Source organism: Scyliorhinus torazame, chromosome 8 (genome assembly GCF_047496885.1).
Source record: "Scyliorhinus torazame isolate Kashiwa2021f chromosome 8, sScyTor2.1, whole genome shotgun sequence".
Taxonomy (NCBI): Eukaryota; Metazoa; Chordata; class Chondrichthyes; order Carcharhiniformes; family Scyliorhinidae; genus Scyliorhinus; species Scyliorhinus torazame.
Window position 1 is genome coordinate 169682502 of NC_092714.1, and position 144179 is coordinate 169826680.

At 49.0% G+C, this 144179-nt stretch overlaps 1 protein-coding gene across 4 annotated transcripts; it reads left to right on the plus strand.

Moving 5' to 3' along the window:
- Nucleotides 1-28197: 28197 nt before the first annotated feature.
- Nucleotides 28198-105092, plus strand: tpx2 (TPX2 microtubule nucleation factor). 4 transcript variants are annotated; one of them, XM_072514505.1, is made up of 16 exons: nucleotides 28198-28692; nucleotides 32700-32840; nucleotides 62150-62243; nucleotides 63048-63161; nucleotides 64770-64853; nucleotides 68921-69057; nucleotides 72051-72208; nucleotides 73930-74089; nucleotides 83349-83484; nucleotides 84503-84722; nucleotides 85070-85174; nucleotides 92377-92553; nucleotides 92997-93143; nucleotides 93466-93577; nucleotides 94853-95031; nucleotides 104811-105092. In XM_072514505.1, the coding sequence occupies exons 1-16, from the start codon at nucleotides 28593-28595 to the stop codon at nucleotides 104919-104921; spliced, it is 2175 nt and encodes a 724-aa protein (XP_072370606.1). In that variant the 5' UTR covers nucleotides 28198-28592; the 3' UTR covers nucleotides 104922-105092. The 4 variants fall into 4 exon arrangements, with proteins under 4 accessions (XP_072370606.1, XP_072370607.1, XP_072370608.1 ...); XM_072514504.1 differs by having other exon boundaries at nucleotides 28201-28692; nucleotides 62147-62243; XM_072514506.1 differs by lacking the exon at nucleotides 32700-32840 and having other exon boundaries at nucleotides 28199-28692; nucleotides 62147-62243.
- Nucleotides 105093-144179: the final 39087 nt, after the last annotated feature.

The window sequence follows — 144179 nt, forward strand, 5'->3', positions numbered from 1 at the left end:
CAATACTATTTATTTACACACACAGTAAGATCTACACATGCACAAAGTACTACAAACTAAACTATCTCTAACGCTAACGCCTATACTTAGCTTCGGGTGCTCACTCAGTCAGAGGAACAATGGCCGTTGTTCGGATCTGAGGCTGTTGGGTTTGAAGGTATACAGGAGAACAGCTAAGGTCGTCCGTCTGGTAGCGAGCGTTGACCTTGGACTTACTTGCTTCTGGTGCAGCTGGTGGACGGGTCTCTCCGCTTTGAGAGCCAAGTCCAAGAGAGCGATTCTCTCGTGGGGGTTCCTTCTTCTACCCAGAGGGGCTTCGAGCGTTTTTGGGCAGGCCTTAAACTTGGCCCCAATTAATTGGGCCGCATCTTGATCACTGGTATTGATCTTGACCAATAAAGGGGTGGGTGCCCTGGCTGGGCGTGTCCTAGGTGGCCGTTGGCCTGGCTTTGTTTGCGCTTTCGGTTTGGGGAACTGGTGCCGGGATGTCTGGAGCAGTATCGGTTGCTTGAGTGACTTTCCTTTGTTCCCGGAGATGGGCTATCAATATGTTAATTGACCTACAGTTTCAGTCTCGTCTGGGAGCTGCCGTCCCAATATGCATACAGGCTCTGTGCCTGCTTGCTTTCCTAACATTGTCCATAGGTCCCCACATTCTTTGCGAGCCTCCATTTTGTATTCTGGAAGTGGCCATCCCAGATGGCTACACCGTCCACCACTTAAACATTCACACCCTCTACCGACACACAATAGTAGCTGTGTGCACGATCTACAAGATGCTTTGCAGCAATTTACCAAGTCTCCTTCGTCAGCACCTTCCAAATTCACAACACTACCATCTAGAAGGACAAAGGCAGAAGATACATGGGAACCTCCTCACTCACCATGTTGACTTGGGAATCTGCGTTCCTTAGCTGTCGCTGGGTCAAAATCCTGGAACTCCTTCCATAACAACACTGTGGGTCTACTTGAGCCTGATGAACTGTGGCAGTTCGGGAAGATAGATCACCACCACTTTTTCAAGGACATTTAGGAATGGTAAGTGAATGCTATCCATCCCAAGAATGCATTAAGTACCCTTAAGTGTGGTCAAATTGAGATTCAATGAGGAGGTTTAGCAGAACTTCCTTCTTTCCAATGATATTCTTCTGGAAATAAAGCCTAGTATTTGGTTTGCTTTCTGATGATCTTGCTACCCTGGAGCACAAGTTTTAGTGATTGACATATTTGTAGTCAGAGATTCTTTTGTTCCTCTCCTCACCTAAGTTTGCACCTTCAAAGTAATAAACAATCGCCCCATTCATCCCACTAATGTTTATTATCTAATAATTATTTGTGTTGAAATTGTTAATTGTCAATTAACAATACAGTTCCTCCTGTAATTTGTGGCTGTCCTTCTCAGAATTGACTACCACCCCCAATCTGGTGTCATCTAGTCATTCTATTTATTTGTCAGCAAATATTTCCAGTTTATTCTCTCTCGTTCCATTCTCATCCCCTTAAAATTAGCAATTTTAATGATTAGCAATGAGTACATGTATGAATATTTTATTGTCCTTCTCAATCATAACCCTATTTATTCTGTTGTGACGTCTATTGCCTATATGTTCCCTTACAAGTCTTTTATCGATTCCAGCACCATTCCCATATCTAGATCCAGCAACAATTCCTTTCTTGTTAGGTTTTTTACATATTGGATTTTTTTTTAAACTCCATTTCGTACTGTAGTACCCTCAATAACGACACGAGAGTTGGAATGGTAAATGAAGGCAGAGAGAAATAAGCTGAGAACTAGCCAGTTACCGAGACGTGTGCTTACTGAGTGCCACCTACAGGGCGCCACCTTATATACTGCTCCCTGGTGGGCGGAGCCGGAGTCCCCCATGGTTCCAAACCCGGTCTTAAAGGGGCATCACCTACATGGTGTTTTTAAAAAAATATATTTTATTGAAATTTTTTTCCCTGAGCAACATTTTTCCCACTTACAAAACAAACGAAACGATAACAATAACAAAACAGAAATTTTTTAACTTTTTAACAATAATAATAATAATATACAAGTAACAAAACCTCGTACTCTATTGACCTATACTCAACTAAGCCTCCTCCCCCCTCCCCCCCTTCCCCCCCTCCCCCCTGGGCTGCTGCTGCTGGTCATCTGTCTTCCCTCTAACGTTCCCCTAGGTAGTCGAGAAATGGCTGCCACCGCCTGGTGAACCCTTGAGCCGATCCTCTCAGGGCAAACTTTATCTGCTCCAGTTTAATAAACCCCGCCATATCGTTTACCCAGGCCTCCAGTCCGGGGGGTTTCGCCTCCTTCCACATGAGTAGGATCCTGCGCCGGGCTACGAGGGACGCAAAGGCCACGACATCGGCCTCTTTCGCCTCCTGCACTCCCGGCTCTTCCGCAACTCCAAATAGAGCTAACCCCCAGCCTGGTTTGACCCGGGCCTTCACCACCTGCGAAATCACTCCCGTCACTCCCTTCCAACACCCTTCCAGTGCCGGGCACGCCCAAAACATATGTGCGTGGTTTGCCGGGCTCCCGCCACACCTCCCACATTTGTCCTCCACTCCAAAGAACCTGCTCAATCTTGCCCCCGTTATGTGTGCTCTATGTAGCACCTTAAATTGAATCAGGCTAAGCCTGGCGCATGAGGAAGAGGAATTTACCCTGCTTAGGGCATCAGCCCACATACCCTCCTCTATCTCCTCCCCGAATTCTTCTTCCCACTTTCTTTTTAGTTCGCCCACCGACTCCTCCCCCTCTTCCCTCATCTCTCTATAAATCTCTGACACATTGCCCTCTCCGACCCACAACCCTGAAAGCACCCTGTCCTGTATCCCCTGTGTCGGGAGCCGCGGAAATTCCCTCACCTGTTGTCTAGTAAACGCCCTCACCTGCATATATCTCAAGAAATTCCCCCGGGGTAACTTATACTTTTCCTCCAGTGCTCCCAAGCTCGCAAAAGTCCCATCTATGAATAAATCTCCCACCTTCCTAATTCCCAACTGGTACCAGCTCTGAAATCCTCCATCCATTCTTCCTGGGGCGAACCTATGGTTGTTCCTGATAGGGGACCCCACCAGGGCTCCCCGCACCCCTCTCTGTCGCCTCCACTGTCCCCAAATGGTCAGTGTTGCCGCCACCACCGGGTTCGTGGTGTACTTTTTTGGTGAGAACGGTAGCGGCGCCGTCACCAGCGCCTCTAGACACGTCCCTTTACAGGACCTTCTCTCCAGCCTTTTCCACGCCGCTCCCTCACCCTCCATCATCCATCTACGTATCATTGCCACATTGGCGGCCCAATAATAATCTCCCAAGTTCGGTAGTGCCAGTCCTCCTCTGTCCCTACTGCGCTGAAGGAACCCCCTCCTTACTCTCGGAACTTTCCCTGCCCACACAAAGCTCGTAATGCTCCTATCTATTTTATTAAAAAAGATCCTGGTGATTAAAATAGGGAGACATTGAAATACAAATAAGAACCTCGGGAGGACCATCATCTTAATTGCTTGCACCCTGCCCGCCAGCGATAAAGGCTGCATGTCCCACCTCTTAAAGTCCTCCTCCATTTGCTCTACCAGCCGTGTCAGATTAAGTCTGTGCAAGGTTCCCCAGCTCCTAGCGATCTGAATCCCCAAGTATCGGAAGTTTCTTTCCACTTTCCTTAGCGGTAAGCCTTCTATCTCTCTACTCTGGTCCCCTGGATGTATCACATATAATTCACTCTTCCCCATGTTTAACCTATACCCCGAAAATTCCCCGAACCTCCTCAAGATTCGCATAACCTCTATCATCCCCCCCGCTGGGTCCGACACGTATAGCAATAGGTCATCCGCGTATAACGAGACTCGGTGTTCTTCTCCCCCTCTAGTCACCCCTCTCCATTTCCTGGAGTCTCTCAACGCCATGGCCAGAGGTTCAATTGCCAACGCAAACAACAATGGAGACAGCGGGCATCCCTGTCTTGTTCCCCTATATAATTGGAAATACTCCGATCTATGTCGACCTGTAACTACGCTTGCCGTTGGTGCCCCATAAAGTAGTCTAACCCAGCGAATAAACCCGTTCCCAAACCCAAACCTCCTTAACACTTCCCATAAAACTCCACCCTATCAAATGCCTTCTCTGCGTCCATTGCCGTCACTATCTCTGCCTCCCCCTCCACTGAGGGCATCATTATCACCCCTAATAGCCGTCGCACGTTAACATTCAATTGTCTCCCTTTTACGAACCCTGTCTGGTCTTCGTGCACCACCCCTGGGACACAGTCCTCTATCCTCGATGCCAGCACCTTTGCTAGCAGTTTGCCGTCTACGTTCAATAGTGAAATAGGTCTATATGACCCACACTGCATCGGATCTTTGTCCCTCTTCAAAATTAGCGATATCGTCGCCTCCAACATTGTTGGAGGTAGTGTCCCCCCTTCCCTGGCCTCATTGAACGTCCTCGCCAACAATGGGGCCAACAAGTCCACATATTTTCTGTAGAACTCCACCGGGAACCCGTCCGGCCCCGGGGCCTTCCCTGCTTGCATGCTTCCCAGTCCCTTAATAACCTCGTCCACCTCAATCGGCGCCCCCAGGCCTGCCACCGCCTGCTCCTCCACTTTCGGGAACCTCAATTGGTCCAGGAACTGCCGCATCCCCTCCTCTCCCTCTGGGGGCTGAGACCTATACAGTTCTTCATAAAAGGTCTTAAACACCTCATTTATCTTTCCTGCCCTTCGCACAGTGTCTCCCCTTTCATCCCTAATTCCTCCTATCTCCCTCGCTGCTGCCCTCTTTCGCAGTTGGTGCGCCAACAGGCGACTAGCCTTTTCCCCATATTCATACCTCCTCCCCTGTGCCTTCCTCCACAGTACCTCCGCCTTTCTGGTGGTCAGAAGGTCAAACTCGGTCTGGAGTCGTCTCCTCTCCCTGTACAGCTCCTCCTCCGGGGTCTCTGCAAATTCCCTGTCCACCCTTAAAATCTCCCCCAGTAATCTATCCCTTTCCTTGGCCTCTGTTTTCCTTTTGTGGGCCCCAATAGAAATCAGCTCTCCTCTGACCACCGCTTTTAGTGCTTCCCAGACCACTCCCACAGGGACCTCGCCGTCGTCATTGACCTCCAGGTATCTCTCGATACACCCCCTCACTCTTGCACACACTCCCTCATCCGCCATCAGTCCCACATCTAATCGCCAGAGTGTTCTCTGCTCCCTGTCCTCTCCTACTTCCAGGTCCACCCAATGTGGGGCATGATCCGAAACCGCTATGGCTGAATATTCAGCTTCTTCCACCCTAGAGATCAACGACCTTCCTAAAACAAAAAAATCTATCCGGGAGTACACTTTATGGACGTGGGAGAAGAAGGAATACTCCCTAGCCCTGGGTCTAAGAAATCGCCATGGATCCACTCCCCCCATTTGGTCCATAAACCCCTTAAGTACCTTGGCTGCTGCCGGCCTTCTTCCAGTCCTTGAGCTGGATCTATCTAGCCCCGGGTCCAGCACCGTATTGAAGTCCCCTCCAAAAATCAAATTTCCTGTCTCCCGGTCCGGAATACGCCCCAGCATCCATCTCATGAACCCCGCATCGTCCCAATTTGGGGCATACACATTAGCCAACACGACCTCCATTCCCTCCAGCCTACCACTCACCATTACGTATCTACCTCCACTATCTGCTACGATGGTCTTTGCTTCAAATGCTACCTGTTTCCCCACCAAAATGGCCACCCCTCTGTTCTTTGGGTCCAGTCCTGAGTGGAACACCTGTCCCACCCATCCTTTCCTTAGCCTAACTTGGTCCGCCTCTTGGAGCAAAACCACGTCTGCCCTTAGTCCTTTCAAATGCGCGAGCGCTCGGGCCCTTTTTAATTGGTCCATTCAGGCCTCTCACGTTCCACGTGATCAGCCTCACTGGGGGACTACCTGCCCCCCTCCCGTGTCGACTAGCCATTACCTTCTCTAGGCCAGTCCCATATCCCGCCTCCGCGCTCCCGCTCGCTCCCCCAGCGTCGCATTCCGCCCCCGACCACCCTCTCTTTAGCCATTTCCTTTTGGATTTCCGCAGCAGCAACCCAGTTGTCCTCTTCCCCCCCCCCCCCCCCCCCCCGCTAGATCCCTATCTAGCTTGATTGCTCCCCCCATATCACTTCCGTAAGTCAGCTGACTTCAACTGACCCCGGCTACTCCTGCTCGCTCCTCGACCCCCCCGGTGTGAGGGAACTCCCATCCGCCTTGCGCCTGTTTTCCCGCCTTATTCTTTCTGGCGCGGGAACATCCCTTTACCTGACCCGCCTCTTATGGCGCAGCTCCCTTTCCCCTCTCCTTCCCCATTCTCCGACTATGTCCCGCCTCTCCCCCCTCATCGGCGCCCACATTTCCCCAGTGTCCCCCCCCCTTCCCTGTTTACTTCTCGATTAACTTTCACCAACCCATTAACAAAAACAATAATAACAACAATAACAGTTCCCTGCAGCATCAGTCCCTCAGTTCCGGTCCAGTTTCTCTTCATTGATGAAGGACCATGCTTCCTCCGCCGTCTCGAAATAATAGTGTCTCTCCTGATGCGTGACCCATAGTCTTGCCGGCTGCAGCATCCCAAACTTCACCTTCCTTTTGTGCAAAACCTCTTTGGCTCGGTTGAAGCTCGCCCTCCTTCTCGCCACCTCCGCACTCCAATCCTGGTAGATCCTTACCACAGCATTCTCCCATCTGCTACTCCGCTCCTTTTTAGCCCATCTCAGGACCTCTTCTCTGTCCTTAAGGCGGTAGAATCGCACGATTATCGCCCTCGGTGGTTCTCCCGCTTTTGGTCTTCTCGCCGGGATCCGATTTGCCCACTCCACCTCCATGGGGCCCGCAGGGGCCTCAGCACCCATCAGTGAGCTCAGCATCTTACTTGCGTACGCTCCACAGTCCACTCCTTCCACACCCTCCGGGAGACCTAGTATCCTAAGGTTCTTCCTTCGCGCTCCATTTTCAAGAGCCTCAATCCTGTCAGCACACTTTTTATGAAGTGCCTCGTGCGTCTGAGTCTTGACTGCCAGGCCCAGGACCTCGTCCTCAATACCTGACACCTTCTGCTCCACCACGCGAAGTTCAGTCTCCTGGGTCCTTAAAGTCTCCTTAAGCCCCTCAATTGCCTGTAACAACGGGGTCATTACCTCCTTCTTCAGCAGGTCCACGCACCGTCTCACAACCTCGTCCTGCTCAGGCCCCCATGTCACCTGAGATCCCTCCGCCGCCATTTTGTTCCACTCCCTCTGACCTTCTGCTTGCAGATTCTTCGGGCTGCAGCCGCCGCCGCCAGTTTTTCCCTCCGTCGTTCGGGGGGGACTCCCTTCCCTCGCGCCTCGCACCGGGTTTTTCGGCTCTTAAAAGAGCCCGAAGTTCCGTCGGAGCTGGAGCCGCCGAAACGTGCGGCTAGCTCATCCCTGCCGCAACCGGAAGTCCACCTACATGGTGTTGACGGTACAGTAACCATTCATCACATTCACCCAGTTTAAAAAGACCCAAAGTCCGTCGGGGGTGAAGTGGAATCACATGTGTATTCTTTTGGCGGCCTGATTGTCCTCGTCGACCTTGTCAGCTCGGACGGTGATGCGGCGGACACGGACGTCTTTGATGAGGGTACATCCGGGAGCACGGTGGTTGGAGCTTTCGTCCGGGTCGGGGGGCAGGGGGAATAGCTGGGGGAATAGCTGGGGCTGGGGGTAGCGGTGTCGGCACCGGCGGGGAATGTGGGGGGGGGGGGGCGCGGTCGGTGTCTACCGACGGAGTGGGGGTCCGGGGGTGGGGGGGGGGCATCAGTGGGGGAACCAGTGGGTGCCAGGTCCCGGAGGGCAACCGTGTCTTGCCTGCCGTTGGGGTGCTCGACGTAGGCGTATCGGGGGTTGGCATGTAGCAGTCGGACCCTCTCGACCAGGGTGTCCGTTTTATGGCTCCTTGCGTACCTCTGGAGAAGAACAGGTTCCGGAGTCGTCAGCCAAGGTGGAAGCGAGACCCCAGAGGTGGACTTCCTGGGGAAGACAAACAAGCGGTTGTGAGGGGTCTCATTCATGGCCGTGGAGAGGAGCGACCTAATGGATTGGAGGGCATCGGGTAGGACCTCCTGCCAGCGGGTGGTTGGGAGACTTCTCGACCGTAGAGCCAGAAGGACAGCCTTCCAAACTGTCGCGTGCTCCCTCTCCACCTGCCCGTTTCCCCGTGGGTTATAACTGATCGTTCTGCTCGAGGCAATGCCCTTGCTGAGCCGATACTGACGCAGCTCATCGCTCATGAACGATGTACCCCGGTCGCTGGGGATATAAGCGGGGAAACCAAACAGGGTGAAGATGCTGTACAGTGCCTTTATCACGGTGGCCGAGGTCATGTCAGGACAGGGAACGGCGAATGGGAAGCGGGAGAACTCGTCGATGACGGTTAGGAAGTAGGTATTGCGGTTGATAGACGGGAGGGGCCCTTTGAAATCCACGCTTAGTCGCTCAAAGGGCCCCGAGGCCTTTACCAGACGAGCCTTGTCTGGCTGGTAGAAGTGCAGTTTGCACTCCGCACAGATCTGGCAAGCCCTGGTCATGGCCTTGACCACCTTGGTGGAGTAAGGTGGGTTGCGGGACTTGATAAAGTGGGCGAGTTGGGTAACCCAACGACAGAGGTCGTTGTGGATAGCCCGCAGGCGATCCTCCTGTGCGTTGGCGCACGTGCCGCGGGACAGGGCATCTGGGGGCTCGTTGAGCTCCCCAGGACAATACTTAATATTGTACGTGTAGGTGGAGAGTTCAATCCTCCACCTCAAGATTTTATCATTTTTAATTTTGCCCCGTTGTGCGTTATCAAACATGAAGGCTACCTACCGTTGGTCGGTAACGAGGGTGAACCTCCTACCGGCTAGGTAGTGCCTCCAGTGTCGCACAGCCTCCACAATGCTTGTGCCTCCTTTTCGACTGCGGAGTGCCGAATCTCGGAGGCGGTGAGGGTCCGGGAGAATGCTACTGGCCTGCCTGCCTGCTTGAGGGTAGCAGCCAGGGTGATGTCTGACGCATAGCTCTCTACCTGGAAAGGGATGGTTTTGTCCACCACGTGCATAGTTACCGAGACGTGTGCTTACTGAGTGCCGCCGAAAGGGCGCCACCTTATATACGACTCCTTTGTGGGCGGAGCCGGAGGTGGAGTCCCCCAGGGTTCCAAACCCGGTCTTAAAGGGGCATCACCTACATGGTGTTAAGGGTACAGTAACCATTCATCACACCTACACACTTGTGTTGCAACTTCTTGATACTTTATTGTGGGATCTCCCATTATTATTCCACATCTTTTATTCACTTCACATATTGCTTACATATTTTTCCTCCACCTCCTTTCCACCATTATGTGGTTTGTAGTAGGCCACCATTACCATGATCGATTCCATTTTTTAAATTTTATTCTATGAGGATTTTGTTTCTAACCTCCTGTCCCTTTTTTCTACTGCCATTAAGTTACTGCTGGAGATATCCACCCTCCTCTTCTTTCACTGTTCTTTCTGATTATAAGCTGGAATATTTAGTTGCCAGTTCTGTCTTTTATGTTGCCTTGTTTGGTATTCCTACTTTGTACACACAGTCCTACCACAAGGTCAGTTGAGGGCAGGAAGAGGGAGTGGGAGGAGGGGGTGAGCATTGAGGGAAGGATTGGCCAGCAAAACCTAAGGAAAATAAATAATGTCTGTGGGCAATTTAGGCAACTTCCATGGATGGTGAAGTTGGGGTTCTGTTGCGTGAGGTGAGTTGGGAGGGTTGGCCTGTTTTGCAGTTTAGTGAACCCTTCCTAGGAAATAACAGTGCCAGACAGGACATGATGCTCAAGTTCAACCTGCAGAACCTGGCAGCAAATGAGGCAGAAGATGGCATAATTTAAGGAAGCTGTCAAAGTAAAACTATCCAAGAGACCATTCAATGACAGCTATCTCAAATATGCATACCACAAATTGCTTTTGATCAATCTGTTGCATAATTGCTAATAGTCCATCCATAACCGTTCAGCTCTTTTGTTGTTTACCATGTGTTTTCACTTTCCAAATTCACTCTGCAACTTACAATTGAAATCCTTGCCACACTCGCATCATCAAATAACTTCTGTGGACGGGAAAGAGACTCCAGGATGGCATGTTGCCTCCCTGGCGCCAGGGTCAAGGATGTCTCAGAACGAACACAGGACATCCTGAAGGGGGAGGGTGTACAGCCAGAGGTCGTAGTCCACATAGGTGCTAACGACATAGGCAGGAAGAGTGATGAGGTCCTGCAGAAGGAGTTCAGGCATTAGACAATAAACTAAAAAACAGGACCTCTAGGGTTGTAATCTCAGGATTACTCCCTGTGCCACGTGCCAGTGAGGCTATAAATAGAAGGATAGTGCAGCTAAATACATGGCTAACCTGGTGGTGCAGGAGGGAGGGTTTCAGATTTCTGGACCACTGGGATCTCTTCCAGGGCAGGTGTGACTTGTACAAGAAGGACGGGTTGCATCGAAACTGGAGGGGCACCAATATCCTGGCTGGGAGATTTGCTAGAGTCACTCGGGAGGATTTAAATCGGGGGGGGGGGGGGGGGGGGGGGGGGGGTGAGAACCAGAGTATTAGTTTAGAAGGTGTAATAACTGAAAGGGAGATAGAAAACAAAAATAAGAGAACAACATCACCCTGTCAGCTCAAACGCAGTGGTTTGAAGTGTATTTGTTTCAACAGCAGAAGTATAGCAGGTAAGGCAGATGAACTTAGAGCACTTATTAGTACTTGGAATTATGATGTTGTGGCTATCACAGAAACGTGGTTAAAGAAAGAGCAGGATTGGCAGCTGGAGGTTGGAGGATATATATGCTTCAGGAGAGATAGAGGGGGATGTAAAAGGGATGGGGGAGTAGCATTACTGGTGAAGGAGAATGTTACAGCCGTACTGCGGGAGGACACCTTGGAGGGCTCATACACTGAGATAATCTGGGTAGAGCTCTGGAACAGGAAGGGGACAATCACAATGTTGGGGGTTTATTACAGGCCCCCCCAACTGCCAGCGAGAGATAGAGGAGCAGATAGGTAGAGAGATTTTGGATAGGTGCAAATAGAACATAGAACATAGAACACTACAGCGCAGTACAGGCCCTTCGGCCCTCGATGTGGCACCGACCTGTGAAACCACTCTAAAGCCGTTCTACACTATTCCCTTATCATCCATATGTCTATCCAATGACCATTTGAATGCCCTTAGTGTTGGCGAGTCCGCTACTGTTGCAGGCAGGGCATTCCACGCCTTTACTACTCTCTGAGTAAAGAACCTACCTCTGACATCTGTCCTATATCTATCTCCCCTCAATTTAAAGCTATATCCCCTCGTGCTAGACATCACCATCCGAGGAAAAAGGCTCTCACTGTCCACCCTATCCAATCCTCTGATCATCTTGTATGCCTCAATTAAGTCACCTCTTAACCTTCTTCTCTCTAACGAAAACAGCCTCAAGTCCCTCAGCCTTTCCTCATAAGATCTTCCCTCCATACCAGGCAACATTCTGGTAAATCTCCTCTGCACCCTTTCCAATGCTTCCACATCCTTCCTATAATGCGACGACCAGAATTGCACGCAATACTCCAAATGCGGCCGCACCAGAGTTTTGTACAGCTGCAACATGACCTCATGGCCCGAAACTCAATCCCTCTGCCAATAAAAGCTAACACACCATACGCCTTCTTAACAACCCTCTCAACCTGGGTGGCAACTTTCAGGGATCTATGTACATGGACACCGAGATCTCTCTGCTCATCCACACTGCCAAGAATCTTACCATTAGCCCACTACTATGTCTTCCTGTTATTCCTTCCAAAACGAATCACCTCACACTTTTCTGCATTAAACTCCATTTGCCACCTCTCAGCCCAGCGCTGCAGCTTATCTATGTCCCTCTGTAACTTGTAACATCCTTCCGCACTGTCCACAACTCCACCGACTTTAGTGTCATCTGCAAATTTACTCACCCATCCTTCTAAGCCCTCCTCCAGGTCATTTATAAAAATTACAAACAGCAGTGGCCCCAAAACAGATCCTTGTGGTACACCACTAGTAACTGGACTCCAGTCTGAACATTTCCCATCAACCACCACCCTTTGTCTTCTTCCAGCTAGCCAATTTTTGATCCAAACTGCTAAATCACCCTGAATCCCATGCCTCGGTATTTTCTGCAGTAGCCTACCGTGGGGAACCTTATCAAACTCTTTACTGAAATCCATATAAACCACATCAACTGCTTTACCCTCATCCACCTGTTTGGTCACCTTCTCAAAGAACTCAATAAGGTTTGTGAGGCACGACCTAACCTTCCTTTCCAGATGATTATACATCCTATCTCTTCTAAACCTTTCCAAGATTTTGCCCACAACAGAAGTAAGGCTCACTGGAAGGGGCAGCACGGTAGCCTTGTGGATAGCACAATTGCTTCACAGCTCCAGGGTCCCAGGTTCGATTCCTGCTTGGGTCACTGTCTGTGCGGAGTCTGCACATCCTCCCCGTGTGTGCGTGGGTTTCCTCCGGGTGCTCCGGTTTCGTCCCACAGTCCAAAGATGTGCAGGTTAGGTGGATTGGCCATGATAAATTGCCCTTAGTGTCCAAAATTGCCCTTAGTGTTGGGTGGGGTTACTGGGTTATGGGGCTAGGGTGGTGGTGTTGACCTTGGGTAGGGTGCTCTTTCCAAGAGCTGGTGCAGACTCGATGGGCCGAATGGCCTCCTTCTGCACTGTAAATTCTATGGTCTATAGTTACCGAGGCTGTCCCTACTTCCCTTCTTGAACAAGGGGACAACATTTGCTATCCTCCAGTCTTCTGGCACTATTCCTGTAGACAAAGAAGACTTAAAGATCAAAGCCAAAGGCTCAGCAATCTCCTCCCTAGCTTCCCAGAGAATCCTAGGATAAATCCCATCCGGCCCAGGGGACTTATCTATTTTCACACTTTACAGAATTGCTCCCACCTCCTCCTTATGAACCTCATGCCCTTCTAGTCTAGTAGCATGAATCTCAGTATTCTCCTCAACAACATTATCATTTTCCTGTGTGAATACTGATTTTCATTATTTTATTCCTGACATATCTGTAGAAAGCTTTAGGGTTATCCTTGATACTACCTGCCAAAGACATCTCATGTCCCCTGCTGGCTCTTCTTAGCTCTCTCTTTAGGTCCTTCCTAGCTAACTTGTAACTCTCGAGTGCCCTAACTGAACCTTCATGTCTCATCTTTACATAAGCCTCCTTCTCCCTCTTGACAAGTGTTTCGACTGCTTTAGTAAACCACGGTTCCCTTGCTCGACCACTTCCTCCCTGCCTGACAGGTACATACTTATCAAGGACACGCAGTAGCTGTTCCTTGAACAAGCTCCACATTTCCATTGTGCCCATCCCCTGGAGGTTTCCTCTCCATCCGATGCATCCTGAGTCTTGCCTCATCGCATCATAATTGCCTTTCCCCCAGATATAACTCTTGCCCTGTGGTATATACCTATCCCTTTCCATCACTAAAGTAAACGTAATCGAATTGTGGTCACTATCACCAAAGTGCTCACCTACCTCCAAATCTAACACCTGTCCTGGTTCATTACCCAGTACCAAATCCAAAATGGCCTCGCCTCTCGTTGGCCTATCTACATACTGTGTCAGGAAACCCTCCTGCACACATTGGACAAAAACGGACCCATCTAAAGTACTCGAACTATAGCGTTTCCAGTCAATATTTGGAAAGTTAAAGTCCCCCATAACAACTACTCTGTTGTTTTCGCTCCTATCCAGAAGCATCTTTGCAATCCTTTCCTCTACATCTCTGGAACTTTTCGGAGGCCTATAGAAAACCCCTAACAAGGTGACCTCTCCTTTCCTGTTTCTAACCTCAGTCCATACTACCTCAGTAGACGAGTCCTCATCAAACGTCCTTTCTGCCACCGTAATACTGTCCTTGACTAACAATGCCACCCCTCCCCCTCTTTTACCACCTTCCCTGAGCTTACTGAAATATCTAAACCCCGGCACCTGCAACAACCATTCCTGTCCCTGCTCTATCCATGTCTCCGAAATGGCCACAACATCGAAGTCCCATGTACCAACCCATGCCGCAAGTTTACCTACCTTATTCTGGATGCTCCTGGCATTGAAGAAGACACACTTTAAACCACCTTCCTGCCTGCCGGTACTCCTGCAACTTTGAAACCTTACTCATGACCTCACTACTCTCAACCTCCTGTATACTGGAGCTACAATTCAGGTTCCCAAGTCCCTGCTGAACTAGTTTAATCCCTCCCGAAGAGCATTAGTAAATTTCCCCCCCAGGATATTGGTACCCCTCTGGTCCAGGTGTAGACCATCCCGTTTGTAGAGGTCCCACTGACCCCAGAATGAGCCCCAATTATCCAGAAATCTGAAACCCTCCCTCCTGCACCATCCCTGTAGCCACGTGTTCAACTCCTCTCTCTCCCTATTCCTCGTCTCGCTAGCACGTGGCACGGGTAACAACCCAGAGATAAAAACTCTGTTTGTCCTAGATCTAAGTTTCCACCCTAGCTCCCTGAATTCCTGCCTTACATCCCTATCCCTTTTCCTACCTATGTCGTTGGTACCTATGTGGACCACGACTTGGGGCTGCTCCCCCTCTCCCTTAAGGATCCCGAAAACACAATCCGAGACATCACGGACCCTGGCACCTGGGAGGCAACACACCAACCGCGAGTCTCTCTCGTTCCCACAGAATCTCCTATCTATCCCCCTAACTATGGAGTCTCCAATGACTAATGCTCTGCTCCTCTCCCCCCTGCCCTTCTGAGCAACAGGGTCAGACTCTGTGGCAGAGACCTGTATCCCATGGCTTACCCCTGGTAAGTCCCCCCCCCAACAGTATCCAAAGCGGTATACTTGTTACTAAGGGGAACGACCACAGGGGATCCCTGTACTGACTGCTTCCTCCCAGCTCCTCTCACCGTCGCCCATCTATCTTTATTCTTAAGAGTAACTACATCCCTGAAGCTTCTATCTATGACCACCTCTGCCTCCCGAATGATCCAAAGTTCATACAGCTCCAGCTCCAGTTCCCTAATGCGGTTTCTGAGGAGCTGGAGATGGGTGCACTTCCCACAGATGAATTCAGCAGGGACACTGACGGCGTCCCTCACCTCAAACATTCTGCAGGAGGAACATTGCACTACCTTCCCTGCCATCCCCTCTAGATAAAAAAAAAGAAAAAGAAAGAGTTTACCTGTTATTCACTCCCCTTCTCAGCAAGCACTCACTCAGCAACCTCTGCGCCCCGCACGATAACACCTGAGGGAAAAGAAAAGAAAAACTACTTACCAGTCACCAGCCAATCCCTTACCTGCAGGCTGTGACGTCACGGTTCAACTTGTTTCGACTTCTACCTGCCCTCGAGCTTTCCTCTTGATCTTTACAGCGGTTGTTTTTTTTTGGTTAGAGGAGGGGGTAGAGGGGGAAACACTGAAGAAGTGTTTCGGGTTTAAGTGTCACTTGACAACTGCTTGACAACTCGACTACTGTATCAACCAGAATGCTGACGAACGAGCAATCAGGCCACAACGGCAGTAGGAGCAGGGATTCATGTTGCATTACATTCACCCCCCTCCATCTGGCCTGGGCTTGCAAAATCTTACCAACTGTCCTGGTTTGAGACAATTCACACCTCTTTAACCTGGGATTACCCCTCTCTCTGGATCTATAAAGACTTAATTACCTGCAAATGCTCGCATTCAAAGTATCGTCTTGCATCTTTGACTTTATCTATATATATGTTTCTGGAACCTACCTCTTCATTCACCTGACGAAGGAGCAGTGCTCCGAAAGCTAGTGATTTGAAACAAACCTGTTGGACTTTGACCTGGTGTTGTAAGACTTCTTACTGTGCTTCCCCGTCATCAACCTACCAATGAGCGTCTGCAAGCTCTTTCTCTTCGCCAGCAACTCTTTAGTGGGGGCTCCCCGTGTATCTCCTGTCCACCTCAATATCTCATCCAACAGCCATCTACATTCCTCCCTCTGCCTCCTTTTCCTGTGCAAGATTGAACAAGATAAACCACCGCCTTTAATGTCTCCCAGAATGTGGCCACCAATGCCTCCCCGTTCTGGCTGATTTCCAAGTACTCCCCGATCGCCAACCTCGCCTTTTCACAGAACCCCTTATCCACCAACAAACCCAAATCTAGCCTCCATCCCGACCTCTGTGCCTGCCACTCGCTGAGCCTCACCTCCAGCCGATGCGGCGCGTGATCGGATATTACAACTCCCGCATACTCAACCCCCACCACCCGACTCACCACAAACAAATCAATTCTCGAGAACGCCTTATACACGTGCGAGAAGGACGTGTCTTCAACAAAATGGCTAACCCGCCACTTCAAATCAAACCTCGCGTGGAATACTGTTCCACCCATCCCTTCCTTAGCCTAGCCTGGTCCTTCACCCGGAGATGCATCTCCTGTAAAAAGATCACCTCCGCTTTAACTACTCAAGTTTGCAAAGACCCGGGACTTCTTAATTAGCCCGTTTAATCGCCGAACATTCCACCTTACAATTCTTAGACCTCCACTCCCCTCTACCGTCCATCATCATCCCCCTCCGGCTCTGCCTCCTTTAATACCACCCTATATCGGGCCCATCCAAGATGGGCCCCTCTTCGGCCATGACCATGCTTAATCTCCAACTCCGCCGTGTGCCACCCACCCCCCCCCCTCCTTTCCCACCCTCCACATTCTCAGCCTCCTGACCCACCTTACCTTCATTCACCAGCATTACCAGCCAGCCTGGCAGTTTCGGCTTGAAGGACTCCCTGCACCCAACATCCCCCCGCACCCTGCCTGCAGTGAAAAAAACAACCAAAGTCGCAATCCACCCCCTCCAAAGAGGACACCACGGATGACAGAAGGGGGGCAACTACCCCCATACAAACTTATCAACTTGTAACTCTGAAAAGTACAATATACAATAACAACCAACAAACAAGATGAACCCCCCCCCCCCACCCTCCGGCAACATACATCAATTATATCCTCCAACCTTTACAGATGCAGCTGTTCCACCTCCCACCAACTCTCAGCTCTCATTCAGTTTAAAAAAAAGAAATTTAGAGTATCCAATTTATTTTTTCGATTTAAGGGGCAATTTAGCGTGGCCAATCTACCTACCCTGCACATCTTTGGGTTGTGAGGCGAAACCCACGCAAACACGGGGAGAATGTGCAAAATCCACACAGACAGTGACCCAGAGGCGGAATTGAACCTGGGACCTCGGCGTCGTGAGACAGCAGTGCTAACCACTATGCCACCGTGCTGCCCGTTGTTCTCCCCCAGTTAATGTTCTCTTATAAAGTCATTTGTCTCTTCTGGCATTTTGAAATAATACTCCCGGCCTTCAAATGTGACACACAGTTTCACTGGTACAGTCCTCCAAACAGAATTTTCCTTTGGTACAACACTGCCTTGGCCCAGTTGAACCCTGCACGCATTTTTGCCAACTCCGCACCGTTATCACCCATTCGCAGTCTTGCTTCTCCCTGGCCCATCGCAAGATATTTTCCTTTTCCAAAAATTTGTGCATCCGCACAATCAACGCTCACGGCGGCTCCCCCGTTCTTGGCCTCTGCCTTAAAGACCTATGGGCCCTGTCCACCTCTGGGGCCTTGTCCAGCACTCCTTGCTCCACCAGCCCGGCCTACATCCTTGACACATATTTTGTGGCGCTCGTCCCTTCCACACTTCTGGCAGCCTCACAATCCGCAGGTTCTGCCTGTGGGACCTATTTTCCTGGTCATCTTAGTGCCTTCTGAGTCGTCAGCAACTTTGCCACCTGTGCTTCGAGCGAGGCGATCCGATACCCCTGGTCTGTGGCTGCCTTTTTCAGGTCCTGCAACGTTGCTTCTTGGGTCCCCAGTCTCCGCTCTGTCCTTTGCCTCCTTTGTGGAGGGCAGTGCGACCTCTTCACTGCCTCTCTGTGCTTCTGGAGTTCTGTTGTGATGAACTCCATCAGCTTCTCCATCATCGACTGGGCCAACGTTGGCGATTCTGTTGGGTCCGTCATGCTCAATCATAGGCTGCCACATGGGTCTCCCTGTTCTGGGGTCTCTGCTTTTGCTGGTCTTGTGGCCAGATAGCTGGCTTGTCAGCATCCTAGTCGGTTAAGTAGTAGATGGGGGTTAAGTTTGGGAGCTTTTTGCACCTTGGTGCCCATTTGACGGGATTAAAAGGTCAAACCAGAAGGTTCTAGGAGAGAGCCACCTATCGTGCGACTGCTTAGCTCATGGCCACCACCGAAGTCGCCCTGCATTCACTTTTGTATGTTCTGATTTCATGACTTGCTAGAAAAAGATCTTAGCTTTGGTCAGTGTTGACCTGCAAATACGCTCACTCTGTCCACTGAGGAACAACAGCGATGTGAGGCAAGGCTTGCACTTTCAATGCTATCGAATGATGCAAACACTGATGTGAATAGGGTGCGAACCAGCCTAGGTGTCTCATCCTGAAGTGCATGTCCTGGGTTCGGGCACACTGCGGAAACCCAGATGATACCAGAATATCATTGCTTTTTAAAAAATAAACTTAAGAGTACGCAATTCATTTTTTCTAATTAAGGGGCAATTTCGCGTGGTCAATCCACCTAGCCTGCACATATTTGGGTTGTGGGGGCAAAACCCACGCAAACACAGGGAGAATGTGCAAACTTCACACGGACAGTGACCCAGAGCCGGGATCAAATCTGGGACCTCAGCACCGTGAGGCAGCAGTGCTACTCACTGCGCCACCGTGCTGCCCACAGAGTATCATTGCTGATGCGCTGCCCTCAACCATTGCAGTCATTGAGAATAAAGAGTACAAAACTTTCCCATCATACACTTTGAATAAAGATTTAAACAGGTTGTCCTGAAAACACACAAGTTCCAGTGATTATTGCACTGAAGTTGACATACATTAATATTCATCTCAGAATGGGACACTGCCACATGAGTGGAAGGATGACTAAACCTCGAGATAAGATTCCAAAGTACAGAATCACAACTCCTTCGGTTGACCACATACCCATCCAAAAAATTTCAACAAGTGCAATTTCTTTACAGTGATAGCACACTCTTGAACCAGAATGACAAATGTTTAAACTTTCCTACCATTTGGCCTTGGTGCAGCTCTGACATTTGCAGCAGTAGGTGGAGGCAGCCTGCTGACTGCTACATCCTGATGCCTGTCATGACTTTGGGAGACATCCTCTGGTGGCTCGCTCCCTGCAGGGGCCTGGCCTCATAAGATTCTTATGCTTTACTCCTGCAGGAGATGGGGCACCTGGAGGAAGGTTGAGGTGCATCGTCCCAATATTGCGTATATCCTGATGGTTCCCATCAGGGTGTGTGGCCATGGAGCGCAGGGCCGAGTGCAAATCTGGCAAGATCTACTGATCCAAGTTCTCCATGGTGGTCGCCGACCTTCTTAATTTGTATGTTTGTATGTTCCCATGGTGGCCTTGAGGCTCTCGCATGTCGGAGCCATGACATCAGACAGAATGTAGACGGATTCCTCCATCATATGTTCTAACCCGCTGAGTGACTCACAAATCTCTGCCTGATGTTCCACTGCCTATCTTTGCATCTCCACCAGTGAGCTGGCAGCCACTTCCAGAAGCTCATCATCTGACTGAGTCTGGACTCCAGCAGCCCTTCAAGTGCCAAGATACCTGGGCTGTCCGATTGTGGTGGGAATGTGCCTGTGAGGTGTTCTGCACAAAGTGACCCCAAATCAAATCTAGAGCTACGCTCCATCGAGATTTGTCTCTGTGCTGGTGGAGAGCCATTTGGCTAATGGCATTGGGCCACGTTGCTCTAAGAGCAAACCAGCTCTGGGTCACCACTCCACTGTCTTTGCTGTGCTCACAGCCTCCCCCTCCTATTGGAAGCAGAAGACAAAGGCTGTGGGTGGGGACGAGAGAAGGGGTGCTGGTGCCTGCTGTTCCAGGAGCCAGCCATAACCTTAGGATTGAGCTCCACCCAGTGATGCTTCGATCCCTCTCCAGATTTTCACTCTTTCTCTGAATGTATCAGTTTCTGTTGTTGTGTTTGGCTTCAACTGCAGTCATTATCTGGGGGGAGTCATCGAATTTACAGTGCAGACGGAGGCCATTCAGCCCATCAAGTCTGCACCGGCTCTTGGAAAGAGCACCCCACCCAAGCCCACACCACCACCCATCCCCATAGCCCCACCTTTACCCAACACATCTATGTACGCGTTGTAATATTTGATGCACTGTATTCTCACTCGCCATGATCAGGGCGGGACACTCCCAACATCTGATAGGCTGCGGACTCTCCACCCCTGATTGTCCACTGATGAGAACACAGCAGCATTATACCCTTGAGCATGTGCTGGATTACCACTCTGCCCCCAAGGAGTGAGAAAGGGAGAGACCTCGCTCCACCAGGTGGCCAGGCTGTTTACCACAACCAAAAGCCCAGGGATGGGGAGAACAGAATATTGATTTGACTGCCTCAGCTGGCAAGTTGGAGGCTGAGCAGAACTTGGGAGCCTTTGAACTCTGAAGCACAGAAACAGTTTGTAGCAGGATTATTTCTTCAGCAAAATTCAATAAATAAATAATAGCCACAAGTTAGAAGCATAAAATCAAACCTCGTTATTTAAAGAATTGCTTGATTCCAGGTGTGATCTTCCATTCTGACTAGATTATGCCGCCAGTTGCCACTAAATGGAGTCTTTAATATTGTGTGTGAGGGTGTGTCTGTAGAGATACAATAAAGGCATCTTCTCTTGCTGGTTGGAAATCAAAGAAGAATTCTGATGGACAAAAGTCCTCTCCCAGTTCCTCGACGCACTGGGGAAGGATTCAGAGAAGAGGTCCCAAAGAAGAGGGTAAGGGCACTGGGCAACAGAAGAGACATCATGGTGAATTGGATTGGACTTGGGGTCAACTTCGGACAACTCGAGAGAAGAGGTTAGGAGGAGAAGGGTCTTTGGAGTCGTGAAAGGTGAAGGGGAGTTGAGGAAGGTACAGTAAATGTAGATGCACTTACCTTGTGCTCAAGCCAGGGAAAAAAGCGAGTCCAACAACACATAAACAGAAGTTACAAGGAGGTAGGCAGCATGGTAGCACAGTGGTTAGCACAGCTGCTTCACAGCGCCAGGGTCCCAGGTTCAATTCCCGGCTTGGGTCACTGTCTTTGCTGAGTCTACACGTTCTGCCTGTTTCCTCCGGGTGCTCCGGTTTCCTCCCACAGTCCAAAGATGTGCAGGTTAGGTGGATTGGTCATGCTAAATTGCCCTTAGTGTCCAAAAAGGTTAGGTGGGGTTACTGGGTTACGGGATAGGGTGGAGGTGTGGGGCTTAAGTGGGGTGCTCTTTCCAAGGGTCGGTGCAGACTCGATAGTCCGAATGGCCTCCTTCTGCATTGTAAGTTCTATGCAAAAGGAGAGATGGGGAATTTGGTGCTCCTTACTGGGTCAATGATTGCATCTGTGAAGAACAATAGCAATCATTGGCTGAGTATCAAAAGGACTATTAAATGATCCTTTTGATATAACAGCTGCTTTGACACTGACCATCCAAAATGACAGGCTACTTGGCCTATCTCAGACCCCTAAAGCACAGGCCATGGTGATGGACACCATCTGCACCCACCTTTCCCTTATGGACAGATGCATCTGTGACAGTTGGATTAGTGAGGGTGAGGTTTATTTCAATGTAAACCCCCCACTTCCCCCATCTGTCACTTGTTCTTTAGTTTTGCTTTCACTGAGCGCTGACCTTTGTTCTTCCATTAACACATTCCAACATCTTACCTTTATTCCACTACCAGCACCTTCTTTTTAGTCTTTACTGCTACCATTAACACTCCCTCTGTCTTGTGTCCGCGACATCTTTGTCAATTTCTCCTGAGCTCCAACCTATCCCTGACCTTTTAATATGCTCCACTTCCACCGCCGTCCCGCAACTATATAATCCATCACATTTTTACCCTTCTTTAGCTTTGAAGAATCATCATATGACACATTACAGATACTGCCAGACCTCCTGTGTTTATCCAATACTTTCTGTTTTTATTTCAGATTTCCAGCATCCACAGACCTGGTGACCATACTTTACCAATAACTGTCAAACTGTCAAAGTCATTACCACCCTCAACGTTTTTGCCTCAGAATTCTTCCACTTAGAGATCCATCAAACAACTGAAAGATCCTTTTTCTGGACAGTCAATTATGTCAACTTTGCCTTTGATGTCACCAGTCCAAATGGCTGACTTCCCACTGGGGCAGGCTGTCATTGACTGCACACATATGACAATTAAGGAACCCATAGTTCACCCAGAGGTGTTTATTAACCACGGGGCTTCCACTGTATCAATGTGTAACCACAAAAAGATCTTTATGCAGTGTGCACAAGGCACCCGTGCAGCTACTATCATGCATTAATTCTGCAGTGGTCCACCCTTTCTTATATCTTTCCACCTCAAGCAAAGTTACTGGCTGTTACTCAAGACAAACAATACCCACTTCAAACATGGCTGACAATACTTCCGAGAAACCCAAGGATTGAGGCCCAGGAGCGAAACAATGAAAGAATGATGACCAGATGTGTCACCGAGAAAACCATTAGCATGCTGAAGATGCACGTCAGGTGCTTAGGCAAATCGGGAGATGTCCTTCACATCTCATGGGGCATCATCTAGGGTCTCGAGAAAGGCTGTCTTGTGCTGCACTCAACACAATATTATACATCAGCAGGAGACCTGTGCAAGGAAAAAGCAAGCAGTGGCACTTCAGACAGTTCCAATGAGGATGGAGGAAGAGAGAGAAGACTGATGGAAGGTGATGTGACGACCAATTCTCTGGTTGTAGCACAAGTTACTGCCAGGGCTCCCTCATTATTGCAAGGTTAATTTTGGTTCAGATTAATCTCTTCCCATTTGCCACCATACAACCTCAAGAACAACAAAGAACAAAGAAATGTACAGCACAGGAACAGGCCCTTCGGCCCTCCAAGCCCGTGCCGACCATGCTGCCCGACTAAACTCCAATCTTCTACACTTCCTGGGTCCGTATCCCTCTATTCCCATCCTATTCATGTATTTGTCAAGATGCCCCTTAAATGTCACTATCGTCCCTGCTTCCACCACCTCCTCCGGTAGCGAGTTCCAGGCACCCACTACCCTCTGCGTAAAGAATTTGCCTCGTACATCTACTCTCAACCTTGCCCCTCTCACCTTAAACCTATGCCCCCTAGTAATTGACCCCTCTACCCTGGGGAAAAGCCTCTGACTATCCACTCTGTCTATGCCCCTCATAATTTTGTATACCTCTATCAGGTCTCCCCTCAACCTCCTTCGTTCCAGTGAGAACAAACCGAGTTTATTCAACCGCTCCTCATAGCTCATGCCCTCCATACCAGGCAACATTCTGGTAAATCTCTTCTGCACCCTCTCTAAACCCTCCACATCCTTCTGGTAGTGTGGCGACCAGAATTGAACACTGTACTCCAAGTGTGGCCTAACTAAGATTCTATACAGCTGCAATATGACTTGCCAATTCTTCTACTCAATGCCCCGGACAATGAAGGCAAGCATGCCGTATGCCTTCTTGACTACCTTCTCCACCTGTGTTGCCCCTTTCAATGACCTGTGGACCTGTACTCCTAGATCTCTTTGACTTTCAATACTCTTGAGGGTTCTACCATTCACTGTATATTCCCTACCTGCATTAGACCTTCCAAAATGCAATACCTCACATTTGTCCGGATTAAACTCCATCTGCCATCTCTCCGCCCAAGTCTCCAAACAATCTAAATCCTGCTGTATCCTCTGACAGTCCTCATCGCTATCCGCAATTCCACCAACCTTTGTGTCGTCTGCAAACTTACTAATCAGACCAGTTACATTTTCCTCCAAATCATTTATATATACTACAAAGAGCAAAGGTCCCAGCACTGATCCCTGTGGAACACCACTGTCACAGCCCTCCAATTAGAAAAGCATCCTTCCATTGCTACTCTCTGCCTTCTATGACCTAGCCAGTTCTGTATCCACCTTGCCAGCTCACCCCTGATCCCATGTGACTTCCCCTTTTGTACTAGTCTACCATGAGGGACCTTGTCAAAGGCCTTACTGAAGTCCATATAGACAACATCCACTGCCCTACCTGCATCAATCATCTTAGTGACCTCCTCGAAAAACTCTATCAAGTTAGTGAGACACGACCTTCCCTTCACAAAACCGTGCTGCCTCTCACTAATACGTCCATTTGCTTCCAAATGGGAGTAGATCCTGTCTCGAAGAATTCTCTCCAGTAATTTCCCTACCACTGAAGTAAGGCTCATCGGCCTGTAGTTCCCGGGATTATCCTTGCTACCCTTCTTAAACAGAGGAACAACATTGGCTATTCTCCAGTCCTCCGGGACATCCCCTGAAGACAGTGAGGATCCAAAGATTTCTGTCAAGGCCTCAGCAATTTCCTCTCCAGCCTCCTTCAGTATTCTGGGGTAGATCCCATCAGGCCCTGGGGACTTATCTACCTTAATATTTTTTAAGACACCCAACACCTCGTCTTTTTCGATCTCAATGTGACCCAGGCTATCTACACACCCTTCTCCAGACTCAACATCTACCAATTTTGGGGCAGCACGGTAGCCTTGTGGATAGCACAATTGCTTCACAGCTCCAGGGTCCCAGGTTCGATTCTGGCTTGGGTCACTGTCTGTGCGGAGTCTGCACATCCTCCCCGTGTGTGCGTGGGTTTCCTCCGGGTGCTCCGGTTTCCTCCCACAGTCCAAAGATGTGCGGGTTAGGTGGATTGGCCATGATAAATTGCCCTTAGTGTCCAAAATTGCCCTTGGTGTTGGGTGGGGTTACTGGGTTATGGGGATAGGGTGGCGGTGTTGACCTTGGGTAGGGTGCTCTTTCCAAGAACCGGTGCAGACTCGATGGGCTGAATGGCCTCCTTCTGCTCTGTAAATTCTATGAATTTCTTCTCTTTGGTGAATACTGATGCAAAGTATTCATTTAGTACCTCGCCCATTTCCTCTGGCTCCACACATAGATTCCCTTGCCTATCCTTCAGTGGGCCAACCCTTTCCCTGGCTACCCTCTTGCTTTTTAATGTACGTGTAAAAAGCCTTGGGATTTTCCTTAACCATATTTGCCAATGACTTTTCGTGACCCCTTCTAGCCCTCCTGACTCCTTGCTTAAGTTCCTACTTTCCTTATATTCCACGCAGGCTTCGTCTGTTCCCAGCCTTTTGCCCTGACAAATGCCTCCTTTTTCTTTTTGACGAGGCCTACAATATCTCTCGTTATCCAAGGTTCCCGAAAATTGCCGTATTTATCCTTCTTCCTCACAGGAACATGCCGGTCCTGAATTCCTTTCAACTGCCACTTGAAAGCCTCCCACATGTCAGATGTTGATTTGCCCTCAAACATCCGCCCCCAATCTATGTTCTTCAGTTCCCGCCTAATATTGTTATAATTAGCCTTCCCCCAATTTAGCACATTCATCCTAGGACCACTCTTATCCTTGTCCACCAGTACTTTAAAACTTACTGAATTGTGGTCACTATTACCGAAATGCTCCCCTACTGAAACATCTACCATCTGGCCGGGCTCATTCCCCAATACCAGGTCCAGTACCGCCCCTTCCCTAGTTGGACTGTCTACATATTGTTTTAAGAACTCCTCCTGGATGCTCCTTACAAACTCCACCCCGTCTAAGCCCCTGGCACTAAGTGAGTCCCAGTCAATATTGGGGAAGTTGAAGTCTCCCATCACCACAACCCTGTTGTTTTTACTCTTTTCCAAAATCTGTCTACCTATCTGCTCCTCTATCTCCCGCTGGCTGTTGGGAGGCCTGTAGTAAACCCCCAACATTGTGACTGCACCCTTCTTATTCCTGATCTCTACCCATATAGCCTCACTGCCCTCTGAGGTGTCCTCCCGCAATACAGCTGTGATATTCTCCCGAACCAGTAGCACAACTCCGCCTCCCCTTTTACATCCCCCTCTATCCCGCCTGAAACATCTAAATCCTGAAACGTTTAGCTGCCAATCCTGCCGTTCCCTCAACCAGGTCTCTGTAATGGCAACAACATCATAGTTCCAAGTACTAATCCAAGCTCTAAGTTCATCTGCCTTACCCGTAATACTTCTTGCATTAAAACATATGCACTTCAGGCCACCAGACCCGCTGTGTTCAGCAACTTCTCCCTGTCTGCTCTGCCTCAGAGCCCCACTGTCCCTATTCCCTAGTTCTCCCTCAATGCTCTCACCTTCTGACCTATTGCTCCCGTGCCCACCCCCCTGCAATACTAGTTTAAACCCTCCCGTGTGACACTAGCAAACCTCGCGGCCAGGATATTTATGCCTCTCCTGTTTAGATGCAACCCGTCCTTCTTATATAGGTCACACCTGCCCCGGAAGAGCTCCCAGTGGTCCAGATAACGGAAACCTTCCCTCCTACACCAGCTGTTTAGCCATGTGTTTAGCTGCTCTATCTTCCTATTTCTAGCCTCACTGGCACGTGGCACAGGGAGTAATCCCGAGATTACAACCCTCGAGGTCCTGTCTTTTAACTTTCTGCCTAGCTCCCTGAACTCCTGCTGCAAGACCTCATGCCCCTTCCTGCCTATGTCGTTAGTACCAATATGTACAACGACCTCTGCCTGTTTGTCCTCCCCCTTCAGGATGCCCTCTACCCGTTCGGAGACATCCTGGACCCTGGCACCAGGGAGGCAACATACCATCCTGGAGTCTCTTTCACGTCCACAGAAGCGCCTATCTGTGCCCCTGACTATAGAGTCCCCTATTACTATTACTCTTCTGCGCTTTGACCCTCCCTTCTGAATATCAGAGCCAGCCGTGGTGCCACTGCTCTGGCTGCTGTTGTTTTCCCCTGATAGGCTAACCCCCCCCCGACAGTATCCAAAGGGGTATACCTGTTCGAGCGGGGGACAACCACAGGGGATTCCTGCACTGACTGCCTGCCCTTTCTGGTGGTCACCCATTTCTCTGCCTGCACCTTGGGTGTGACCACATTTACATAACTGCGATCTATGACGCTTTCCGCCACCTGCATGCTCCTAAGTGCATCCAATTGCTGCTCCAACCGAACCATGCGGTCTGTGAGGAGCTCCAGTTGGGTGCACTTTCTGCAGATGAAGCCATCCGGGACGCTGGAAGCCTCCCAGACCTGCCACATCTCACAGTCAGAGCACTGCACCCCTCTAACTGACACTGATAAGAAGCCACTTATCATTCAACAACCTGAAGGGCAATTTGAAAAAACAGTACAAAAGAATAGTATTTATGCGGCTTAAACTAAAAACAGAGATTAACATTCAAACAATAAGTAACCATGTGCAACTAGAAATCTATACTCTACCGGTGCAAGCGCTCTGGCTTCAGCAGAGGTCGGCTACTCAGATCCAGAGGTCGGCTACTCAGATCCATGTTTTGACTGCTCAGTTGCTCTTGGCCAATCAGTTGGATTTTGGAGCCATTGAGGATCTTGCCAAAGACTGCTCCACCTGCACTGTGCCAGGTTTACTTGGCTGTGGGGTTGTGGAGTGGGTGGGAAGGTAGCATGGGCAGTGGGTGGGAAGTGAAACGCTTTGAGCAGTTCCCACTTTCACCATCATATCATTCTTATAAGGGACATGCTGGAGAACACTTTGCTGCACATCAGTGGGACAATGAACAATAAAGGCTAGGGTTTTATCAATCCTATTTGTTTAGCATGAGAATATGATCTGGGGCTACATGCGCTTGTAACTTTCGATGCAACATGCAAGTGGCATTCTTCCCAATGAGTAAAGAAATTGTGAAAAAGGCCACATCATGCTAGAGACAAACTCCTACAATTGTGCATAATGTGATTGGAATGCCGGCCAGTACATTGCCATTCTCTGCTCCTACTCCAGAAACATCCTGTTCTCTGATGGTCTCTAAGATTCAGCATCTGAAGCCGATGAGTCCAATATGGACTCTCCCCGCCTTCCTACTGCCCATTGATGGAATAAACCTTCAACTGGTCTCTGTCTGATTGGCCAACCGCCGATTACCCGACAGGCAAAGCGTTGTGGTTGGTGATTGGTGAATACAAGGCGGCTGTTGCTCGGCTGTGAAGAATTGGACCGGCACATTGCTCAGTCCGCACAGACTCAGCTCCCAGCAGACCTCCCGCCCGCCTCGGCGCATGCTCAGTCCGCACAGACTGAGCTCACCACAAACCTCCCGCCCGATGCTCAGCGAACCCCCAACCGCCGCCGACCCGCCCTGGCAAGCAGCATTCCCAGGGTAACGGCCTGGCCGTAACGTCACCTGGTGGGACGGCCAATCAGCTGCTGTCTCTCTGAGACACGGGACGTGATTGGTCAGAGGACAAATTCAAAATCTTGAACGGTTGAACCGCTGGATTCAAACGGATAGAGCTGCGGAGGAGGTGTTCTGAGAGAGATAGGGAAAACATATATATCGCAATCAATCAGAGAGAGAATATAGGAGACAAATACCTAACAGTGACTCAGGGCGAGAGTTAAGGAGGAGGGGAGTTGTATGAAGCAGAGACCATGGCGGACGCTCACATCAACTGGAATTACGATGCTCCAACTCACCTCGATTTCAACAACCTGGAGGAACAGTACGACCCGGAGGCCGACTGCTGGTTTGGTAAGTGGCGGCGGGAAGGCCACCGGGAGAGGGGGGCTGGCGGGGGTAATCTCCCGTGACGGTAAATGCTCACCCCTGGCCCCCATGATTCGCTCCCTCCTGCCGCGGATTTGTTCCTCGGGGTGTTTTTGGGCAGCAGACATTTCTGGTTACAGGATGAGATTGATGAGTCTTTCCCCCACACAACGTTCGACTTTCCCCGCCTCTTGCCTGGCCCTTTGTTCGGCTCTGAAGTTTCCAGTGACCCAGGACTTGCACTTATTTCTTTTTAATATAGCGAGACATTCCCGCCCCAAAGTGGTTTACGAGAGCATTAGAAAATAAAAATCTAACCTCCCTGAGATATGAGGGACCTAAGCTATCGGGTTCTCTTGGACCATGTCACTTGGCAAGGCTAGCTGTTTTGCCCATCCTTAATTGCCCTTCGAAGGTGGTGGAGAGCTGTCTTGTGGGTTTGTTTGGAGTTGGGCGAAAGCAGGACGTTGGGTGTAACTGAAAAGGCTGAATGCGGAGCTCAGTCTGGGCAGGAGTGGAGTACAGCTGAGTTTCATAAACGCCAAGGTCGGATTCCTCTGACTTCGCAGTCGGTAGCAGTAACCGACCGTGAAGTATAAAAGTGATCCTTTTTTTAGTGGAGTGTAACAACAGCACAGCTGTGCTAAGTCAGGATCAGTATAATATAATTAAACGAAGTAGGTTAAGGGAGGTAAGTATTCTTTATATACCTTAATATTTTGTTACGAGGGAGTAAATTTTGTTAAAAGAGCAGCACTGTAGCATAGTGGTTAGCACTATGGTTTCCGAGCGACACGGTCCCAGGTTCGTTTCCTGCCTTGGGTGACCCACTGTCTGTGTGGAGTCTGCACCTTCTCCCTGTGTCTGCGTGGGTTTCCTCCAAGAAGTCCCAAAAGACGTGCTATTAGGTATTTTAGACATTATGAATTCTCCCTCGTGTACATGAAATGTGGCGAGTAGGGGCTTCTCACAGTAACTTCATTGCAGTATTAATGAAAGCCTACTTGTGACAATAAAGATTATTATTATTGTATAAATACAGGGCTTGATGTTAGTTGTGGCAGGAGAGCTTGCACCCATGGTATGCTCCTCCTGTCCTATGTGGCAAGTCATGGAAGTTTTAGTTGTCTCTAGTGACCATGTATGTGGGAAGTGTCCAGCTACTGGCTAACCATATTTCTGAGCTGGAGCTAAGGGCAAATTTGATGTGGAGCATGTTCAGTGAGGTGTTCACACCGCAGGTGAGGATTGAACAGGCATGAAGGGAATGGGTGACCACTAGGCACAGTAGAAGAAAGCAAGTGGTGCAGGAGTTCCCTATGGCCATATGCCTTTTTAACAGATATGCTGTTGGGGAGATGGCAGTGTAGGGGAAAGCAGTGGCAGCCAACTTCATGGCACCATGGGTGCGTCTGCTGCGCAAGAGTGGAGGAGGAAGAATGTCAGGGCTATAGTGATAGGGATTCAATTGTAAAGGGAGCAGACAAGCATTTCTGTGGCTATAAAATCTCTGGATTATTTCTGGTGCTAGTGAGTTTGGAACAAAAGCCCCTACCCCATATGGCAATGTGTTCTGAGTTAGAACGATTCTCTTCCCTGTGTCTAAATGGACCATAAGACTTGAAGACTCCCTTGCTTGGGAGGCTTAATGTTGTTCTTCCAGTGCCAATGCTGGTGTTTTCTCAGGAGCAGGTTTAGTGGCACCCATATCATGGCTAGGTTGGGGAAGAATTCACCATCCCTAGGAAAGACGTTCTGGGTGCCATGGCTTCTTGTATGGCTCATTATCTTCAAGTGGTTTGAGTATGAAAACTGGAAAGTCGTGCTACAGTTGTATAGAACCTTGGTACGGCTGCACTCGGAATATTGCGCACAATTCTGGTCACCACACTACCACAAGGATGTGGAGGCTTTGGAGAGCGTGCAGAGGAGGTTTACCAGGATGTTGCCTGGTCGGGAGGGTGTTAGCTATGTGGAGAGACTGAATAAACTCGGACTGTTTTCTTTAGAAAGTCTGAGATTGAGGGGTGACCTGATGAGAGGTTGTTTAGCTATGATGAGAGGTTGAATAAACTTGGTTTGTTCTCACTGGAATGATGGAAATTGAGGGGTGACCTGAGGCAAGTTTTTTTTACACCGAGGTTAGTCGTTGCCTGGAGGAGGTGGTGGAACCAGGGACGATAGTGACGTTTAAGAAGCATCTTGACAAATACATGAATAGAGGGATACGGACCCCGTAGAAGATTTTAGTTTAGATGGGCGGCATGGTCGGTGCAGGCTTGGAGGGCCAGAGGGCCTATTCCTGTGCTGTACGTTGCTTTGATAGAGGTCTACAAGATTGAGGGACATCGATAGAGTGGATGGACAGGCAACCCTTTCCCAGGGTGGAGGGGTCAGTCACCAGGAGGCATAGGTCCATGGGGCAAAGTTTAGAGGAGATGTGCGAGGCAGGTATTTTACGCAGAGGGTGGCGAGTGCCTGAAATGTGTTACCAGGGGAGGTTGTGGAAGCAGATACCTTTGTGATGTTCAAAAGGCATCTTGACAAACACATGGGTATAAAGGGATACAGCACAAGGAAGTGCTGAGGGTTTTGGCAAAGGTTGGTATCATGACCAATACAGGCTTGGGGGCCGAAGGGTATTGCTGTATTGTTCTGTATTGCTGTGCTATATTGTTCTTTGTCTATCACTCAATGGCATGAGTTGTATCAATGAATCTTGTTGGGTGCAGGTCTGCGATGTCCACTCTGAACCCCAAATTACCTCTGGCCTAGAATGTGCATTTTTAGATGAACTTCTAGGTTCCTAAACCTCTTCACCTTCTCCAGTGTGCTGTTCCTGTTTCTAGGACATTTTTCTAGGTAAACTGTCATCTTCGGGATATCCTGAAGTAGGTTCACCCAGGAATGCTGAGGAAATGCCAAAAAGTAGCCTAGTGTTTTGGAATAAGACGTTTTGATTGTTGATTGTGACAAACCTTTGGGACTCTCAATCCATTTCTAGTTACATAGAATTTACAGTGCAGAAGGAGGCCATTCAGCCATTGAGTCTCCACCGGCTCTTAGAAAGAGCACCCTACCCAAGGTCCACATCTCCACCCTATCCCCATAACCCAGCAACCCCACCCAGCACTAAGTTGCAGATGGGCATGGCTGCAGTCCAGTTTGGAGTATATTAGAACCCCAGTCCTCGTGTATTCTAACTGAACAGTCAGGTTTCAGTACAGGCTGATGGAGGCTGCCCACTTGGAAAATTGGAATGGGTTTGATATTCTCAGTTCTTCCAGGCATTTAAGTTCATGTTCCACATTTGATGTGGGGTGTAAGGGACTGATCTCCCTGTAAAATGTCAGCATTTACTCTAGATCAGCATAAATCTTGGCCTTTGTTCTCTTTATTCGTCCCAACTTGTTCTGAACAGCGGTGTTTATACAGAGATGTCCTGGAAAACATTGCTTGAAATTTTGAACATCTCCAGCTAATTTAACTTGGTTCACTGCAGTCAGTCCCTTCCCGTGATCTATGCCCCGCTGCATTGAGCAAGGGCAGCTTGACTTCTTGTTCCGTTCAAGACCATTTTCAGGGCTCCCCTTCTATAGGTCAACAACCTGGGCCCCTTGTTGCTCAAATTAAAGGATTGAACCCCATCAAATATAGTCGATTGTCTGCTCACCCACCACTGTGACCGATTCCCTTCAATTTTCTATTCACCTGCAAGACTATGTTGGGGCTGTTTTGTGCACTTGGGAGGATGTTGTGTTCCTCATCAGTCCTCTCCACTTAGTTCACCAGTGCCATGATCTGCTGCTGCTGGGCCCTGAGCCTGCCAAGTGGTCCCTTTTGATAAAGGGTTGCAGCATCACGGAGGGAAATTGAAGGCCCTGGTCCAGTGTAGTTAATGTAAAAAGTGATGTGCTTCTAAAACCGAGTCTGCAGATTAATTGTTGCGCTTTGATTCATATATGGTCTCTTTTTTTTTTTTTTAATGCTAGATCAACAAAATAAGCAAGGGGCAGCAATTAGTCCTAGCCATGTGGAAGCACCTGCCACCCCAACTGGGGCTTCGCATTGCTGTGAAATAGGAGAAGCAAAGTCTGTATCAAGCCAGCTGAATAAAGATGTTGCACCTACAAGTAAGAATTTGATTTTCCTTCTGTATTGCAGCATGATGAGTAGTAAATAACCAGCATGTCACCATTGTATGAAATCATTGTTAACTTTTCTAAATGTAAGAGAGATCGCACTAGAAGGTTTAAAATTAACTGAGGAGATATTGGATAGGCTGTCTGTACTTAAAAGTTGACGAGACTGGGTGTGAATGTGATGTACCTAAGGAGACTTGAGGGGAAAATTGCAGAGGCACTGGCTGTGATTTTCTAGTCTTCCTTGGATTCTGGGGTGGTGTGGTGCCAGAGGACTGGAAAATTGTTCAGAAAAAGTGTCAAGCTATGACCAGTACAATTTAAGCTTTGTTTATGGGGAAGCTTCTAGATACAACTGGGACAAAATTAATCAACAGTGTAAACGTGAGTTAATTAAGGTCTGTGCGTGTGTGTGAGAACTAGGGAAGGAGAGACTGTCTTAAACTGAACAGTGGGCCAAAGATTAGTGAAGATATGGTAAAAGCGTAAAGACGAGAGCAAGGTATTAATCTGGGAAATGAAAAATGCACTGAAGGGAAGGGATACAGTATAAATGAGGAGATGAGGCTGCTGATTTACAAAAATAAAAGGATCAAATTAAAGGCTATATCTGAATGCACGTAGCATTCAAAATAAAAGGGGCAGGACTGCAGAATTACATAGACGTGACTTTTCTGAAAGGCAAGCTAGGAAAAGGGTGGGTCTGCTAATTATGATGGTATTCACACAATAGGGAGGCATGACCCAAGTTCAGGATGTAGAAGCGGTTTAGGTAAAAATGAAAAATGATTTCAGGCAAGAAGTAATTTATGGGAGTGGTGTACAGGCCACAACCAGTGGTGGGATGCTGGGGCCTCCACTTTTGGGATCTAGGTTAAGTGAGTGGGCAAAGACCTGGTATATGGAGTGTAATGTGGGGAAAATGTGAAATTGTTCATTTTGACAGGAAGAATAAAATTGTACATGGCGATAAATTCAGAGCTCTGAAATGTAGAGGGATCTGGGTGTCCCAAGTGCATAAACCGCAGAAGGCTAATATGCAGGTACAGCAAGTAATGAGGAAAGCTAGTAGAATGTTACTGTTTATTGCAAGAGGAATAAAGTACAAGGGAGGTTATGCTTCAGTAATACAGGACTTGGTGAGACCACATCTAGAGTACTTTAGGTGGCACAGTGGTTGGCACTGCTGTCTCAGCACCAGGGACCTGGGTTCAATTCTGACCTTGTGACTGTGTGGAGTTTGCATGTTTTCGCCGTGTCTGTGTGGGTTTCCTGCGGGTGCTCCAGTTTCCTCCCACAGTCCAAAGATGTGCAGGTTTTGTGGATTGGCCATGCTAAATTGCCCCTTAGTGTCCAAGGGGTTGGGTCGGATTGCTGGGTTCTGGGGAAAGATGTGGACTCAATGGTCAAATTACCTCCTTGATTCTCTGAACTGCATTGGCCTTTTATTTGAAGAAAGATGTAAATGTAATGGAAGCTGTTCATAGAAGGTTTAGAACACTGTGCAGAAGGAGGCCATTCGGCCCATCCTATCCCAATAACCCCACCTAACCTTTTTGGACACAAAGGGCAATTTAGCATGGCCAATCCACCTAACCTGCACGTCTTTGGACTGTGGGAGGAAACCGAAGCACCCGGAGGAAACCCACGCAGAGTCGGGGAGAACGTGCATACTCCGCACAGACAGTGACCCAGCGGGGAATCGAACCTGGGACCCTGGCGCTGTGATGCCACAGTGCTATCCACTTGTGCTACTGTGCTGCCCTTTACTAGACTAAAGTCTGCAGTCAGAGGATTGCGTTTTGAGGAAAGGTTAGACTCATTAGGCTTGTATTTGCTGGAGTTTAGAGTAAGACGGCTTGATTGAAACGTGCAAGGTCCTGAGACAGTGAACAATGTGGAGAGGATATTATCCTCATGTGGGTGAATCTAGTACCAAGGGCCACCGTCTAAATATAAGGCATCGCCAACTTTTAGGATAAGAGTTGTGGTGAAACTATTTGAGAGTCTTGAGTCTTTGGAACCCTCAAAATGAAGTGGAAGCAGTGTCCTTGAATATTGTTGAAGGAGAGGTAGATTCTCGATAAGCAAGAGGATGAAAGGTTATTGGGGGTGGATCAGCCACGACTTGGGCTTTGGTGTGCAGGAAATAATTTCAAAACTTGCACATGGCAAAAATGTAGAAGTCTTGTGAGGAGTACAATAGATTTCATGGCCATAGACTTGGCTGGTGAAACGATTCTTTTTGAAAGGGGGTCACGTGATGTGAACTCTGGAGCGGCGGTGTTTTCATGAACTCTGGTTCCAATTGTCTTTTAATCCCTTATTTTATCCTAATGTGCCCAAATGACCCAAAATGACTTATTTTAGGGGTATGTGTCTTATACTATGTCCCTAGAAGATCCTGGCTAGATTTTAATGATGCGGAGCAGAGTTAAATCAAACCATCCTCATTTGATAGAGGTCAGATGCAGCCTGACCCATATTTCAGTTGGCTGCCATGCTTTCAATCTTTTCGAATGCTTTAGAAGGCTGTGTGTTTCAGGTTTGATGGAGCGTGCATTGTGCCCTGGGGTCAGTTGGAGGTCCTGACCACTGGTCTTGTGGTGTTCCATCACTGATGTTTGTCGTGAGGGGTTGGAGGTGACTGGACATTATTGCATTACCCCCGCCCAGTCATGGCAGAGGGAAAGGCGCTTTGTTTGATGGAATTTTGGAGGGATCCTAAAGGTGGCTCAACAATCCTGCTTTGGCCTTTTCAAGTGCCATGGATGGTGTTTAGCTCCGGTGGCTAGACAGCTGGTCCATGATGCAGAGCAAGGCCAGCAGCATGAGTTGAATTCCTGTATCGACTAAGGTTCTCCATGAAGGCCTGCCATCTCAACCTTGCCTGCCGTGTGGTGATCCTCTGGTTAAATCACCACCAGTCTGCTCTTCCCCCTCCAAGGGACATCTGGGACAACAATGACTTTACCTTTTAATAATCCTGGATTTTATTCCCTCGTGATTACGCTGACAAGACTTGCAATATAAGAGCATGAAGGCAAGGATTCTGTTATCCTGTTTTGGCAAAAAACAAAACAAATGTGACCTGTGAGGGACTGCATTTTAGACGCCGCTTACCTCATTGATGTGTTGGGTACTCTGCTACACAGACGAACCAGCACGGTTGCGAATGGTACAACTCAGTTTTATTACTAACATTTATTTACAATGGTAAACTGGTTACTGAGGTTCGATCATAACCCTTTAATCTGTGGACCTGTTCCTAATACTATCTTGTAGTGTCACTCAGCACATGGTGGATGTCTGAGTGGCTTGCTATGAGCTCTGCCCTGAGCTGTCTCATGCTGGAATGCTTGGGAAGTGTCGTGTTCCCTGTTTTGTTGTGTGTATGCTCTTGCCTGTGATTGGCTGTGGTGTTGTGTGTTGATTGGTCTGTTGATCTGTCCATCAGTATGTTTGTTTGTACCATGATGTTTACCTGAATATCATGACATCCCCTTTTTTTTTTTTTTACAAGAACATGTGCCTAATGTGGTTATAAATGGAGATGTGTGAAGCTGGATGTGTGTGTGTGTGCAATATCTACAGCATGTACATGGGGCTAAACTATATACAAGGGGCGATGTCGGCTGCGACATAGCAACGAGGTTGTACCATAAACCAAGAACGGGGATATGTTGAACGACAAAACGAACTCTTGTAACGACGACAAGGAAGAACAGAAACATATTAACACAGTGGTATTACGAGTTCAATGTACAAACAGGCTCATAAGTTCAGTCTAGTAGGTGGGCGACTAATTCGGGTTGACCGCCTTAAGGGTGGGTCTGGATCCACCGGCTGAGGAATGGGCCTGGCCACGGGCGACGACGGAAGGGGCATGGTGGCAGGAAGCTCCACAAAGTCGGTATCAGGAACAACAGGAGGACGTGGTGCCGGTGTAAGTTCCCGTAGCGAGTGTGGAAGTAGGCGAAGAGCCCGGCGATTGCGCCTACGAATGGATCCATCAGGCATGCGAAGCAGGAACAAGCGGGGAGCCACGTGTCGGAGAACTTCGGCAGGTGCTGACCAGCCAACTTCTGGTAGGTGGATGCGGACGTCGTCTCAAGGCGCCAGGGTGGGAAGATCAGTTGCCAGTGTGTCATATGCCATCTTCTGGCGAACGCGCTGCTGTTGCATTCTGTGTAGTACTGGAGCATGGTTGGTTGTGGGTACCAGAATGGATGGCACAGTGGTCCTGAGGGCGTGACCCATCAACAGCTAGGCTGGTGAGAGACCAGTGGCTAGTGGAGCCGAGCGATAGGCCAGAAGGGCTAGGCAGAAATCCGACCAGGCAGAGGAGCCGCTTGGCAATGTGAACGCCCTTCTCCGCCTTTCCATTGGACTGGGGATGCAGAGGGCTGGACGTCACGTGTGTGAAGCCATACGAAGCAGCAGAGGAGGACCATTCCTGGCTGGCAAAACAGGGCCCTTGTCCGACATGACAGTAATCGGAATGCCATGGCGAGCGAAGGTGTCTTTGCAGGCCCTTATGACAGCGGACGATGACCTCTGGATAGTTTGAAAAGTAATCAACGACCATTACATAGTCCCTGCCGAGCGCGTGAAAAAGGTCCATACCCACCTTCGCCCAGGGGGACGTCACCAGCTCAGGGGCTGAAGTGTCTCAGGAGGTTGCGCCAGTTGAAACCTTTGGCAGGTGGGGCAGTTGAGCACCATGTTGGCAATATCGTCACTGATGCCCGGCCAGTATCTCGCCTCTCGGGCCCTTCGTCTGCACTTCTCGACCCCCAGATGGCCTTAGTGTAGTTGGTCGAGGACCAGCTTGTGCATGCTGTGCGGAATCACAATCCGGTCTAGCTTTAGGAGGACACCATCAATGACGGCCAAGTCGTCTCGGACATTGTAGAGCTGCGATCACTGTCCTTTTGAGCCACTCTCCCGTCATGTGGCGCATCACCCGTTGTAGAAGGGGGTCAGCCGCAGTCTCCCAGCGAATACGGGCTAGACTGGAGTCATCAGCTGGCAGATTTGCCGATGTGTAGGCCACCTGCGCCTCGACCTGACATACGAACCCCTCCGAATCGGGCGGTGTGCTCACTGCTCTAGATAGGGCATCCGCAATGATAAGGTCCTTACCAGGGGTGTAGACCAGTTGGAAGTCATACCTCCTGAGTTTAAGTAGGATGCGCTGGAGGCGAGGGGTCATCTCGTTCAGGTCCTTGTGTATGATGCTGACCAGGGGGCGATGGTCAGTCTCGACGGTAAACTGGGGGAGACCATAAACGTACTCGTGGAACTTGTCTATTCCGGTCAGCAAACCCAGGCACTCCGTTTCGATCTGAGCGTAGCGCTGTTCTGTGGGGGTCATGTCCCGCGAGGCATAGGTGACCGGGGCCCATGATGCAGTGTTATCCCGCTGTAGCAGTACCGCCCCAATGCCGGACTGGCTGGCATCAGTTGAAATTTTAGTGTCACGATGTGTCGAAAAACGCCAATACCGGAGCTGTGGTGAGCTTAATTTTGAGCTCCTCCCATTCCTTCTGGTGTGTGGACAGCCACTGGAACTCTGTGGACTTTCTGACGAGGTGGCGCAGAGTCGTCGTGTGGGAGGCAAGGTTGGGAATGAACTTCCCCAGGAAGTTGACCATGCCTAGGAAGCGTAGCACTGCTTTCTTGTCTGCCGGCTGCGGCATGGCTGTAATGGCACTCACCTTGTCTGCATCCGGACGGACCCCTGACCGGGATATGTGGTCCCCCAGAAACTTCAGCTCGGTTTGGCCGAAAGAACGAGGCGCAGGCCGTTTTCCCGGATGCGCACAAAGACGGGCTGGAGACGATTGATGTGCTCCTGTGGTGTGGTGGACCAGATGATGACGACGTCCACGCAGACGCGCACCCATTCGATGCCCTCCATCTGTTCCATGATCCTGTGAAAGACCTCTGATGCCGAGATGATGCCAAGTGGCATTCTATTATAGCAGAACCTGCCAAAAGGAGTGTTGAAGGTGCACAGCTTTCAGCTGGACTGATCCAGTTGGATCTGCCAAAAACCCTTCGAGGCATCCAGCTTTGTGAAGATTTTAGCCTGGGCCATTTTGCTCGTGATTTCTTCCCGTTTGGGTATGGGGTAGTGTTCCCTCATTATGTTGTTGTTGAGGTCTTTTGGATCAATGCAGATCCAGAGCTCGCCGGAGGGCTTCCTAACACACACCATGGAGCTGACCCATTGCGTGTGACCCGGGACAGCACCCCTTGGTCCTGGAGATCTTGCAGCTGCTGCTTGAGGCGGTCTTTGAGTGGCGCTGGGACCCTGCGAGGTGCGTGAATGACCGGGATGGTGTCCGGTTTGAACCGTTTTCTGTAGGTGTAGGGCAGTGATCCCATGCCCTCGAATGCCTCCTGGTTGTGGGCGTGGAGCGATTGGCGCGGTGCTCTGAATTCTGCATCTGGGAAGTCCGATGTGCCTTCTGGAGACCGAGCGTGGGCCCGTTGCACGAGGTGGAGAACCTTGCATGCCTGTGCGCCTAGCAGGGAGTCCTTTGATAATCCAACTATTTCGAATGACAGTGTGGCCGTGTGTGTTGTGTGTCACCTGGAGCTGGCAGGATCCCATAGCCGAGATAACGCTCCCATTGTAGTCGACCATCTTGCAATGGGATGGCCGAATTGGTGGTCTGTCCATGGGGCTGGTGGGCAGCCCTGGATGTATTTGGTGAGGAGTTCAGGCTGGCTGGTTTGTGAGTCTTGGGCATGGGCTGGATATCCTGGGGGTACTGACTCCTATCTGTGTAGTTTGTGCAGGACTGGGGGAGGGGGTCTGTTCAGGAAATTCCTTAGCCAGGCTGTTCTGCGAGGCTGAGTGAGGTTTGAACAAGCAGCCTTTTCTTTTTTCTTGTCCTGTGGTGAGGGGTGTGTGCCAGAGGGTCATGGGTGTATGGCTGTATCCTGGTCCTTTTTATCTTGAGACCCTCTATTCCTGGTACTTTTCCCTTTTGTCCTGTCGCTGAGAGGTGCTGATCGCACTGACTATAATCCAGATCTATTGTGTGCATTGTTTCTGTTCCTCCATGTGAAATGACGATTATTCAGTCCCATGCTGGCGATTGGGGTTTTTGTTGCCTCTATCCTTTCTAAAACTGTGATTCTCGCTAACTTTGTATGGTTAAAGAATCTATGATTGACTCCTGCAAAGGTATGTACAGTGCATGCCCAAAGATGGCGCAAAGATCTTCACCTGAATTCTGAGCAATTGCCATGTGGGAAAGTGTGCACCATTTCATGTTTTCATGGCCTTCTCATTCTCTCTTATTAGCTGGCAGTGTGGATGGAGGCACAAAGTTGAATCTCATAATTTTGCTGGGCATGTCGCTACTGTACCATTCCTGTGGTTTTGTTGCAATGTTTATTCTTCAAAAAACCTGGACTTGTATGTGTGCACAAACCATTGAAGTTGCCAGGGCAGATTGATAAAGCACAAGGGACTTATGAATAGGGGCAAGAGTTATCATGAACCTCTGTAAAATACTGTTCAGCCTCAGAATAGTGTCCAATTCTGGGCACCACACCGTTGGATGTAAAGGCATCTAATGTGGAATACAGGAAGATTTGAGAGCGGTTCCAGGAATGCAAAGCTTCCATTTGCAGGATTGATTGGAGAAGATGGGACTGTGTCCTCTGATTTGTTGGAAGGTGCTCAAAATCGTGAGCCTCGAGAGGGAGGATTGTTGAGTTGGTGAAAGGGTTGAGAACTGGAGAATTTGTTGATTAGAAACCACAGTGACATGAGGAACATCCTTCCTATGCAGTGAGTGGCTGATCTGGAATGCACTGTCTGAGTTAATGGAAGAAGGTTCAATCATGCATTTCTTTAGAGAATTAGATAATTATCTGAAAGACGAAAAGCAGGTAAGTCAGATGATCAGAGTTGCTCTTGCCAAGAGTAGGTTTAGATTTAAAAAAGTACCCAATTAATTTTTATGTAAACTCCACATGGACTGGGATCAAACCCAAGTCCTCGGTGCCATGAGGCAGGCAGTTCTAACCACTGCTCCACTGTGCCACGGAAGTTCCACGGATTTTTAGGAATATGGGAATAAATTGAAGGACCTTTAAAGGCGTTAATCTCTCTCTTATTCCCAGTGTCACATTAAAGGTAAGGTAAAAGTCACCATAGTTGCAGCTGACCATGGACTGCTTTTCCCTTTTGAGGGGAGAGCTGACTGGTGGTTTAACCTGAGATCACCCCACCTTGGGTGAGGGGTAAGGTTGGGAAGGTGGAGCATTCATGAATTACCTCAGCCGGTACGAGAATTGAACCTGCGATGCTGGCCTTGTTCTGTATCTCAACCAGCTGTCTAGCCCACTGTGCTAAACTGGCCCCTGAATAACTTGTCAAAGTCTTTTTGCAGTGAGCTATGATGGTTTCTATTGTGTTTTTTCCATGTCCACTGGACATTTCCAAGTACTTCATGACTATCTTTAAACTGTTCTCACCCTAATGCAGCAGCTAATTGTGCACAGCAAGCTTCCATAAATTGCATTGCAATGTTGTCCAGATTATATGCATTTTTGTGATGTTGATTGAGGGATAAATATTGTACAGGGCATGGAGGGTGCCATGGGATCTTTTACATCCAACCAAGAGGATAAATGAGCCCTTGTTTTAATGTCTAATCTGACAATGTAGCACTCAGTCCGGCATTAAGTTTCTGCTTAAATTTGGACAATACGTGACCCAACAACTATCCGTTGCTGGAGTGCTATCGCTGAGCCACAACTGAATATATCTTATTGATTCTGTATGTATTTGGATTGGAATCGAACAGTAAGTGTGTCCTTCAATTAAGACCATAAGACATAGGAGCATAATTAGGCCACCCGGCCCATCGAGTCTGCTCCCCTATCAATCATGGCTGATATTTTTCTCATCCCCATTCTTCTGACTTCTCCCCAGAACCCCTGATCCCCTTATTAATCAAGAACCTATCTATCTCTGTCTTGAAGACACTCTGTGATTTGGCCTCCACAGCCTTATGCGTCACACATTCACCACCCACTGGCTGAAGAAATTCCTCCTCACTGTTTTAAAGGATCGTCCATTTAGTCTGAGATTGTGTCCTCTGGTTCTAGTTTTTCCTACAAGTGGAAGCATCCTCTCCATGTCCACTCTATCCATGGACCTCGCAGTATCCTGTAAATTTCAATAAGATCACTCCAACGAGTACAGACCCAGAGTCCTCATAATAATAATAATAGGACTTCTGGCGGCAGCCATGACCTGCTAGGTCGCGCATTCACGGCAGCTCCCGCTGAGGTCGTTATTTCGGGCTGCTGATCGGGACGGCGGCGGCATTTGGAGGCTGAGCCCCCCCCCCCCCCCCGTGGAGAGAACGAGGAGTGGGACCGGCAGACGCGGGGGAGAAGGTCCGGGAAGACCATGGTGGCCGGCGAAGATCAAGAGGTGTGGGCCAAAGAACAACAAGATTTCTTAAAGCTGCTTTATGAAGCTTAAAATGGAGATGTTGGCCTCCATGGAGAAGATTGTGGTGGCCCAGAAGGCGAAGGAGATAAAGGAGGAAGATGGTGGAGAATGAGGACGAGATCCTGGGCCTGGCAGTGAAGGTGGAGGCGCACTAGGCGCTACATAAGAGAGGCTAGATGACCTTGAGTACAGATCTCTGAGCCATAATCTGCGGATCCTGGGCCGTCCCAAAGGAGCGGAGGGTGCGGACGTGAACACGTACGTGACCACTATGTTGGGGGCGCGGGGGCCTTCTCACTCCCTTGGGAGCTGGATGGGGCGCACAGGGACTGTCAGAAAACCGAGGGTGAACGAGCCACAGAGGGCGATGGTGATACAGTTTCATTGCGGTGGGGTAAGAAAGAGCGGAGCATTAAGTGGGAGAACGGCGAGATCCGCATCTAGCAGGATTTGGGAGCTGAGTTAGCGAGGAGGCGTGCGGGGTTCAACCGGGCTAAGGCTGTCCTCCCATAGCAAAGGGATGAAGTTTGGGCTCCTTCATCCGGCGAGACTCTGGGTAAGGCACCATTACTTTGATATGCCGAATGAGGTGTGGTCGTTCATCAGGCACGAGAAGCTGGACCTGAACTAAGGGTCAGTTGTATGGGGGTGAAATGTGTGGGTGGAATGGGGGTAAGATGGCGGGTATAGCATAAGATTATTTGCTTGTCTGCTCCAGTTTGGTTAGTGGTTTTGTTGTTTGTTTTGTTTATCAGGGGTTTGGTTTTAGGGGGCGGGAAATGCCCGGGACAGGTTTTCTGGTGCATGGGAAGGTCCCGGGTGGCACTTGCCCCTCTACCCGGGGTGGGGGGGGGTTGGATGGCCCGAAGGAGGCAACATGTTTAGGGTTGGCATATAGGGGCGGGAGCGGGCGGGGTGAGCTGACGCACGGGAGTATAGCCCGGGAGGGGGGAGGAGAAGAGAGGGGTGCTGCTGTGCTGACTGAAGGGGAGCCAGGTGAGGGGAATGGATGGAGAGTCGGGCTGGGGGCCGCCGAGGGAAGGGTTGGAATTGGGAGGCGGATGGAGGGGGGGTGGCCAATAATGGAACATAATGGGCCGGTTAAGAGGTCCCGTGTGTTCTCTCATTTTAAAGGGGTTGAGGGCGGACGTGGCCATGTTGGAAGAGACGCACTTAAAGCTCGCGGACCAGACGAGGCTAAGGAAAGCATGGGTGTGACCGGTGTTTCACTCGGGGTTAGACTCAAAGAGCAGAGGGGTGGCAATTTTGGTTAGTAAATGAGTGGCATTTGAGGTGGGGAATATCGTGGCGGACAAGGGGGGCAGGTACATAGCGGTGAGTGGCAAGCTGCAGGGGGCCCGGGTGGTGCTAGTGAATGTGTATGCCCCAAACTGGGATGATGCGGACTTCATGAGGCGCATGTTGGGTAGGATCCTGGACTTGGAGTCCAGTAACCTGATTTATGGGAGGGGACTTTAATACGGTCTTGGACCCGATTTTGGACTGTTCCAAGTCCAGGTTGGGAACGAATCCGGCGGCGGCCAGGGCCATGTGGAGTTCATGGGACAGATGGGGGGTGTGGACCCGTGGAGGTTTGCGTGGCCAAGGGTGAAGGAGTTCTCCTTTTTTCTCCCACATCCATAAAGTCTATTCGCGGAGAGACTTCTTTGTGCTGAGTAGGGCGCTGATTCCGAGGGTGGAGGTGGTTGAATACTCTGCCGTTGAGGTCTCTGACCATGCCCTGCACTGGGTGGACCTGCGGTTGGGGGTGGAGCGGGGTCAGCGCACTCTTTGGAGACTGGATGTGGGCCTGCTGGTGGATGAGGTGTGTGGGTAGATGGTGAGGAGTATTGAGAACTATGTGGGAACGAATAACACAGGTGAGGCAGTGGTGTGGGAGGCTTTGAAGGCGATCGTTAGGGGAGAGTTAATCTCCATCAGGTCCCACAGAGAAGGCTGGTGGGAGAGATACTCTGGGTAGACAGGAGATACGGGGAGGCCGCAGAGGGGGGGGTTGCTGTACGAATGCCGGAAACGTCGGGCGGAGTTCTGACGTTTCTGACCATGGGGAGGCACAGTTAACGAAAGTGAAAGGGACAGTCTACGTGTATAGGGAGAAGGCGAGTAGGATGCTGGCACACCAACTGCGCAAGAGGGAGGCGGCTAGAGAGATTGGGAGAGTGCGAGATAAGGAGGGCAACATGGTGCTGATCCCAGAGAGGGTCAATGAAGTCTTCGGAGTTCTACGAGTTGGAACCCCCTGGGGAGTGGGAAGGGATGAGGCAGTTTATGGACCGGTTGAGGTTCCTGAGGGTGGAAGTGGAGCAGGTGGAGGGATTGGGGGCCCCAATTGAGTTGGAGGAGGTAGTCCGGGGGCTGGCAAGCATGCAGTCGGGCAAGGCCCTGGGTCTGGACGGCTTCCCTGTAGAATTTTATAAGATGTTCTTTGAGCTACTGAGCCCGCTCCTGCTAAGAACCTTCAATGAGGCAAAGGCGAGAGGGACCCTCCCTCCGACGATGTCGCAGGCATTGATTTCGCTTATCTTGAAGGAGAAGGATCCGATTCAGTATGGATCCTACAGGCCGATATCACTCCTGAATGTCGACGCCAAACTGTTGGCAAAAATTCTGGCCACCAGACAGGAGGACTGTGTCCCGGGAGTGATTGGGGAGGACCAGACAGGTTTCGTTAAGGGCAGGCAGCTGAACACTAATATGAGGAGGCTCCCGAATGTTATCATGATGCCCTCGGGAAGGGGGGGGGAGATGCGGAAGTGGTGGCTGCAATGGATGCGGAGAAGGCCTTTGACAGAGTTGAGTGGGAGTATTTTAGGAGGCGTTAGGCAGGTTTGGATTCGGGGAGGGATTCCAAGGGTGGGTCAAGCGGCTGTATCAGGCCCCTGTAGCGAGTGTGTCCACGAACCGGCTAAGATTGGAGTATTTCGGGCTGCACCGGGGGACGAGGCAGGGGTGTCCCCTGTCCCCGCTGCTTTTTGCCCTGGCAATTGAGCTGTTGTCCATTGCGCTTGGGACTTCAAGGGTTTGGAGGGGGCTGGTGTGTGGGGGGGGAGGAACACCGGGTCTCCCTCTACGCGGATGACCTGTTGTACATTTCGGACCCGCTCGAGGGGATGGGGGAGGTAATGTGGATCCTGAGGGACTTTGGGAGCTTCTCGGGGTATAAATTGAACGTGGGGAAGAGTGAGCTACTTGTGGTCCACGCGAGAGGCCAGGAGGAGAGATTGAGGGAGCTCCCGCTCAAGGTAGTGGAGAGGATCTTTCGGTACTTGGGGATACAAGTGGCGAGGAACTGGGATGCCCTGCACAGGCTCAACTTAACCCGGCTCGTGGAGTGAGGCACGATCAATTTGGCTGGAGATGAAGTTGAATTCAAACTGAGGCTTTATTAGTGTCTGAAGTGTGGCCTCCGACAGCAACTGACAAAATGGCTGCTAGCTGAAGGCCACGCATATTTATAACCCGGCTCCTGGGCGGAGATAGCATGCAGGGGCCCAGGTGAACCTGTAGTGCAGGTTCTACCGTACAACCCTTAATACAGAAACACAGGGTTTACCACATTCACCCCCTGTTAAAATTGAGTCCGGCGGGGGGGAAAGAGAAAATGTCTCTGGTCATCCAGTGGGCCGGTCAGAGGTTCAGCCGGTCCGGCGCCTTGATCGTCCTCTGGGATCGACGAAGTGCAGCCGGCCATGTTGGTGCTGTCGTGGTAGAAGTTGACTCCGGGAGTGTGCCAAAACCAATCCTCTTCATCGACGGGTGGGCAGGGGGAGGACTGACGGTCCTAGGGGGGGGGTGATGGGGGCGGCGGGGGAGGTGGTGTGGGGGCGGAACCTGCTGGTGCCAGGTCCCTGAGGGAGACGGTATCCTGGCGGGGAACACCACGTAGGCGTACGGTGGGTTTGCGTGGAGCAGGTGCACCCTTTCCACCAAAGGGTCCGCCTTGTGGAGCCGCACATGTTTACGGAGAAGCACGGTTCCCGGAGCGGTGAGCCAAGTTGGGAGTGCTACCCCAGATGTGGACTTCCTGGGGAAGGCAAAAAGGCGTTCATGCGGTATACTGTTCGTAGCAGTGCAAAGTAATGTGAATGTAATGTGGATCGGGGAGGACCACCTGCCAACGGGAGGCTGGGAGATTTCTGGACCGTGGGACCAGCTGGATGGCCCTCCATACCGTCCCCATTCTCCCTTTCTACCTGTCCGTTTCCCTGGGGGTTGTAGCTCGTCGTTCTGCTGGAGGCGATACCCCTGCTGAGTAGGAACTGGCGTAGCTCATCACTCATGAATGAGGATCCCCTGTCACTGTGGATGTCGGTGGGGAAGCCGAACAGAGTGAAGATAGAATTAAGGGGTTTAATGACGGTGGCATACGTCATGTGTCTTTACTTAATTTGCTCTGTTTCTGTAACCTTTGCTCTAGAGTCGCCAGGTATCTTTATGATACCGCCACGAGGTTCAAGTTCAAGTGCTGATCAATAACTCAACACACCAATTAGTAAGATTCAAATCAAAACACATTTATTATACACAGTCAATCACCACTCATGCATAAAACTCTACTTACTAGACTATCTCTATCACTAAAAGGCCTATACTTCGCTTTGGAACTGGCCCACCAGGTCAGGGGAACAAATGGCCTTTCATTCGATTCTGAGTCTGCAGGATTCAAAAGCTAGTATGGATTGGTGGCTAGGAGCGCCTATCTCGTAGCGTGCGTTGACTGGAGACTGACTTGGTTGATGTGGTCACTGTCGAGGGTTGTTTCGAGCTGCTGAGTGACCCTGCCAAGAAGGACAAATTGAACTTGGGACTCTACTTTATAGTCCCTAGGGGCTTCGCGTCGTTCGGGACGGACCCTGTATCTGGATTGGACTACGTTCTGATCACTTGGATCGATTTCTCCAATTGGCCTTCCTTTGTCTTGGCTCCTGCTGGCGTGGAGGAGTCTGGCTTGGCCTTCTTCACCTCCAATGTTTCAGTTGTTCCCGGGGATCGCTCCTTAATATGCGGATAGTTGCTATTTTCAGTGCTGTCTGGGTTTTTGCAAGTTCTAATACACAGGAAACTTTGCACCTGCTAGTTTTTCCTGGCTTGACTGAATTTCCCTGCGTTCTTTGCGGATCTCTCTTTTAAGTCGGGAAGTGGCCAACCCAGGTGGCTACACTCCCTCCTTGTGATCCGTAACGCCAAGGATCTCACAACTGCGTCGTCTTTACTTCCTGACCCAGGGAGCACTCTTCCATGGCCTCTACACTGACCATAACTATAAGAATTTTTTTTTTTCAACTGACCAGTCTAAGTGGCGCTTTCAAATGACCAGTCTAAGTGGCGCTATGTTACAACAGGGACATGCATTACAACATAAAAAACAGTATCTATAACTATCTTCCATAAACTACACTCACTTAAACATCTTATCATGCTAACTTCCTAACAATACAAAAATAATAGCAGCATTCACATTTCCCTCTGGCTTGGCGGTCCAGCTCAGTTGTACAATCTCTCAGTCGTTCGGCGTCATTTTGTGAATAAAGACAAATGTCCTTTATTGTAGATCAAGGGGTTTGGGGGCCTGGTGAAAACCGAAAATAGGGGATCTTATCCTGTATACGGGGGTGCGAGAGCGGTAGGCTTTCCTTCACCATTTTCTCATGCAGATAGTCTGCCAGGTCGGGGTGTTGGTAACTATCTCGGGGTTAACTACTTCAGGGTGTAGTGTATGGTAGGGGTGGGAGTCATTCACAGCCTGTGTGGTAGGGGTCAGGGGGGTAGCATCCGCGTGCAACTGAAGGGATCCTGCTAAGATCCAGGTGAACAAGAAGGTTGTCTTCGTCTTTCTGTCTTTTTCTTCCTCTGGAGTTCCTGGAATTATGTAAATCAAGCATTGTTACTATCTTGTTTAATATCTTTGTACGTTAGCATGTCTGCCTTTTAGTGCCAATTTCCCTTTATAATTGGTCAACATGTGTGACTCCCTCATTTTTTTTATTTTTAAAAACAAATATTTGGACTAGACATCTAAGAGAATACTGTCGTACTGCGAGCCGTCTCGCAGCCTGTGATTTATCATCCCAGTGTTTGAGGATGTAAATAGCATAGGGAACCAATCATAGGTTGCCAAAACCAAACAAAAGAATTTTGAACGTAATCGAGCCAAAATGGGGTGCGTATGGGCCGTGGCGGGTAAGATTTGGATGGAATCCCTGGGTAGGACGGTGATCATTGCCGTATGTGCTCTACCCGAGCGTAGTTGACCAGGGGGAGTCCTCGGGCAGGGTGGAGACCAATGCCGTTTCTCCACTGCCTGAGCAACCGGCAAGAACAGGTAAGAATGTGGTCGTCGTGGGGGCTGCCTCTCATGATTACCTTTTGAATCAGGAAAGTAGTTATGATTGTTGTCTGCCGACAGACTAGTTCCTCTGAACTATTGTCTGGGACAAACTTGTTCCATTCAAACAACACGTAACGTTAACACTAACGAACAAACATTGAACTAAAATGATGCCGGTTCCATCAGAAAGGACACGGTTTCTCCCAAGCGGTTCCTTTAAAACATCATCTGGACACCTCAGTTATCAGTTGCGAACAGGGTCGCAAAGGGGTTCTCCATTTTGGGAGTCCGACTCAATGTCATCATCTTCTCCCGGATGCCATACTCTTGAATGGATGAGGGTTGCTAAAGCTGCATGGTGTGACTTCGGGTCCATCTCGTAATTTGGGAAGAGCTTGTATGAATTGTCACAGTGCCAAATAGTGGTGTCTAATTCTGTGGGGACTGAGTCGGGGTCGTCTTCGTAGGGCGGTGGTCTTTGGTGAGGTTTGTCAAGGTATGTGATCAGGAAGGGATCACTCGAATTGTGTTCAGATTTGCTGGGTGTGGGTCCTGTTGCATGGGGTTAGTAGGGAGGCGTGCTGTTGCCTGTGTCACAGTCACTGTCTCTGCTGCGGCTGTCTGTGGGCACTAGTGCGGGGGTGGAGTCGAGGTAGTCCGTGAATGGGGTGGGCATGTTGGGGGAGGGTGGGGATATGTGGGCTGTGGGCAGGGCGTGGTCTGCTGCGTCGAGAATGACTGTGTGTGGTTAGACTGCGAGACGTATGCCTTGAGCTAGTTAATATGGAACCACGCGGTCTTCCCGTTGGGGTACTTAATTTTATACACAGAGGGACTTACTTTGTCTGCAACGGAGTATGGACCCGAATACCTGGGTGACAGGAACGTGCTGGGGTTGCAAATGGAGAGCATGACCTGCTGTCCTACTTCAAACTCAATCGTATGCGCTGTCTTGTCGAAACAGGCCTTGCTCTGTCTCTTCCTTGTGCCTAATTTTACTGCGGATGCTAGCTGAGCCGTTTTTACATTCTCAACTAGTTGTTTTCACTGCGTTCTCGTGTGTGAGGGCCATCACTTCTGGGCTGGTCAAGTCCAATCCTAATAAAAATTCTGTGCCTTTCATGGGGCGTCCGGTCATGAGAGTGTGTGGGGTGTATCCTGTAGATGTCGAAACAGTGTTACGCAAAAACATTAGTGCAAAAGGGAGGACTGAATCCCAAGTGGTGCTGTTTTGTTGGACCATTTTCCTGAGGGTTGCTTTTAGGGTCCGATTCATTCGCTCCACGATACCACTTGACGGGGTGATATGCGATGTGGAATTTTTGATAATGCCAAATATCGTGAGGACGTTCTTCATGTAACGTTCCGTAAAATGTGAACCTTGGTCAGATTCAATGCTGCAGGGGAGTCCCCATCTCGTAAAGATGTGGTGGGTTAAAATCTTAGCGGTAGTCTTTGTTGTATTTGTTCAAGATGGGAATGTTTCTACCCATTTCGTAAACGTGTCTATCACCACTAGCATGTATTTGTGACCATTCCTGTTAGGGGGCAATGGTCCTATAAAATCAATCTGGAGGTTAGTCCAGGGGCCATTAACGGGGCAGGTGTGGCTGAGCTGAGCTTTCTTTGTATATCTGTCCGGATTGTTTTGTGCACAGATTAGGCAATTTTCCACAGTGCGTGACGTCTTCCTTTAATTTCGGCCACCAACAGAGCTGCCTGAGGTGGGCTGTAGTGGGGTCGATTCCCTGATGCCCATGACTATCATGGAACAAACAAATGAGCTGGTTCCTGTTCAGGCACCACAAAGGGTGTCTTTTAGGATCACACCGTCATGTGTGGTCAGTGCATTTTTAAACCTATCGTATGGGGCCGGAAAGCTTCCTTTTAAAATCTCCCTGAGATTACTATCTTGCTTCTGGGCCTACACTAAATCCTCTTAGTCTGTGAGACCTGAACTGCATTCACTGGGGTGCTTTCGGCGGAGTTCCAAAAATGCCCATGTCTGGAACCAGCTTTTGCCAGTGCGTCAGCTTTTAAATTTCCAGGTGGGGAGGAACGGTGGTGACTTCGGACTTTAATAATGCCAAATATCCTGTCCTGCTTTTTCCAAAATGTGCCGGAGCAATGGGGCTGAAGGGACGGGTTTTCCGTCCGTGGAAACAAATCCCCTTGCTTTCCACAGGGGTAGGAATTCTGTGAGGCTGTTACAGACACAGAGGCTGTCCGAGTCTATGTCTGCTGGGCTGGGGAAGGAATCTGGGTGATCTATGATGTACACAATGGCTGCTAGTTCTGCCGCCTGCGCGCCTAATTGACCTGGTAGTTTTATTGAGATTTCTTCTAGGGCGTGTCCCTGCGCTCCCTCAACATATATGCCGCATACTGTAATGCGCTTCCCGTTTAATACAGTGGAAGAACCATCCACATATATTCTCAAAGGTGTGTCTGTGTGCTGGGGGCTCTGGGGTGAACTACCTATCTTTTTGAGGGGTGTTTTTGCGATAAAGGGGCCTGTGTTGTGGTGCGGTGAGATTTCACATGCGTGGGGGGTGCCTGGGTACTGAAGGTTGTCGGCTCGGAAAGTGGGTCTTAGTCCTTTTAACAGTGATGTCCCGTCGCTGCAAAAGAAGGGTCCATCTGGCTGCTCTGAACTGGCTTACTGTACCTTCCTTAAGTCGTCCGTCTAGTAAAAGTTGGGTGGGGGTGTGTTCCATGAGGATTGTGATGGGGTTTAGTCCGGTGATGTATGAGAAGTATTGAACTGCCCAGAAAACTGCGAGCAGGTGCCTTTCACAGGCCGAAAATCCCTGCTCCACAGGATCTGAAACTCTGGAGGCGTAAGCCACTGTCTTAACTGTTCGTGCCGTTCCTGGAGGAGCACTGCCGAAAGGGTGCGGTCTGTGCCAGCTATCACTATAGCATAGGGGGAAATCCGGTCTGGAACCTGTAATGCGGGGGCTGTAATGAGTATCTACGGCATCCGTGTGCTGCGGAAGTCATTCCCAAGGGGCTCCTTTCTTTCGGAGTTCCGAGAGGGGTGCTGCTTTGGTGGCAAAACAGTCAATAAGGGCAGCACGGTAGCCTTGTGGATAGCACAATTGCTTCACCGCTCCAGGGTCCCAGGTTCGATTCCGGCTTGGGTCACTGTCTGTGCGGAGTCTGCACATCCTCCCAGTGTGTGCGTGGGTTTCCTCCGGGTGCTCCGGTTTCCTCCCACAGTCCAAAGATGTGCAGGTTAGGTGGATTGGCCATGATAAATTGCCCTTAGTGTCCAAAATTGCCCTTAGTGTTGGGTGGGGTTACTGGGTTATGGGGCTAGGGTGGAGGTGTTGACCTTGGGTAGGGTGCTCGTTCCAAGAGCCGGTGCAGACTCGATGGGCCGAATGGCCTCCTGCACTGTAAATTCTATGAAATCTAAGGTTTCGGCAGTAGCCAACCAATCCTAAAAACAACCGGAGGGCTGAAACATTCTGGGGAAGGGGCAATTTGACAATCGAGTCAATTCTTTTATGCTTGATCTTGCGTTTACCATGTGTGATAATCGTTCCCAAATATACCACTTTATTTTCCAAAAGTTGGGCCGCCTTGGGGTTCACTTTACATTCAATCTGCTATAGGAGTTCGGCCAGAAACGCGATGTGCTCTGCTTTGGTGTCTGTCTGCAATAATAGGTTGTTCACATGCTGAACCAGCCATTCGGGGCAAGAGAATTTTGATAAATCATTCGCCAGCTGTCGGTGGAAAATGGAGGGGGAGTTGTGGAATCCTTGTGGAAGGCATGTCCACGTGTACTGCTGATTTTTAAAAGTGAAGGCAAATTTGTACTGGCACGCCTTTGCCAATGGAATGGACCAGAATCTGTTACTGATGTCCAAAACCGTAAAGTATTGTGAGTTGAGTCCCTGTTTGAGCATGGTCTTGGGACTTGTGGCTACCGTGGGGGCTCCTGCGGGGGTGACTTGGTTGAGTTCCCTGTAATCGATGGTCAGTCGCCATGATCCATCGGGTTTTCTCCCTGGCCAAATCGGGACATTATTAGTAGAGGCTACTGATCTAAGTACGCCTTGTTCTAATAAGCTGTCAATAACCTTTGAGATTTCTCCCTCTGCCTCTTGGGGAAATCCATATTGCTTCTAGGGTCTAGGTTAGGTCCTGTTATTTGAACCGAACCAACCATCCTGCTGCAGTCATGTTTATGACTTGCAAATGCGGTCCTGTTCTTCTGAAGAACTGCCCTAACCTGTTTGTCTTCACTAATCGTGGTCGGGTCAAATCAAAAATCGCCAGCTACGCTAATCTTATTCGCATACTCACCTACTGTGAGCGTTGCGGGGGCTCTTGCTGACTTTGTCTTTTTCCAGACACATTGATTTAGTGAGTCAAATGATAGGTTGTGGGAGTTCATGAAATCAACGCCCAAAATGTGTTCTGCTGCGTGGTCCAGATCGACCAAAACTATGGGGTGTTTTGTTATAATATTGCCAATTTGAGTGGGTACAGGGCTGTGATGTGTCCCTGCTGTGAGTGGCCTGTGAAGCCACTGAGGGTGATTGTGGCTGTAGTGGGCCATGTGTCCTTTTGAAATATGGTGGAGGAATTGATTGTGGTGCGGGACCCTCCTGTGTCCCAGAGAAATTCGATGGGCTGTCCCCGTGTTTTCGCTGCAACGACTGGCTGGCCGGACCTATCCCAAAAGGTGTCACAGACACCTTCGGGGGAGCCCGAACACCGTCAGTCAGTTCCGTTCATGTCTGTCTGGTCCGAACGGGTGCCTACACAATGTATGGGCTTTGTCCTGTTATTATTCAGAGTGCCTGCCTGCTGGGCTCTCTGTGGCTTTCGTGGGGCATTGCATTCTCGTGCAAAGTGTCCCAACTGTCCACAGTTGTAACATTCCTGTGGTTTCTGTGGGGGGCTGTTCATGCCTTCGTTCACCCATGCGTGGTTCTGGTGCCCTTTAACTGCTTGGATATCTGCCTCTGCCTGCTGTTCTTCGGGTTTCCTAATCGTGGGTTTGTTTTGGGCAGATTGCTCCCAGGTGCGAGACAACCTTTTTAAAACCCACTTTTTGTTGTGCGTTTCTTCCGAGGGGTCATAATTGGTACAGGCTTTTTGTCCTGCCTCTGTGGCATGGGAGATAGGGATGCGGGTCCATTTGGCCATGTTGTTTGGGGACAAATGGGCACGGGCTAACTCCCTGAAAACAGTTGTAAAATGGATCCACAGGCGTCCAGCAAACTCTGTGGGGTGTTCTGTTTTCTTCTGCCTGCACTTATTCAGGCCTTCTAGTGAGTCACTTCTGTTCTAACCGATCACGTCTAGGATCGCTGTGTGCATCTCTGCAAGGGTGCCTCCTCTTAGCCCTTCCCGGCCCGCAGAAGGTGCTATAACCGAAGGGCCTAAGCTTAAAACTGTGAGCTTCACTTGCTTACGCTCATCCAGGCCGTACATGGTCGCCTGCTGCTTCACTCGAGCAAAGAAGTGGTGGGGTATGAGGTGGGGAGGCACGGTGTGATCTTTTTGCACGCGTCCTGTAATTGGGTCACAGTTAAGGGGGTGGTGTAAAGGAATTCCGTGTCTCCTTTCGATGTGACTGTGCGGTGGGTGGTTACTGAATTCATGGGTGCCTGATCTATCTGCTCTGGGGGGGTTGGGGTGCTTTTCTCCTTTGGGACTTTCCTTGCGCACATGTTCCCTGTACATATCTCTGCGCGGTTTTGTTTAGTTCTTGCCAATCAGGGCAGTCTTCTTCATCTAATTGGGATCCAAAGATGCTTTGAAACCCATTTTGCACTGAAAGCAAAGACTGCAGTTCCGCAATCTGCTTCTGGCATTTTGCATGATCCACTGAGCTTTGTCTGTGCTCCGTGGTGGCAGCATGGAGTGCTCTTAACGCAGCTTTTGGATCGTTGCAATGCCTCTACCTGTTTCTCTGTCTCTTCTCTTAACAGGACTGCATGTAGCGTGTCCTGATAGGCCTTCTCGTATTGGGTTTGGAAGCTGCTCAGATGCACTAGACAAGACTGATGTGCCCACTTGGCATTATCCACCTCTCCGTCTTTTGCTGCCAACTTCCTTCTCAAACCTATATTCTCTCTCTCGACCTCACTAACATCGACCTTGCTCGTTCGATGTCTCTCTTCTGTCTCTTTGCAGAGAGTCCGAACGACCTCCTCTGTGCTTCGCAATTATGCCAGACAGGACACGATTGCGATCGGCTTGTGAGCTTTTCCCAAGCTCTTCTTATGGATCTCTGACAGGTTCTCCCACTAAGTATGTCCTATACTCCCAGGACCTGTTTCCTCAATATCACAGAATTCACTCCCATCCGTTCCCTTTGGGATATTTCCTGATCTCTTCTTCCCAAACTGGACTCTGTCCTACTCTACTGCTGGTCGCTGCGACCTCTAATTCCTGGGGGGTCATAAGGCGTTCCATTGCCTTCATTGCCATTTTTCCTGTCGGAATGCTCTTTTAAAATTTGGAACGAGGGGTACTAAGGCGTGTTGCTAACTTTGCCTTTGTTCAATTGCTCTGTTTTATCACCTTTGCTCTCGAGTCGCCAGGTATCTTTCTGATACCGCCACTAGGTTCAAGTCCGAGTAATGATCAATAACCCAATACACCGATTAGTAAGATTTAAATCCAAGCACATTTATTATACACAGTAATCGCTACTCATGCACAAATTCTACGTCAAAGCTACTTCTACAACTAACAGGCCTATACTTAACTTCGGAAGGGGCCACCAGGTCAGGGGAACAAATGGCCTTTCGTTCGGGTTCTGAGTCTGTGGGATTCGAAGTTGGTACAGATTGGTAGCTAGGAGCGCCTATCTCGTAGCGAGCGTTGAATTAAGACTTACGGGTTTGATCTTCACTGCTCCGGTCACGGTCAATGTTGGTTCGTTGTTGCTGGGTGACCCGGGCAGGAAGAATTGCTGAAGAGTGAAGAGAGCTGGAGAAGAGAGCGATTTGAACTTGGGGCTCAATTCTTATAATCCACAGGGCTTCCCGCCTTTCGGAAGCCTGTACCTGGTCCCAAGTGATTGGACTTTGTCCCAATCGCTTGGTTCGATTTTCTCCAATGCTGGAGTGGTTCCCTGATCGATGGGCGGTCTTGAGGTGCTCGTTCACCTCCTTTGTGTTGGCTCCTGCTGGCGCCGACGAGTCTGGTTTTGCTTTGTCTAAATGTTGCTTATTGTTCCCGGGGATTGCTCATTAGTATGCAGATGACTGTTGTTTTGTTATGCTGATGGTTGCTGGTATCTATCTTGTCTGGCCTTTCCAGAGGTAAATACACAGCCAACCTGCAGCTGCTGGTTTTTGTCTTGTTGGCTGACTTCCCTATCAGCCTTTGACGTTCGCCATTTTGAATCGGGTGTTTGCCATTTTAAGTGGCTACAGGTGATGCTGTAAACACTGGTATGGCGTGCGCTATTTTCCGGAATACAAACTCCCGACAGTTTTTCGCAACAAAAATCTATCAGTTTTACCTTCTAGTCCTGTTAGTTACGCATGCATTAACACGCTTCCGAATTATGAGGATTGATCAGAACTGCTTGAACACTTGTGGTTTTTCTGTTCCCAATTGGATTTCTAATTCAAATTTTGGGTTCTCCCGGAGTGGTTAAGTACTTCTAAGTCGGGTCCCGTCAGGATGTCGCCAGTAAATGTTGGTAACTTTGGTCGGCTCTTAATTTGTTGCTCGTTGTGTCTTTACTTAATTTGCTCTGTTTCTGTAACCTTTGCTCTAGAGTCGCCAGGTATCTTTATGATACCGCCACGAGGTTCAAGTTCAAGTGCTGATCAATAACTCAACACACCAATTAGTAAGATGCAAATCAAAACACATTCATTATACACAGTCAATCACCACTCATGCATAAAACTCTACTTACTAGACTATCTCTATCACTAAAAGGCCTATACTTCGCTTTGGAACTGGCCCACCAGGTCAGGGGAACAAATGGCCTTTCATTCGATTCTGAGTCTGCAGGATTCAAAAGCTAGTATGGACTGGTGGCTAGGAGCGCCTATCTCGTAGCGTGCGTTGACTGGAGACTGACTTGGTTGATGCGGCAGCTAGGCAGGTCACTGTCCAGGGTTGTTTGGAGCTGCGAAGTGACCCTGCCAAGAAGGACGAATTGAACTTGGGGACTCTACTTTATAGTCCCCAGGGGCTTCGCGCCATTCGAGGTGGACCCCGTATCTGGTTCTAAGTGATTGGACTACGTTCCGATCACTTGGATCGATTTCTCCAATACTGGAGCTGTTTCCTGATCACTGGGCGGTCCCTAAGTGTCCGTTGGCCTTCCTTTGTCTTGGCTCCTGCTGGCGTGGAGGAGTCTGGCTTGGCCGCCTTCACCTCCAATGTTTCAGTTGTTCCCAGGGATCGCTCATTAATATGCGGATGGTTGCTAGTTTGTGCTGTCTGGGTTTCTGCAAGTTCTAATACACAGGAAACTTTGCACCTGCTAGTTTTTCCTGGCTTGACTGAATTTCCCTGCATTCTTTGCGGATCTCCATTTTAAGTCGGGAAGTGGCCAACCCAGGTGGCTACAGGGGCATGGGATGGCGAAGGCAAGACTGGAGTATTCATCGATCACCCCGAGGCAATACGTGTCGGTCGGAGGAGGAGGAGGAGGCCTTTGAAATCCACGCTGAGGCGGTCAAAGGGGCGGGAGGCCTTCAGGTTCACGCGGTCCGGCTGGTAGAAGTGCGGCTTGCACTCTACACAGACCTGGCAGTCCTTGGTGATCGTCCTTACTTCCTCGACGGAGTAGGGCAAACTTCGTGCCTTAATGAGGTGGGACAACCGAGTGACCCCTGGGTGACAAAGGCTGTCGTGCAGGGTCCGGAGTCTGTCTAACTGTGCGCTGGCACATGTACCTCGGGATAGGGCGTCTGGGGGCTCGTTGAGCTTGCAAGGCAATACTTAATCTCGTAGTTATAGGTGGAGAGCTCTATTCTCCACCGCAAGATATTCTGCACCGCAAGATTTTGTCATTTTTGATCTTGCTCCGCTGTGTGTTGTTGAACATGAAGGCTACCAACCGCTGGTCAGTGAGGAGAGTGAATCTCCTGCCGGCCAGGTAATGCCTCCAATGTCTCTCAGCCTCAAAGATAGCCTGGGCCTCCTTTTTGATGAATGAATGCTGAATTTCTGAGGCATGGAGGGTGTGGAAAAGAATGCCACGGGCCTGCTTGCCTGGTTGAGGGTGGCAGCAAGGGCGACGTCCGATGCATCGCTTTCTACTTGGAAAGGAAGTGTTTCATCTAAAGCGTGCATTGTGCCTGTGGCAATATCAGCTATGATCTGGGCGAAGGCCTGTTGGGCCTCTGCTGTCAGGGGGAAAAGAGTGGTCTGTTAGTGGGTGGGCCTTGTCCTCATAGTCTGGGACCCACTGAGCGTAATGAGGGCCCTGGGGCAATGGGGGAGGGGAAGCTCCATGAGGGGATGCATGCGGTCTGGGTCGGGCCCCAGAACTTCGTTCTGGACCACGTAGCCGAGGATGGCTAAGCGGTTTGTACGGAACACACACACACTGCTCCTTGTTGTACGTGAGGTTGAGGAGAGTGGCGGTGTGGAGACATTTTGCGAGGTTGGCGTCGTGGTCCTGCTGATCATGGCCGCAGATGGTCACATTGTCTAGGTGCGCAAAAGTGGCCCACGACCCGTACCGGTCGACCATTCGGCCCATCTCCCTTTGGAAGACCGAAACCCCATTGGTGACACCGAAGATAGCCGGCCATCTGCCTCTAATGCGGCGTATGGCCGGTCCGATTTACGGATGGGGAGCTGGTGGTAAGCGGATTTCAGGTCCACCATTGAGAAGACCCAGTACTGTGCAGTCTGGTTAACCATGTCAGATATGCGTGGGAGGGGGTACGCGTCAAGCTGCGTGTACCTGTTGATGGTCTGGCTGTAGTCCACGACCATTCGATTTTTCTCCCCGACTTAACCACTACCACTTGAGCTCCCCAGGGGCTGTTGCTGGCCTCGATGACTCCCTCCTGAAGCAACCGCTGGACCTCTGACCTGATGAAGGCCTTATCCTGGGTGCTGTACCGTCTGCTCCTGGTGGCGACGGGTTTGCAATCTGGAGTTAGATTGGCAAAGAGGGAAGGAGGATCGGCCTTTAGAGTCGTGAGGGGTGGTAAGGGTCTGTCGAATTGAAGGGTCAGGCTCTGGAGGTTGCACTGAAAATCCAGGCCAAGGATAAGTGCAGCGCAGAGGTTAGGGGGGACGTAGAGGCGAAAACGGTAGAACTCTACGCCTTGGACTGTGAGCGTGACCGTGCAGTACCCCCGGATCGCTACGCGATGGGATCCGGAGGCCAGGGGGATACTTTGATTGGTAGGGTGTACCTTTAGGGAGCAGCACCTTACCGTATTTGGATGTACAAAACTCTTGGTGCTCCCGGAGTCCAGTAGGCAGGAGGTCACTTGGCCGTTGACTTTCACGCTGGTGGATGCATTGGTCAGTGTGTGGGGTCTGGACTGGTCGATTACCATGGATGTGAGTCGTGGTTGATAGTCTGGTAGTGAGGCGGCTGCTGCGTCGGGGTCCTGGAACGCCGTTGGTCTCAGTGTGCTCCGGGGTGGACAAGATGGCAGCGTCCGGAGGTCCTGGGGTCACAAAATGGCGGCGCCCATGGAACGCACTTTTGTTGTGCGGGTGAGACGATGGTGCCCATTGCTCGCACATGGCATGGGGAGGATAGCGGCACCCATTGTCCGTGACCGGGGCGAGTGGGGGCTGCCGCTGAGCGGGCCTGGTGCGGGGGAGAAGATGGCGCCCATTGCTCGCACATGGCCTGGGGAGGATAACGACGCCCGTTGTCCGTGACGGGGGGGTGGGGGGGGGGGGGGGGGGGCGGCGACGACAGCTGCTGCTGAGCGGGCCTGGCACACCGCTGCGTAGTGGCCCGTTCTTTCCGCAGGCCTTACAAAGGGCAGCGTGGGCCGGGCAGCTTTGGCGTGGGTAGCTTTGGCCGCAAAAATAGCATCGGGACCCCCTGGAGATCACTGGCTGGCACGTAGCACAGGCGTACTGGGTGGGTAGCTCCCCCGCTGGGGCGGCTGCCTGTGGGGCCCATGAAGCGTAGGAGGAGTGGGCCGTGCGGTTGGGGGCGTAGGACTGTACATTGCGCAGGGCGACCATCATGGAAAGCGCTAGTGTTTTAGTCTCTGCGAGGTCGCGCGTGGCCCCTTCTAGGAGCTGCTGCCTGATGACATCGGACCCAATCCTAGTTATAGAAGCGTCCCTTGTAATGAGATAGGAGTGCTCCTTAGCTGTAACATCCTGGCAGTCACAGTCCCGCACTAGTGGGATCAGGGCCCTCCAGAAGTCCTCGATTGACTCACCAGGTAGTTGAGTATGCGTTGCGAGCCTGCGTCTGGCGAAGAGTGTTCGTCTTCTGCTCATAACTCTTTGAGTCGAGTCATAGCGTCAGCGTAATTGGGCACATCCTGGATCAACGGGAAGACTTTGGAGCTGAGTCTGGAGTACAAGATTTGAATCTTCTGAGCCTCTGGAACAGGGGTCGGCGCCGCGTTGATATACCCTTCAAAACAAGCTAGTCAGTGCTGGAAGTCCTTTCTGGTGTCGCTTGCGTGTGGATCCAGCTGCAGGCGATCTGGTTTAATCCGGAGGTCCATTTTCTGAAACTGATAGTAATAAATTGAGGCACGATCAATTTGGCTGGAGACAGTTGAATTCAAACTGAGGCTTTATTAGTATCTGAAGTGTGGCCTCCTACAGCAACTGACAAAATGGCTGTTAGCTGAAGGCCACGCATTTTTCTAACCCGGCTCCTGGGCGGAGCGAGCATGCAGGGGCCCAGGTGAACCTGAAGTGCAGGTTCTACCGTATAACCCTTAATATAGGAACACAGTGGTTTACCACATGGAGCAGATGGAGGAAGAGTTTAAAAGTTGGGATATGCCCCATCCTGCTTTCCCTGGCAGGATGGGTGCAGACTGTGAAGATGACGGTTCTCCCCAGGTTCCCCTTCGTTTTTCAGTGCCTCCCCATTTTCATCCCCAAGTCCTCTTTTTAAGCGGGTGAATAGGATTCTTAGTGGGTGAATAAAACCCCGCGAGTTAAAAGGGCATTCTTGAACTTCTGCAGCTATTATTGGGTGTGGCCATGATTAGGAAATGGGGGCGGCGTCATGCAAAGGCACCAGCCTAGGGGCACTAGTCACGGCTCCACTGCCGTTCTCACCGGCGCGATACACCACAAGTCCGATGGTGTGGCGGCTCTGAGGATTTGGGGGCAGTAGAGGAGTCACAGGCAGGAGGGGGTCTGTGGACCCCGATACGGAATAACCATAGATTTGCTCCAGGTAGGATGGATGGTAAAGGGAAGATATTAGGAGGATGGGGGACCTGTTTATAGTTGGGACTTTCCCTAGCAGGCAGGCGCTGGAGAAGTTCGGCCTGCCCCTGGGGAATGCGTTCAGGTACCTCCAGGTTCAGGACTTTCTTAGAAAACAGGTGGGGACATTTCCGCTGCTGCATCTGGGTAGGGGAGGGGAAGGTATAGGACAAAGATCTGGAGCTGCAGGAGGTGGGGGAAGCCTTTGTGGAGGAGTTGAAGGGCAAGTGGGAGGAGCTGGATGAGGACCTGTGGGCTGATGCCCTGGGCAGGGTGAATGCCTCCTCATCATGTGCCGGGCTCAGCTTAATTCAGTTTAAGGTGGTGCATCGGGCGCATATAACGGCGGCAAGAATGAGTTTTTTGGGGTGAAGGACAGGTGCCCGAGATGTGCAGGGAGTCCGGCGAACCATGCCCATATGTTTTGGGCATGCCCAGCGCTTAAAGAATTCCGGCAGCGGTTTGCGAGGGTGATGTCTAGGATTTTGGACACTCGGGTGAAGGTGAGTCCAACAGTAGCGCTATTTGGGGTGTTGGAAGGATCCAGGAGTGCAGGAAACGAAAGAGGCTGAGGTACTGGCCTTCGCCTCCCTGATAGCCCGGAGACGGATCTTGTTAATGTGGAGGGACTCGGAAACCCCCCCCCCCTGAGTGTAGAGACCTGGGTTAGCGATATGGCGGGGTTCCTCAGCCTGGAGCGAATAAAGTTCGCCTTGAGAGTTCCACAGCAAGAAATGGGGTTCTTCCAGCGGTGACGACCTTTCCTTGACTTTCTAGGGGAGCAGTAATTGTCAGCAGCATCGGGGGTGGGGGGAGGACTGTTGATATAATGTAAGTTTTATAGGAAGACAACACCCACCTTGTTTTGTTTAATAATACTTGTTTATTTTTATTATTATTTGTACTTCTATCTTCGTTATGTAAAAACATTGGTTGGAAAAGCTTTCATAAAACATTTATTTTTAAAAGTAAGAATAAGTCCAGCTGCAGTTCCATGTGGAGAAGCAACTATTCAAATGTATTTGTTCAGTTTCTTCTTCTATTCTGAGTTTGTTTACTTTTCCCCACCAGAAGATACTGCTGATAAACCACCACAAAACTTTGTACTCTCTGTGGAAGCATCCAGAGACAACTCCAAGACTTCTCCTAAAACAATGCCACTGAGAAGGTAAGTAGTAAAATGTGGTATCAAATTGCTGCTGCTTATTTATTGTAGCTGGTCCATGGTTGGTTACTGGGATGACAATGGTAATAGGCTGGGAGTGAAGAGCGACAAAGGCCAGTGAGATTTTAACCTCCTTTCTGTTGACTCTCATACGGGAGCCAAATATGAGCTTGTTAAATTTACCTTAAAATGGAATGGTAGACACATACCACACATGGTTAACACTTGGGTGTACCTACAGTACGTGGACTGCAATGGTTCAAGAAGTTAGCTCATCAATTTCTGGGTGGGTAGCAAATGCTGGCCTAACCAGTGATGCTTAAAAATTAAAAAGGACTTGGTATGAAATTGGATGACCTGAGGTGAATTGGAACATGAATTATATTTGTTTTTTTAAATAAATTTAAGAGTACCCAATTACTTTTTTCCAACTAAGGGGCAATTTAGCATGGCCAATCCACCTACCCTGCACATCTTTGGGTTGTGGGGGTGAGACCCATGCAGGCACGGGAAGAATGTGCAAACTCCACACGGACAGGGGGCCGGATCGAATCTGGGTCATCAGCGCTGTGAGACAGCAGTGCTAACCACTGCATCACTGTGCAGTCGTCATGAATTTTATTTGTGTCTGATAAGTAAACCATATATGGATTGAATGGAGATAGAGATTTAGAAAGAAATCGGAGAGGAATAACATTCATTCAATTCTGGACAATGTGTTGAAGTGAGTGAATGTTGTCAGGGCAAAGTTTTATTTTGACTGTAGCATACTAACTCCTATCTGGTCTAAATTTTAATTTTCACTAGATCGACCAGGAAATCAACTGAACAATTGAGAAAAGAATTGGGCAAAATCCGAGCTGTAAGAAGAACTCAGGATCTGGAATCTACGGAGCCTCCAGTTAACAAAAAAGCTAAACTGTAAGCTGCTTGTTTAACTTCCTCCTTGAGAGATTGGCATGCTGGTTTTCGGGGGGTCTTTACGTGACTTTCTACCGCGATGCCTGAAAGTACAGTAGTCTAGATGTTCAGAATTCTCTTGGGACAGCAGCAAGTTTCCACAGTGGAGTCCTTCCATTCTAACCAACGTTTGGAAACTGCTGCACTTGAATCTTGTTTTCTTCGAGGATTGTCTGCCTTGTTTGTTTTTTTAATTTTAAGTGTTTCCGATTAAGGGACAATTTAGCATGCCTAATCCACCTAGCCTGCGCATCTTTGGGTTGTGGAGGTGAGACCCACGCAGACACTGGGAGAATGTGCAAACCCGGCAAACTTGATCCAGGGCCGTGATCAAACCCGGGTCCTCGGTGCTTTGAGGCAGCCGTGCTAACCACTGCAACCCAACATTGCCTGTCTTCACAGTGGCGTTACTCCTTGGGCTGGTTTAGCACAGTGGGTTAAACAGCTGGCTTGTCATGCAGAACAAGGCCAGCAGCGCGGGTTCAATTCCTGCACCGGCCTCCCCGAACAGGTGGCCCGAATGTGGCGACTCGGGGCTTTTCACAGTAACTTCATTGAAGCCTACTTGTGACAAGCGAATATTATTATTATTATTTATTATTGATGTTAAACTTAATTGGGCTTCTGATAAATGTTGCACTGAGGGATGCATAATTAGTTTGCCAATACTGCAATCAAAACTCTTCCATCGTAAAATGGGTGTGGCTTTGTTTGAACCACACCATCAATTGCTTTACGGAGATGTCAAGTAGACCAATTATTCTAGGTGTACTTTGTGTGGTGGTAACTAAGCTGCTTGTATTGGTCTAACAGACATTTTCAAAGTCCCCCGCAGGTGGGTTGCGGGGAGGGTTCCGGCCCTCCCGATTGCACAAATTTGCGGGCAGCAGCCGGCCTTTAACAAGGCTGGCTGCGAGTAGGCTTCAAAAAGACTGCGACCATACAAAAAAAATGCGGCCGCACTGCGCATGTGTGCCGGCTCATCGATGCACATGTGCACCAATAAGTGTGTATGTATGCACAGTGCGGCTGCATTTTTTTTTTAATGCAGTCGAAGCCGGCATTGTTAAACGCTGGCCGCAAAACATTCGGGGGGGGGGAATGATGTGATTGGTTGCTTTCTGAATTTTGATGCTGACGAAGGGGAAATCTCTTACTTCAACAATGGTCAGGATCTGGGTGTTGCATTTAGGATTGGGAAAGACAGTCTCACTGACTAGCCTTATTTCTGCATGTTCTATGCCACAATTGTGCTGTGGAGCTTAACGTTGGGACAGATGGAGACTCCATTCTTTCTGACACTGGAAGGCTTCACTTCATCCAACAAGTTCCATTGAAGGAACGTGTACGAGGGCCAAAGGGACCCAAAACCATTTCTCCATTTTGTCAGTAGCAAACAAGGTAAGAGAAAATGGTGGGCTGCGAAGGTCGGCTGGGTTGGGTCCCGAAGGTTGGTAAAAATGAGTCACTGGAATAAAAGTTTGGAAAACGCTGGTCTAACATAGTTTGGTTTGAGCTGCATCTCTGGAGATGGATAACAGGAATAAAAAATATTCTTATTAAATCTAGAGTTCTGACTGGGAGGCACTCTGGGAGTAGAACAGGGAGTCGTAACTCCAAATTGACCTTGCCTGCCACACCAACTGTTCTCAAGTAAGTCTCACTACTTCTGAAATAGGAATATGCATCCTTTCTTAATCTTGCTACTTTTCTTTTGTGATGCAGCTATTAATACAAGTTGTGGCAAGCCTTATTGAGTTTGACAGTTTATTAATTCTCAACTTGATACAACCCATCTCATCTCAATTTTGAACTTAACAATGTGAAAGAAGGCCATTTGGCCTGTCGTGTCTGTGCTGACGAGCAAGTCACCGTATGCCACACTTGCTTGAAGGGCCGAATGGCCTGCCTACTTCTAGTTTCTTATGTTTTTCCCATAGACCAGCAAATAGTTCTCTTCAGATAACGATCCAATTCCTTTGATCAAATCTGCCTTGCCCATGGTTTTTAGTCATGCATTCCAACTCTTAACCATTTGCTGTGGATGTCCTGTGTCTTGATCCTTTCACTAATGGGAACAGTTTCCGCCTTCTCTACTCTGTTTAGACCCTTTATGATTTTGAATACCCCTATCCAATCTCTGCACCAGAAACGGTCTCCACTATCGTGTAACTACATTTCCTCGTCCCTGGAGCTATTTTCACGAATCTCATCCTACACTCTTTTTCTAATGCCTGACCAAGGCACTGACTTGAGACTTGGTTCCTTTTTATGGCTCACTTCATCATTCTAAATGCGTTACAGAATTCAAAAATAACTTTCTCCTCAGCTGCACATCATCTTCTGTAGTTCTTCATTTGCCTCAACATATAGTAGCAGTTTATTAAAATTGTCCACAATTTGCCAATAACTGGAAGTCATAGATTCAAATGTTTTTAAAAGGGTACAGGGGTCAGAATGTTTCCACTCGGTTGTTGGATTTGAAACACCACTCAGTTGTCTGAATTTGAAATAAGTGTTGGAAGGTTTACATGCATTAAAAGCGTTGGGTAATATTGGAGGATGGTAACTTGTAGGGTTCTTGATTTGATTGTCACGTGTACCGAGGTACAGTGAAAAGTATAGTGTACAGTCCAGACAGATTGTTCCATAGATGAAAAAACATAGGCCATGCATAAAATATACATGGGCCACGCATAAAATATACAATGTAAATACATAGACGCAGGACATAGGCCAAAGTGTGACAGCTCTTTCAATGAGTCAACACAACAAAATGGGCAGAATGGCCGCCTGTTCTCTCTTGCTCTGAATTCTAATGAAATTACTTTTTTCATCTTGATTTGAATGACCTGGACGCAGAGGTCAGACAAGAACTTTGGTGTTACATAAGAACTAGGAGCAGGAGTAGGCCATCTGGCCCCTCGAGCCTGCTCCACCATTCAATGAGATCATGGCTGATCTTTTGTTGACTCAGCTCCACTTTCCGGCCCGAACACCATAACCCTTAATCCCTTTATTCGTCAAAAAACTATCTATATTTATCTTAAAAACATTGAATGAAGGAGCCTCTACTGCTTCACTGGGCAAGGAATTCCATAGATTCACAACACTTTGGGTGAAGAAGTTCCTCCTAAACTCAGTCCTAAATCTACTTCCCCTTATTTTGAGGCTGTGCCCCCTAGTTCTGCTTTCACCCGCCAGTGGAAACAACCTGCCCGCATCTATCCTATCTATTCCCTTCATAATCTTATATGTTTCTATAAGATCCCCCCCCCTCATCCTTCTAAATTCCAACGAGTACAGTCCCAGTCTACTCAACCTCTCCTCTTAATCCAACCCCTTCAGCTCTGGGATTAACCTAGTGAATCTCCTCTGCACACCCTCCAGTGCCAGTACGTCCTTTCTCAAATAAGGAGACCAAAACTGAACACAATACTCCAGGTGTGGCCTCACTAACACCTTATACAATTGCAGCATAACCTCCCTAGTCTTGTACTCCATCCCTCTAGCAATGAAGGACAAAATTCAATTTGCCGCCTTAATCACCTGTAAACCAACTTTTTGCGACTCATGCACTAGCACACCCAGGTCTCTCTGCACAGCAGCATGTTTTAATATTTTATCGTTTAAATAATAATCCCTTTTGCTGTTATTCCTACCAAAATGGATAACCTCACATTTGTCAACATTGTATTCCATCTGCCAGACCCTAGCCCATTCACTTAGCCTATCCAAATCCCTCTGCAGACTTCCAGTATCCTCTGCACTTTTTGCTTTACCATTCATCTTAGTGTCATCTGCAAACTTGGACACATTGCCCTTGGTCTCCAACTCCAAATCATCTATGTAAATTGTGAACAGTTGTGGGCCCAACACTGATCCCTGAGGGACACCACTAGCTACTGATTGCCAACCAGTGAAACACCCATTAATCCCCACTCTTTGCTTTCTATTAATTAACCAATCCTCTATCCATGCTCCTACTTTCCCCTTAATGCCATGCATCTTTATCTTATGCAACAACCTTTTGTGTGGCACCTTGTCAAAGGCTTTCTGGAAATCCAGATATACCACATCCATTGGCTCCCCGTTATCTACCGCACTGTTAATGTCCTCAAAAAATTCCACTAAATTAGTGAGGCACGACCTGCCCTTTATGAACCCATGCTGCGTCTGCCCAATGGGACAATTTCCATCCAGATGCCTCGCTATTTCTTCCTTGATGATAGATTCCAGCATCTTCCCTACTACCGAAGTTAAGCTCACTGGCCTATAATTAAACGCTTTCTGCCTACCTCCTTTTTTAAACAGTGGTGTCACGTTTGCTAATTTCCAATCCGCCGGGACCACCCCAGAGTCTAGTGAATTTTGGTAAATTATCACTAGTGCATTTGCAATTTCCCTAGCCATCTCTTTTAGCACTCTGGGATGCATTCCATCAGATCCAGGAGACTTGTCTACCTTTAGCCCCATTAGCTTGCCCATAACTACCTCCTTGGTGATAACAATCCTCTCAAGGTCCTCACCTGTCATAGCCTCATTTCCATCAGTGACTGGCATGTTATTTGTGTCTTCCATTGTGAAGACCGACCCAAAAAACCTGTTCAGTTCCTCAGCCATTTCCTCATCTCCCATTATTAAATCTCCCTTCTCATCCTCTAAAGGACCAATATTTACCTTAGCCACTCTTTTATGTTTTATATATTTGTAGAAACTTTTACTATCTGTTTTTATATTCTGAGCAAGTTTACTCTCATAATCTATCTTACTCTTTATAGCTTTTTTAGTAGCTTTTCTGTTGCCCCCTAAAGATTTCCCAGTCCTCTAGCCTCCCACTGATCTTTGCTACTTTGTATGTTTTTTCCTTCAATTTGATACTCTCCCTTATTTCCTTAGATATCCACGGTCGATTTCCCCTCTTTTTACCGTCCTTCCTTTTTGTTGGTATAAATCTTTGTTGAGCACTGTGAAAAATCACTTGGCAGGTTCTCCACTGGTCCTCAACTGTTTCACCATAAAGTCTTTGTGAACCTTTATTGTATACGGTTTCCCATCTGCACCTTTGGAGTACAGGTGATATCTCTTTCTCTTTTCCTCCTGCCCCAAATTGGGAGGAGCTTCACCTGCTATAAACCCCAGCCTGAGAGCACGGCGGAGCAGGTGACCCTGCGTGGTGAGGGGTAGTGTATTTGTGAATAGAGTAAATTAGCCTAGTACTTCAAGTAAAGATCTTGCATAGCAGAGGAAGGAAACCGAGCACAGGTATTTAAATGTACAATGCCCCTGGAGGTTTATTACCCTTCTGCTCGACATTTGGTTGGAAGCAAGGTGAGTACATGAATGAGAAAGTGGGTGTGCAGTATAATTCGCTGAGTGGCCGATGTGCTACAAATTCCATGTAGCTTCTCTTCCCCACCCCACATTGTGTCAGTCACCACGTGCCAGACTTGAACTTTATTTCATTAAGTTAGAAGATCTGTCTCTTTGGAATACTGTGATGAGAACATTTTATCCTGCTTTGTAACGAAGACTTTTTCTTGTAGAAAGGAATGGCTGGTCAAATTGTAGCCAATCTATTAAGACTTGTTAAAGCTGCAGGGTTTGAATATATGGTTTGTTTCCTTTGTAAAATATGATTCTAAAACAATTTTCTCAGTCGTAGCTGAGAATTTGTAAAATATTATTTATTCTGATTTCTCTACTTTTTTTCCCTGTAGGAGGAAGCAACATATGGGTTCAAAGGGAAAAAGCACAGAAGAGTTGGAAATGGAAAAGATTGCGCAATTTCAGAAGGAAGTGGCAGAGCAGAGGAAAGCTAACGAGGAATCACTGAAGCTGGCCATATCTGGTGCAGGTACCATATGCCAACAGAATGAAGGTTGGAAAGAGAATTGTTTTGTTGTTCCTCCTGGAGGTTGAGGTAAAGTGCCACACACATCCAAGTTGGCCACTAAATATCTGAGCCGAAAAACAGCTAATCAGCACAGCTGACCACCCCGCACCCTTTGTGCACTTTGTTAATAGCAGGTTCATGTCGCAGTGATCTGGAATAAACCTTTCCCTCTTGCGACCAAAAAAATGATGATGTTAACTACCTATCCTGCTGAGATTAGGTAGCTTGGCACAAACCATATTTGTAACATTCTGGCTTTTGTCAGCACACTGGCTTGATCAACAGAATCACTGGGGAAGGTTAAAGTAATTATACCGACACAGAAGATCTTATACCTATTTGCTATTACCAAGCAAATGTTCTAGCATTGTAGATTCTTCTAATGCATAAGCGCTTTCTTTCTTTTAAATTTACAATACCCAATTCTCCCCCCCCCCCCCCCCCCCCCCAAATTAAAGGGCTATTTTTACCCTGCACATCTTTTTGGGTTGTGGGGATGAGACCCATGCAGACAAGGGATGTGCAAACTCCACACGGACAGTGACCCGGGACTGGGATTGAACCTGGGCCCTTGACGGATGACATCCATAAGAATTGATGAACATGGTATCCAGTGAACCACGTGGTCCCTTTCCTTCCTAGTTCAAGATTCTCTTAAGCTCTTAAGGTTGAGTTTTTTTGCAAAGCAGGTGTGTGCCTGGAACCCGCTGCCAGAGGAGGTGGCGGAAGCAGGTACAATAGTGACGTTTAAGGGGCGTCTTGACAAATACATGAATAATATGGGAATAGAGGGAGACAGACCCTTGGAAGTGTAGGAGGATTTAGGTTAGACAAACAGTATGGTCGGCGCAGACTTGGAGGGCTGAAGGGCCTGTTCCTGAGTTGTACTTTTCTTCCTTTGTTAACATGCATGTTCAATCGGCAGTTCAGAAGGCAACTGCACTGAACATTTGTGTCGATACGGCTAGAATGCAAGAGCAGTGTTGTAGTTCTGAGGTTGGAGAAGGATTTGGTCAGACCCTATTTGGAGTATTGCAAGCAATTGTGGGCCCCTTTTTTAAGGAAGGACGTGCTGGCCTTGGAAAGGGCCCAGAGGAGGTTTACAAGAATGATTCTGGGGAATGAAGACCTCGTCATATGAGGAGCGGTTGAGGACTATGGGTCTGTACTCTGGAGTTTAGAAGGATGAGGGGGTTCTTAGTAAAACTTGGTGGGATACTGAGAGGCCTGGATAGAGTGGATGTGGAGAGGATGTTTCCACTGGTAGGAAAAACTAGAACCTGAGTGCACAGCCTCCGATTGAAGGGACGATCCTTTAAAACAGATGAGGAGGAATTTCTTCAGCCAGAGGGTGGTGAATCTGTGGAGCTCTTTGCCGTAGAATGCTGTGGAGGCCAAATCGCTGTGTCTTTAAGATAGAGATAGGTTCTTGATTGATAAGGGGATCGGAGGGTGGCATATTGCACAGTGGTTAGCACTGGGACTATGGCACTGAAAACCCAGGTTTGAATCCCAGCCCTGGGTCACTGTCCGTATGTTGTTTGCACGTTCTCCCCATGTCTGCGTGGGTTTCATCCCCACAGCCCAAAGATGTGCAGGTTAGGTGGATTGGCCATGCTAAATTGCCCCTTGGAAAAGAAATAATTGGGTACACAAAAAAAAAAATTTTTAAATAAGGGTATCGGGGGTTATGGGGAGAAGGCAGAAGAATGGGGATGAGAAACATATCAGTCATGATTGAATGGCTTAATTCTGCTCCTTATGGTCATTGGGTTTGCACCTGTTGCTTAATTCAAATAGTAAGGTCTTACAACACCAGTTTAACGTCCAACAGGTTTCATTGGAACCACTAGCTGCTAGTGATTCCAAAGAAACCTGTTTGACTTCATGGTACCACAATGGATAGCACTGTTGCTTCACAGCTCCAGGTTCAAGGGTTCAATTCCCGGCTTCGATCACTGTGTGGAGTCTGCACGTTCTCCACATGTGTGTGTGGGTTTGCTCCGGTTTCCTCCCACAAGTCCCGAAAGATGTGCTTGTTAGGTGAATTGGACATTCTGAATTCTCCCTCGGTGTACCCGAACAGGTGCTGGAATGTGGCGACCAGGGGCTTTTCAAGTAACTTCATTGCAGTGTTAATGTAAGCCTACTTGTGACAATAAAGATGATTAAAACATGGTGTTGTAAGATGTCTTACTGTGCCCACCCCAGTCCAATGCTGGCATCTCCACATTAATTCAAATATTCAAAGCAGTTTTTTGTCGTAACATTGTAGGGTGATTGGAGTGACTGTTCAGCTACATTAAGGAGTAGATTGCAGTGTACCCTTAATTTTTTTTGGGGTGGGTAAAGTGCCTGGTCCCTTTAAATTATTTTGCATGGCTACAAAGGCATCTTTTTAAAGACCAACTTGCGCAGAAACCTTTCGGGCTGTTTTGCAGTTTGGAGGTGAAGTGAAATTTGAAGGAAAAAAAGAGTACCCAATTATTTTCCAATTGCGAGGCAATCCACCTAACCTGCACATCTATGGATTGTGGGGGTGAAATCCACGCAGACACAGGAAGAATGTGCAAACTCCACACAGTGACCAGGGGCTGGGATTGAATCCGGTTCCTCAGTGCCGTAGGCAGCAGTGCTAACCACTGTGCCACCCGAAATGAAGTGAAATATAACCATTACTTGTATAGGCTGATGGAACGGGACATTAACAACCGCTAAAACTGAGAACTATTTGTGCTACCTTTTTTTGCTTTCTTCTGTAAGTATACCCTTTTTTATGTCAGCTTCTTCAGTTAGTCCTATGGTAAAACTGTTTTCTGTGCTTTTAACAGTGTTTCTCTTTACAGGACTTTAAATGGCAAATTCTCAAAATTATATCTGTTGTTTAACCGCAGTGCCCTGTTTCCTAAAGGAGGGTTAATTCAATAGTTTTAACTTTGATCTGTAAATTTCAGGTCAGAATATGAAAAGAACACACATCCCACCCACAAAACCAATGGATATCAAGTTCCACACAGATGAGCGCATTAAAGCACATGGTGAAACTCAAGTGGCCAAAGTGTACAAGGAAGTAAACTTCACCAATGAACTCCGTAAACCTCAGCAGTTTCCTGTGAGTAGATTGTGATTGCCTCTAAATCTGTTAATCAAGCGGAGTATTGCAGTGAACGCACAGGGAACGGAAATATTAGACTGATTTATTTTTCAACACCATACCCACTTGTTACCGCTAATGTTTCAATATTTTTTAAAAATCGCTTGCACTTAACTTGCAATAAATGGTCAACCACTAAATCCTTCATGAGCCACTAGTTTTTCTCTCTTGCCCTGTTAGATTTTAGAATCGGAAAATTGAGTGCAGAAGCGAGGCCATTTGGCTCATCGAGTCTGCATCGACCCTCTGAAAGAATACCCTACCTAGGCCCTATCCCCATAACCCAACCTAACCTACAGATCTTTGGCAATTTAGCATGGCCAAACCACCTAGCCTGCACATCTTTGGACTGTGGGAGGAAACCGAAGCACCTGGAGGAAACCGTGGCAGACATGGAGAAGTGTAAACTCCACAGGTGCAGTCACCCAAGGCTGGGATTCAACCTGGGTCCCTTGTGCTGTGAGGCAGCAGTGCTAACCACTACCACCATGCTGCCCATGTCCAGAACTCATCATTGCAAATTGTCCATGAAATGTTTTGACCTTTTTTCTAAAAATAAATTTTAGAGTACCCAATTCATTTATTCCAATTAAGGGGCAATTTAGTGTGGCCAATCCAACTACCCTGCACATCTTTGGGTTGTGGGGGGCGAAACCCACGCAAACACGGGGAGAATGTGCAAACTCCACACAGTGACCCAGAGCCAGGATCGAACCTAGGACCTCGGTGCCGTGAGGCAACATTGCTAACCACTGTGCCACCGTGCTCCCTAGTTGGCCTTCCTAATCCCAGAACCAACATCTTTACTCGTACTCGAATCCCCTGGTGATGAAGGCTATTGTCTTCCTATGCTAGCCTTTAGTGACTCATGAAACTGGATATCCAGATTTCTTTGGCCATACTCACTTCCCTGCTGCTAGTTTTCTCTATCAAAGTAAATAACTTTGCACCTAAAGTGAATAACTTTGCACCTAACATTGCATCCCATCTGCCATGCTCTAGCCCATTCACTTTGAAGCTTGGGTTCCTCTGGAAACTTTGCAAGACTGCCACTGTAAGGGGACAACAGCAATTTATGCTGTACGAGTATGGGGGGGGAAAGGCTTTGATATGTCTCAGCAATACTCAAAGTCCTGTACTACTAAACTATTTGCTTTGCTTTCAGTATGCCCAATCACTGGTGTCTCAGTTTGAGCACTCCTGCCTCGGAGTCAGAATTTTGAGCGTTTATTATAATAATTTTTTAAATAAAAAAAAAAAAATCAAGGTTGATACTCCACGACAGCGCTCCTCAATACTGTGCTGTCTTTGATCCAGCGCCCCATCTATCCCTTCGGTAGTTCTAAAAATATCATGGTACTATTTCAAGCAGAGGGGATGAATGTCCTGGCTAATACTTATCCTTTGGTCAACATCACAAAAGTATGTATTTGGTCATAATCACCTGAGTGCAAATTGGCTGCAGTTCCCTATGTTATAACCGTGACTACACTTCAAAAATGGCTGTAAATTGCCTTAGGATGTCCTCTGGTTGTGAAAGATGCTATTTAAATGCAAGTCTGTCTTTTTCATTTTGATCAAGAATCGATCCAGTTTGAGACACATTCATGTACATTAATTTTCTACATTTATAATAATTCATTATTTGCTTTCAATAATACTGACTGCTTGCTGCACAGACACGTGGACACAAAGGAACTACAGTACCGAAGCCTTTCAAACTCTCTCATGGGAACAAAAGGAAGCATGAGGCTACGGGTACCGAAGGATATGTTTCTCTGGCACAGCAAGTGGAGGCATTTCATTGTCGCACGCCATCACGTTATCAGGTTGAGGAAGGTAATCTGGTATTTACTTCTGTCTTCACCCAGATATATAGATGAATATTGTCATCGTTTGAGTTGAAATAATCTGGGGGGATGAAAGGACCGTTGGGTGGATCATCCAGTTTAGAATTAGATTTTCTGCAAGATCAGCTTCTGTGGTGAGAAATTATACTAAAAGCACATCAATCTCTTGGAACAGGTAGTTGTACATCAGATTTAACAGCATAGCGTTGAACGTTTTTAAAGAGGTAACCGAATAGACAATGGTATTTCAGGATATGTAATTATTGCTACTTTGAAAAGGCCTTTGATAAACTACCCCATAGTAGATTAATGAACAAGGTCCCCTGATTCTGCATTCTCTGACAAATGGTAGAATGGATTTCAAGCTGGTTCCAAGACACAGCAGAGGGGGAGTAAAGGGTAGTCATTCGGTGTCAGAAGGTGAAAAGTGATTTTCTACTGGCATCCGTGTTGGGACCACTGCTGTTCACAATTGCTTTAAAACACAATCTTTGCATTTTTGAATGGCACTAAATGGCATGGAAAATGGGGTGATGGCTAATACTAAGGAGGACTGTATCAAATTACAGGAGGACAATCCTAAACTTGGCATAATGGCGAATGACATTTACAGTTAAATGTGAGACTGTAAAATTGCCATAGTCCCAGATGACCATAGGCTGCTTTCCCATTTTGAGGGGAAGAACTGACTGGTGGTGGTTTAACCGGAGGATCACCACACCACTGAGGGCATTTAAAAGTTTATTGGATAAACATATGGATGATAATGGCATAGTGTAGGTTAGATGGCTTTTGTTTCGGTGCAACATCGTGGGCCGAAGGGCCTGTACTGCGCTGTATTGTTCTATGTTCTATGTTCACTGTCGAGGGGTAAGGTTGATAGAAGGTTTATATCACAAACCATCTTTTTAAAAGGCTAGAGAGAATCTGGGAAAGGATGCAGAGAAGATGTATGTGAAATTCATGGCCTTTAAAATTATGAAGGATTTAGATTTTAAGAGTGCAAAGAGCGTTTCTTGTGTGGAAGAGCATAACTAGTGGCTGTCAATATGAGTTGCCAAGGAAGTTGGTGGGGTATTCGGAAGAAACTTTTGATCCTAAGATTGGTGAGGATATGGAACTTGCCACAAGGAGTGATTGAAGCAAATATATAAATGTTTTGCCATTATCTGTCCATCCAATCAAACTGCTACTTTAATTGTGAAGACCACTGCTATCCTTCAATATCAATTATGCAACCAAATTTCTCACCTGCAAATTTCATGCCTCTCCTATTCCAAATCATTAGTATAAACAACACTAAGCTCTGCAGAATTCACAAAACATCCATCAACCCATTCCCCATCACTGAGCAATTTTAGATCCAACCGTACTAAATTTATCCACTGCTCTACACTCTTCAAACTTCCTTGTTACTTCTCATATAATTTGATACGTTAGTAAGACATGATCTTCCCCTAACCAAACCATGCTGACTATCACTGATCAATCTAAGTAATTTCTAAGCAATATATCACTAATTATTGATTTCCCTCTTTTGAGCCTCTATTTCCCCCCCCCCCCCCCCCCCCCCAACCAACCACCACCACCACAGAGGGCTAGAATGAGACTGAACCAAGATCTTGCACAAAGGTCACTGATGCTGTTTTGTTTTTACAATAAAAGCAAATTACTGCGGATGCTGGAATCTGAAACGAAAGAGAAAATGCTGGAAAATCTCAGCGGGTCTGGCAGCATCTGTAGGGAGAGAAGAGAGCTGACGTTTTGAGTCCGATGACTTTGTCAAAGCTAACAGACCGAGAAAGTGGGAAATATTTATACAGTGGAGTGAGGAAAAAAGATGAGTCATAGCCACAGAAACCCAGGGAAACCAGGTGTTAATGGCTACAGAAACCAAGGGGAAAGAGTGCTCATGGCAGTCCCCAGAGAGCGCAAAAGATGTGAAAGGCCAAACAGCAGTGAACTGTTGATGTGGGGGAAGGGGTAAGGAAAGGTGGAAACTATTTTGGGGGGGGGGGGGGGGTGGGTTTAAATATACATTATGAAAGACCAGAAAGAAAGAAACGATAAAAGACAGTTAACATGAAATGGGTTGAAAACAAATGGGTCGAGGTGGGGTATGGGATGAAAACAAATGGGTCGAAGTGGGGTAGAGCTAATCATCTGAAGTTGTTGAATTCGTTGTTGAGACTATTGCTTGCCTACTGGAATATGAGATGTTGTTTCTCCAGTTTACAATGAGCTTCACTGGAACATTGCAGCAGGCCAAGGACAGGCATGTGGGCATGGGAGCAGGGTCTTTTGTTAAAATGGCAAGCAACGGGAAGGTCAGGGTCCTGAATGTGCACAGACCGAAGATGCTCAGCAAAGCGATCGCCCAGTCTGTGTTTGGTCTCTCTGATATAGAGGAGACCACATTGGGAGCAACAAATGCAATAGACCAAATTGGAAAAGATGCAAGTGAAACGCTGCTTAACCTGGAATTACTGTTTTGGGCCTGGGAGTTAAGCATGGAAGAGGTAAAGGGGCAGGTGTTACACTTCTGCGATTACAGGGAAGGTGCCATGGGTGACGGTATTGGGTATGGTGGAGGAGTGAACTAGATTATCTCTGAGGGAACAGTTTCTGCGGAATGCTGACGGAGTGAAGGGAAAATGTGTGTGGTGGTGGAATCGCACTGGAGTTGGCGGAGGATTATGCTTTGCATACAGAGGCTGGTGGGATGAAATGTGTGAACGAGGGACCTTGTTTGGGGAGGGGGTGAGGGTAATGGCGTGGGAGATGGGCCACACTGTTGAGGGCCCTGTCCACAACTGTAGGTGGGAAATCACGCTTGAGGAAGAAGGAACACATTTTCGAAGCACCATTTTGGAAAGTGGCTTCATCTGAACCAATGCGAATATGCATGGGTCCTAGCTACGCTTTCCTTTTTATGGGGTATGTGGAACATTCCTTGTTCCAGGCCTACCCGGGCCCCCTCCCACAACTCCTTTACCGATACATTGATGACTATTTTGGTGCCACTTCACGCTCTTGTCCATATCTGGAAAAATTCATCAACTTCGTTTCCAGTTTCCGCCCCTTCATCACTTCCACTGTTGTACGTTTTAGTTACTGTTGTATGAAGAGTCAATTGTCCTGTTCCTTTTCACGAAACACCATTTATTTCACTTCCACAGCCTCTGCACAAAACTCTAACAACACACCACCTGACACAAGGGCCACCTGAAGCCCCTTTACATATCAGTGTCAAGCATTGGATACTTAAACTAAATGAGACAACTAATTGCAATGTCTCTTAATGCATTACTTAACTCTTTTTATAAAAAAAAAAAAAAAAAATGTTTATTCAAAGTTTTTCCAACAAAAACTTTCAACCAATCCGCCCCCCCCCCCCCCCCCCCCCCCCCCCCCCCCCCCCGGAACAGAAAAGAAAAAGAGAAGGAACAGAACAAAACATAAACATATCAATCCAACATAATACAGAACTTGTACAATAGAACATAGAAAATACAGCACAGAACAGGCCCTTCGGCCCACGATGTTGTGCCGAACCTTTGTCCTAGATTAATCATAGATTATCATTGAATTTACAGTGCAGAAGGAGGCCATTCGGCCCATTGAGTCTGCACCGGCTCTTGGAAAGAGCACCCTACCCAAACTCAACACCTCCACCCAACACTAAGGGCAATTTATCATTGGCCAATTCACCGAACCCGCACATCTTTGGACTGTGGGAGGAAACCGGAGCACCCGGAGGAAACCCACGCAGACACGGGGAGGACGTGCAGACTCTGCACAGACAGTGACCCAAGCCGGAATCGAACCTGGGACCATGGATCTGTGAAGCAATTGTGCTATCCACTATGCTACCGTGCTGCCCTCAAGAACAAATAAATCTACACTATATAATTTTACCGTAATCCATGTACCTATCCAATAGCTGCTTGAAGGTCCCTAATGTTTCTGACTCAACTACTTCCACAGGCAGTGCATTCCATGCCCCCACTACTCTCTGGGTAAAGAACCTACCTCTGATATCCCTCCTATATCTTCCACCTTTCACCTTAAATTTATGTCCCCTTGTAATAGTTTGTTCCACCCGGGGAAAAAGTCTCTGACTGTCTACTCTATCTATTCCCCTGATCATCTTATAAACCTCCATCAAGTCGCCCCCTCATCCTTCTCCGTTCTAATGAGAAAAGGCCTAGCACCCTCAACCTTTCCTCGTAAGACCTACTCTCCATTCCAGGCAACATCCTGGTAAATCTCCTTTGCACCTTTTCCAAAGCTTCCACATCCTTCCTAAAATGAGGCGCCCAGAACTGTACACAGTACTCCAAATGTGGCCTTACCAAAGTTTTGTACAGCTGCATCATCACCTCACGGCTCTTAAATTCAATCCCTCTGTTAATGAACGCGAGCACACCACAGGCCTTCTTCACAGCTCTATCCACTTGAGTGGCAACTTTCAAAGATGTATGAACATAGACCCCAAGATCTCTCTGCTCCTCCACATTGCCAAGAACTCTACCGTTAACCCTGTATTCCGCATTCATATTTGTCCTTCCAAAATGGACAACCTCACACTTTTCAGGGTTAAACTCCATCTGCCACTTCTCAGCCCAACTCTGCATCCTATCTATGTCTCTTTGCAGCCGACAACAGCCCTCCTTACTATCCACAATTCCACCAATCTTCGTATCGTCTGCAAATTTACTGACCCACCCTTCAACTCCCTCATCCAAGTCATTAATGAAAATCACAAACAGCAGAGGACCCAGAACTGATCCCTGCGGTACGCCACTGCTAACTGGGATCCAGGCTGAATATTTGCCATCCACCACCACTCTGACTTCTATCGGTTAGCCAGTTCGTGATCCAACTGGCCAAATTTCCCACTATCCCATGCCTCCTTACTTTCTGCATAAGCCTACCATGGGGAACTTTATCAAATGCCTTACTAAAATCCATGTACACTACATCCACTGCTTTACCTTCATCCACATGCTTGGTCACCTCCTCAAAGAATTCAATAAGACTTGTAAGGCAAGACCTACCCCTCACAAATCAGTGCTGACTATCCCTAATCAAGCAGTGTCTTTCCAGATGCTCAGAAATCCTATCCTTCAGTACCCTTTCCATTACTTTGCCTACCACCGAAGTAAGACTAACTGGCCTGTAATTCCCAGGGTTATCCCTAGTCCCTTTTTTGAACAGGGGCACGACATTCGCCACTCTCCAATCCCCTGGTACCACCCCTGTTGACAGTGAGGACGAAAAGATCATTGCCAACGGCTCTGCAATTTCATCTCTTGCTTCCCATAGAATCCTTGGATATATCCCGTCAGGCCTGGGGGACTTGTCTATCCTCAAGTTTTTCAAAATGCCCAACACATCTTCCTTCCTGACAAGTATTTCCTCGAGCTTACCAATCTGTTTCACACTGTCCTCTCCAACAATATCGCCCCTCTCATTTGTAAATACAGAAGAAAAGTACTCGTTCAAGACCTCTCCTATCTCTTCAGACTCAATACACAATCTCCCGCTACTGTCCTGGGTTCCTCCCGCACATATTGACACTCCCATATGTTTATATTTTTCCTTTTTCAAGTGCCCCTAGGAAAACCCTCTTCCCCGCCCACCCATATACCCCCTCCCCCGGAAGAGACCTCCCCATCCCTCCCTGGGTTGCTGCTGCTGACCGACCACCTAGCGCTCCGCGTGATAGTCTAGGAACGGTTGCCACCGCCTGAAGAACCCCTGCGCAGACCCTCTCAAGGCAAACTTTATCCTCCAACTTGATGAACCTTTCCATGTCATTTATCAGGCTTCCACAATGGGGGGCTTCGCGTCTTTCCATAATAGCAAGACTAATTTCCCGGGGGTATCCCAAACTTCTCCTCCAGCGCCCCATGGCTCGCAAACGTCCCATCTATAAACAGGTCCCCCATCCTTCTGATCCCTGCCCGATGCCAGCTTTGAAACCCCCCCTCCATCCTTCCTGGGACAAACCGATGGTTATCTCTGATCGGGGACCACACCGAGGCTCCCATCTCACCCCTGTGTCGTCTCCACTGCCCCCGATTCCTTAGCGTTGCCGCCACCACCGGACACGTGGTGTACCTTGTCGGCGAGAGCGGCGGCGGTGCCGTCACCAGCGCCCTCGGGCTCGTTCCTTTGCAGGACGCCATCTCCAACCTCTTCCATGCCACCCCCTCTCCCTCTATTACCCACTTACGGATCATCGCCACGTTGGCTGCCCAATAGTAGCCACCCAGATTCGGCAACGCCAGCCCTCCTCTGTCCCTACTGCGCTCCGGAAACCCCCTCCTTACCCTTGGTCTTGTTTGCCCACACAAAACCCATGATGCTCCTACCTACCCGCTTAAAAAAGGCCTTGGTAATCATAATAGGAAGGCACTGGAACACAAAAAGAAACCTCGGGAGGACCATCATTTTAATCGACTGTACCCTGTCCGCTAGCGAGAGTGGCAACACATCCCATCGTTTGAAGTCCTCCTCCATCTGCTCCACCAGCCGCGTCAAATTAAGTTTGTGCAGGGCCCCCAAGTACCAAAAGCTCCTTTTCGCCCTCCTCAACGGTAGGTCGTCTATCCCTCTTCCCTGGTCCCCTGGATGCACCACGAAGAGCTCACTTTTCCCTACATTGAGCTTATAGCCCGAGAAGTCCCCAAACTCCCTTAGGATCTGCATGACCTCCACCATCCCCTCCACTGGATGTGCCACATACAGCAACAGGTCGTCTGCATACACTGACACCCGATGCTCCTCTTCCCCCCCCTGACCATCTGACCACCCCCCCCCTCCATTTCCTGGACTCCCTTCATGCCATGGCCAAAGGCTCAATTGCTAATGCAAACAACAGGGGGCACCCCTGCCTCGTCCCTCGATACAGTCGAAAATACTCCGACCTCCGCCAATTCGTAACCCCACACTCCACCGGGGCTCTATATAGGAGCTTAACCCAACTGATAAACCCCTCCCCAAACCTCCGCAGCACTTCCCAGAGATACTCCCACTCCACTCGGTCAAAGGCCTTCTCTGCGTCCATAGCTGCCACTATCTCCGCCTCTCCCTCCACCGATGGCATCATCACGTTTAGGAGCCTCCGCACATTGGTGTTTAGCTGCCTGCCCTTTACAAATCCCGTCTGGTCCTCGTGAATCACCTCCGGGACACAGTCCTCAATCCTCGTAGCCAGCACTTTTGCCAGCAACAAATCAGCCTGTACGACCCACATTGCAGTGGGTCCTTGTCCCGCTTCAGGATCAGAGAAATCAGCGCCCCGGACATTGTCGGGGGCAGGGTCCGCCCCCCCCCCCTTGCCTCATTGAAAGTCCTCACCAGCAACGGGGCTAACGGGTCCGCATACTTCCTGTAAAACTCAACCGGGAACCCACCTGGTCCCGTGGCCTTCCCCGCCTGCATGCTCCCCAGTCCTTTAATCAGCTCCTCCAACCCAATTGGCGCCCCCAAACCTGCCACCCCTGCTCCTCCATCCTCTGGAACCTCAGTTGATCCAGAAATCGTCGCATTCCCTCTTCCCCCGCTGGGGGCTGAGATCTGTACAGCTCCTCATAAAAGGCCTTAAATACCTCATTTACTTTCACCGCACTCCGCACTGTAGTTCCCCTGCCATCCTTGACTCCACCTATCTCCTTCGCTGCCATCCTCTTACGGAGCTGATGTGCCAGCATCCGGCTCTCCTTCTCCCCATACTCGTACGTCGCATTACTTAACTCTTAACGCATTACTTAACATCCACCTGGTCCAGCTCAGACCCTTCCCTTCCCTCCCTTGATCTTTCTGTCTCCATTTCCGGCAATAGACTATCTACTAATATCCACTACAAGCCCACTGACTCCACCGCTATCTGGACTACAGCTCTTCGCACACTACACCCTGTAAGGACTCCATCCCTTTCAACTTCTTCGCCTCCGTCGCATTTGTTCCGATGATGCCACTTCCAAAATGATGCTTCGAAAATTTGTTCCTTGTTTTCTCAACAGTGATTTCCCACCTACAGTTGTTGACAGAGCCCTCAACAGTGTGCGATCCATCTCCCACGCCACTACCCTCTCCTCCCTCCCAGAACAAGGATAGAGTCGCCCTCGTTCTCACATTTCTTCATCCCATCCACCTCCGTATGCAAAGCATAATCCTCTGCCATTTTCGCCAACTCCAGCGTGATGCCACCACCAAACATGTCTTCCCTTCACTCCCTCTGTCAGCATTCTGCAGAGACTGTTCCCTCCGAGTTAATCTAGTCCACTCCTCCACCATACCCAGTACCCCTCCTGTCACCCATGGCACCTTCCCTGTAACCGCAGAAGGTGTAACACCTGCCCCTTTACCTCTTCCATGCTTAACATCCCAGGCCCAAAACAGTCATTCCAGGTTGAGCAGCGTTTCACTTGCATCTTTTCCAATTTGGTCTATTGCATTTGTTGCTCCCAATGTGGTCTCCTCCATATCAGAGAGACCAAACACAGACTGGGCGATCGCTTTGCTGAGCTTCTTCGGTCTGTGTGCATTCAGGACCCTAGGCCTTTCTGTTGCTTGCCATTTTAACAAAAGACCCTGCTCCCATGCCACACATCTGAACTTGGCCTGCTACAATGTTCTAGTTGAACCTCAACACAAACTGGAGGAACAACATCTCTTATTCCGGTTAGGCACGCTACAGCCTTCCGGTCTCAACATCGAATTCAACAACTTCAGATGATTAGCTCTACCCCACCTCAACCCATTTGTTTTCATCCCATTTGAATTTAACTTTTACCAGTTCTTTCTTAATATATATTTAAACCTGTGCCCCATCTTATCCACCTTTCCTTACCCTTTCTCCTCTTTGCTTCCCCCTTCCCCTCCCCCCACATCTACAGTTCACCCTCTGATAGTTTCTCTGCTGTTTGGCCTTTCACATCTTTTGTTCTCTCTGGGGACTTCCATTAGCACTCTTTTCCCTGGGTTTCTGTGGCTATGACTTATCTTTCATTCTTACTCCACAGTATAAATATTTCCCACTTTCTCTGTCTGTTTGTTTTGACAAAGTCATTGGACTCAAAGTTAGCTCTTTTCTCTCCCTACAGATGCTGCCAGACCTGCTGAGATTTTCCAGCATTGTCTCTTTTGTTGCTTTTACAATAGCTTCCCTGTCCTGAAGTTCATAGCTGTTGCATACATATAATGGAAGATGAAAGCTTACTCTCCCTCCTTCCTAGATGTTTGCAAGGTGCCTGAAAAGATGAAGCTAACAAGACCTCATACTCCCATGCTGATAACTAAGACCCGTGCTCGACCAACCACCTGCAAGAGTGCAGCTGAAGTAGAAGCTGAAGAAGTGGAGAAAATGCAGTCGTAAGTGCAATGTTCCAAAAGCCCAAGCGTGTTTATTTCAGAGCTGATGCACAAAGTTTCTTCACAACTACTACTTGTCAGTTTTGCATCCAGTCACAGTAGGATTTTCAGGATTCCTTTTGCGTGACTGTGTTCTAAAATGTGACGTGAGGATTCTGTTTTAGGTTTCAACAGTGAGCAGATTATGGACTGCCACAGCCTGAGATTTTCTCTTTTGTTTACACACCGCATCCAAAGAAGAGCTTGAATATAGGGTGGAGTGTTTGTTCCCTCAACTGCTTGTGGCTTTTTTTTTTTTTTGTTGGTTTAGCATGAATCCAAGAAAGGATCCGTGAAGCTACAGCCCAAGCTTGCATGAGGATTGCCCTGACTGGAGCTACAAAATGGCTGTTCAGCCCATAGAGGCTATAAAATACTGCATCAGTGAAGTTCACCTTTTAGTGAACTAAAATTTGAGAGGCATGTTTCCAGTGCTCTTGGTGTGATCCTTGATGATTATTTTAAGCAGGTCCCCAATCCCTTTTGTAGGTGAGAACATAGAACATACACTGCAGAAGGAGGCCATTCGGCCCATCGAGTCCGCACCGACCCACTTAAGCCCTCACTTCCACCCAATCCCCGGAACTCAATTACCCCTCCTAACCTTTTTGGTCACTAAGGGCAATTTATCATGGCCAATCCACCTAACCTGCACGTCTTTGGACTGTGGGAGGAAACCGGAGCACCCGGAGGAAACCCACGCAGACACTGGGAGAACGTGCAGACTCCGCACAGACCGTGACCCAGCAGGGACTCTAACCTGGGACCCTGGTGCTGTGAAGCCACAGTGCTATTCACTTGTGCTACCGTGCTGCCCTGAAGGTTTTGAGTAGACTATTAGAGGGACTGTGGGCAACACTGCCCCAATAGGACTTTCCTTCTAGTCAAGTGACCAATTACAACTTCATCCTGGGGCTTCAATCCAGTGGTTTGTGACAAAAGCTGGGCCAGAAACTCATTCTGATTTCTACTTCTGCAGTTACAAATTCAAAGCCCAGGAAATAAATCCCAGACTGCTGGAGGGTGGTCCAATTCTTCCAAAGAAGCCACTTGTTAAGGAACCAACAAAACCTATTGGTTTTGATTTGGAAATAGAGAAGCGAATCCGTGGGCGAGAGGAAAACCGAAAGCCAGAAGAAATAGAAGACCACTGTTTCCACTCACGACCTTGTCCTACTAGGATACTAGAAGATGTTGTGGTAAGCGTTCTTCTCCTCTCTATTTTCCCCTGCAAGATCAAGTGAATTTCTGAATAAATTATAGATTTTGTACAGACATTAAAGTCTGATTCTGTAATACCCATGGTTATACTTCTCAGCGGTATCTTTATTGGTTGGAAGTAATTGCTTTGTGCATTGAATAACATTGGTTATTGGTCCAAAGGTTCCTGTGTGGACATTTTCCATCAAACTTAAAGGACACCCTCTTGAGGTTAATGTGGTGTTTGATTGAGCTGAAGCAATATTCAGTTCTTGATCAGTTGATCCTTTTGTATCAAAATGGAGTTATTGCCTGTGGCTGTTTCACATTTTCTACTTTCTTGCAGGGAGTTCCAGAGAAAAGACTGATACCCATAACTATGCCTAAATCGCCAGCTTTCACTATGAAGAACCGTGTGAGAATTCCGCACCGGGAAGAGAATATAATGAAGGTTACACTTGCTGATTACCATCATTAACCAAATCAATTAAAACAGAAGATCTGCTCTGACCATTGTCAATGCAAACCAAATTATTCATTCCATTGTAGTCAAATGAAAACCGAGCAGTCAGCAATTTTTAGAATTGTACAACATGGAAGGATGCCACTGGCCCAGTTGTGTCCATGTCAGCTAATAACATTGTCCAGTACTTTGACAATGAAACATCGCTGGGTGTTTCTCAGGAGCATTATAAAATGAAATTTGAAATTGAGCCCTGGAAGGAGATATTGGGTCAGATGACCAAAAGCTTGGTTAAAGAGCTAGGTTGTAAAGTAGGGTTTTGAAGGAGGAAAGCAAGGTAGAATGCAAAGCAGTGGAGGGAGGAAATTCCAGAGCTTGGGAGCCGAGGAATGCACACAAGGTCAGAATTGAGGCACAGATATCTCTATGTTGTGGGGCTAGAGGAGAGAGGAAATGGGGCCATAAGAGTGGTTTCAAAACAAGGTTGATTATTTAAAAATCAAGGCATTGCTTGGTAAGGAGTAAATTTCAGCCATTTGGACAATAAGGGAAAGAAACATGCTGCAATTTGAGCCCTGGGCAGCCTAGACCTGTTTGCAATGGAAGACTGTCAAGAGTGTGTTTGAATGACTAGAGATTTTGGCAGCAGATGAGCCACGGTGGGGGTGGAATCTGGTGAGGTTATGGAGGTGGAAATAGGCAATCGTGGTGGCACAAATAACAGATTGGAAGCTTTTCTCTGGATCAGAAATATCAGTCTGTTGCCAGAGAGCGGGATAGAGCTAGTAGCTATGAAACAGTTTGAGTGGGGACTGAAAACAATGGCTTCCCAATATTTAATTGGAGGGAATTTCTTCTTATCCAGTGTCAGATGTCCGAGAAGCAGCCTGATAAATTAGCAATAGTGGATAATTGAGATCTGGTGGTGGTGAAATGGGCTTTGTAGTTTGTGAGATGGATGATGCCAAGGTGTGGCATAAGCCCATTGAATTTGGTATTCAAGTAGGTGCTGAAGCAGCATCTTAACTTTTGTATCATTTGATGAAGTGGTTTCTTCCAAACTGCCCTGGAAGACTCACTGTATCGGGCCTGAGTACTGCCATAGCTGATGCCAGAAGTGTGGTTTGGAAATGGTCGTGTTTTTAAAAAATAATATTTTGTTGAGGTATTTGAGAATTTTTACAACAGTAACATAAACAATGACGTCAACATGGTTAAAATAAACATCCCCCCCCCCCCCGGAATGCGACGTCTGCTGACATTTTAATTTTCCCCGAGAAAGTCGACTAACGGCTGCCACCTCTGGGTGAACCCTAACATTGACCCTCTTAAGGCAAACTTTATTTTCTCGAGACTGAGAAACCCAGCCATGTCATTAACCCAGGTCTCTACACTTGGGGGCTTCGAGTCCCTCCACATTAATAAGATCTGTCTCCGGGCTACCAGGGAGGCAAAGGCCTCATTCGACCCCTGAACTCCCGGATCTTCAGACACTCCAAAGATTGCTACCTCCGGGCTCTGCACCACCTGTGTTTTTAGTACCGTGGACATTGCCTTAGCAAAATCCTGCCAAAACCCTCTAAGCTTCGGGCATGCCCAAAACATGTGAACATGATTTGCTCTGCTTACCTCGCACACCTATCCTCAACCCTGATAACTTACTCATCCTAGCCGCTGTCATGTGTGCCCGGTGGACTATCTTAAATTGTATCCTGTTAAGCCTGGCGCATGATGAGGTATTAACCCTGCTTATGGCATCTGCCCATAGCCCCGCCTCTATCTCTCCTCCTAGCTCGTCCTCCCACTTGCCCGAAACTCCTCCACTGGGGTTTCCTCTGCCTCCGAAAGCTCCTGGTAAATATCTGATACCTTCCCCTATCCCACCCAGGTGTTGGAAACTACTCTATCCTGTATCCCCCGTGGCGGCAGCAGCAGAAAGGCCCGGGATAGGTTTAACTTGTGCAGTGCCTCCCATTCCCGGGCCACCTGGATTCCCAGATATCGAAAGCTCTTCCCTACCGCTCTTCCCTACCATTCTAAGTGGCAGCTCTCCCAGTCTCTTCTCCTGTCCTCCTTGCCTGGATCGCAAACATCTCGCTTTTCCCCATGTTCAATTTATACCCTGAAAAATTGACACATTCCCCCAAGATTTGCATTACCACCCCCACCCCCCCCCCCCCCCCCCCCCCCCCCCCCAATTCCCTCCAACGGGTCTGAAATGTACAAGAGCGAGTCATCTGCGTAGTGTGAGACCTGGTGCTCCACCAGCCCGTTCCAGTTCCTAGAGGCTCTTAACGCCATGGCCAATGGCTCTATGGCCAGAGCAAACTAGCTGGGAGATGGGGCACCCTTGCCTCGTCCCTCAGTGTAGTTCAAAATACCCCGACCTCAACCGGTTCATACGGACTCGCACTACTGGTGCCTGATAGAGCAACCGCACCCAGTCAATAAAGCCCTCACCAAACCCAAACCTACCCAGCATCTCCCACAGGTAATTCCACTCCATCCGATCAGAAGCGTTCGAACATTGGCCTTCAGTTGCCTGCCCTTAACAAATCCCGCCTGGTCTTCCCCTAACAACCCCGGGACACAGTCCTCTTTCCTTGTGGCCAGTATCTTAGCCAGCAGTTTGGCATCCACATTCAGTAGAGAAATCGCCCTGTATGACCCACATTGCTCCGGATCCTTTTCCTGTTTCAGGATCAATGAAATAGAGGCCCGCGACATTGTTTGGGGGAGGACTCCCTTCTTTCTTGCTTCGTTAAATGTCCTCCACAGCAGTGGGCTCAATATCTCGGAAAACTTCTTATAGAATTCCACTGGGTAGCAGTCAGGCCCCGGGTCTTTGCCCGACTGCATGCCCTCCAGCCCCTTGATTATTTCCTCCATCTCAATTGGGGCTCCCAGCCCCTCCACCAGGTCCTCCTCCACCCTCGCTAACCTTATTTGAACCAGAAACTGCCTCATCCCCTCCACCCCAGCTGGGGGCTCCGACTCATATAATATAAAAGTCTTTAAACACCTCGTTCACTTCACAAAAACGTCGATGTGAGAATATGCCTTATGGATATGTGAAAAAAAGGAAACCTCCTTCGTCCTCGGCCGTGCAAACCTCCATGGGTCTCCTCTCCCTCTTCCTTCCCCCCCCTCCCGATCAATGACTGTATTGAAGTCTCCTCCCATGATCCGGTTATGTGACTCTAAGTCTGGGATCTTGCCTAACACCTGCCTCATAAATTCCACGTCGTCCCAATTCTGAGCATATATGTTCACAAGTACCACTCGCACCCCCTCCAGCTTCCTACTCACCGTTACGTACCTATCCACCTTGTCTGACACACTTTTCCCTGCCTCGAATGCCACTCGTTTACTGATCCAAGATCGCTACCCCCCTAGTCTTTGACTCCATTCCTGAGTGGAACACTTGGCTAACTCACCCCTTCCTCAATCGTGACTGGTCTGTAACCTTTAGGTGTGTCCATAAGACATAGGAGCGGAAGTAAGGCCATTCGGCCCATCGAGTCCACTCCACCATTCAATCATGGCTGATTTCAACTCCATTGACCCGCTCTCTCTCCATAGCCCTTAATTCCTCGAGAAATCAAGAATTTATCAACTTCTGTCTTAAAGACACTCAACGTCCCGGCCTCCACCGCCCTCTGGCAATGAATTCCACAGACCCACCACTCTCTGACTGAAGAAATTTCTCCTCATCTCTGTCCTAAAGTGACTCCCTTTTATTCTAAGGCTGTGCCCCCGGGTCCTAGTCTCCCCTGCTAATGGAAACAACTTCCCTACATCCACCCTATCTAAGCCATTCATTATCTTGTAAGTTTCTATTAGATCTCCCCTCAACCTCCTAAACTCCAATGAGTATAATCCCAGGATCCTCAGACTTTCATCGTATGTTGGGCCTACCATTCCTGGGATCATCCGTGTGAATCTCCGCTGGACCTGCTCCAGTGCCAGTATGTCCTTCCTGAGGTGTGGGGCTCAAAATTGCTCACAGTATTCTAAATGGGGCCAAACTAGTGCTTTATAAAGCTTCAGAAGTATATCCTTGCTTTTATATTCCAAGCCTCTTGAGATAAATGACAACATTGCATTTGCTTTCTTAATTACGAACTCAACCTGCAAGTTTACCTTTAGAGAATCCTGGACTAGGACTCCCAAGTCCCTTTGCACTTCAGCATTATGAATTTTGTCACCGTTTAGAAAATAGTCCATGCCACTATTCTTTTTTCCAAAGTGCAAGACCTCGCACTTGCCCACGTTGAATTTCATCAGCCATTTCTTGGACCACTCTCCTAACCTGTCTAACTCTTTCTGCAGCCTCCCCACCTCCTCCATACTACCTGCCCCTCCACCTATCTTTGTATCATCGACAAACTTAGCCAGAATGCCCCCAGTCTCTTGTAACATTGCCACATCTGATTTCAGTTCCCTCAAATACGCGAACATGCAAGCCCTCTTGACTGGCCCATCCTTGCGTTCCATGTGATCAGCCTGGACCGGGGGGGGGGGGGGCTTCCTCGAGTCCCCACTCGGGCTGTCGCTTTTCCCGACCTCCCATTTGTCCCCTAGTAACAGTTTCTCCCCTGTCAGCAAAGCAGCCGCCCCCCCAGCAACAACACTAGAACTCCAATCCTCCAAGTCAAGCTCCAGCTTAACACCTGCTCACCCCCCACTGTGCTTCCGAGAGTCGGCTGACTCAGTAGCTCCCGCCCCTGGCACCAAGCAGTCGGTTCTCCCGTCGTCCCCGTCCCCCCCACCCACATGAATAAACATTTTTAAAAGCATCACATTCCCCAGTAAACAAATATCAGGAAAAAAGTGAAGAAACAGTCACTTTAGAAAAATAGTCACCCAAAAAGCAGAACCAAATTCAAAGCCCATTTCTCTTTCCCCCCCCCCCCCCCCCCCGCTAACAAGGTTCCTGCAAGATGAAGCAACCTTTAACCATCCACACAGCCCATTATTTCACACACTAGCTAATCCAGCACCACAAATTGCTGCCACAGTACTTCTCCAAGGCTTAAGTGTCGTTTAATTCACCTCCAGCTTCATTTCTTTAATAAAGGTCCATACTTCGTCTGCCGTTTCAAAGTTGATGTCCCGTTCCTCATGTGTGACCCACAGATGGGCTGGGTACAGCGTCCAGAAGTTCACCCCTTCTTAAAGAGGGTCGTTTTTGCCCAATTGAACCCAGTTCGCCTCTTGGCCAAATCCGCTTCCAGGTCCTGACAGATGCGCAACTCACAGTTCTCCCACTTGCTGCTCCGTTCTTTCTTGGCCCACTGCAAAATGTGTTCCTTGTCCATGAAACAGTGAAAACGTACCACCATGGCCCTCAGCGGCTCGTTCGCTCTGGGCTTCCTCGCGAATGCTCTGCGCTCTGTCCAATTCCAGGGGCCGAGGGAATGCCCCAGTCCCCATCAACTTCTCCAACATATCCGTCACGTAGGCCCTTGCATCTGATCCCTCACTGCCTTCAGGGAGGCCAACAATTCAGAGATTCTGCCTCTTGGACTTATTCTCCAGCTTCACCTGCATTATTTTCTGGCGGTCGTTCATCATCCCCACCTTGCTTTCCAGCACAGTTATATACTCATGCTCGGTCAACTTTTGTTCCACCTTCTGGATCGCTCTCCCTGGGTTTCCTGATTCTGAACCACTTGATCAATCGAAGCCTTAATTGGGTCCAGTGTGTCCTTCAGCTTGGCGAAGCAATCCTCGAAAAACTTCACCAGTTGCTCTGTCAACCACTGTGTTGTCTCTCCACGGCCCTGCTGCCCCGCCATGCTGTCCCGTGTTACCAGCTCTGCTTGCGTCTCCCTTATAGGACTTTGTCGTCTCGCATGGCTTCTTCCCATACTAACCGTTTTGTCTCCCTAGCCCATCTCGTGATGTGTTCCTTGTCCAGGAATCTGTGTAAACTCACCACCATTGCCGTTGGGGGCTCACGACCCTTGATTCTTGTGCCTAAGTGCCCTGTGAGCCCGGTCCACCTCCAACGGTCTGTCGAACACCTCTTGCGCGCCCCCCCCCCCCCCCCCCCCCCCCCCCCCCCCCCCCGTCATTTTCTCGAATATCTTCACAACATATGTATCGGCATCCGATCCTTCCTTTCCCTCCGGGAGACTGACAATCCGAAAGTTCTGCCTGCGGAAACGTTTCTCCAGGTCCTCCACCTTTTCCAGCAGCTGCTTTTGCTGATCCTGTAAAATGCCAATTTGCAGTGCCATCCCAGTAGACTGCTCCTCTTGTTCTGTCGCCTGCTCCTGTAGCTTTTGGATTGACTGTCCCTGGGCCCTCACTGTCACCTCCATCCGGTTGACAGCCTCCTTAATCAAGGCTACCACCTTGGTCAGGTCCTCCGCGCATTCCTTACGGTGCCAGGCAAACTTCTTGTCCAGGTATGTAGCCAACTGATCCATCGACTATTGAGCTGACGAGGCCAGATCTCACTTCTCTGCCATTGCAGCCACCAGGCTCAGATCCTCACTTATAACCAACTTTTGATTCCTTCTTTTACGATTATTTTTCGAGCGTAATTTCATAGGCTTTTCCTCCTCTCACTTTTATGTTAGAAAAAATTTCAGCGAAAATCCAGCTTAAAAGCCGTCAAAAAACCACCTCGAGCAGGAGCTGCTAAATGTGCGACTGTTCACAGCATAGTCGCCACCGGAAGTCCTCTCTCCCAAGTTCTGACAGCGCACGAACTTGGCCCATCGGAGGCGGTGGGTGGGCCCACTAATGATATGCAAACCGTGTTTAAAATACGCATGCCGTGCATCGCATTCATGCCGTTTTGAGGTGACGGAGCATCATGATTTGGTGTCAAGCAGGCACCTGCCATGATTTTGCCGTCTAAAGCTATTCTCCACCCGATCGCACGCCCCGATTTCGGTGTTGGCTAACTGAGAATCCCACTCCCAGCGTCTTGGGCAGTAGTTGAAGAACTACGATGCTTCATTAGTTATTTTAAAGTGCTTTGTTTTGTTTCAGAATGGTACGATTTCACTAGCCATGGGTGTCTTTACAGAGACCTGGAGTACTTGTGGTTTTCACAGGGGTCTAGATTCTAAAATGGTGCAACTGTTGCTAAAATTATGCATATTTGTGTCCAGTGGTATTCTACTTTAGTCTGAATGCAGAGCTCAAGCTTTTCTATCTGTTGAAACTTGCAGGAGGAAAAGCACGTGATTAAAGCAAATCCCATGCCACACTCTGGTGTCCCATTCAAGCCAAAATGCTCGGAAGAGAAGCTTGTTGAAATTCAGCCATTCTCATTTGATTCCCGGGACAAACAGAGGGAAACATTAAAAGAGCAGAAAATACAAGAATTGCGCAAGGAGCTGACCGAGGTAATCAATTTTAAAATGTCAATTCTTTAACTGAATCCAGTTCAAGGCAGTGCATATTCACAGATCTTTGAAGGTGATGGAGCAAGTTGAGAAGGTTTTGTAAATGGGCACATTGCATCATAAAATAGTTATAGATCATTGATTAAGCTTCAGCTGGAGTACTGTGTACAATTCTAGGTAGCACAGGCATCATCAATTTTAAAATAATTTGCTAAAGAGATTCGTTTTGAAGTTTAAGATCGGGAGTAGCCAATCTGTACAACTAAATTGGATAGTGCTTTTGAAGTGTGATGGGTCACAACATGCAAAATTCTATGCCATAGTTAATTGAATGTTTTTCAGTTTATATAATTTCTGAATAAATGCTGTTCTGTTACTTTAGTTCAGGTTGTCTTTGTATTTTAACTTGTTGCTTATTGGAGTGTCCACATTGTGTTTTTCAGTTCCCTGCCTTTAAAGCACAGCTGCTTCCTGACTTTGATTCTGACCGGTTACCAGAGAAGGTGGTGAAGTCCCCGACTAAAGTACAGCCATTCCATCTGCGTTTAGAAGAACGTGGTGCTTTACGAGACCAGCGTTGGACACAGATGGCAAGTTGCTCTGATCATATGTGGCGGCTTTTTCTTCTGAATTGCATGTTTCTGAATTTAATCTTGTCCTGGACCCACGAGTGGTCCACTGAGTCTAATAAATGGATCATAACCAAAGGAGGTCTATGTCAACTTTAGCACCCATCCAAGCAATTGGGAAGGAAAATTTGTCCAGACTTCTTGGAATCAACAACTATTCAATTACTTCTGCTGGGAAATTATGGATATGAGAAGGATGGTGCAAGGTGGCTGTGATTTGTTGTGCAGTCCAAGTTTTCTTTGTGGAGGCTTGGATATTTAACGACTTAATTTATTCATACAGATGAAAGAAGAGCTGAAACAACAGAAGGAAGCTACATGTTTTAAAGCCAATCCAAGTTCTGTTATTTACCGTGAACCATTTCTACCAAAGAAGGCAAATCGGTCATCGAAAGGTGGTAATTTGTTACCTTTTTGTAATTTGATATGCCGGGTGGGGTTAATTGGTCACGGGTGGGGGGAATAGTGGGTGAAGAGGAGAGAATCCCGAGGAACATCGTGGGTACCTGTTCATAAGTTTTGAACAATTTGCCTCTCAACTAGGGTCTAAGAATGAATAGTAGGGTAGCATGGTGGCGCAGTGGTTAGCATTGCTGCCTCATGGCGCCGAGGTCCCAGGTTCGATCCTGGCTCTGGATCACTGTCCGTGTGGGGTTTGCACATTCTCCCCGTGTTTGCGTGGGTTTCACCCCCACAACCCAAAAGATGTGCAGGTTAGGTGGATTGGCCACGTTAAATTGCTCCTTAATTGGAAAAAAAATAATTGGGCACCCTACTAATTTTTTTTTTTTAATTTAAATTGTTAGACTATGTAGTATACCTGAGATTACAGAATACCAAAGGTCACAAGCTTTGGGGGTCTCATGGGTTGAGGAAGGGAGCGTCCGCTTTATTGAGCTGAAAATTGTTCTCTGTCAGATCTTCATTTACTGAATGCTATCATTCTGGAGGAGGCTATTGTCGATCAAGGATTGTCTACTTTTAAAAGTAGACAATGTGGGGTGGTAAAGTAGGCAGGATGAATGATGGGGGTATTAGATTGTGTTTTTAAAAGGCCTGAGCAATTGAGGCACATGTTGAGGTCCTGGAAAAATGCTGAGTATTGACCTTTCACTGAGAAACTTTTAATATTGGTGACTATATTTGAAAGATAGAGGGGAATGAGCTATGTTCATGGGGGCATTGGGTATGAGGTTGGAGGCTAGAGTGAAGGTTCACAGTTGAAGTTGAGCTTTTTGTGGTTTCTTGGTCAAGAGCATATGAGGTAAAGGAGCTTCCCTAGATTTGGAAATAACATTTGAGTTTTGGACAGTCAAAACTAAATTGAAGGATTTGAGATTTTAAAAAGTGAGCTTCTAAGCAGCTTTAGCAATGAGACATGCGAGTTTGTTTTTGAGATCTGAGGTGATGGAAGCAAGAATAATCTGGAATACCAACCCTGTTGTTCAATAGAAAGAGTGGGTAGGAGTGAAATCCAGAGGATATATTGGTCTGGTCTCCACTATGTTTTAAAAATGTAGCTTTAGGTGGATAAGCTGCTACAAGAGGAAGCTCCTTTTTTTTTTTTTGTTTGTTCAATTCTTGTATTTTTTGGATCATTCCCTTTTTAATGTTGTTTCTTTGTCACAAGTTGTTACTATCTTATTTGAACCCTTGAGTTTCAAACTTAGGTGATTGCACAGTTCAGGAGAAGTTCGAATTGGCAACAGAGAAGCGTGCAAAAGTACGTGCAGAATTTGAAATGCGTAAAGCAGAGAAAGAATCCATGCGGGAGAAGCTTGAAGATGAAAAACAAAAAGAAATTGAAGAAGACGAAAGAGAAGAAATAGCCCGACTTCGGCAGGATCTAGTGAGTAGCTGATTATCTATCTGGTAACTCCGACGGAGTACGTGCAATTGCTCTGAACAGTTACCTTGCAGCTGGAGAAGTACAGCGAGAAGGTGCTTAACAGTTGGTAAGTGGCCCAAGGGAGGGAGTTGGAAACGGCGAGATTGGAAATCTGATGGCTGGAGATCTGAAATCGGTGTGTAAGTACTTTGATGTTGGAGTTTGAGGTTCTTTATTCCCCATATAACCTGGGCAATAGCTTAAACTGCTACTAGTTATAACTTAACAAGTTAACTCTCTAATAAAGCAACGAATAATCATTGAGTGATAATATACATGTAAAATCTTTTTGATTAAATAAAAATAGGGCAGATAAGAATGAAGCTGGAAAATGTAAGCTATTGGACTCCTGTGTGATCCAAAGCATTGCATCTGCAACTTGAGGAACTGGATAATTAGCTGAAATCTGGGCTTTGGACATTGCAATGCCCCGAGAGCTGGAAACTGGGCACCTGTTTTCAGAGTCAGTCACACTCCTTGGCTATGTATTTCAGATTTGGTTGATGGTCACTAACAGGAAAGATGAGCTGTAAGAAAGGCAGATATGTGGAATCCAAACGGTAGTAACGGAGGCCTTCCAATTCTCCAACAGGTCCAATATTCCTGTAGATTGTGTGGATGAGATAAAGGACTACAGGGAGGATGAACCAGCAGGGAGCCATTCAAGTGGGGGGAACAAAAAATAATGCAATTGTAGTAGGTGACAATTTAGTTAGTGGGATATACATTGCTCTCTAGCAAGAGCATGACTCCTGGAAGGCTGTGTTACCTGCCTGGTGCCAGGGTTAAGTATGACTCCTTGGGACTTAGTGGTAGGTAAAGGATCCTGTTCTGCCCATGTCATTGGTAACCAAGAGCTTTTGTGGAAGGAGTATGAGCAGCTAGGAACAGAAATCAGGGGGGGGGAAACCCCGTGAGTAATGTTTTTGGATTATTACTTTAACTGAGCAAATTGACAAAGGGCGGATAAGATCAGAGTTGAATGCGTGGTTCAAAGATGGGAGAAAGGAGTTTCAATTCATGCGGCACTGGGACTCTTACTGGAGAATAAAATAATTAGAGCACTCATCTGAATAATGTCAGGGGTTGAGGTGGTGGGAGATTGGAAAGTTAACCAGACAAACCAAATAGTGCAGGACATGTATGAATAATGATATCCGTGTGACAGGAAGGGAAGGGACACAATGTGTAAAAATGGTCAAGAGTATGGGGAAACAATAGATGCAAACATAGGATTTGTAGCAAAATGGATGACTTGATCACACAAATAGAAACTAGTATGGTATGGTGGCTTCTGTAAAGTGACCAATTGAGTAGTCATGCTACAACTGTATGGTGCATTGGTGACACCACACCTAGACTACTATGTAAGGTTTTCATCTGTTTATTTCAGTGATATACCACATTGGAGGTAATAATAGGCTGATTACGGGATGAAGAGGTCTTATGGGGCAGGTTGAGCCTATACGCGTTGGAATTTAGAATGTGAGGTGATCTTATTGAAACTTTTTTGAGGAAGCTTGACACGGTAAATGTTCAGAGGAATTTTCCTCTTGTGGAGGAATCTAGAACAGTTTTAAAATAAGGCGTTTCTCATTAAGATTAATTCGGAGGAATTTCTTGCAGGGTCATTGTGGAATTCACTTCTCTTCCCCTGACTGCAGTGGAGGCTGGGTCATTTAATTTATTCAGAGCTGATTTCAAGTTTTCATTTGAGTTAATGTGGGAAAACAGTAAGAAGTGCAGTTGTGCCATAATCAGATCAGCCATGATCTTATTGAATGGCAGAGCAAGTCGATGGGCCAAATGTCCTCATCCTAGTTCTTATTATCTTTGTTTTAGATTCTGTATTTTAGTCTGAGTTTCAAGAACAGATCCACTGGTCATGATAGTCATTATAGCACAGAAGGAGGCCCTTCAGTCTAAGTCGTATACTCTCCCACTTCGTGGCCAGTGAGTTCTAGGTCATTGCCAATTGCTGCTTTAGAAAAACATCTCTCCCATTACCCATCTCTTGTCCAAAATCTTTTATCTGTGTCCTCTAGTCTTTAAACTACCTGCTGATGGGAGCAGTGTTTTCTTGTCTACCGTATGTAAACCTGCCATAACCTTTTACACTTCTACCAAATCACTCGAGTATTGACAATTTTAAAATATTGCTCTGTTTGCCAAAATCCACATTTACACAGAGCAAAAAAGCATATGACCCTTGGGGACCATCATCCAATGTGAACAATAACCATTTACCACCACTTGGATTGGATTGGATTTGTTTATTGTCAGGTGTACCCAGGTACAGTGAAAAGTATTTTTCTGCGAGCAGCTCAACAGATCATTAAACACATGGGAAGAAAAGAAAATACATAATAGGGCAACACAATGTAACTACAAAAGCACTGGCATCGGATCAGGGTGTAGTGTTAATGAGGTCAGTCCATAAGAGGGTCATTTAGGAGTCTGGTGACAGTGGAGAAGAAGCTGTTTTTGAGTCTGTTCGTGCGTGTTCTCAGACTTCTGTGTCTCCTGCCCGATGGGAGAAGTTGGAAGAGTGAGTAAGCCAGGTGGGAGGCATCTTTGATTATGCTGCCCGTTTTCCCCAGGCAGCGGGAGGTGTAGATGGAGTCAATAGATGGGAGGCAGGTTCGTGTGAAGGACTGGCCGGTGTTCACGACTCTCTGAAGTTTCTTGCGGTCCTGGGAAGAGCAGTTGCCCTACCAGGCTGTGATGCAGCCCGATCGGATGCTTTCTATTGTGCATCTGAAAAAGCTGGTATGGGTTAATGTGGACATGCCAAATTTCCTTAGTGTCCTGAGGAAGTATAGGCGCTGCTGTGCTTTCTTGGTGGTAGCGTCGACGTGGGTGGACCAGGACAGATTTTTGAAGATGTGCACCCCTAGGAATTTGAAACTGCTAACCATCTCCACCTCGGCCCCGTTGATGCTGACAGGGGTGTGTACAGTACTTTGCTTCCTGAAATCAATGACCAGCTCTTTAGTTTTGCTGGCATTGAGGGAGAGATTGTTGTCGCTACACCACTCCACCGGGTTCTCTATCTCCCGCCTGTATTCTGACTCGTCGTTATTCGAGATCCTGCCCACTATGGTCGTATCGTCAGAAAACTTGTAGATGGAGTTGGAACCAAGTTTTGCCACACAGTCGTGTGTGTACAGGGAGTAGAGTAGGGGGCTAAGTACGCAGCCTTGCGGGGCCCCGGTGTTGAGGACTATTGTGGAGGAGGTGTTGTTGTTCATTCTTACTGATTAGCACAGGGCTAAATCGCTGGCCTTGAAAGCAGACCAAGGCAGGACAGCAGCACGGTTCAATTCCCTTAATAGCCTCCCCGAACAGGCGCCGGAATATGGCGACTAGGGGCTTTTCACAGTAACGTCATTGAAGCCTACTTGTGACAATAAGCGATTTTCATTGTGGTCTGTTGGTCAGAAAATCGAGGATCCAGTTGCAGAGTGGGGAGCCAAGTCCTAGGTTTTGGAGCTTTGATATGAGCTTGGCTTGGGTTATGGTGTTGAAGGCGGAGCTGGAGTCAATAAATAGGAGTCCTTGTTTTCAAGATGCTCTAGGGCTGCGTGTAGGGCCAGGGAAATGGTGTCTGATGTGGACCGGTTACAGCGGTATGCGAATTGTAGTGGATCAAGGCGTTCTGGCAGTATGGAGGTGATGTGCTTCATGATCAACTTCTCGAAGCACTTCATTACGACTGAAGTCAGGGCTACTGGACGGTAGTCATTGAGGCACGTTGCCTGGTTCTTCTTTGGTACCAGTATGATGGTGGTCTTCTTGAAGCAGGTGGGTCCCTCGAAGTGGAGTAGGGACAGGTTAAAGATGTCCGCGAATACCTCTGCCAGCTGGTCCGCGCATGCTCTGAGTGCACGACCAGGGATCCCGTCCGGGCCCGTTGCCTTCCGAGGGTTCACTTTCAGGAAGACCAATCTGACTTCGGAAGCTGTGACGGTGGGTATGTATGAATTATGGGCTGCTGGGCACTCGCCAGCGGATTGTTGGTTACCTGCTCGAACCGATCATAGAATGCATTGAGTTCATCGGGGAGGGGTGCGCTGCTGCCAAAGATGCTGTTCGACTTCGCTTTGTAGCCCGTTATGTTGTTTAGTCCTTGCCACAACCGCCGAGAGTCTGTCTGTGACTCTAGCGTGGTTTGATATTCTGTCTTGGCATCTCGGGTGGCTTTGCGGAGGTCGTACCTGGATTTCTGGTATAGGTCAGGATCGTCTGTCTTGAACGCCTCCGATCTGTCCTTCAGTAGGGAGTCAATCTCGCGGTTGAGCCATGGTTTCAGGTTGGGGAACGTACGTACTGCTTTCTTTGGCACGCAGTCATCCACACATTTGCTGATGAAGTCTGTGACGGTGGTGGCATACTCATTTAAGTTGGTCGCTGAGTTCTTAAATATGGACCACCCCACTGTCTCTAAGCAGTCACATAAGAGCTCTTCTGTCTCCTCGGGCCAGCACTACACAACCTTCTTAGCTGGATTCTCCCGCTTGAGTTTCTGCTTGTATGCTGAGAGAAGGAGCACCGTCTTGTGGTCTGATTTCCCAAAGTGCGGTCGGGGGATGGAACGGTAGGTGCCATTGATTTTTGAGTAGCAGTGGTCAAGAGTGTTGTCGCCCCTGGTGGGACAGGAGATGTGCTGGTGGAATTTTGGCAGTACACTCTTGAGATTGGCCTTGTTGAAGTCTCCGGCCACGATGAACCAGGCCTCCGGGTGTTCTGTTTCGTAGTTGTTTATAACTGTATAGTTCGTCCAGCGCCTTCCTCACTTCTACCTGGGGTGGGATGTAGACCGCTGTGATAATGGCTGAAGCGAACTCGCGTGGAAGATAATATGGGCGGCACTTCACGGTCAGATATTCCAGGTCTGGGAAGCAGTGGGTCGCCACATCCAAGCACTAGGAGGAGGTGATGAGGTGGCACACCCCTCCACCCTTCGCTTTGCCTGATTATGCCGTGCGATCCGCCCAGTGAATTGAGAAGCCTTCAGGTTGTATGGCACAGTCCGGTGAGGCGGGGTGAGCCATGTCTCTGTGAAACAGCACACAGCAGTCTCTTACCTCCCTCTGTGAGGTAAGTCTGACATTTTCTGTTTTCTGATCTTAAACAATCTTTTTATCAAATTGGACATTTCATCCTCTTATTTCATGAACATCAATTTTGGTATTGTTGGAAAAAAAAAGAACATTTTGTCAAAGCCTTTCGCTCATTAGAACAATTGCAAGAACTTCAAATGTAAAGGAACAAATTATATTTCATGAGAAGTGTACTCTGGTTGTTAGAGGTATGACCATGGACTGGCATCTACTTCCCAACAAATCTCAAAGGATAAATTGTTCCTTTACATTTGGTGTTCTTGTGAATTGTCCTGCTGAATGCAAGGTGAAAAGCTTTGACAAGTGTTTTTTTTTTTTATGCAATGCTCCAGTTTTGTACGATTTGTAAACCTCAATTTAATGAATCAGCCTTGTGTATCTAATCATACATTGTCTTTCATCTGATCAGCCTTTTACAAATCTGTGGATCTCCTGAATTAATTCAAACCTCCTGGCAAGTGCTTGTTTTTTGTTGTTTTTTTTTAAACCCCCCCCCCCATGTGACTGTTATTCAATCCTTGCCCACTATTAACGATTAACTAACTGGCCTTTAGTTGTCAGGACTGTCCTGGCATCCTTTCTTGAATAATGGTGGCATATTTGCCACACTCCAACTCTCTTGCTCCTCTCCCATATCTCGTATCTAAGAAAGATTGAAGCAAACTCTTTCACTTTATCCACCCCAACTTTCTTCAACCTGGGATGCAAGCCATCCAAATAGCTGACTTATCTGCTCCTAAGAGTCTACCCAGCACTAGTTCCTGATCAATTCCCCTTGCTTCTACCGCTTCCACTTCATCGGCATTTTTATGAGCATCCTCTCCCTTTAGTAAATATCGATACAAGTTCTCATTGAGTATTCTAGCCTTGTCCTCTACCTGTAAGCAAATACCCTCCTGTTACTACCTGCTAACTATTTGCAGGCCAGTTTTGGGTTCCTTTTTATGTTACTGCCGTTCTATCCTTTCGTTCTCTTGTTTTCTAGTATGCCTAGGGCAACAGATGGCAAACCTTTTCCAATAGCAGGGTAGATTCAGTAACCATAGTGTACAAAATTGGCAGAGCATTTACATCAGGCTGAATTTCAGGTTTTAATTTGTTCAATAGTTCCAAGTAGCTGCATTACTAACCATGAATGAAATGTCACAATCTCGGATCTGTAGGTAATTGAAGGTATAACATTAGGTTCAAAGATGCTTTACGGCTATACACAAAGAACAGAACGGCACAGGAACAGTCCCTTCGGCCCATGTACTGGTCATGATGCCAACCTTGCCCAAAACCCTCAGCACTGCCTTGTACCGTATCCCTCTATACCCATCCTATCCATGTATTTGTCAAGATGCCTTTTGAAGGCTGTTACTGTATCTGCTTCCACAATCTCCTCAGGCAATGCGTTCCAGGCACACTCTGCCGTCTGCGTTTTTATTTTTTTTAAAACCTGCCTTGCACAGCTTCTCTAAACTTTGCCTTGTGGACCTTAAACCTATGCCCCCTGGTGACTGACCCCTCCACCCTGCCCATCCACTCTATCCATACCCCTCAAACTTGTAGATCTCTCATCAGGTCGCCCCTCAACCTCCCATCTTTCTAATGAAAACAGTCTGAGTCTATTCAGCCTCTCCACCTAGCTAACACCCTCCTGACCAGGCAACATCCTGGTAAACCTCCTCTGCACCCTCTCCAAAACCTCCACATCTCCTGGTAGTGTGGCTACCAGAATTGTGCGCAATGTTCCAAGTGCAGGCTTACCAAAGTTCTATACAATTGCAGCATGCGTGCCAGTTTTTTAAATTCTCCATGCCCTGTCCAGTGAAGGCAAGCATTCCGTATGCTTTCTTGACTACCTTGTCCACTTGTGTTGGCACCTTCAAAGGTCTGTGGGCCTGCAGGCCCAGATCTCTCTGACTTTCTATCTTAAAGTTTTGCCATTTACAGTATATTTCCACTCTGTTAGACCTACCAAAATGCATCACCACACATTATCTGGATTACATTCCATTTGCCATTTCTCCACCCAAGTCTACAACCTATCTATGTCCTGCTGTATCCTCTGACAATCCTCAACAATCTGCCACTCCACCAACCTTGGTGTCATCTGTGAACTTGCTAATCAGACCAGCTACGTTTTCTTCCAAATTGTTTATGTATACTAACAACAGACACAGCTGACTTTGTTAAATACGGCACTGTTTCGATTTGTGTAACTGTCATAGATTGACAAATAGCCAGCATTTGCAAACAAAAGGTTTTGCAGCAGTATCCCAACACCATGTCTAGGTGGATCTGACCAAATGGTAAATATTTGTGGAAAGCAGACTTGTGAGATCAGGAAACTGGGCGTATGTAAAAACTGCTCCGTGGTTTGGAGATGTCATTTTTCAAACATGTGCCTTTTCCAGTTGGATTGCTGCTGATGTTACCCTGAGCTTCCAAGTTCTGTTAAGAGTAACAGGACTTCTACTCTCATATATGTATGGTGACATGGTAGCGCAGTGGGTAGCAATGTGGCTTCACAGCACCAGGGTCCCAGGTTCGATTCCCACTTGGGTCACTGTCTGTGCGGAGTCTGCACCTTCTCCCCTTGTCTGCATGGGAATCCTCCAGGTGCTCTGGTTTCCTCCCACAAGTCCTAAAGACGTGCCTGTTGGGTGAATTGGAAATTCTGAATTCTCCCTGTGTACCTGAACAGGTGCCGGAATGTGGCGAATATGGGCTTTTCACAGTAACTTCATTGCAGTGTTAATATAAGCCAGTTGTGACAATAATAAAGATTATTGTCATGTGTGAGTACCTTTTAAGAAATGTACCTTTAAGAAATGGAGCTGATCATATTACTTAAGTGATGTCCGAGGTTGGGGGAAGCTGAGCTCATTTCTGCTTTTGGTTTCAGTTTGAGGAGAAAGCTGGGGGTCTGTGTTTTGCTGAGAGCTGCAGGAAGAAAACAGAGTTGGTCTGTTGATGTCTACAAATCCAAAGACTAAATATATTGACTGTAACCTCATGTCTGTTTTTGAAGGTTTTGAAGTCTTTTGGATGTTTAAAGAACAGTTTGAAGGATTATTTAGTGTTGTAGTCATCTTTGAAGTGTTATGGGTGAATGGGTGTTAAGATATTCAATGTTTGTTTTTAAAAGGTTAAATTGCGTTCATAGAATAAACATTATTTTGTTTTAAAAACCATTTGTCCATAATTGCTGTATCACACCTGGAGAGTACGCTGTGTGCTTCCCACACCACAATCTATTAAAAGTTGTGGGTGGGTTGAACTCCATGAAACACTTTGGGGTTCTGTAAACCCGGACCCATAACATTATCTTGTAACAGGCAAGGTTGAGGCAGTTGGAGCGTACCACTGCAAGATGTGCCTCAGCAATGTTTCTATACGATTTTAGATTTAGACCAGGCTTGTCCAACTTGTGGCCGGAGGGCTGAATGCAGACCTCCAAACCCATCTATGTTGCCTCGGGAACCAGTTTTCAAAATGGCGGTCAAAGAGGTGAGCTTGAATGGATAAATTTGCATGGACTGGCTCCCCTAATCACAGACCATTTCTTCCTGTGTTTGCTGCTTTCGGCAGCAAATGTGGGAGAAACAATCTGATTGGAGGACCAGTGAGTTTGGGAACTGAGGGGCAGGGAGCCAAACGGTAGGCAAGCAAGTGGAAAGGGTGGGGCAAGTAGACCGTGCAGGGGTATGTGAGAGTGCAAGAGCAGAATATGTCAAAGTCTCGCTCACTCCCAATATCAGGGTTCTCACTCGCGCTCTTGTGTATTCCCATCCACTCTCTCTCAGTGGGTGAGGGTGACTGAGCACCAGCCTGGGAGGGAGCGAGAAGTGCCATGCACTAGCCCATTACACTCCAGTACTCATCTCTATTTATTACTCAGTGTTATTTTGCTGAGCAAGTTGTTTTGTTTCATACCTCAGCTTTTATTTTGAATGTGCCAAGCTGCCTCATGAAATTTGCTCATCGGCCCCTTGAGTGAGAAACTAATTTGTGTCTAAGTTGCGTTTCTAGAAATTTCCAATTATGATAAACATGGTACATTATAAATTTGTATCTACTTTCCATTTATATGTATTTTTGAACCATTTTGCATTATCGTTTTTTTTATTATCACTGAACAGGATGATTAATGGGATGCACTGAGTAATTTTTTTAAAACGCAAGATTATGGCTAAATGTTCAAAGCAATGGCCAGTTCTGATTTTGTCAATTAAAACAAAAATGAGCCACAATGGTTAACAGCTCCAGTGATCAATTGTGGCAACCAGGTTTCCTCTGCCTTTGCCGATATCAAGGTTATTTTAAAAACTGGAAGTTAAAGTTTGACATTTTTTTTTTTTAAAGAGCGCTAAACTTGACCTGCTGGTGTGACTGTTGAGTCCCGATAACATGCAGGGTTTTATATTCAACGGGGAAAATACTGGCCCAGGAATTTGTAGTGTAGTAGTCCAGTCTTTGTGACATATTTGCAGCAGCATATTCTGTACCTGGGACTCTTAGTGTCTAGGTGTTAATCAGTAAAGATCCAGTCTGCAGCTTTTGGGCAACAAGATTGTTCAACCACATCTGGGTCTTTTCAACATGTTTTTTTTCCCCCTTGTTCTGCAGGTGCACAAAGCAAATCCTGTTCGACATTACAGGAAAGTGGAAATCAAACCCAGTGAGCAGCAACTAACAGTTCCACAGACTCCCAATTTCTCAGATAGAATTAGGCTGTAATGTAATGTATGCTACTTAAGTTGAGTATTTTCAGAATCTCTTTTTGAGGAGTTTGTAGCTGTCTATAATGTCTCTAACTTGATTCCCGGATTATTGCTATGGCTGTGTTTTTAGTTTGTAATCAGTAATTTGTAACTTGTTATTCAATAAAGTTGAACTGTTCAAAAATCATACTCTGTTTTGGCTATAAAATATTTGAAGGCAATATCATTGTTTTGTTTCTGAGGTTATAAGTTTCCGATGTAAATCCAGGATTTGGTTAGACAGGATGAAAACGACCACCACCCTGACACCTGGGCTGTATTGTTCCAATTCTTCGGCTTGCTTGCAACCAAGCCACCCAACAGTGGCTAGAATACTGGATCAAATCACCAATATTTTATAAGACTGGAAAGAATGATTTGCTCCCGGAGTAATTGCATAAAGTAAGGTTTGGTTATATTTTTAAAAACAACTTTTTATTGTGGGGCACAATATTAAACTGATTTTTTTTAACTTCAAACCCAAAACAAACAGCTACAATTTCATTGGATTGGATTTGTTTATTGTCACGTGTACCGAGGTACAGTGAAAAGTATTTTTCTGCGAGCAGCTCAACAGATCATTAAATACATGGGAAGAAAAGGGAATAAAAGAAAATACATAATAGGGCAACACAACATATACAATGTAACTACATAAGCACTGGCATCGGATGAAGCACACAGGGTGTAGTGTTAATGAGGTCAGTCCATAAGAGGGTCATTTAGGAGCCTGTGACAGTGGAGAAGAAGCTGTTTTTGAGTCTGTTTGTGCGTGTTCTCAGACTTCTGTATCTCCTGCCCGATGGAAGAAGTTGGAAGAGTGAGTAAGCCGGGTGGGAAGGATCTTTGATTATGCTGCCTGCTTTCCCCAGGCAGCGGGAGGTGTAGATGGAGTCGATGGATGGGAGGCAGGTTCGTGTGATGGGCTGGGTGGTGTTCACGATTCTCTGAAGTTTCTTGCGGTCCTGGGCCGAGCAGTTGCCATACCAGGCTGTGATGCAGCCCGATAGGATGCTTTCTATGGTGCATCTGAAAAAGTTGGTATGGGTTAATGTGGACATGCTGAATTTCCTGAGGAAGTATAGGCGCTGTTGTGCTTTCTTGGTGGTAGCGTTGACGTGGGTGGACCAGGACAGATTTTTGAAGATGTGCACCCCTAGGAATTTGAAACTGCTAACCATCTCCACCTCGGCCCCGTTGATGCTGGCAGGGGTGTGTACAGTACTTTGCTTCCTGAAGTCAATGACCAGCTCTTTAGTTTTGCTGGCATTGAGGGAGAGATTGTTGTCGCTACACCACTCCACTAGGTTCTCGATCTCCCGTCTGTATTCTGACTCGTCGTTATTCGAGATCCGGCCCACTATGGTCGTATCGTCAGCAAACTTGTAGATGGAGTTGGGACCAACTTTTGCCACGCAGCTGTGTGTGTACAGGGAGTAGAGTAGGGGGCCCCGGTGTTGAGGACTATTGTGGAGGAGGTGTTGTTGTTCATTCTTACTGATTGTGGTCTGTTGGTCAGAAAATCGAGGATTCAGTTGCAGAGTGGGGAGCCAAGTCCTAGGTTTTTGGAGCTTTGATATGAGCTTGGCTGGGATTATGGTGTTGAAGGTGGAGCTGTAGTCAATAAATAGGAGTCTGATGTAGGATTCCTTATTTTCAAGATGCTCTCGGGATGAGTGTAGAGCCTGGGAAATGGTGTCTGATGTGGACCGGTTGCAACGGTATGCGAATTGCAGTGGATCAAGGCATTCTGGGAGTATGGAGGTGATGATTACGACTGAAGTCAGGGCCACTGGACGGTAGTCAATGAGGTACGTTGCTTGGTTCTTCTTCGGTACCGGTATGATGGTGGCCTTCTTGAAGCAGGTGGGGACCTCTGAGTGGAGTAGGGACAGTTTAAAGATGTCCGCGAATACCTCTGCCAGCTGGTCTGCGCAGGCTCCGTGCACGACCAGGGATCCCGTTCGGGCCCGTTGCCTTCCGAGGGTTCACTTTCAGGAAGGCCAATCTGACTTCGGAAGCTGTGATGGTGGGTATGGGTGAATTATGGGCTGCTGGGGCACTCGCCAGCAGATTGTTGGTTACCTGCTCGAACCGAGCATAGAATGCATTGAGTTCATCGGGGAGGGGTGTGCTGCTGCCCGAGAATCTGTCCGGCTTCTCTTTGTAGCCTGTTATGTTGTTTAGTCCTTGCCACAACCGCCGAGAGTCTGTAACTCTAGCTTGGTTTGATATTCTCTCTTGGCATCTCGGATGGCTTTGCAGAGGTCGTACCTGGATTTCTTGTATAGGTTAAGATCGTCTGTATTGAACGCCTCCGATCTGTCCTTCAGTAGGGAGTCAATCTCGCGGTTGAGCCATGGTTTCAGGTTGGGGAACGTACGTACTGCTTTCTTTGGCACGCAGTCGTCCACACATTTGCTGATGAAGTCTGTGACGGTGGTGGCATACTCATTTAAGTTGGTCGCTGAGTTCTTAAATATGGACCAGTCCACTGTCTAAGCAGTCACATAAGAGCTCTGAAATCAGCCATGATTGAATGGTGTAGTGGACTCTGGGCCGAATGGCCTTACTTCCGCTCTTGTGTCTTATGGTCTTCTGTCTCCTTGGATCAGCACTGCACAACCATCTTAGCTGGATCTTAACCCCATTTCCCATTAAACAAGAAAAAAACCCATACAGCTCTCCATCCAGCTGAAACGAGCAAAGGCCTAAAGTGATATTTCCTTTCTGACCATGGGTCTTGTGAGAACCTCTTCAGATTCTGTCTTCAAATGGGCCTGCTTTAAACTGGGTTATTTCAGCCTTTTTCCTCGTCTCCAGACAAGGCTGCTTGCTACCAGTGAGAAAGAAAACCACACCTCGTAATTTCACAAGGATTGCCACATCAGTGATTTTGTCATTTCAATTTTCTCCCAACGCACAATCTTCTAATGCTTTGAAAATGGCTGTCTGAGCTCTGTCCAGCACTGACCTCATCCCCTCGATGAAAAAACAGTATCGCTGCAGGCAGGCTGCAAATCATTAACTCTCTCGGGGCTTTCCTAGTCATAGAGTTTGAATCATAAAATTTACAGTACAGAAGGAAGCCATTCAGCCCATCACGTCTCACCAGCCCTTGGAAATAGCACCCTACCCACCTAAGCCCACACCTCCATCCTATCCTCGTAACCCCTCCCAACCTTTTTGACACTAGGCAATTTAGTAACACCTATCCACCTAACCTGCACATCTTTGGACTGTGGAGGGAAACCGGAACACCTGGGAGAAACCCACACAGACACGGGGAAAACGTGCAGACTCAGCACAGACAGTGACACAAGCTGGGAATCGAACCTGGGACCCTGGAGCTGTGAAGCAACTGTGCTACCGTGCCCCCCATAGTCAAATCACACTAACCCCAGGCTTTTGACCTTTAAATTACTCACTATCCAATTTCCTAAAATTTTTGAATTGTCATAATGGCCCAACGATTTGAAACCACTTCTAATGTGCTGACAGTTGCCTGAGATGCATTTAGACTCCATTGCTGTAGGTGCTTGATGTTCCTGTTGACTGAAGATCTGCTCTGAACCATGTTATCGTTCCTCTTTGAAGGCATGTAAAGCAAACCCTGCTTCCTCTTTGAAGGCATGCAAAGCAAACCCTGCTTAACTTTACAAGAAAGTGAGCAACAATTTAATTTGGTGCAATCGAAATTAGTCTGATTGACCGGGATCGTCTGATTGGCCGGGATCCCCACATGTTTGCCAGGTCGTCGTGGAAGGGTGCTGGAAACTGCCTCATGGAACAGACATGCTTTCTGTAACGGAGGTTCCTTCACGTGGAAAGATGTGTGGATTCTTAAGTGCTGGGGCTGAATACCAAGAGTTCTACATAAAGTGGTGCCAGTCTTAGCATCTGGGCCAGAAAGTACCCAGGAAGTAGCCTGGGCAGGCACCCATGAGAGCCATAGCACTAAAATGGTGGGCAATCAGCTGCGTAACTGCCTTACAGATTGCAGAAATGGTGGTTTGTGCCTGGCACTGGCAGCAACCGCCTGGCCTGCACGCTAGTGTTGTTGGACACTCTTTGTACCCCCACTCAGCACCATGCTGCTGACCAACTTAGTGCTGTGGGTCATCTGAGTGCCTTCCCAGGCCACTCCCTAATTTCTGTTCTTGGGGGGGGGGGGGGGCTGGAGAAATTGCTGGTTTGTGTCTGTCAAGATATGTGGTGTTTACTGTACAATTTGCATAGCAATGCATTCACACCACTGTCTTGGTACCTGAGCATAGCCTCCCAGTGGGCTCCTCCCCTCAACCTCTATTTTTGGTTGACACGATTCTTCACCTCATCACATTTCCTGATTCTGATGTTGCTGACAGAGAATCCTGCCCCTGGACTCATTTGTTCCTCGTTGGAACAAGGTCACTTAAGTTTGATTATGTGACATACTGATGACATCATTAGCAGCTTGGGCAGGCTAACAATCTGTTCGCTTTCTTTTTTGTAAAAGAATAAAGGAAATTACGGCAGCCCCATATATACCAAACAACTTAATCCCAGAAAACGGAAGCAAAATCATTGCCTACATTTATACAGAAAAGACCAGCAGCAGCATGTTTGGATTATGATCAATGCTTTCAGGACTTCCCAAAGGAAGGAGAGCTACAGCTACCAGAAGTCAATCAAAGGATAATAAAGAATTAAGGCCCAACTATGGCTCTATATTTCCCCAACACAAACTGATAACTAAAGAGAACAACCATCCGTACAGCCAAGAAAGTGTCCCACCAGCTGGGGATTGGGGGCAATGGGACTCAGCTCAACCCCCAGGTCCCCACATACCAAAGAAGCAAAACCCAGCTTCTCAGGATCTCTCGAGTGCCTTGAAGCAGAGACATCCCAAGCTCCAGGGGCCAACAGGATATCAACCACAGCACCGGAGCTGGCTGAGTAACACTCTATGACACAAATCAATATCCCCAGCACTACTCCTTCTCTTCCTCCCACAAGACCTACATTCTGCCAATTGCACCCCAGGGTATTGCACTGCTCCCATTTACATTTTTAAAAGGGATGATTACGCGAACCCCGAGACTCCATCACTGGCGGGAGGTTGCAATTCTCTCCTTATGCCCCCCATGGAACCATTGGACAGGACCAGGATTAACAGCACCCTTGTCGCCCAGATGAGGAGGAAAGACCCTCTACAAAATGGCCAAACCAACCTAAAAATATTGACATTGCCTGCCATCACAAGAAGAAGATTATTAAGAAATACGACAGCGCTGCCTCAGCAGCTCCATCCACATGGAAAACCCAACCACTGGCTTGGTCAGTAATTATTGCCAATGCGAATTGCCCTTTGCTATGTGCCAGGGTTTAGAAACTCCAAAATATACTATGAAGTCCACCTGACCTATAACGTTTATGTTGAATTTGACAAGGATGAGCACAAGAGCCTTCCCTTCAGGTGTGATTCAACAATCTTCCTCGACACTTTAATCAAAATAAGCTTTATTCTTGATCTGCTCCTTCATGTCTCAAAGCCACAAGAGGAACTGAAAAAGTTTGGAACCTTTTTGGGCTACAAAATTAACCTGGGCAAAAGTGAACCCAATAGGGGGAGAGGCAGAGCTGGAGGGGCTCCCATTTAAAACGGCCCAGAACAGATTCCGTTACGTGGGGATCCAGATAGCCAGAGACTGGACACAGATCCACAAGTGGAACCTGACCAGCCTGGTGGAAGAAGTAAAAAAGGACCTCCAGAGGCGTGGCTCACTCCCACTCTCTCTGGTGGGGAGAGTGCAGAGATCAAGATGGACGTACTGCCAAGGTTCCTCTTCCTGTTCAGATCCATACTGATCTTCATCCCCAAGGTCTACGTCCGAAATGTAGACTAGGTAATCATGGCGTTTGTGTTGGGGGGTAAGAACCTGAGAATTCCCAAACTGACACTGCAAAGAATGAAAATCAAAGGTGGCTTGGCTTTACTGAACCTACAATACTACCACTGGGCAGCGGTGGAAAGAGTGAGGGGATGACTCAGAATGGGTACGGATGGAGAACTAGGAACAGGAGTAGGCCATCTGGCCCCTCGAGCCTGCTCCGCTATTTAATGAGATCATGGCTGATCTTTGTGAACTCGGCTCCACTCTCCGGCCCGTACACTATATCCCCGAATCCCTTTATTCTTTAGAAAGGTATCTATCTTTTTCTTAACGTTTAAAGAAGGAGCCTCAACTGCTTCCCTGGGCAAGGAATTCCAGAGATTCACAACCCTTTGGGTGAAGACGTTCCTCTTAAACTCGGTCTTAAATCTACTTCCCCTTATTTTGAGGCTATGCCCCCTAGTTCTGCTTTCCTCGACCAGTGGAAACAACCTGCCCGCATCTATCCTATCTATTCCCTTCATAATTTTACATGTTTCAATAAGATCCCCCCCCCATCCTTCTAAACTCCAATGAGTACAGTCCCAGTCTACACAACCTCTCGTCATAATCTAATCCCCTCAACTCTGGGATCAACCTAATGAATCTCCTCTGCACTCCCTCCAGTGCCAATATGTCCTTTCTCAGGTAAGACCACCAAAACTGAACACAATACTCCAGGTGTGGCCTCACCAACACCCTATACAATTGCAGCATAACCTCCCTAGTCTTGAACTCCATCCCTCTAGCAATGAAAGACAAAACTCGATTAGCCTTCTTAATCACCTGTTGCACCTGCACACCAACTTTTTGCGACTCGTGCACCAGCACACCTAGGTCCCTCTGCACAGCAGCATGTTTTAACATCTTACCGTTTAAATAATAATTCATTCTGCTGTTATTCCTCCCAAAATGGATAGCCTCACACTTGGCAACATTGAATTCCATCTGCCAGACCCTAGCCCATTCACCTAACCTATCCAAATCCTTCTGCAGACTTCCGGTATCCTCTGCACTTTTTGCTTTACCACTCACCTTAGTGTCGTCTGCAAACTTTGACACATTGCCCTTGGTCCCCAACTCCAAATCATCTATGTAAATTGTGAACAACTGCAGGCCCAACACTGTTGAAGTTGTACAAGACATTGGTACGGCCACACTTGGAATACTGTGTGCAGTTCTGGTCACCCTATTATAGAAAGGATATTATTAAACTAGAAAGAGTGCAGAAAAGATTTACTAGGATGTTGCCGGGACTTGATGGTTTGAGTTATAAGGAGAGGCCGGATAGACTGGGACTTTTTTCCCTGGAGCGTAGGAGGCTTAGGGGTGATCTTATAGAGGTCTATAAAATAATGAGGGGCATAGATAAGGTAGATAGTCAACATCTTTTCCCAAAGGTAGGGGAGTCTAAAACTAGAGGGCATAGGTTTAAGGTGAGAGGGGAGAGATTCAGAAGGGCCCAGAGGGGCAATTTCTTCACTCAGAGGGTAGTGAGTGTCTGGAATGGGCTGCCAGAGGTAGTAGTAGAGGCGGGTACAATTGTGTCTTTCAAAAAACATTTAGATAGTTACATGGGTAAGATGGGTATAGAGGGTTATGGGCCAAGTGCGGGCAACTGGGACTAGCTTAATGGTAAAAACTGGGCGGCATGGACTGGTTGGGCCGAAGGGCCTGTTTCCATGCTGTAAACTTCTATGATTCTATTCTATGATTCTACTGATCCTTGAGGGACCCCACTAGTTACAGGTTGCCAACCAGAGAAACACCCATTTATCCCCACTCTCTGCTTTCTGTTAGTTAACCAATCCTCTACCCATGCTACCACTTTACCCTCAATGCCATGCATCTTTAGTTTATGCAGCAACCTTTTATGTGGCACCTTGTCAAAAGCTTTCTGGAAATCCAGATATACCACATCCATTGGCTCCCTGTTATCTACTGCACTGGTAACATCCTCAAAATTCTACCAAATTAGTCAGACACGACCTACCCTTTGTGAACCCATGCTGCGTCTGCCCAATGGGACAATTTCCCTCCAGGTGCCCCGCTATTTCCTCCTTAATGATAGATTCCAGCATTTTCCCTACAACCGAAGTTAAGCTTACCGGCCTATAATTACCCGCTTTCTGCCGACCTCCTTTTTTAAACAGTGGTGTCACGTTTGCTACTTTCCAATCCTCTGGGACCACCCCAGAGTCTAGTGAATTTTGATAAATTATCACTAGTGCGTTTACAATTTCCCCAGCCATCTCTTTTAACACTCTGGGATGCATCCCATTAGGGCCAGGAGACTTGTGTACCTTTAGCCCCATTAGCTGGCCCAATACTGCCTCCTTAGTGATTACAATCATCTCAAGGTCCTCACCTATCATATCTTTATTTCCATCAGGAGACCTGTAAAGGAACGACCCTCCAGGCCCTGGCTACAGCAGCACTCCCACCCCCCTCAACAAAATACACAACAAGCCCAGTGGTAGTGGCCACGCTAAGAGTATGGGCCCAACTAAGACAGAACTTAGGGCTAACTAAGATATCCCCTATGGCCCCCATCTGCGACAATCCTAAATTCCCCCCTGCCATGCTAGATACTAGCTTCAGAAGATGGAGACGAGACGGGGGCACACTGACGGTCAGGGACTTTTACATAGGGCACAGACTGGCGACACTGGACGAACATACGAAGGAGTGGCGACTACCAAAAGGACAGGAAGTGAGGCACCTGCAAATAAAACACTTCATCCGCAAAGAGACAGTAGGGTACCCCGGGGCCCCAGATTCCACATTATTAGCGGACCTGATAGGCACAAGCAGCAAGGAAGGGGGACTCTGCGGGAAAATGTACAGACAGTTACTGGGCAGAGCTCAAACACCGCTGGATGAGACCAGACCGAAATGGGAGGACGAACTGGGGACAGAGGTGGGTGGGGAATCTGGAGCGAAGCACTAAGCAGGGCCAATTCCACCTCCTCCTGCGCAAGGCTCAGCCTAATGCAGCTCAAAGTGGTGCACAGAGCGCACCTGACCTGAACCTGAATGAGCAGGTTCTTCCCGGAGGTGGAGGACAAATGTGAGAGGGGCCTGGCCAACCACACCCACATGGGCTTGTCCCAAACTTGCTGGGTTCTGACAGCCTTCTCCAAGGCAATGTCCAAGGTTGTGGAGGTGAGGGTGAAGCCATGCCCAATTGTGGCAATCTTCGGGGTATCGGAGCTGCCAGAGTTACACATGTGGAAGGGGGCCGACATCCTAGCTTTCGCTTCCCTAATCGCACGCCGGAGAATCCTGCTTGGCTGGCAATCAGCAGCACCACCCACAAATGCAGACTGACTCGCTGACCTCTCAGAATTTCTTCACCTAGAAAAGATTAAGTACGCCATCCGAGGCTCGGAGGAGGGCTTCCTAGATGTATGGGGGCAGTTTGTTGGCCTGTTCCAAAACCTGTTCGAGGCCAGCAATGAAGAGTAAATTGGAAAACGGGAGAGATAGGAGAAAAAAGAGGAAGGACAAGGGGACAACAAAGACAGAGAGGAAACCAAAGGAATGTGGGGCGGGAGGAGGAGAAAGAGGAAATGCTGGAAAGTCACAAAAAGGGAACAACGTGGGTGGGGGCAACCCCCCCTCCCCGATCACAAGACAAACACAGCCGAAGGAGGGAAGAAAAAGGAGAGGGGGGGAGGGAAAGGGGGACAACACAAGAGGGGGAAGGGAGCGGGGGGGGGGGGGGCGTAAGGGACCATAGGCCGAGCCAGAAGGTGGCAAAAGTACATAAAGTAAATTAAGGGAAGGATAGGATAAACCTTTCTGTATAATACAATGAACTAATGTGGCAAAAAATGTATATAGCTGTTGATAAACGTGGAAACTGCCAAAATATTTTCCAAAAAAAGCCTTATTCTGAGAACTTAGTTAACATTTATATAAACACACAGCAAGAATTTTTATAAATTGCAAACTTTAAAAAAAAATAAGTTTAGAGTACCCAGTTATTTTTTTTTCCAATTAAGGGGCAATTTAGCCTGCCAATCCACCTATCCTGCACATCTTTGGGTTCATAGACTTTCATAGAATTTACAGTGCAGAAAGAGGCCATTCGGCCCATCGAGTCTGCACCGGCTCTTGGAAAGAGCACCCTACCGAAGGTCAACACCGCCACCCTATCCCCATAACCCCACCCAATACTAAGGGCAATTTTGGACACCTAAGGGCAATTTATCATGGCCAATCCACCTAACCTGCACATCTTTGGACTGTGGGAGGAAACCGGAGCACCCGGAGGAAACCCACGCACACACACCAAGCCGGAATCGAACCAGGGACCCTAGAGCTGTGAAGCAATTGTGCTATCCACAAGGCTACCGTGGGTTGTAGGGGTGAAACCCACGCAGACACGGGGAGAATGTGCAAACTCCACACGGACAGTGACCCAGGGCCGGGATACCAATTACAAACATAAAGACACCCTACAGCTACAGTAATCTATGTATAACATTTAATGAATTCCCCCTTAATGGTTCCAATTCAAAAACAAAATCCCATAAACCAAAACGCCCTTTTCTCAAGAGCGTGGCCCAGCACTCTGCATTCTCACTTAAATAAGACTGGCTTTTCCTGAGATTCTGACCCCGTCTCACCAGCAGATTTAAACCCTTGCTGGAGGACTTCCTGTAGTGACCATGGACTAAGCCAGTGTTCTTCAAACTTTTTTTCCAGGGACCCATTTTTACCAATCGGCTAACCTTCGGGACCCAACCCGGCCGACCTTCGCGACCCACACCGGCCGACCTTCTACGTTTGCTGCTGACAAAAATGGAGGAAATGGTTTTGGGTCCCTTTGGCCCTCGTACACGCTCCTCCAATGGAACCTGTTGGATGAAGGTGAAGCTTTCCGGTGTCGGAAAGCATGGAGTCTCCATTTGTCCAAAGTTCTGCATTTTTTTCCTGTGAAAGTTTATCAAATAAACCCCCCCCGAACTTGAAACAAAAATGAAAAAAATAATAATTAAATGAATAAAATAAATGAATAAAACCCCTCCCCGAACTTGTAAAACAAAAAGCTGCAACCGTTTTTTAAAAAAGCGGACGCATTGCGCATGCATGCCCGATCATCGGCGCGCATGCGCATAGTTTTGCGCATGCGCGCCAATGATCTGGCACACATGCGCAGTGCAGCCGCATTTTTTTTACATGTTTGCGGCCATTTTGAAGGCCGCTTGCAGCCGGCGTTATTAACAGCCGGCTGCTGCGGCTGTCATGCGGAGATTTGTGCGATCGGGACGCCATGAAGGAGGGCTCCGCAACCCTTCCGACACCCGCCCGCGACCCACCCGCAGGTCGTGCCCCCAAGTTTGACTCGTCTGGACTAAGCGACCGACATAAGATGTAGAGGGGAAGTTCAGAGAGCCCCTGTCAGGATTATCACCTGGAACGTGAGGGGTCTAAATGGTCCCGTCATTTGAGGACCAGGGATCACACAAGGCTAAGGAAGAGCTGCCTAGGACAAACATACCAATCGGATTTTGACCTGAGGGCGAGAGGAGTGGCTATCTCTTTCAATAAGGATAAGTGTTGGCCTAGCTTCTGGCAAACCAGCTGGCAGGTTGCTTGCCAGACGGATTGTGGAGGACCAGACCAGGTTTGTCAAGGGCAGACGGTTGTCGGACAATATCATGCGACTGTAACATGTTGTCATGTCCCCATCCAGAGAGGAGATACCCAAAGTGGTCATCTCTATGGACGCAGAGAACGCCTTTGATCAGCTGGAGTGGAGGTATCTCTTCGAGGTCCTGGAAAGATTTGGGTTTGGGCCAGTGTTCAGCTCATGGTTAATATTGCTGCACAATGCTCCCACGGCGAGTGTCCGGACAAATGCGGTGAGCTCAGACTACCTCCGGCTGCACAGGGGCAGGGATGCCCGTTGTGCCCATTGCTGTTTGCTCTGGCGATTGAACTGCTGGCCATCGCACTTAGGTCATCGAAGGGATGGAGAGGCATTGAAAGGGGAAGTAGGGAGTGTCCTTTGTGGTAATACGAACAGGGTTTAGTTTTAAGGCCAAATAAATTGGATATCCTAAATTTTTTTTTTGAAAATATTTTATTAAGGAATATGTGATCTTTAACAACAATTTTCAAGAGGAAAAAAAACAGAACAGATAACCCCCACCCAACCAACAACCAAACCCAGCCAATGTGGCTTACATACACAGTTCCCCAATCCTCCTTTCCCACTAACTATTCCCCCCCCCCCCCCGCCTCTCTCTTTCCCTTTATCCGTCCCACCCCAGCCCCCATTTATATCTGCTGACAGCTTAGTTTTCCCCAAAGAAGTAAATAAAAGGCAAACCCTAGCATCGATCCTCTCAGGGCGAGCTTGATCTTCTCAAGCCTGAGAAACACAGCCATGTCACTGCCACATACCCCCGATTTTGGGGGTTCCGAGTCCCTCCACGCCCATAAGATCCGTCTCTGGGCTACCAGGGAGGTAAGGGCCAAAACATCAGCCTCTCTCGCCCCCTGGACTTCCGGTCTTCCGACACATCAAAAATCACCACCTCTGGACTTCCGGTGGCGCCCTCGAGGAAGCAGGTTGCAGGTCGGATCGCTCCCGCCCGCGATAGGCAAACAAACCTTTTCCAAAGGACTTTTTCGGGACCTGGCGACCTGAATCGGTGGAGGGAACGATAGGGAAGAGGCTTTCCCCCCGGGGTATGGACAGCTGGACCAGAAGTGGTCGAGTGAAGTGGCAAGGATCAAAGCGGGAGCTGCGGGGACCCCAGACCGGGCGGCGAAGCATGGCAGACGGCAGGGACAAGGGAGCGGAGGCCCACTGGCCAAGAGAGCAACAGATGGAGTTCTTCAGGAATTGCTTGGCCGAACTGAAGAGGGATACGCTGGACCCGATGAGAGCGGTAATGGACCGAATGGTCTCGACACAGGTGGTCCAAGAGAAGGCGCTCAGGGAGGTCGAGGTGAAGCTCTCCAGCCAGGTGGACATGGAGCTGGAGCACGAGGTGGAGGAGCTGAACCATCGCCTGAGGAGGGTGCAGGAGCAGCTTGAAGAGCTGGGGAAGAGAGCCAGAAGGCAGAATTTGAGGATCGTTGGCCTCCCCGAGGGCTGCGAGGGATCGGATGTGGATGCATACGTGATGGGTATGCTCGGGGCGCTGATGGGACTGGAGGCCTTCCCTCGACCCCTGGAGTTGGATGGGGCGCATAGAGCCCCCGTAAGTAAGCCCAAGACGGGCGACCGACCGAGGGTCTTGGCGGTCCGCTTTCACCGGCTGGCTGACAGTGAACGTGTGCTGTGATGGGCCAAGGCGGAGAGGAGCAGCAGATGGGAGAACTGCGAGGTGCGCATCTACCAGGACTTGGGAACGGAGCTGGCCAAGAGGCGTGCAGGATTCATCAAGGTAAAAGCAGCCCTCTACAAAAAGGAGGTGAGGTTTGGAATGCTGTATCCGGCGAAGCTTTGGGTTATGTTTGAGGAACTTCATCACTACTTCGAGACACCAGAACAGGTTTGGGCTTTCATTAAAGAGAAGAAGCTGGACTTGAACTAACGGGCACTTAGTTTTATCAGTGCTCTACAGTGGCAGGCGGTCTGTTAACCTAACTTGCTCTGACTAGGAGTGGACTTTTATTAAAAGAAGAAGCTGGACTTGAACTAAAGGACTCTGGGCTCTCAGAGCTTTTGTGTGGCAGCGGTTTGTTAAATTATCCTGTACTGTAATGTTTTATCCAAGATTGTTTTCAGCCTGGACAGAGAGCTGGGGCTGGAGGGTGCATTGTGTAGGGTGTTTTGGGAGATTGCAACGAGGGGGAGGGGTGGGGGGGCCCTGCAAAGGGGGCCCTGAACTTGGTATCTTTTTGGCGGGAGATCGGGGCCTCTGATAGGGGGATGGGCTAGGGGCTGGTTAAGGGACTTGAAACGGCACGGGGAGATACAATCAGGTTAATGGGTCCTTGGTGTGTGGGGGGAGGGCCCGAGCACTCGGGCGGGAGACAGTCAGGCGCCAAGGGCAGGAGTCAGCATAGCTAGCGTAGGTCAGGGGGCACCAGGGAGATTAGGAGGAGGGGCGGGCTAGGGCCAAGCGCAGGGCTGACCTGGCAGGTCAGGCCTCGGGGGGGGCAGGGGAGGTCGGGGGAGGGGTCAGCTGAGAAGTAGAGCAGAGGAGACTTAAGTGGGCAAGGGGGGGGGGGGGGGGGGGGGGGTGACCAGGGATCCCCCCGGGGGAGAAAGTCGCTTGCAGACTCTCAGGGAGCAGCGCAGCAAACTGACAGCAGCAGCACCCGATGGGGGGGCCGATTGGCCGGGGGGGGGGGGGGTTAGAGCCACATTAGTTTAGTTGAACACGTGTGGTATGGGCAAACAGAGCTGATAGCCTTATTAACATGTTTATTTTTCCCACTGTTCGTTTACACTATGTTAAGGCTCTTTGCATAGGGCCTTTTTTTCTCTCTGTAAATGTTACAAATTTGATTTAAATAAAAAATTTCACAAAAAAAATCACCACCTCTGGACTCGGAACCACCCATACCTTCAATACCGTGAACGTGACATCGGCATATCCTTGCCAGAATCCCCTAAGCTTCGGACATGCCCAAAACATGTGGGCATGATTTGCGGGCCCTCCCGCACACCGCCCACACCTATCCTCCACCACTTCAAAGAACCTGCTCATCCGGGGCACGGTTATATGCGCCCTGTGTACTACCTTGAATTGTATCAGGCTAAGCCTGGCACACGATGAGGACGGGTTAATTCAACTTCCCACAATCCCACCTCTAATTCCTTGCCCAACTCTTCCTCCCATTTTCGCTTTACCTCCCCTATCGGGGTTCCCTCCCATTCCATGAGTCCTTTATAAATTTATGAGACCTTCCCCTCCCCCACTCCCGTTTTCAACACTACCTTGTCCTGTATCCCCCCTGGGGCGGTAGGTGCGGAAAGGTTGAAACCTCCCTCAGTGCAAAGTCCCTCACCTGCAGGTAGCGGAACCCATTCCCCAGGGCAGCTCAAACTTCTCCAAGCACGGAAAACTGCTGTCAATGAACAGGTCCCCAAGCCGCACAATCCCGTCTCACTGCCACCTCCGAAACCCCCCTTCCAGCCTCCCCCGGTGCAAACCGATGGTTGCAACAAAAATGTGTCCATACCGATGCCCCATCCACTCCCATGTGCTTCTGCCACTGTCCCCACACCCTCAAGGCCGCCACTACCACCGGGCTTGTGGAGTACCAAGCCAGCGAGAACGGCAGAGATGCTGTTACCTCTACCCTACCCCTAAGCTTGCGCCCCTACATGATGCCGCCTCTAACCGCTCTCACATCGACCTCTCCCCCACTTCCTGACCATTGCTATGTTCGCCACCCAGTAATAGTTCCTGAGGTTCGGTAGGGCCAGCCCCCCTCCCCTTGACCCCGCTCCAGCAGCACCTTCTTTACCCGTGGGGTTTTACCCACCCACACAAACTCAGAGATCACCACAATCACCCTCTTAAAGAAAGTCTTCGGGATAAAAATAGACAGGCACAGAAATAAAACAAAAACCTCGGGAGAACCGTCATTTCTACTGTCTGCACCTTCCCTGCCAATGACGACGGGAGCATATCCCACCTTCTGAAGACCCCCTTCACATGCTCCACCAACCGAGCCAGATTCAGGTTGTGTAGCTGCTCCCACCCCCGCGTGGATATCCTAAATTAACGAATTGGGCATTTTAAAATTATACTGCAATCAAACCTCAGGCAGGCTGTTGGAATTCAGACTTGACCAAAGTCAAATACACAATCAACAGACAAGTTGCCAGAACATTGGGCGGCATGTGGCGCAGTGGATAGCACTGGGTCTGTGGCGCTGAGGACCCGGGGTCGAACCCCGGCACTGGGTCACTGTCCGTGTGGAGTTTGCACATTCTCCCCGTGTCTGCGTGGGTTTCACCCCGACAACCCAAAGATGTGCAGGTTAGGTGGATTGGCCACGCTAAATTGCCCCTTAATTGGGAAAAAAAATAATTGGGTACTCTTAAAAAATTTTTTTTTAAAGTTGCGGGAACATGTCTGGACCTGCCCGTCAATCACCCACCAGGAGATCATCGCACTTTATTGATGTGCACAGGGCTATTGTCAGTAGCCCAGATCGAGCCAGACTTTCTGTCACCCAGAGTTCTCATTGTTACCTTATATGGCAACAGGTTATGTGCAAGCAAACACCACGGCGATAGATACCTGGGGGTGGACCCGGTGTCCTGTCAAGTGGACATCAAGAAATCCACTGGGTGTTGGGACCCTCTCCCGAGACCTCATTGGCCAGAAGCCAGGGTAGTTTCTGGAAAAGGCAGGGAGGAATGAGGATAAAAACAGACACCCGAGGCACATCAGGAATGAAAACTCCCTGCATAGGCAATCAAGACGATTGACCAGAGAAGGAAGTAACAGCGTGCGAGACCCACCTTCATGTCGACGGAGCAGAGGGATTCAAGAATCGGACCCACAGTTCAATCAAGTCATCTTTGCAGGTGGCATAACCGAATCTTGGGTGTTTGTAGTATTATATATTCTGGGTTAATTTACGGGTTAATCGTGTGTTTAATAAAGATTATTGAACTTGAATTTGTGTTTGTCCTTTGTTCTCACTATTACAAAAGAGCTAGGTAAAACCTTTCAGTAAGTGAACTGGTCAAAAGTATCTGAACTGGACAGATACAACACCCTCTATGTGGACAATCTGCTGCTCTGCGTGTGTGAGCCCCTAGCAAGTATGGGAAAGGTAACAGAATTGCTGAAGGAGTTTGGAAATTTCTCAGGTTGCAAGCTGAACCTCAGCAAGAGAGATATTCTCAGTCAACCCCCAAGGTAGGGAAGCGGAGTTAGGGGCACTCCCATTCAAGCTGGCATGAACAGAGTTTAGATACCTAGGGATCCAGGTGGCAATTGACTGGACCCAGCTGCACAAATTGAACTTGGCCAGCATGGTTGAGGGTGTGAGGGAGGGCCTGAGGAGGCGAGATGCACTCCCGCTGTCCCTGGCAGGGAGGGTGCAGATGATCAAAATTAACGTCTTGCCAAGATTCCTATTTAAGTTTTGATAACTTCCAATCTTCCTCCCCAGGTCCTTCTTTACTAAAGTGGATAAATTAAATTCAACCATTGTATGAACAACGAAAACACCCAGAATTTGAATAGCCATCCTGTGGAGGAGATGGCGATCGGGAGCTCCAAAACTAATGTGTTACGACTGGGCAGTGGACATTAAAAGGGTGCAGCAATGGTTTGGAGAACTAGGGTCAGAGTGGTTCCAGATGGAGGGAGGCCTCATGTCTAGGGTCATCCATGTGGGCCCTCTTACTGCCCCTCTTCCGTGCTCGCTGGTTAGGTTCGTGATGAGCCCAGTGGTGGTGGCATCGTTGAGCATCTGGAATGAATTCAGACTACATTTCAAACTGGGAGACATGTCTGTATTGGTGCCAATATGCGGTAACCACAGATTAATTCTGTCAGGGATGGACGTAACATACAAAATGTGGATGAGGAAAGGGTCAAGAGGTTCAGGGACCTGTATGTATACGGTAGGTTTTGCAGGACTGGAGGAGTTCATGGATAAATTTCAACTTCCAAGAGGGAGTGTGTGCAAATAACTGGACTTCCTTCACAGGGGGACTCTGCGTTCCCCCAGCTGCTGAAACCTACACTGCTGGATGAGATGCTATCTCAGGATGAATTGGGAGCAGGGAGGATATCAATTGTATATGGACGTTTGTTGGAGGAGGTAAGGACTCTGTTGGACGAAACAAAGAGGAACTTGGAGGAGGAATTTGGACTCAAGCTGGAGGGTGGGCTCAGAAGTGAGATTTTGTACAATGTAAGGATCATCTTGTAAATCCTTGTATGACCCTTGTTTCCCTTTGAATTTCTATTCCTTTGGCAGTTAGAATTATTGTACCTGGGCAATTACTGGGCCTGAACCTTTAAGATGGACTACACCTTTAATTTAAAAAAAAACAATCCAGCATGATATACTCTCACATCAGCGATAACACATTTTGATAGACTTGGCTGACAGCCAATCGGCACAGTTGAAACCCTGGGATTTGTCTGGCTGTGGATCTTGACTGGTGTAGGATGTTCCAGAAGATTCTGGCAAAGGGAAGACCCCATTCTGGGTGTTCAGTTTCGTTTGAACCAGAGAGGGGAAATACAGATTTTTGAAAAGCTTAGGAAGTGGGAGAGTGAGAGAATGGCAGGTGGCCAAGGTAAAGAATGGGTAGCTGGGTCGGCCCTGCAATCATCTCCTCAGACCAGGAAGGAAGGTACTGTGGGTGGAAGTGAGACCTGGAAGCCTAGGTGTCATCACTGTAACAAGGTGGGATATGTTGGCTCAGCATGTTGGAAGTTGCAAGGAAGACCCATGGGATTTGTGGGGGTTTATAGGGAGGCTTCTGAAAAGGGCGCAAAAGCTGAGAATACTACAGTGCAGACTGTCGCTTTAAATGGACGTAGGAGAGCTAAGGTGAACACTGCTGTGGGAGCAGGTGTAAGGAATGAGGTAGATGAGAGGTATGCCGGTTTTGTGTCCAAGGGGAAAGTTAGCCCATTTTTCTCAACAGATACAGCCAAACACATCACAATATTAAGGGATATAGGGGCTACTCAAACTCTTGTGCTGGAGAAGGATTTGATTTTCCCTCCAGAGAGCTCAGTGAAAGCTGAGGTATTTGTGGATGGGATGGGTGGAAGTTCTATCCCAGTTCCATTGTATAAAGTTCAATTGGAATGTTATTTATTGTCAGGTCCAGTAGTTGTTGGAGACGACTCTGAGAAAGGAAAAAAAAGAAAGGAAAAAACCCCCAATATCTTCCACGTGGTGGTGGTGGTGGGGGGTGGGGGGGGGGGGGGGGGGGTTGGGGGGGGATGGCAGGCGGTGAGGGAGTGGAATTCACAGCCCTGGGTTGGTTTCCCTCTTCTTCCATTGCTGCTACCATTCTTCGCTGTCAAGCCACTGACCCTTAGAGCAGCTTGTGCCTTGATGGGCCAGGTGGAGTGGTCTATAGTCTTCTCCTCCCAGTCAGTGGTGCTTTAGGTCAGTCTTGAGTGCATCCTTGTACCTTTTCCTTTGGCCACTGTAGAACGGTGGCCATTGGAGAACAGGAAGAAGAGAACCTGCCTAGGGAGGCAGTTTCCAGACATCTGGATGCAATGGTCCATCCGTTGGAGTTGGTTCCACAGGAACAGAGTTTTGATGCTAGTAGACGCAGATTCATGGAGTTGTTGCTGATTTTCTCCTTGGTTCAATTGCTCTGTTTTATTACCTTTGCTCTCGAGTCGCCAGGTATCTTTCTGATACCGGCACAAGGTTCAAGTCCGAGTAATGATCAATAACCCAATACACCGATTAGTAAGATTTAAATCAAAGCACATTTATTGTACACAGTAATCGCCACCCATGCACAAATTCTACGTCTAAGCTACTTCTGCAACTAATAGGCCTATACTTAACTTCGGACTGGCCCACCAGGTCAGGGGAACAAATGGCCTTTCGTTCGGGTTCTGAGTCTGCGGGATTCGAAGTTGGTACGGACTGGTAGTAGTAGCGCCTATCTCGTAGCGGGCGTTGAAGTAAGACTTACGTCAGTCGACGATCACTGCACCGGTCACGGTCAATGTTGGTTCGTGTTGCTGGGTGACCCGGGCAGGAAGAAGAGCGAAGAGGAGCTGCTGAAGAGAGCGATTTGAACTTGGGGCTTGTCTCTTATCGTCCCCAGGGGCTTCCCGCCTTTCGGGGCGGACCCTGTACCTGGTCCCAAGTGATTGGACTTTGTCCCAATCGCTTGGTTCGATTTTCTCCAATACTGGAGCGGTTCCCTGATCGATGGGCGGTCTTGAGGTGCTTGTTCACCTCCTTTGTGTTGGCTCCTGCTGGCGCCGAGGAGCCTAGCTTTTCTTTGTGTGTCCAAAAAGTAACTTATTGTTCCCGGGGATTGCTCATCAGTATGCAGGTGGCTGCTACTTTGTTATGCTGATGGCCGCTGGTATCGATGTTGTCTGGCTTTTGCAGAGGTAAATACACAGCAGACCTGCAGCCGCTGGTTTCTGGCTTGTTGGCTGACTTTCCCATCAGCCTTTGCCGTTCGCCATTTTAAATCGGGAGTTGGCCAATTTAGGTGGCTACAGAGTGCTGGTCCGGCAGTCCTCCCATTTGATCCCCAGGATTCAACGCAAGCATTGCTGATGGATCTTAACATGGTGTCGAGTCCACAAGTCCTGGTTTCACTACAGTAGAAGAGGGTGGTCAACACAACAGCTTTATAAACAGCACTTTGGTGGAGCATGACTGTTATGTTGTTGCTTGATTGCTCTTTGGAAAAAGCTCCCAATTTTGTCACAAGCCGCCAACTGTTGTGAGGACTTTACAGGTTGACTGGTGTGGTAAACACCACTAGTAACACATTGCATATATTACGGTACTACCCATGTATTAAAGGTACCACAGTAAATCCCAGCCTGCTGGCTCCTCCTACCAGGCGGCGTATAAAAGTGTATGCTCTCCTGCGCTGCTCCCATTCTGGTTCCAGCTGCAGGAGGCACAACATCTTGTGCAATAAAGCCTCGATTGTTTCACCATTCTCGTCTCGTGGTAATTGACGGTACATCAATTTATTGCACAAGATTTTAAAAGATGAACATCTTAATCAAGCCTGATCGCCTGGAGCTGAGCCCTCACGCAGCCACGTCCACCTTCGGCCACTGGCTAGCCTGCTTCGAAGGCTAACTCAGAGCAGCCACTGAAGACCTCTCGGACCCACAGAAACTCCAAGTCCTCTACTCACGGGTGAGCCCTGAAATTTTTCCCCTCATCTGGGTTGTGCCCACCTACTCAGAAGCGATGACTCTCCTAAAGGGACATTACATTAAGTCGGTGAATCACGTGTACGCCAGGCACCTCCTGGCCACGAGACGGCAACTCCCGAGGGAGACTCTGGACGATTTCTTGCGGGCTCTACAGATTCTTGGTAGGAACTGTGGCTGCCAGGCAGTTTCGGCAGTCCAACACACCAAACTATTAATCAGAGATGCTTCTGTCACGGGCATGAGGTCTACGTATGTTCGCCAGCGACTATTGGGAGGGGGTATGCTCGATCTTGTAGAGACTAGGCAGCATGCTAATTCACTAGAAGTGGCCTCCCGTAAACTGCAGGCCTATACCTCCGACCACGTGGCATCCTCGTGGGCATCAAGGGCCCCACCAGCTGCCGACTTGAGCTCACCGCAAGCCTGCGCCGTGCGGCAGCCAGCCAACTCTGGGGGGCCCAAGTGTTATTTTTGAGGCCAGAGCAAACATCACAGGCAGCACTGCCCGGCGTGGAGTGCGACCTGCAACGGGTGTGGGAAGAAGGGCCACTGTGTTTCCGTTTGCCAGGCCCGGTCGGTCGCCACTGTTTCCATGCCCGGCATTGCTACACCCCCCACGTGTGATCCAGGGGCGCCGCCATCTTCTCCACCACAAGCCACGTGCGGCCCGTGGGTGTCGCCATCTTCGGCAGCCATTTTGGACCGCGCCTCAGGACCCCTGCTCGTCTGGCCGTTCGCTGCCCACTGATACCTCCGCCACCGCTGATCAGCCCGGGACCTCCCAAAATCTTCCGCAGCTCGCCTCCATCACCTTGGATCATTCTCGGACCCGCAACCTCGCAACCGCTACGACGACGGTGAAGATCAACCGGCGTGAGACGACCTGCCTTTTTGACTCCGGGAGCATAGAGAGTTTCATCCACCCTGCTACGGTAAGGCGCTGCTCCCTGCCGGTACTCCCCATCACCCAGAAAATCTCCCTGGCCACCGGATCCCATTCCGTGGAAATCCGGGGGTACTGTGTCGTGACCCTCATCGTTCAGGGTGTAGTGTTCAAGAACTTCAGGCTCTACGTCCTCCCCCACCTCTGCACTACAGGATGGTCATTGACTACAGTCAGACCATCAACCGGTACACGCAGCTCGACGCATACCCCCTCCCACGCATATCTGACATGGTCAATCAGATTGCGCAGTATTGAGTCTTTTCCACAGTAGACTTGAAGTCCGCCTATCACCAGCTCCCCATCCGCCCGGAGGACCGCCAATACACTGCGTTCGAAGCAGATGGCCGCCTCTATCATTTCCTTAGAGTTCCCTTTGGCGTCACCAATGGGGTCTTAGTCTTCCAGCAAGAGATGGACCGAATGGTTGACCAGTACTGGCTGCGGGCCACCTTCCCGTACCTAGATAATGTCACCATCTGCAGCCACGATCAGCAGGACCACGACGCAAACCTCCAAAAATTTGTCCATACCGCCAAACTCCTTAACCTCACCGACAATAAGGAGAAATGCGTGTTCCGCACAAACCGCTTAGCCATCCTTGGCTACATAGTGGAAAATTAAGTCCTAGGGCCCGACCCCGACCGCAGCGCCCCCTCCTGGAACTCCCTCTCCCCCACTGCCCCAAGGCCCTGAAACGATGCCTGGGGTTTTTCTCATATTACGCCCAGTGGGTCCCTAATTATGCGGACAAGGCCCGCCCACTCATCAAGTCCACTGTTTTTCCCCTGACGGCTGAGGCCCGCCAGGCCTTCAACCACATCAAGGCGGACATCGCCAAGGCCATGATTAACGCAGTCAACGACTTTCCCCTTTCAGGTGGAGAGCGATGCATCAGACGTGGCTCTGGCCGCTACCCTCAACCAGGTGGGCAGACCCGTGGCTTTCTTTTCCCGCACCTTCCATGCCTCTGAAATTCAGCACTCCTCTGTCGAAAAGGAGGCTCAAGTCATTGTGGAAGTTGTGCGACATTGGTGGCATTACCTGGCCGGCAGGAGATTCACTCTCCTCACTGACCAACGGTCGGTTGCCTTCATGTTTAACAATACGCAGCGGGGCAAGATCAAAATTGACAAGATCTTGAGGTGGAGGATCGAGCTCTCCACCTATAACTATGAGATCTTGTATCGCCCGGGGAAGCTCAATGAGCCCCCTGATGCCCTATCCCACGGTACATGTGCCAGCACACAAGTGGACCGACTCCGGGCTCTCCACAATGACCTCTGCCACCCCGGGGTCACCCGGTTCTTCCATTTTGTCAAGGCCCGCAACCTGCCCTACTCCATTGAGGAGGTCAGGACCGTAACCAGAGACTGCCAAGTCTGCGCAGAGTGCAAGCCGCACTTCTACCGGCCAGAGAGAGCGCACCTGGTGAAGGCCTCCCTCCCCTTTGAGCACCTCAGCATGGACTTCAAAGGGCCCCTCCCTCCACCGACCACAACGTGTACTTCCTCAATGTAATTGATGAGTACTCCCGGTTCCCTTTCGCCACCCCATGCCCCGACATGACTTCTGCCATGGTCTTCAAAGCCCTGCACAGCATCTTCACTCTGTTCGGTTTCCCCACCTACATCCACAGCGATCGGGGATCCTCCTTCAAGAGTGATGAGCTGCCTCAGTTCCTGCTCAGCAAGGGCATCACCTCGGGCAGGACGACCAACTACAACCCCCGGGGAAACAGGCAGGTGGAGAGGGAGAATGGGACGGTCTGGAAGGCCTTCCTGCTGGCCCTTCGGTCTGGAAATCTCCCGGTCTCCCGCTGGCAGGAGGTCCTCCCCGACGCGCTCTATTCCATCCGGTCGCTCCTGTGCACCGCCACTAATAAGACCCCACACAAACGTGTGTTTGCCTTGCCCAGGAAGTCCACCTCCGGGGTCTCGCTCCCAACATGGTTGGCAGTTCCTGGACCCGTCCTCCTCCGGAAGCATGTGCGGAGCCACAAATCAGATCCCTTCGTTGAGAAAGTCCACCTCCTCCATGCAAACCCGCAGTACGCCTACGTGGCACACCCGACGGGCGACAGGACACAGTCTCCCTCCGGGACCCACAACCCCCGACCTGACACCGCTCCTCCCCCCCCCCCCCCCCCGGTTGCCTCATTCACCCCTGCACCACACACCCTCCCACCAGTGAACCTCATCGCAGCCCCCACCCCAGCAGAATCCGTCCCCTCACTGGATCCACTTAGGGGTGACGAAGACGAGGATAACACGCTCCCAGATGTCGCAGGTGACCATGTCGGCGCCCACATCACCACCAGGACTGAGGCGATCGCAGCGGAGGGTCAGAGCCCCCGACAGACTCAATCTGTAATATTTTTTCTTCACCCATGCCGGACTCTTTATTTAAACAGGGGGTGAATGTGGTAAACACCACTAGTAACACATTGCATGCATTACGGTACTGCCCATGTATTACAGGTACCACGGTAAATCCCAGCCTGCTGGCTCCTCCCAGCAGGCGGCGTATAAAAGTGTCTGCTCTCCTGCGCTGCTCCCATTCTGGTTCCAGCTGCAGGAGGCACAACATCTTGTGCAATAAAGCCTCGATTGTTTCACCATTCTCGTCTTGTGGTAATTGACGGTACACCAACTGGGCAGTGAGTGTCATTGCCATTTCGGGTGTCTAGGTTGACACCACGTGGTTGGTTTAGTTTTATTCCTTTTGCCTTTTCTGGAGTGGTTTAGTAAACCTTGTGGGTGCTAGACCATTTCTGAGGGCAGTTAAGAGTCAATCACATTGCTGTGTGTACTTGCAGGCCGGGTACGGATTTCCCCGTCCGTTCAGACCAGCGGGATTCTCCGTCCATTCACACCGGCGGGATTCTCCAGTCCTGCTGTAGTCAACGGAGTTTTGGCTGAGTGCCAAATTCTCCGTTCTTGCTGGCAGTGGGGTGCAACAGATTGTGGGTGGCACGGTAGCACAATTGCTTCACAGCTCCAGGGTCCCAGGCTCGATTCCCGGCTTGGGTCACTGTCTGTGCGGAGTCTGCACGTTCTCCCCGTATCTGCGTGGGTTTCCTCCGGGTGCTTTGGTTTCCTCCCATAAGTCCCAAAAGACGTGCTGTCAGGTAATTTGGACATTCTGAATTCTCCCTCTGTGTACCCGAACAGGTGCTGGAATGTGGCCACTAGGGGCTTTTCACAGTAACTTCATTGCAGTGTTAATGTAAGCCTACTTATGACAATAGAGATTATTATTATTATTTCAAACTATAATGGTTCTCATTACTGAAATGATTTTTGATTCCAAATTCATTTATCAAATTTAAATGACACCAGTCATCATCATGGGATTTGAACCCACGTTGGGAGTGTTGGTCTGGGCCTCTGGGTTACTATGTCACTGTCCCCATACTGCATTTTAGTGTAGTAAAACATACCAAGGTGATTCACTGGAGCAATATCAAACAACCTTAATGAGCCATTGGATTAGGACAAAGGTTAGGTATGCAGAGGGATGCAGAGGAAATTCCAGGGCAGGCCTTTGAGCATTGGGGTCCGCATTTCAATTTTTTCTTATTGTAGGGGCCAATAAGCACTGTTGTGACCTCTGATCCTCACAGCCTCCCCAGCCCACACCACTATCTTGCCTACTCTTCTCGGTGATGAATGTAGGACATTTTTATACATTGTATATATTATATATATATTGATATATATATATAGATGAAGGAGATGTGCACCGAAAGCTAGTGATTCCAAATAAACCTATTGGACTTTAACCTGATGTTGTAAGACTTCTTACTCTGCTATTCAAAGATTATCGACACGATTCAATGGAAACATTTCTAAGTGTAATTTTGAGCTTGCTTGGCGGGGTATTTCACACCAGCCACGTTGGTGAGATCAGGGCTCACATCAAATGGCACTCCAAAATGAGATTCCTGCTATTACTGGCTCCCTCACAATCTGATTTGCTGGACTTGTGCCTCAGCTTCTCGCCGCTAAGAAGACAGAGCTGCTTCTAAATACTCCCTCACCCCAGTCAGCACACAAGCATGGCACTGCACAGATCTGATCCTCGCTTTGGCGATGCAGCCCTCACAAGGCTTCTTGGCACTGCAGATGAGAGACGGGGCACCCTGTAGCCCCAAGGGGGTCAGAGGACCAGCAGCAGGGTTAGCATTGCAACCTGGGAGGCAGTGGCAGCGGATATCACTGCGGGCAGCATGACCAGGAGGACCGACGTCTAATGTCGCAAGACCAATGACCTCCACCTAGCTGGAAGGGTAAGTTACCACCTCCTGGCATCAGTTCCGCCTGCCATCCCATGAATTTCCACTGCCGCCCCCCCCCCCCAAAGCACTTGCTGACACCTCGCACCCTTCCCACATCCGAAACTTGTGCTTGTTTCTCAGAAGCCCCTGTCACCCACTAGCACAACCCCTTCATGTCCAGGTGAAGTGCCCACACATGCCGCCTGCTATAGACTCCCCTGATCCATCAAGCATGTGGCTCACAATTCCCTTTCTTTGACCCCGCAGGAGAAGATAGCCCATAATAAGTGGGGAAGTGCCTGGAGTAGGGGTGGGAAAGGATGCCAGGGATCCGTGTCCTCAACCCCTTTGAGAAACAGGCCCTGGAAATGGCAGGGTTGTCCAAGGTGAGAGCAGTCATGGACAGCGAGGTTAGCCTGCGCCACAGAGGTGGGGATCCACTTTCCCTTCATCCGGATGACCTGTCTCAAATGAGTTGGTCTTGTCAGACAAAATTATCCTTCCCTCTCACTGACCAGATGTCCACTGTCTCGCAGGATCTCCATCTGATGGGGCCGGACCTTCCCGAGTCGTTCCGTCACCTGCCACCCAATAGACAGGCACGGCATCACAGCTGTCACCCCCACCTTTCACCAGTGCAGTGAGCCACACTGCGGTGGGTGACAGTGGACTCCTGGGGCACAATCTGGTGAGTACCACAGTTGCTGGTGCAGATCGGGTGGAGGCAGGAACATCCAAGGAAGACAGCAGTCGGAGGTCTACTGGATCCCAGGACACAGCTGGGTCCCAGTCAGATGCTGAGCCTCTGGACAAGGTGCTTCCTGAGCTAACGCAGTTGATAGAACACAGGAATGACATTAAGGTGGGGATGTCAGTGATGTTTCAGTGACTACATAGCCGATTTAGGAGTCCCAAAAGCTTAGGGTGCAGGATATAGTGCCGGCAATATAACACTTGTTTGGTGGTGACCGAGTGGAAAGCCTGGAGCACGACATCCGTGTCTTGAGTAGTGGTGTCCAAGACATGGCTCAGTCTGTGACCATCATGGCCGAGGGCCCCGACGTCCTGTCCCACTCACTGAGGGACATGTCCCAGACGCAGGTAGACATTGCCGAGGCACTCCAGAGCTTGGCCCAGTCACTGACAACCATTGCTGAGTGTGTTGACACAATGGTGCAAACAATGGGGAGCCGCCAGAACTAGATGGCTCAGAGGCCTCTGGAGCTCACTCCAGCTGCCCCTCTATCTCAGAGTCCCCCAGAGCCGACGGGCACCGTCAGGGAGGAGGAAGTGCTGGAGGCCATCCCGGGGCCACTAAGTAGATAACGGCAGTCTCCAGTTCTTCCAAATACCCCCACACCTGACACCGGTGCATCTCAAGGGCAGCAGGCAAAACAGGGTGGCACAACGACGTTTGCGACACCGGTAAGTCGGCCGGGGCTGTCCGTCCCCCACCCCCGGGCACAGTGGTTCAAGATCAAGTCTCCCATTTAGAGGATGGTCGTGAGAGCGCTGGCAGCAGAATGACAGGAGTCAAGACTTTTGCAGAAACTGAGGAGCACCAGAGCTTTCCTCACAGCTCCTGCCTTGTTTAGTGACCCGCTGACAGTGCAAAGCACAGGCCCACCTTGGGGTGATCTTACACAGACCTTTGGAGGGTGCAGCAGGGTGTGTGTGATGGGGGTGAAGGGAATGGGGGGGGGGGAGGAGGGAAATGGGGGATGGAGATTTGGAGAAAGTAAGAAGATGGGGGAGGGGGAAGGAGATTCGGTGGGAAAGAGGGAAATGGGAGGGAGGATTGGGGGGGGGGGAGGGGTGAAGGAGACAAATGGGGAGGAGGATTGGGAAAGGATACGAGGAGGGGAGGAGAGAAATAGGGGGAAGGAGGCGAATGGAGGGTAGGAGGCAAATGGGGGAAGGGAAGAAGGGTTATGGGAGTGGGGAAGAAGAGGGGGAAATGGGGTTGGGGGAAGGATGGAAATGGGGAAGGGAGGGAACTAGGGGTGGGGAATTGGGTGCAAGGAGGGAAATGGGGGGGTATTGGGGGGAAGAAGGGAATTGGGAGGGACGGAAATGGGAAGGGGTGGAGCTGGAGACCGATGAGGGCCCTCTGGGCATGTTGGCTGTTACCATCGACTGTCTACCATCCTCCGGCTCGTCTTCCAGCCCCTCCTACTACACCCCCCCCCCCCCCCCCCCCCCCCCCCGCCCGCCCGATCGATCCTGGGCTGCTGCTGCTGCCCTCTTTTTTCTTTTTTTTAAATTAAATATTTTATTGAAAATTTTTGGTCAACCAACACAGTACATTGTGCATCCTTTACACAATATTATAACAACGCTAATAACAATGACCTATTTTATAAACAAAAAATGAATAAATAATAAATAACAAAAATGAAAACTAGCCCTAATTGGCAACTGCCTTGTCACAAGTAACACTCTCCAAAAATATAATTTAACAGTCCAATATATAATTATCTGTAGCAACGACCTATACATACTATACAGTATATATTAACAACCCTGAGAGTCCTTCTGGTTCCTCCTCCCCCCTCCCCCCCTCCCCCCCCCCCCCCCCCCCCCCCCCGCCCCCCCGATCCTGGGCTGCTGCTGCTGCCTTCTTTTCCCATTCCGTCTATCTTTCTGCGAGGTATTCGACGAACGGTTGCCACCCGCCTGGTGAACCCTTGAGCCGACCCCCTTAGGACGAACTTAATCCGCTCTAGCTTTATAAACCCCGCCATGTCATTTATCCAGGTCTCCACCCCCGGGGGCTTGGCTTCTTCCACATTAGCAATATCCTGCGCCGGGCTACTAGGGACGCAAAGGCCAAAACATCGGCCTCTCTCTCCTCCTGCACTCCCGGCTCTTGTGCAACCCCAAATATAGCCAACCCCCAGCTTGGTTCGACCCGGACTCCTACTACTTTTGAAAGCACCTTTGTCACCCCCATCCAAAACCCCTGTAGTGCCGGGCATGACCAAAACATATGGGTATGATTCGCTGGCCTTCTCGAGCACCTCGCACACCTATCCTCCACCCCAAAAAAATTACTGAGCCGTGCTCCAGTCATATGTGCCCTGTGTAATACCTTAAACTGAATCAGGCTTAGCCTGGCACACGAGGACGACGAGTTTACCCTGCTTAGGGCATCTGCCCACAGCCCCTCCTCGATCTCCTCCCCCAGCTCTTCTTCCCATTTCCCTTTTAGTTCATCTACCATAGTCTCCCCTTTGTCCCTCATTTCCCTATATATATCTGACACCTTACCATCCCCCACCCATGTCTTTGAGATCACTTTGTCCTGCACCTCTTGTGTCGGGAGCTGCGGGAATTCCCTCACCTGTTGCCTCGCAAAAGCCCTCAGTTGCATATACCTGAATGCATTCCCTTGGGGCAACCCATATTTCTCGGTCAGCGCTCCCAGACTCGCGAACTTCCCATCCACAAACAGATCTTTCAGTTGCGTTATTCCTGCTCTTTGCCACATTCCATATCCCCCATCCATTCCCCCCGGGGCAAACCTATGGTTGTTTCTTATCGGGGACCCCCCCAAGGCTCCAGTCTTTCCCCTATGCCGTCTCCACTGTCCCCAAATCTTCAGTGTAGCCACCACCACCGGGCTTATGGTGCAGTTCCTCGGTGAGAACGGCAATGGGGCTGTCACCATAGCCTGTAGGCTAGTCCCCCTACAGGACGCCCTCTCTAATCTCTTCCACGCCGCTCCCTCCTCCTCTCCCATCCACTTACTCACCATTGAAATATTAGCGGCCCAATAATACTCACTTAGGCTCGGTAGTGCCAGCCCCCCCCTATCCCTGCTACGCTGTAAGAATCCCTTCCTCACTCTCGGGGTCTTCCCGGCCCACACAAAACCCATGATGCTCTTTTCAATCCTTTTAAAAAAAGCCTTCGTAATCACCACCGGGAGGCACTGAAACACAAAGAGGAATCTCGGGAGGACCACCATCTTAACCGCCTGCACCCTCCCTGCCATTGACAGGGATACCATATCCCATCTCTTGAAATCCTCCTCCATCTGTTCCACCAACCGCGTTAAATTTAACCTATGCAATGTGCCCCAATTCTTAGCTATCTGGATCCCCAGGTAACGAAAGTCCCTTGTTACCTTCCTCAACGGTAGGTCCTCTATTTCTCTACTCTGCTCCCCTGGATGCACCACAAACAACTCACTTTTCCCCATGTTCAATTTATACCCTGAAAAATCCCCAAACTCCCCAAGTATCCGCATTATTTCTGGCATCCCCTCCGCCGGGTCCGCCACGTATAGTAGCAAATCGTCCGCATACAAAGATACCCGGTGCTCTTCTCCTCCCCTAAGTACTCCCCTCCACTTCTTGGAACCCCTCAACGCTATCGCCAGGGGCTCAATCGCCAGTGCAAACAATAATGGGGACAGAGGGCATCCCTGCCTTGTCCCTCTATGGAGCCGAAAATATGCAGATCCCCGTCCATTCGTGAGAACGCTCGCCACTGGGGCCCTATACAACAGCTGCACCCATCTAACATACCCCTCTCCAAAACCAAATCTCCTCAACACCTTCCACAAATAATCCCACTCCACTCTATCAAATGCTTTCTCGGCATCCATCGCCACTACTATCTCCGTTTCTCCCTCTGGTGGGGCCATCATCATTACCCCTAACAACCTCCGTATATTCGTGTTCAGCTGTCTCCCCTTCACAAACCCAGTTTGGTCCTCGTGGACCACCCCCGGGACTCATTCCTCTATTCTCATTGCCATTACCTTGGCCAGGACCTTGGCATCTACATTTAGGAGGGAAATAGGTCTATAGGACCCGCATTGTAGCGGGTCCTTTTCCTTCTTTAAGAGAAGCGATATCGTTGCTTCAGACATAGTCGGGGGCAGTTGTCCCCTTTCCTTTGCATCATTAAAGGTCCTCGTCAGTACCGGGGCGAGCAAGTCCACATATTTTCTATAGAATTCGACTGGGAATCCATCCGGTCCCGGGGCCTTTCCCGCCTGCATGCTCCTAATTCCTTTCACCACTTCTTCTACCTCGATCTGTGCTCCCAGTCCCACCCTTTCCTGCTCTTCCACCTTGGGAAATTCCAGCCGATCCAAGAAGCCCATCATTCTCTCCCTCCCATCCGGGGGTTGAGCTTCATATAATTTTTTATAAAATGTCTTGAACACTCCATTCACTCTCTCTGCTCCCCGCTCCATCTCTCCTTCCTCATCCCTCACTCCCCCTATTTCCCTCGCTGCTCCCCTTTTCCTCAATTGGTGTGCCAGCAACCTGCTCGCCTTCTCCCCATATTCGTACTGTACACCCTGTGCCTTCCTCCATTGTGCCTCTGCAGTGCCCGTAGTCAGCAAGTCAAATTCTACATGTAGCCTTTGCCTTTCCCTGTACAGTCCCTCCTCCGGTGCTTCCGCATATTGTCTGTCCACCCTCAAAAGTTCTTGCAGCAACCGCTCCCGTTCCTTACTCTCCTGCTTCCCTTTATGTGCCCTTATTGATATCAGCTCCCCTCTAACCACCGCCTTCAACGCCTCCCAGACCACTCCCACCTGGACCTCCCCATTATCATTGAGTTCCAAGTACTTTTCAATGCACCCCCTCACCCTTAGACACACCCCCTCATCTGCCATTAGTCCCATGTCCATTCTCCAGGGTGGGCGCCCTCCTGTTTCCTCCCCTATCTCCAAGTCCACCCAGTGTGGAGCGTGATCCGAAATGGCTATAGCCGTATACTCCGTTCCCCTCACCTTCGGGATCAATGCCCTACCCAGCACAAAAAAGTCTATTCGCGAGTAGACTTTATGGACATAGGAGAAAAACGAGAACTCCTTACTCCTAGGTCTGCTAAATCTCCACGGGTCTACACCTCCCATCTGCTCCATAAAATCTTTAAGTACCTTGGCTGCTGCCGGCCTCCTTCCAGTCCTGGACTTCGACCTATCCAGCCCTGGTTCCAACACCGTATTAAAATCTCCCCCCATTATCAGCTTTCCCATCTCTAGGTCCGGAATGCGTCAGGGCATCCGCCTCATAAAATTGGCATCATCCCAGTTCGGGGCATATACGTTTACCAAAACCACCGTCTCCCCCTGTAGTTTGCCACTCACCATCACGTATCTGCCCCCGTTATCCGCCACTATAGTCTTTGCCTCGAACATTACCCGCTTCCCCACTAATATAACCACCCCCCTGTTTTTCGCATCTAGCCCCGAATGGAACACCTGCCCCACCCATCCTTTGCGTAGCCTAACCTGGTCTATCAGTTTCAGGTGCGTTTCCTGTAACATAACCACATCTGCCTTAAGTTTCTTAAGGTGTGCGAGTACCCGTGCCCTCTTTATCGGCCCGTTCAGCCCTCTCACGTCCCACGTGATCAGCCGGGTTGGGGGGCTTCCTACCCCCCCCCCCTTGTCGATTAGCCATCCCCTTTTTCCAGCTCCTCACCCGGTTCCCACGCAGCTGTATCTCCCCCAGGCGGTGCCCCCCCGCCCATCCCCTCCCATACCAGCTCCCCCCTCTCCCCAGCAGCAGCAACCCAGTAATTCCCCCCTCCCACCCCCCCCGCTAGATCCCCCGCTAGCGTAATTACTCCCCCCATGTTGCTCCCAGAAGTCAGCAAACTCTGGCCGACCTCGGCTTCCCCCCGTGACCTCGGCTTGCACCGTGCGACGCCCCCTCCTTCCTGCTTCTCTATTCCCGCCATGATTATCATAGCGTGGGAACCAAGCCCGCGCTTCTCCCTTGGCCCCGCCCCCAATGGCCAACGCCCCATCTCCTCCACCTCCCCTCCTCCCCCCATCACCACCTGTGGGAGAGAGAAAAGTTACCACATCGCAGGATTAGTACATAAAACCCCTCTTTGCTCCCCACATTCGCCCCACCACTTTGTTCGAACGTTCTTTTTAATAACCCGCTCATTCCAGTTTTTCTTCCACAATAAAAGTCCACGCTTCATCCGCCGTCTCAAAGTAGTAGTGCCTCTCTCGATATGTGACCCACAGACTTGCCGGTTGCAGCATTCCAAATTTTATCTTCTTTTTATGAAGCACCGCCTTGGCCCGATTAAAGCTCGCTCTCCTTCTCGCCACCTCCGCACTCCAGTCTTGATAAACGCGGATCACCGCGTTCTCCCATTTACTGCTCCGAGTTTTTTTCGCCCATCTAAGGACCATTTCTCTATCCTTAAAACGGAGGAATCTCACCACTATGGCTCTGGGAATTTCTCCTGCTCTCGGTCCTCGCGCCATCACTCGGTATGCTCCCTCCACCTCCAACGGACCCGCCGGGGCCTCCGCTCCCATTAACGAGTGCAGCATCGTGCTCACATATGCCCCGACGTCCGCTCCCTCCACACCTTCAGGAAGACCAAGAATCCTCAGGTTGTTCCTCCTTGCGTTGTTTTCCAGTGCCTCCAACCTTTCCACACATCGTTTCTGATGTGCCTCCTGCGTCTCCGTCTTCACCACCAGGCCCTGTATATCGTCCTCATTCTCGGCTGCCTTTGCCTTCACGACCCGAAGCTCCCGCTCCTGGGTCTTTTGTTCCTCCTTTAGCCCTTCGATCGCCTGTAGTATCGGGGCCAACAGCTCTTTCTTCATTTCCTTTTTGATCTCTTCCACACAGCATTTCAAGAACTCTTGTTGTTCAGGGCCCCATGTTAAACTGCCACCTTCCGACGCCATCTTGGTTTTTGCTTGCCTTCCTTGCCGCTGTTCTAAAGGATCCACTGCAATCTGGCCACTTCCCTCTCCTTTTTCCATCTGTATCCAGGGGGGATTCCCTTCTGGTTTACCGCACAGTGTTTTTAGCCGTCAAAATTGCCGTTGGGGCTCCTTTCAAGAGCCCAAAAGTCCGTTTCACAGGGAGCTGCCGAAACGTGCGACTCAGCTGGTCATCGCCGCACCCGGAAATCTCCTGCCCTCTTTTTTCCATTCCATCTATCTTTCTGCGAGGTATTCGACGAACGGTTGCCACCGCCTGGTGAACCCTTGAGCCGACCCCCTTAGAACGAACTTAATCCGCTCTAGCTTTATAAACCCTGCCATGTCATTTATCCAGGTCTCCACCCCCGGGGGCTTGGCTTCTTTCCACATTAACAATATCCTGCGCCGGGCTACTCGGGACGCAAAGGCCAAAACATCGGCCTCGCTCGCCTCCTGCACTCCCGGCTCTTGTGCTACCCCAAATATAGCCAACCCCCAGCTTGGTTCGACCCGGACCCCCACTACTTTTGAAAGCACCTTTGTCACCCCCATCCAAAACCCCTGTAGTGCCGGGCATGACCAAAACATATGGGTATGATTCGCTGGGCTTCTCGAGCACCTCGCACACCTATCCTACACCCCAAAAAATTTACTGAGCCGTGCTCCAGTCATATGTGCCCTATGTAATACCTTAAACTGAATCAGGCTTAGCCTGGCACACGAGGACGACGAGTTTACCCTGCTTAGGGCATCTGCCCACAGCCCCTCCTCGATCTCCTCCCCCAGCTCTTCTTCCCATTTCCCTTTTAGTTCATCTACCATAGTCTCCCCCTCGTCCCTCATTTCCCTATATATATCTGACACCTTACCATCCCCCACCCATGTCTTTGAGATCACTCTGTCCTGCACCTCTTGTGTCGGGAGCTGCGGGAATTCCCTCACCTGTTGCCTCGCAAAAGCCCTCAGTTGCATATACCTGAATGCATTCCCTTGGGGCAACCCATATTTCTCGGTCAGCGCTCCCAGACTCGCGAACTTCCCATCCACAAACAGATCTTTCAGTTGCGTTATTCCTGCTCTTTGCCACATTCCATATCCCCCATCCATTCCCCCCGGGGCAAACCTATGGTTGTTTCTTATCGGGGACCCCCCCAAGGCTCCAGTCTTTCCCCTATGCCGTCTCCACTGTCCCCAAATCTTCAGTGTAGCCACCACCACCGGGCTTGTGGTGCAGTTCCTCGGTGAGAACGGCAATGGGGCTGTCACCATAGCCTGTAGGCTAGTCCCCCTACAGGACGCCCTCTCTAATCTCTTCCACGCCGCTCCCTCCTCCTCTCCCATCCACTTACTCACCATTGAAATATTAGCGGCCCAATAATACTCACTTAGGCTCGGTAGTGCCAGCCCCCCCCCTATCCCTGCTACGCTGTAAGAATCCCTTCCTCACTCTCGGGGTCTTCCCGGCCCACACAAAACCCATGATGCTCTTTTCAATCCTTTTAAAAAAAGCCTTCGTGATCACCACCGGGAGGCACTGAAACACAAAGAGGAATCTCGGGAGGACCACCATCTTAACCGCCTGCACCCTCCCTGCCAGTGACAGGGATACCATATCCCATCTCTTGAAATCCTCCTCCATTTGATCCACCAACCGCGTTAAATTTAACCTATGCAATGTGCCCCAATTCTTGGCTATCTGGATCCCCAGGTAACGAAAGTCCCTTGTTACCTTTCTCAACGGTAGGTCCTCTATTTCTCTACTCTGCTCCCCTGGATGCACCACAAACAACTCACTTTTCCCCATGTTCAATTTATACCCTGAAAAATCCCCAAACTCCCCAAGTATCCGCATTATTTCTGGCATCCCCTCCGCCGGGTCCGCCACGTATAGTAGCAAATCGTCCGCATACAAAGATACCCGGTGTTCTTCTCCTCCTCTAAGTACTCCCCTCCACTTCTTGGAACCCCTCAACGCTATCGCCAGGGGCTCAATCGCCAGTGCAAACAATAATGGGGACAGAGGGCATCCCTGCCTTGTCCCTCTATGGAGCCGAAAATATGCAGATCCCCATCCATTCGTGACCACGCTCGCCATCGGGGCCCTATACAACAACTGCACCCATCTAACATACCCTTCTCCAAAACCAAATCTCCTCAACACCTCCCACAAATAATCCCACTCCACTCTATCAAATGCTTTCTAGGCATCCATCGCCACTACTATCTCCGTCTCCCCCTCTGGTGGGGCCATCATCATTACCCCTAACAGCCTCCGTATATTCGTGTTCAGCTGTCTCCCCTTCACAAACCCAGTTTGGTCCTCGTGGACCACCCCCAGGACACATTCCTCTATTCTCATTGCCATTACCTTGGCCAGGATCTTGGCATCTACATTTAGGAGGGAAATAGGTCTATAGGACCCGCATTGTAGTGGATCCTTTTCCTTCTTTAAGAGAAGCGATATCGTTGCTTCAGACCTAGTCGGGGGCAGTTGTCCCCTTTCCTTTGCCTCATTAAAGGTCCTCGTCAATACCGGGGCGAGCAAGTCCACATATTTTCTATAGAATTCGACTGGGAATCCATCCGGTCCCGGGGCCTTTCCCGCCTGCATGCTCCTAATTCCTTTCACCACTTCTTCTACCTCGATCTGTGCTCCCAGTCCCACCCTTTCCTGCTCTTCCACCTTGGGAAATTCCAGCCGATCCAAGAAGCCCATCATTCTCTCCCTCCCATCCGGGGGTTGAGCTTCATATAATTTTTTATAAAATGTCTTGAACACTCCATTCACTCTCTCCGCTCCCCGCTCCATCTCTCCTTCCTCATCCCTCACTCCCCCTATTTCCCTCGCTGCTCCCCTTTTCCTCAATTTGTGTGCCAGCAACCTGCTCGCCTTCTCCCCATATTCGTACTGTACACCCTGTGCCTTCCTCCATTGTGCCTCTGCAGTGCCCGTAGTCAGCAAGTCAAATTCTACATGTAGCCTTTGCCTTTCCCTGTACAGTCCCTCCTCCGGTGCTTCCGCATATTGTCTGTCCACCCTCAAAAGTTCTTGCAGCAACCGCTCCCGTTCCTTACTTCCTGCTTCCCTTTATGTGCCCTTATTGATATCAGCTCCCCTCTAACCACCGCCTTCAGCGCCTCCCAGACAACTCCCACCTGGACCTCCCCATTATCATTGAGTTCCAAGTACTTTTCAATGTACCCCCTCACCCTTAGACACACCCTCTCATCTGCCATTAGTCCCATGTCCATTCTCCAGGGTGGGCGCCCTCCTGTTTCCTCCCCTATCTCCAAGTCCACCCAGTGTGGAGCGTGATCCGAAATGGCTATAGCCGTATACTCCGTTCCCCTCACCTTCGGGATCAACGCCCTTCCCAGCACAAAAAAGTCTATTCGCGAGTAGACTTTATGGACATAGGAGAAAAACGAGAACTCCTTACTCCTAGGTCTGCTAAATCTCCACGGGTCTACACCTCCCATCTGCTCCATAAAATCTTTAAGTACCTTGGCTGCTGCCGGCCTCTTTCCAGTCCTGGACTTCGACCTATCCAGCCCTGGTTCCAACACCGTATTAAAATCTCCCCCCATTATCAGCTTTCCCATCTCTAGGTCCGGAATGCGTCCTAGCATCCGCCTCATAAAATTGGCATCATCCCAGTTCGGGGCATATACGTTTACCAAAACCACCGTCTCCCCCTGTAGTTTGCCACTCACCATCACGTATCTGCCCCCGTTATCCGCCACTATAGTCTTTGCCTCGAACATTACCCGCTTCCCCACTAATATAGCCACCCCCCTGTTTTTCGCATCTAGCCCCGAATGGAACACCTGCCCCACCCATCCTTTGCGTCGCCTAACCTGGTCTATCAGTTTCAGGTGCGTTTCCTGTAACATAACCACATCTGCCTTAAGTTTCTTAAGGTGTGCGAGTACCCGTGCCCTCTTTATCGGCCCGTTCAGCCCTCTCACGTCCCACGTGATCAGCCGGGTTGGGGGGCTTCCTACCCCCCCCCCCTTGTCGATTAGCCATCCCCTTTTTCCAGCTCCTCACCCGGTTCCCACGCAGCTGTATCTCCCCCAGGCGGTGCCCCCCCGCCCATCCCCTCCCATACCAGCTCCCCCTCTCCCCAGCAGCAGCAACCCAGTAATTCCCCCCTCCCACCCCCCCCGCTAGATCCCCCGCTAGCGTAATTACTCCCCCCATGTTGCTCCCAGAAGTCAGCAAACTCTGGCCGACCTCGGCTTCCCCCCGTGACCTCGGCTTGCACCGTGCGACGCCCCCTCCTTCCTGCTTCTCTATTCCCGCCATGATTATCATAGCGCGGGAACCAAGCCCGCGCTTCTCCCTTGGCCCTGCCCCCAATGGCCAACGCCCCATCTCCTCCACCTCCCCTCCTCCCCCCCATCACCACCTGTGGAAGAGAGAAAAGTTACCACATCGCAGGATTAGTACATAAAACTCCTCTTTCCCCCCTTTTTAACCCCACTCTTCGCCCCCCACATTCGCCCCACCACTTTGTTCAAACGTTCTTTTTAATAACCCGCTCATTCCAGTTTTTCTTCCACAATAAAAGTCCACGCTTCATCCGCCGTCTCAAAGTAGTGGTGCCTCCCTCGATATGTGACCCACAGTCTTGCCGGTTGCAGCATTCCAAATTTTATCTTCTTTTTATGAAGCACCGCCTTGGCCCGATTAAAGCTCGCCCTCCTTCTCGCCACCTCCGCACTCCAGTCTTGATAAACGCGGATCACCGCGTTCTCCCATTTACTGCTCCGAGTTTTCTTTGCCCATCTAAGGACCATTTCTCTATCCTTAAAACGGAGGAATCTCACCACTATGGCTCTGGGAATTTCTCCTGCTCTCGGTCCTCGCGCCATCACTCGGTATGCTCCCTCCATCTCCAACGGACCCGCCGGGGCCTCCGCTCCCATTAACGAATGCAGCATCGTGCTCACATATGCCCCGACGTCCGCTCCCTCCGCACCTTCAGGAAGACCAAGAATCCTCAGGTTGTTCCTCCTTGCGTTGTTCTCCAGTGCCTCCAACCTTTCCACACATCGTTTCTGATGTGCCTCATGCGTCTCCGTCTTCACCACCAGGCCCTGTATGTCGTCCTCATTCTCGGCTGCCTTTGCCTTCACGACACGAAGCTCCCGCTCCTGGGTCTTTTGTTCCTCCTTTAGCCCTTCTATCGCCTGTAGTATCGGGGCCAACAGCTCTTTCTTCATTTCCTTTTTGAGCTCTTCCACACAGCATTTCAAGAACTCTTGTTGTTCAGGGCCCCATGTTAAACTGCCCCCTTCCGACGCCATCTTGGTTTTTGCTTGCCTTCCTTGCCGCTGTTCTAAAGGATCCACTGCAATCCGGCCACTTTCTCCTCCTTTTTTCATCCGTATCCAGGGGGGATTCCCTTCTGGTTTACCGCACAGTGTTTTTAGCCGTCAAAATTGCCGTTGGGGCTCCTATCAAGAGCCCAAAAGTCCGTTTCACCGGGAGCTGCCGAAACGTGCGACTCAGCTGGTCATCGCCGCACCCGGAAG

Bases quoted from the DNA above. Each gene is read 5' to 3' on its own strand.
- tpx2 (XM_072514504.1), top strand. From the start codon at position 28,593: ATGGCGGACGCTCACATCAACTGGAATTACGATGCTCCAACTCACCTC. The intron at 32,841-62,146 runs GTAAGAATTTGA...TTTCCCCACCAG, and splicing joins TAAAGATGTTGCACCTACAA to AAGATACTGCTGATAAACCA. The intron at 63,162-64,769 runs GTAAGCTGCTTG...TATTAAATCTAG, and splicing joins GTTAACAAAAAAGCTAAACT to AGTTCTGACTGGGAGGCACT.